This window comes from Eublepharis macularius, chromosome 5 (genome assembly GCF_028583425.1).
Source record: "Eublepharis macularius isolate TG4126 chromosome 5, MPM_Emac_v1.0, whole genome shotgun sequence".
Taxonomy (NCBI): Eukaryota; Metazoa; Chordata; class Lepidosauria; order Squamata; family Eublepharidae; genus Eublepharis; species Eublepharis macularius.
In genome coordinates this window covers 133,375,526-133,510,486 of record NC_072794.1, presented here as the reverse complement: position 1 = coordinate 133,510,486, position 134,961 = coordinate 133,375,526, and the positions used below count along the sequence as shown (strand labels likewise).

The 134,961-nt window shown below is 42.9% G+C and overlaps 1 protein-coding gene across 1 annotated transcript; it reads left to right on the top strand.

Moving 5' to 3' along the window:
• Positions 1-47,235: 47,235 nt before the first annotated feature.
• Positions 47,236-121,288, top strand: SNTA1 (syntrophin alpha 1). The gene is made up of 8 exons (XM_054981901.1): positions 47,236-47,612; positions 54,382-54,567; positions 104,222-104,417; positions 106,128-106,335; positions 111,817-111,947; positions 116,736-116,932; positions 118,510-118,697; positions 120,383-121,288. Exons 1-8 carry the CDS (start codon positions 47,342-47,344, stop codon positions 120,473-120,475), a joined length of 1,470 nt encoding a protein of 489 aa, XP_054837876.1. The 5' UTR covers positions 47,236-47,341; the 3' UTR covers positions 120,476-121,288.
• The last annotated feature ends 13,673 nt before the right edge of the window (positions 121,289-134,961 follow it).

Below are 134,961 nucleotides of genomic sequence, written 5' to 3'. Positions count from 1 at the left end.
TTTGTAACAAAATTCGGAGACTCCTTGTTATCTCTCCTTAAAAAAAATGAATATTTGGTTTGATCACAAAAACGGACACATCTGAAGCTGTAAAATATCCACCTTGAAAGTGGCACTTGGTTTCTTTCAATGCTGTATTTAGTGCCAAAAAGGATTTTCATCTTAGAAAGTTTGTTTGTGCCCAGTTCTAAAATGGAAGTTAAAAAACCATTAAGTACTGTTGAAATATCCATCATTGATTCTATTCTGAATTATTGTAGCCTAAAACCACTGAAATCAGCTATTTTAAACTGGAGTAACTCAGCATAGGATCGCACTGTTAAGATGCTTCTCGGCCTCACACGTCCGTCCTTAAAATAGTGCAAGACTCACCGAATGCTGGCAGCTTTGTAGTGCAATTTTTGACGTCACCCAGATGCAAGCAGTTACAAGGGTGCCACAATAATGGCATCATGATGAGGTGACATCAGAAATCGCACAACAAAGCTGCCAGTACTATTTTAAAGACATTTGGAAATGGCCACTGTCAGGAAGATAGCCTCTTAAAACAGAATAACCTTATTATAGCAGTACTGGGGGTGGCCACCCTCTTCCTATCAAAGGTATTAATATCAAAATGTACAACTTGCCTTTCTAAACCATGTTTACTCAAAATGGCATACAAATGTGCAGTCCTAAACAGAGTTACACACCCTTATAAGCCCACTGACATCAATGGATTTAGAACAGTATAACTCTGCTTAGGATTACATTCTAAAACAGATAATAAGTATATTGTCAGGATTGTTGCCCACTGTCCCTCCATATTGTTACCCAGCGTATGATATGTTGCAATAGCCTCGTGCACCTGTTCCCTCGTTGCTTTCCAGATTCCAGGACGGGCGAGCCCTTATCTCAGATGGCTTGCCGCAGCGGCCTTGGGACGACTCCTTCCCGTTCCGCTACTGATTATGTTCGGCTGGGAGAACTGGAGGGGTGGGGGACATGGGGAAGGGTTGATATAGTGTATCCTGTGCTCAATGCGTCATTCTTAACAAGAGACCTGTGTACAGCCAGACGCCTTTAATTGCTTCTGTGTAACCTATGGACATATGTATGGCGAAGCCTGTGATATCTCAGAAAGACCTATTTACTCAAGAGAGCTTGGATTTCTTGCTGCAAGGGTGGGGAGTTACCTTCAATGTATCCTGTCTTCCATAGACTGACATATATAATGCAGGTTAAGAATTTTAATGCCAACTTCAAAATCAGTCTTAATACTATATGTTTGACAAAACATAAACATATTTCCTTGCCTCTGAAACTGAATGAAAGATGGGCACAGATTTAGGAAAAGAATTTCAAAGACTTGGCATAACCCAAATAGTCTTTGTCTGAGCAACTGCTCTTTGTCAGTTATAAGAAGTTTTTAAAAGAACAGTTAGTTGGATAAAGATAAACTCAGGAGGTGGTATAATGAGTCAGACCACTGATCCACCAACTTTGACTAGCAGCAACTCACCCAGTTACTATGTAAAGACCTGCCCCAGCCCTGCAACCTCCCATTCTGATTTGTTGTTTCACTGGAGATGTTTCAGATTGAACCTGAGACCTTATACAATGTTATTTGTTTATTTCATTTATATACTGCCCCTCTCCTCAATGGAGATCCAAAGTGACCTACCTCATTCTCCTCTCCTCATCAGCCTGGTAGGTTAGACTGTGAGTGTGTGACTGGCCCAAGGCCACCGAGCAAGCTCATATGGCAAAGCAGGGAGGTGAACCTGGGTCTCCTAGATCCTAGTCCAACAGTCTAACCACTACACCACATGGCCCCCTTCCCAGACAACAGTACAACTTAAAAATAATAGAACTGGGTTGTTTCATGCAATGGTCTGCCATCACCAGAATGCTGTGAAATAAACATATTATAACAATTCCTGATTTTTACGATTATTACAATATATGCTTTATTCTTAGACACACAAATGCAAGTTTAAGGAGTTCCATGCAAAATGCATCAAGTTTGAGTCCTTGTCTATGGTGTTATCGCTGTTGCTGGAAGCTTTCCTGGGTTCTGTACTCAGAGGACTCGAGCAATATGTGGGGCACTTTCTGATGTACCCACATCTGAGCTGCCTTCAGTTCATTTCATGTCACCTGAATGACAGGGAGGGAGCTGAAAGTCAAACGCAGCTTATTTACCCTGTTTCTTAGATAGCTTCAAATGGGATGCAGCTGCCAGATGTCTGAGCAACCTATTTTTTTTCTATTATCTTTGAGAGATGCGCAGCTGGTATCCCTGTGGTGGAATGCAGTATGCATGAAGCTGGAAGGGCTTTAGAAAAGTCTGATCTTCTGTCCTGCCATCTGGACCCAGTGCCCATCCTGACAATTGAAGACAGCAAAACAATCCATTACAACTCTCAGTGAATGTCCAATATATTATAACAGCAAGATCTTCAGCTAAGATACTCACATCAAGAGTCTGGCCCGCACATTTTTCCCTCTCATGGAGATAACCCACCCAGCCACATAATCATTCACATGCAGGGCTAATCTTAAATATCTTATTATAGCCGAGAAAATACATCTATGAGTGTAGACCTTGCACTGGGATTGCCAGCTCCAAGTTGGGAAATTCCTGGAGATTTTGGGAGGGGAGCCTGGAGAGGGAGAGGTTTGGGGATGGATCTCAGTGGGGTATAAAGCCGTACAATCCATCCTCCAAAGCAGCCATTTTCTCCAGGGGAACTGGTCTCTGTGGTCTGGAGATTAGTTATAATTTCAGGAAATCTCCACCACCACCTGGTGGTTAGCAACTCTAGCTTGCATATATAGGCCAATATCAATACTATACCCAGACTCTCATCCTACTATATAAAAGGCAAGCCGTATTGGAGACGACTCACTTTTTATCCTTGCGCAAGCATGTTGCCAATGACTCTGTCCTTGAGGCTGCTGCAAAGCTCCTGCTTGATGCTGGGAGGGGGCCCGTCAAATCGATGGCCTAAGCACTCTCCCCCCCCGCCTCCCCTCAGCACCCTCCTGCTCTGGCCTCCAGGCCACTGTGAAATGCCCGCTTACCACCAGGAGGGGCCCACCAAATCAGCTTTCTAGAGCCTGCTGTATTTTTTCACACAACAGGCGTTGTTTCTAGTACAATATATTTGTCTGATATATTTGTTTTCTCAGCTCCAATCTACTTGAGCCTTGGCGGCAGGGAAAGAAGAGAACAAGAACAAACAGCATTCTGCAATGAATAATGTCAGGGCAACACAACCAATTTTACTGCCAAGAAGATGCAAAACTCAGTGGAGAAAGAGAAGTATTTCTTTCTGAAGACTTACTTTGTTTTGTTTGTGTGTGGAGAAATATAGAGCTGGGTCGAGATTATAATAGTTTCAGGTAGATTTTTTTAGTGTATGTTTGAAAGTTGAGAGGAGACAGATAAGAAGACTGACCTCCATCCCAGATTCTCTGAAGAACTAGGTTCAAGGCTATCTGTAGACACAGGTTCAGATATGAACTGAATTTGCACTCTTTGTGACTTTACACTGTGAGGAGTATAATGCAGGACTCAAAATTTAACAGTGATAATCAGGTGAAGAGCAAGAGGTAAGCCAGGTACACAGGCTTATGAGTGGGGATGTTGAAGAAACAGCAGTGTCCAGGGTTGGGCCCACCAGCCCCCCTGGTGGGCAACCCAGACTGCCAGGCATGACCCCCGCCCCGAGCCCCACCAACACCAACAGTACGCCAATTCACCAGGGGATGGAGCCGGAGGAGAACTGTGGGGATGAGCCCAAGAGGATGGTGGAGGATGGCTGGAGAGAGCCTGGATGAACGGCAGCCACATGATGTGGCATGAGGGAGGTGCCTGGCCCAATCAACCCAGCTGGGCCGTGCTGCTGTGGAAAAGAATGTCACAGGCAGTGGCCCAAGGGAGGCGGAGCTAGAGGAACTTCCCGGCTGCCGCAGCAGGGCTCCTCTGGCCAGTGTGGCCAGTTGCGTTGGGGCCAAGGGCAGGGGCCCACAGCAAAGCGTCAGCCTGCAGAAGATGTGGGTGGGATCAGTAGGGCCCTTTGGCCACCGATAGGCCCTCAGCCCTGATGGGCAACTGCACCCTCCTTGAGAGCCAGCTGGTCAGCAGAGGGAAGGACCGAGGATAGGGTGGCCCAGGTGCCAGCACTAAGGCAGGGGTGGGGCCAGACCCTAGGGACAGCCATGGAACAGGTGATTATCCTCACCTTGGGGAGTAAGTATCACCCCTTGTGGGATGCCGCACACCAATGGTTGGTGTGCAGATAAGCTCTCCCCAAGCACCACCCTCTGTCCCTGACCATGGAGAAAGGAGACAAGCCAGTGCAAGGCAGTTCCTCGGATCCCCACGTCAGCAAGGTGGTGGGTCAGAGTTGACCATGTCGAATGCTGCATATTTAACACATACATATTTATACATATGTATAAAATATTTATAATACAAAAATATTTAATGGTTTGAAAGGTCAAGATAATTTGGTTGGAGTTGCTGAACTCATCCTAAACAAAGTGTACTTTGAAGATTATAGCAGCTTGAACAAATGCTGATTTGGGGGACAAAAGTGGTAGATTTTTGGACTTTTCAGAAATTCAGCAGCCCTTTTTTTTCTCAAGAGAGCTTAAATAAAGAAAAATTCTTCTTAAAAAAAAGAAATTCAGCAGCCTTTTTTTGAGAGAGAGAGAGAGAGAGAGAGAGAGAGAGAGAGAGAGAGAGAGAGAGAGAGAGAGAGAGAGAGAGAGAGAGATTAAATAAAGAAAAATTCTTCTAAAAAAAAAAGAAATTCAGCAGCCCAAGACATCATGTGTAGTGAAAATATCACAATAAAACATGCTAGGTGATGTGATCACTCACTAATAGGTGATTGTATTTTATCTCCCATGTTTCTCCCTAGCAGAGAGCCCAAGCAGCTTTTGTTGTTTTCTCCTCCAGTTTATCCTTACAACAACCCTTTGAGGTAGGTCAGGCTGAGACTATGTGACTGGCCCGAAAATCACCCAGCAAGCTTCCATGGCAGAACAGGGAATCAAATCTGGGTCTTCCAGATCTCTTATACCACACTGGCACACTATACACAATGAAATGAACAAACTCATTTGTATTTGTACCCAGGCGATAAAAGTCACAGAAATTCCTGAAAACTGGAAATTCCTTATGAATGTTTGCTCATCATCAATTACTGCTCAGTTTGGCACACTTCACTCTACATTTTTAGAAAAAGTTTTAAGCTTCCAAAAGAGACCATTATTGTTGGTAGAAAGAGTACGTTTTAATCCATGAAGGTTCTGACAAATGTAAAGATCCCATTTTCACGCACTCTCTCTCAGTCTTATTTTAGTTTCTTCTAGTGGTAACCCTAATGATTACATTTGTTAATATATACTAGGTAAAAGTATATGATCACATGTACAATAAAAGATGTGCTTATTTTTATTAACAGAAGAACAAAAGAAGAGCCTTGTTGGATCTGACCGGTGGCCCACCTAGTCCATCAGCCTGTTTCATGTGATAGTCAACCAGCTGCCCTACAGGGTAACAACCCTGGCACAGAAACCAAGGTCTTCCCCTGACATTTTCTCCTATCAGTTGCATTCAGAAATCTGTTGCCTATACATAAGCAGTTTCCTTTTATGGATCTAGCCTCCATGAATCTGTCTCACCCCCTCTGTGCCCACTGGCAGTGGATTCCACAATTTAATTACTCATTGACTAAATATTTCATTTTCCCCCCTGTCCTATTGCCCATCAGCTTTGTTGGTGCCCCTAAGTTCTACTATTACAGGAGAGTGAGAAAGGGAGATATGCATGATTTTTCATGCATATACTGCTGGGTTTAAATTAATTCAGGATTTCTGCATGGTTTTAGGGTTGGGTTTTGCTTGTGCATATGCCTGCAAGAGTGCACAGATTACACTTATTTTGCTGGGACAGAGGACGTTATAATTGCTACAAGTGGGAACCCATCCTCTCCCCCCCCCCACACACACACACTGTGGCAGAGGCCAGCCGGATGCCCTGCAGCTTTGCAGGAACCCACCTGCCTGCCATCTGCCTTCCCTCCATCAACAGTGCAGCCTGCCTTCCCATCCGCTCCCCCCCTCCACACAACATCTGTGTGGCCTGCCTGCCCGTCTGCCCTCTCCTGTCAACAGTGACTGCAGCTCTTCTCCCCGCCAACTATAGCCTAAGTGGCTCAGTGGTGGCAGCTCCTATTCCTCCCGCAGCTTCACTACCTTGGTAGCTCCTCCCCGCCCAGGCTGATTAGTGATGCAGGTTGCTGTGTTTCAGTACAGGAGCTATTGCTGCACATGCACAGACAGCAGTTCCTGTGTTTTGTTTTGCTTTTTACCTCCGTTATTTTAAAAAGTTTTTGGATTTTTCTGCAAGCCTGAGGGGACTCTTAAGTCTGTAGGAAAACTTGCTTCTGTGTAAATGGCCCCGATCTACGGATTTAAGTATATGCAGATTGGGGCCACTTGTCTAAAGACTTGCAAACATTCTGCTCTCCTAAATGTGTGTTGCAAGACGAAGTGTAGCCAGAGATGAAGCACTCTGTAACAACATCATGTTGGTGGCTGGATTGTGGCATGGGGTAAAGCACCCGCTTTGCATGCAAAATATTCCAAGCTCAGTCCCCAGCACTTGCCATTTAAAAAGGTAGTAGGTGATGCTGGTCTCTTGAGAGCTACTGCCAGCCAGAATAGAGAGTATTGTCCTTACTTATCCAATGGTCTGACTCAGTATAAGGCAACTTCATGTGTTTTCCCCTTCTTTATCAACCAAATGCTACATTCCTAGCGCCTGCATTAATCATACACAAGAACATTTGTAAGAAAAGTGGCCTGATGATTTCCCAGGCATTTATCTAATTCCTTTTCTGAACTCATAATCCTCTCCTTGTGACATCACAGTTAGTTGCAATAGAAATGATTAAGTTGTCATATAAAAGATTAGCCATTCCTCTTGGATAAAAAGAAAAACAGATAAAGTTCCTCAGAAGCAGAGATGCATGATGTCATGCAAAGGCTCCTGGTAAGAATAAATGAGGGAAACAAAGCAACTCCTTAGAAACTTATCCAAATATCTCCTATATGCAATTAAACTATACTTTTAAAACAAGTCTTAAAATGCTCTATTTATACATTCTATCTACCTCTGTTGCCCCCCTTCATGCAGCAGAAGTTCAAGACCCCCATTTCCTGCCATAGTACAGAAGAAATGCCTTTGTTATCAAATTGGCTCCAGATGTGAGTAGTCCACATGCATAAGGTTTCAGATGCATCTTGGCTATATGTGACTGTATCAGGACTGACTTTTGTAGCCCAACTATCACACTGGAGGCAAAGTGTCCTCTTGCTGAAAAAATTGCACTAAAGGAAGTACAGAACGGACCAGTTCAGTTTATCAGGAAGTTGGCATATCTTTCTTATGAGGAAAGGCTTTAATGATAATGATAATAACAGTGCTTATATACCAGTGTTCTAGACAGATTAGTACCCAACTCAGAACAGTGAACAAAGTCAGTGTTATTATTATTCCCATAATACAGCTGGGGCTGAGAGGAGTGGCTTAACCAAGGCCACTTACTGAGTTCATGGCAGTAGTGAGATTTGAACCAGCAGAGTACTTATAAAGGCATGGACCATGAGGAAACAATGGTTACAGAAAAATTAAAAGCCTGCAGTCCTGCTAAAGAATTGGCTGGTTAGATCTGATTAGGCATGCCAGTCCCCTAATGGAATAGCCCATGCCACTGCTTACTTGGCTGGTAAGGGGGAAATCATGGGGAATGGGCCAAGGAGGCAAGGAACCTCCCAGACAAGTGCATGGCAGGTGTGCTCCCTGGCAGATGCAACGACATCACTTCCCAAGTGATGGTATCATGCCGGGCAGAGGATATGCTCCTGCATTTCACAGGGGCCAATTTTGGCCCCCAAAGGGAGCTGAATTGGCCCCGCACAAAGTGCAGGACCAAGCCCACTGCAGGCACAATTACATCACTTCCCAGAAATGACATCACTGGGTCTGTGCTGGGAGCATGCACACTTTGCATGTACACAGGAAAGGAACATCTAGTAAGTGCCAGGACTCTCGCCACCCATCAGGAGGATATAGGGACCTGGTAACCCTATTCATAAATATGTACAGATGAGAGTGTCATAAAAGAATAACATAGTTGTGTCAATTCTTTACACACACACCAGCTACTCAGAGCTTTTCTTAAGGGGTTCAAGAAGATTACTCACCTCCTCCATAGTCTGAAGTGGATTCTCAGGATTCAACCACCTTATTTTGTTGCACATTGGGCCTACTAGACATGAGTGTCTAATGAAGGGAGGGATCATTATTTGCTTGAAGGAAGACATAACTTTCATGTGGTAAGGATCCCATGTCCCCCAGTGGAGGCAGGGGATTCCTCGCTCCCTAGGGTTGCCGCTAGGGGTGTGCAGTTTGGGTTTTGGAAAACCCGAAAAAACCCAAATCACCCCGATTCGGGTTGATTCAGAGAAACCCGAATCGATTCGGGAAAACCCGAATCGATTCGGGTTTTCCGAATCACCATAACCCGAATCGATTCGGGTTGATTCGGGTTAGCTTTTTCAATGGGAAAAAGCCTCCCCGGGCTACTCTGAAGCCTGGGGGAGGCATTTTCCTACCAAATCACCCCAAATTTGGTGGGGGCCTTCCTCTAACTCCCCTCTAACAACTCTCCAAGTTTCAGAACGATTGGACTTTGGGGAGCCATGTTATGGCCCCCCAAACCAGGTCCCCCTATCCTCGCCTTTAAAAAAGCCATAGCTTTAGGTTGCTGCTGCTCATCTTCATTCATTTTTTCCTATGGGGAAAAAATGAAAAGGCAGGCTTCCTTTGCCAGGGGTGGCATTTCGCATGCAAAATGCCCCCCAACCCTCAGGGGCCCTTCTCCCACCTTTCCTCCCACCCCCCACCAAGGCTCAGCCTGCTCCCACTTGGGGGGGGCATTTCATGGCCTCCCCAAGTAGGTGCTCTCAGCCCCCAAAGTCCACCCCTTACAGCCCCACACAAACCCAATTCCCCCCAGCTGCCACACCCAGACCCAAATCCCCACATTAGCCCCTCACAGACCCAAATCCACCCCCAGCAGCCCCACACCCATAACCCCAGGAACAGGCTGGCAAAGGCCAGCCCTCTCCCTTTGTTCCCTATGTTGGGAACTTCTAAACTCTCTTTCCCTGGTCAATTCTGCACAGCCCAGGGGTGCCACAATGGTGGGCACACTTCTGAGTGCCAGCTGGTCCCTGTGAAAGAGCACCTGAACCACAGACACCCTCCCTCAAATTCCCCCACCACCTACAGAGATGGCTGGCCAGCCAGCCCCATTGTTCCCTATGATGGGAACCAACTGCACAACAAAGAATAAAACACGAACCACACAAAATAAAGTTTTTAAAAAATTATTTTCTCCCTTTCAAAGTACAAGTAGGCAAAGCATTATGACACATTACACCAGCAGTCCCCCACACAGAAAAATAACACAACTCACTTAACATCAGAGAATCACAAAAGCACAATTCCTGTCAAAAACACTTTATTTCTTGAACAGCTTTAGGTTACACAGCAGGGGGGCACACCAAAGGGCATTCCAGCATTCCACCTCACAAAAATAACACAACTCACTTCACATCAGAGAATCACCCAAGTACAATTGCTGTCAAAAATGGTGAAGTGGGTTGTATTATTTTGTGTAGTACACTGCTATCATGCCCTGTTGTGCCCTCCTACTGTGTAACCTAAAGCTGTTCAAGAAATAAAGTGTTTTTGACAGGAATTGTGTTTTTGTGATTCTCTGATGTTAAGTGAGTTGTGTTATTTTTGTGAGGTGGAATGCTGGAATGCTTCAGAGAAGCCTGGGGAGGCTTTTTCCCATTGAAAAAAAACCCAAATCAACCTGAATCAATCCGAATCAATCCGAATCGGTAAACCCGAATTGGCTGGGCGATTCGGGTTTCTGCTAAACCCGAATCGGCCTCTCGATTTGGGTTTAGCAGATTCAGAAAACACGAATCAGGGTGCCTTTGCACACCCCTAGTTGCCGCCCAGGACCCTTAAGTCCCCCGGCGGGAGACTGGGACTCTGACACTTACCCTGCGTTGACTTCGGAGTTCTCCCTCCAAAGTGACATCATCACATGGGTCAAAGGGTGGCCCGGGAGTGCACACGTGCTCCCCAAAGGGCTGAACACCCCCCCCCCGTGGGCCCAATTTGGCCTGAAACAGGCTCATTGCAGGGCTCAGGGGCACACCACGGCGGGGTGAGGGGGAGCACTGAGCTGCCCAAGGGTGTGCCCGCACCACTGGGGGCCGCCCCTGCGGGGTGCGCTCCTCGCTGTCCAGATAAGTGGGGGCAGGGGGAAGGAGGTCAGAGCAGGGGATCCCCCGCCCCTGGCGGGGGAAATGGCAATCCTATTGCTCCCACTCTTTGTCCTCTGGCACCATTCACCTGGTTGGTGAGAGGGAAAGGCAGGGAAACAGACCTCCAAGGGAAGCTCCCATGCTTTGCAGTGGGCTGATTTGGGTCCCCAAACATGCTGAATTGGGTCCTGCAAAGTGGGCGTGCGCGCTCCTGGGCCTGCACAATGATGTCACTTTCTGAAAATGACATCATCGCACAGACCTAGGAACGCACGCGTGCTTCGTGAGCACAGGACAAGCAACAAAAAAGTTAGTGCTGCCCCCCTTCCCCAGTAGGGAGGGTAAGGGGACCTGTGGAAGTGAGTTCTTCCCAGCCATTATTCATTTCATAGACCACCCCCCCGCCCCATACACACCACTAGCACCACCAAGACTAACTAGAGTGACCAGAAACAAAGGAAGACTTGGCTCCGATGCATTTTTGTTGCCTGCTCTGCTGCACCAGATTCTTGGCCCACTTAATCAGGTTTTAAAAACTCAACTTCTTACAAAGTAAGAAGTAGTTGTTGCTGGCTGCAGATCAATAAAGAGAGCTATCGTCTTATCTGTTTCCTGTTTGGTTTCTGCTGATTGATTTTATTGTATTTTATTATATTTTGTTTTAAGTTTTGCTCTTCACTTGCTGTGGGTCAATTCTCTAAATCAGGGGTGGGCAATTGTTTTGGCTCGGGGGCCACTTTGTGGGAGCGGAGGTTAGCGGAGGGCCGCACCTTTTAAAATGATTGCATTCATTAGTTAACTTTGCATTTCAGAAAAGGTATAAATTGTATCATAAAAATCAATAAATATAAATTAAATAAAATAGTGGTAGTTTTATTCAATTTATTTATTGTGCTAATTTCATATTATCTATAGCTGCAAGCTATGTGAGGGAGAAAAGCTGCAGAGTGTTGTTCTTTCGGTGCCAGGAGCCTGGTAGGTGACTGTCTTGGCGGGCCGCATGTGGCTCTGTAGCGGGCCGCATGTGGCCCGCGGGCCGCAATTTGCCCACCCCTGCTCTAAATAGTAAGCACAATGAATAGTTACACAGAAAATGGAATTTTAGCAAGCATGGGTTTTTCACTTACCCCTAGCTTGCTAAAAATTCACTCTTTTATAAACTAGGATCCAAAGACCTGTGGACGGAGCTCTGCTGGCAGACTGGATTTTTCATGCACCCCATTTTAGTCAGGATCCTCAGCAGCCAAGTGAGCTGAAGCATGGAGGATTTCAAGAGGGAAAATCCACAGAATTTATGGATTTCCCCTTAAAAGAGGATAGTTTCAGGTGGGTAGTCATGGTGGTTTGCAGTAGAGGAGCAAGATTCAAGTCCAGTAGCACCTTAAAGACTGACTAGATTTCCAGGGCATGACCTTATGAGAATCCAAGCATTTAAGGGTCAGTAGTGATGTGTTAAGGGGTTCTACATTATACTATTGCACTAAAGCAAAATGTGGATTCTCCTGCTAGTAAAATAATTAAATGTGTTGCCATATATAGAAGAAAAACAATCATATATTTTAATTGCGACATAGTTAATCACAGTTTGGGCAGTTGGTATGCTTGCTTTAAAGCCCCAATAGATAAGACTCCGAATTACATGGCTACGCTTGGATATTATACTGTTAATGTTACAACAATTGCGGAGGCAATTTAGAAGATGCTGTTAAGCACAACCAATTTCCCTGAGTAGTGAAAAATCCCAAGAGTAGGGATTACCTAGGCTGGTTCTCTTTGGAGGAGAAAACACCCTAGGCATTTTTGGAGCATTTGCTTTATATACAGATATCACAGCTAGAGCACTTGGAGACAAAGAGGCGCTCTTAGGAGGCAGCAGATCCATATCAGGGAGGGGGTTCTGAAATGCTTTTAATCTCTGAAATGTTTTTAATGTTTTCTGATATTTGCCATCCTGGGGACCCTGTATTGGGTGGAAAGGTGGCATAGAAATATTTTAAATAAATGTAAATAAAAACCTGGAGATCTCCAGGAGATCCAGCTAACTCCCAGCACTGGCTTTTTGCTTCTGTCTCCCACAATCTAAACTTTGTTTCTTCACACACAAAGATACACACTTCAGCTGGGTGGAGGACTTCTCTTTTCCATGCCCTGATCTGTAATCGGATAGAGCCATTTCTCAACAATTAAAACCCATCTCCATCTTCAAGGAACTTTTGTCACCGGCTTTGATTTCCCGCAGGCATGTCACTTGAGGCTAGCCCAAAGGATAAATTACTGTAAATTCTCAACTGTACTCACAATATTTGGGGGTTTGCATTTTGTTTTTGAGGTATTCTTTTAAAATTCAATTTTCACCCACAGTAAGGAGGATTGAATCACTGTCCTTAGAAATTCAGTTTGACTCTCTTACTGACATCATTGCCAGAAGTTAGCCTAAAACATTAATGAAAACACACACACCCTACCAAAGAATGACAACGTTATATATCTCCTGGAAAGTTATATGTTTTCATGCAAAATGATCTCTCAGTAAGTGTAGAAGATCACAATTATATTATTGGTGACTCAATCACTTGGGAGGAGGAAGCTCCCTGACAGATGGAAGATGGGGGCCTGGAACAGGTTGGGTCCAGCTGACCCTGCTGTCAGTTAAATCTGCCACTGATCCAGACTCGTCTCCCCCTCATAAAGAAATATATACTGAGTGAGATTTATAAACTAAAGACACTCCTCCAGAAAGAAAGATGTGCCTACTGTTGCACAACGCTGCCTTCTGCTGTTATTTCAGAACAGGGTTGTTAAATAAATATGTCAAAACAATAGGTGCTTGAGGAGAGCACATTATGATATGTATTCTGATGGAGTTCAGGGGAGCTATGATATTTTGGGGGAAAAATGGATGTCCATTGTTGATCATGGAACTGGAAATGAAATAAGACCCTAAAGTATTCCGAAGAGGCAAAAAGTGAAACACTGGCTTATACTACATAGTAATTGGATGCTTTCACTGCTTTCACTGCTGCAAACTAACACGGCAAACTGACTCCACACCAAAAGGAGATGTTTACATTTACTAGCAAAGGAATGTTTGGGTTGCCTCCCCGCTAATTGCATCCTGTCCCCTTGTGATATATGTCCCCTTCTTTCTCCCCTCTCTCCCCTCCTCTTCTGTATTTGACCAGTTCGGATCATGCATCTGACGAAGAGAACTTGATTCTCGAAAGCTTATGCTACAATAAAATTGGTTAGTCTTAAAGGTGCTACTGGACTCTTTTTGATTTTGCTACTGGAGATAAGGAATCAGTAATTTATTTATTTTATCAAATGTATACCCCACCCTCCCCATAAACAGGATCAGGGTGGCTAACAGCACACATTATACATTAAAAACCATATACATATCTAAAACCATATTAAAGCAATACAAAAAACTGGCACCATAAACAATTCAGGCTGTAAGAAGTATCTAAACAATATGTATATAGCTGTGGCACAGGCCCGGGGGTAGACGTGTATAATGATATACATGAAGAGAGAAGCAACATTCACATTATGATGATGTTGTATAAAATCCAAATAGCTCTGTATTGGTTCCTGAAATACAATTCTTAATATGAGGAGATATAAATGATCCATTTTGGGGTTTCTGAATTGGCTTCCAGTATTCTTATATGCCCAATTTAAGGTGCTGATTATTACTTTTAAGGCTCTAAATGGGTCAAAGTCTTGTGTTCCTTAGGTCTTATATACCTTCTTCCAGGGCATTTTTTCTGGGAAAAGAGGTGGTGGAACTCAGTGGGTTGCCCTCGGAGAAAATAGTCACATGGCTGGTGGCAATCTAAACTCCCCTCTGTCTGGAGATCAGGGGGCGGGGCCACCAGCCATGTGACCATTGTCAAGAGGTTCCGGAACTCCATTCCACTGTGTTCCAGCTGAAAAAAAACCCTGCCTTCTTCCATGTACACAGAAGACACCCACAGTATCACCAGTTCTGAGAATCAGAACTCATTTCACATCTGTTTGCTGAAGTGTAATCTACTGGTTAAGGTTTTTCTGGTAGTAGTATCTATCCTTAGGAAATCTTGGTCTGAAGATGTCCACCAAGCCCTATTATTACATAATTCCAAAGAGGTTAAAAAAAGGAATAGGCATTTAGTTTGTTAAGTGACAGACTAGGATTTGGCCAACCCAGGTTTGATTCCCCACTCTGCCATGGAAGCTCACTGGGTGACCTTGACCCTGTCACTCATTCTCAGCCTAACCTACCTCACAAGGCTGTTGTGAAGAGAAAAAATGGAGGAGAGGAAAATGATGTAAGCCACTTAGGGTCCCCCAATGGGGAGAAAGGCAGGGTATAAATGAAGTAAAATTAAAAAATATGTTCTTACAGGCAATAAAAACGGTTATAAACTTCTTTTGTTGCAAATAGAAAGGAAATTCACATATCGAACAAGTAGGGATGCTGTGTGCATATCATGGCAAACATTCTTGGCAGGTGTTTCCGACAGCCACGATCACTCTTCTTGCCCTGCTGCTTGACAGGAGCAGTGGTTGAACAGCCTTGCAGTTGCGCAGTAACTATAGTGGTGGAGTTTTATTTCCTTCTGCCTTGCAGGTGCTTTTGCACCTGTGCATTAAGGGAAACTGGTTCTCTACCAGGCTCATGGATGGTTAGTTCAGGTAATTAAATGGTACAAGGTCAGGGAGGACTCCAATTAGGCTATACAAAAATGTGCATGCATGAAATAACTTCCATAACATATACTTAAATAAACACCTAACACTAAGACCTTCCCTCCCAAAACAACAAGAAGAACATAGAGTTTATTTACAATCACTGACTGACTGATCAGCTACTGCACAGATCTTGCGGGGGGCGGGGGGGAGATGTCTGAAATACTGCTTATTGCTTGGTACTGTACCGTTGGGCTATGGTCAAATCCACATTACTCATTCTAAGTCGCATGTTTCCCACATTCCCCATGCAATCCCAAGTGCCGGTCACATTACCTCATTAAACAGACGCATTTCATTCGCATTTCTCCCGAATATGTGGTCACAGGTTTTCAACGGGAGTTTCACGGTGGCCGTGAACGGGCCAATGCGCAATTTACGCGGTTTTTTGAAAAATCATTTTGGGGTGAATCCATCCTCAGAACGGACTCGCGAAACTTTCTTTTTAACTGTTTTTTAATTTTTTTTAATTTTATATTACTGTAATATCGAAATTACAAAATATCAAAATAATGACACTCCAAGGAAGTGAAACTTCAGTAAAATTCAGGCACTGAACTGTCCTGCATAGGAAATGCCCACGAAAGCTTCCCACATGCTTCCAAATTTCCAAAAAAGAAACGGGAGAGAGCCATCAGTGCTGTCAGTGGGGGAAAGAGAGGCATCATTATCTTCAATGACATTTCTTTATAAGGCAAGATCAAAATAACGGAAAAGTGCGCTCAAAAAAATTTAAAAAATGGGCGGGAAAAAAAGATCCCACCCAAAAAAGCGGTTTTCGAGCGGCCGTGTGACCGGAGGGACGTGCGAGAAAGACAGATTGGAAGCAGGAATGTGAACGAAGAGGAAAAAATCATGAATTGGAGGCAAACGGAAGATATCTGATAAACATGCGGGTAATGGGTGAATGTGGAATCGACCTATGTGAGCAGGATTGAACTGCTCACCAACAATTGAACTGGTTGGCCCTTTGCCTGCAACTGAGGAACTGAAAGGAAGGCAAACCAGTGGATGTTCAAACATCCTTAATAAAAAGACACAATCGAAGCATAGGGTTGGAAGGGATCTCCAGGGTCATCTAGTCCCAACCCTGATTCCCCTCCATGCGCTTGTTGCACTCTCCAAACAAGTGCATGGACGGGCTTCCCCCTTCCATGGAGCATGACTTCCTCACCCCCCACCATCCTGCCCCACTTCTGCAGCCCAAAATATTGCTCTAAATGCTGCTTCTGGGGCCCAGATGGGTCCAAGCCATAAGTGTAGAAAACAATAATAACAGCAACAACATTTGATTTATAGTTCCAGAGGAGTTAGCCATTATATATCACCCTTCAGGACAACTTAACTTCCACTCAAAGCAGTTTACAAAGTATGTCATTATTATCCCCACAGCAATCACCTTGTGAGATGGGTGGGGCTGAGGGAGCTCCAAGAGAGCTGTGACTGACCCAAGGTCACCCAGCTGGCTTCAGGTGGAGGAGTAGGGAATCAAACCTGGTTCTCCAGATTAGAGTCCTGCCGCTCTTAACCACTACACCAAACTGGCTCTCAAATTGACAGGAGGTTCCCCTTTGGTGATATGAACCTGAGTTGATTTAAAAACTTCCCATGTTTTAGTACGCTGGTAGCACTGAAAACAAAGCACAAAGACTGTCACAGAGCCCACAGGAGATGTCTACGCACTGGGATGAATTAATTGTGGGGAAGGTTCACTGAACATGCCCAGCCAACAGAGGTTAGAGGTCAGACCCTCCTCCCTCTTTAATCATTCAGACTTGATTGGTATAAATCTTTAAGCTTTCTGCGTGACTTTTGTCTTTCTCTTTCCATTGGGAAATGTTGTCTTTCCAGGTGTTGTAACTGTCAGAAGTGGTCTGATTCCTGACAAGATCCTTTTCAAGTGTCTGGAGCACTGTTTCCCAACCAGGGGCTCTGCAGCACATCATCAGGGGTTCCACGAGGAATTGGCCAAGAAGTCAACCAATGCAAAAATAAATAAGCCCAAATATCACACTGAAAGTCAACCATATATTGATTTTGGATGTGAACTTTGTTTTGATGTATAATTAGACTTTATTTTGCTTTGATATTTGATATTTGGGAGAGAAGGATTAGATAATACAAAAAAGATGGGGAAAATGCTTCACTTTTTTCTTACAATGTAAACTGAAATCTGCCTGCCTGCCTGCCTGCCTGCCTGTCAGCAGTAATTGAACTGGGCTCCCCACCATCAGCTTTTCCGGACTGTGACTGTTTTTACATGTAGGGGTTCCTTGGAATTTGAAAAAATAATTTAAGAATTCCTCCATGGAAAAAAAGTTGGAAAAAACTAGTCTGGAGCAAGCATAGTTTTGCTGGCTTGGCTGCCCCTGCCACCTTCATCCATCACCCCTTCACAGAAGCCTCTTCTTCCCATGAGCTCACCTGACTGCAGCTTCTCCTGGCCTTCTGCTTTCTGAGCCTGTTCCATGAAGTTTGAAGAAAGCTGGCTTCAGTGACAGGCTCCCTTCTGCTGACTGACAATGAGATACTCTTTCTCTTTCCAGGTGACTGCCTTGGCAGCTTGGAGACAGATGATTGTCTTCTCAAGGCTTTGAATTAGGTTCCAAGTACAGCAACAAAATTCTGCAAATCATTGCAATGTAGCTCTCTAAACATCACCAGAACCTGCATTCCTAAGGACTGCTTTTCAAATTAAGCTACCTGTAACCATCCTGTAACCATGTAAATAAATACAATGACATTATTCTTCATAAGCACTTTCAAATGTCCTCCTTTCCCCCTTTTAAAAAGTTTGCACATGAAATCTGTGAAATGCGAAACAAATTTGCCTTGTGGGGAAAAGGCTGCTTGACAAGAGTGTTATTCTAGAAGGTGAAGGGGTGTGTGGAGTGATTTGTAATCCCCCTGCCATTCATATAACTTGGTGGACAGAGTGCACTCAGCTGTACCTTGTTCATATTGTGAGAAACATGTGACCTCTTTGCATAGAAATGAACCCTAGAAGAAAACAGATGCTCATGGACAAATATATGTACAACGTGAAGTAAATGCTGCCATCTATTTCCTCCAGGATCAAGTGAAGCTTCTCAGTTCTGGCTTTTCATTGCAGTGATGGATAGGAAATATTCAATCACCAAAGAAATATTCAGTACTTTGTATTTTGGACACGAATGCAATGTGCCATCATGTCTCATTCATAGGACCAAGGATGAACCTGTTGTGCAGAAGGGCAGGTCTCCAGAGTGGATGCTCTTCAAGAGTGTGTCAGCTCACAGATCTTTAGCAAACTGCACAGCTGAATGATGTTATAATGCTTTACAATATAGAGTTTTGCAAGGGAGGTATGGTAGGGTACCATAGAGTATGCAGCTGCGGTATAGGTAGTGTGGCCACACTATATCATGTGACTTTTGAATGCAGCTACTTTTCTGAGGCTAGAAATCTTTTAATCTTTCTTTTGCTCCAAAATATAGATCATATGGAAACATTACCTCTTTTATTAGAAGATAATACTAGACTCGTCGCTCTTTCAGTTGCAGGATTTTATGCACTCCTGATTGATTTTCGCAGCCATTTAAATGCAATCTAGTTTTTAATATTTTGGTAGTCTGCTTAAAACTAGTACGTTAAGAAGCAGTATGAGGTAGAGAGAAAAGACTCTTCTCTGTATCTGAGGAAGGGAAGGCTGAATGATGTCATATATTCATGCCTGTCCCAAGCAACCCACAAGCATAGCAGACTCCCCCCCCCTCCGCTGTAAACTTTAGTTTTGGTCTGGCATGCACAATGAGTTACAATTTTATGACCATGGAACTGCCATAGCACTGACCAAACTGATTTTGAGAAAATGTGAAATAGCACAGAAAGTAGCCAAGCTGTTAGACAGGCTAAGGGAATTCAGGGCTTTAAAGGTGCCCTAATGAGATCCTGTCAAGTGGTGATGATAAATCTCTGATTCTGCATCCTGCTGGGCAGTGTGAAGTTAGCACTGAATTTTGGGGGAGTGCATGGGGGCTGTTTGAGTCTCCTGTTCCCAGAGAGGTCGGCTGAAATAGCTTGGCAGATTGAAGGACAGAGTGAGATTGCATTATACTGCTGGGGTTAATATTATTTTCATAGAGGGCACAGGGTCTCAAACCAACAAGGGACCATTGGCCAGATGGGGAGAGCTGTCTGTTAAATCATGTGATCCAGGCCCCTATCAATCACTACAAAGGAGAGTGCCTTCTGAGCAGCTGGCCCTGAGAATGAGGCTAAAGAGACACGTGTCCGGGCAAAACACAGAGGAAGAAGGTGACTTGGGCTGACCAGACCCTTTGTCTCTGAGGTCATTTGCCATCTGACTAGAGAGCAGGTGGGGGAAAGGCTGTTTTGTGTACGATACTCCCTCCTACTCCAGAAGATACCTAGACGCCACTGGGACTTGGCAGAGATTTGGGGGAAAGCAAGATTCAATCAAGGCTCTGAAAAGAAAGGGGTGGGGAGCAGACAATCTCAAGGGATGGGGCAACATCTGGACAATCGTGTTCAGTGAAGTCGCTGCCTTTGTTGACCAGACAGATCATGAATAAATTTGGATTTAAAAGTTGAATCTTCCCAATTATGCAAGCGCCAGGGTCCTCTTTCAGCCCAACTTTACAAGAGTGCTCCTCTCAAGTGATAGTAGGGGATGGAAGATTAAATGCATAACCACCAAAGGAGATCCCGCCCTGTGAAGGAGGATCCCGCCCTCTGAGCTGCCTGAAGCACATGTGCTGGGTGGTCAGGGACACCAGAAAATTTTTTCAAGCTCACCATTTAGTAAAATATATGCCCTTGTGGAGCAAGATACATCTTTGATTGCAATTCTGTGGAGAAAAAAAGTCAGCTTCAGAAAAATGATTGGCACACATATCAATATTTAAGGCTTTGTGCACAAGGCAATAGTGATTATGGATATTATTAAGAAAGAGCAACAGTGGTGTCTTCCACAGAACGATAGGCTTGTGTGGAGAGCTGCTGTAGCACAGTGGTTAAGTGGTTTGGTTGTGAATCAGCACTCTACTAGTTTAAATCCCACAACTGCCCTGAACTTAGCAGGTGACCTTAGGTAAGTCACTCCTCTCAGTCCCAGCTCCCCAGCTGTATTGTGGGGATAATAATAACACTAACTTGTTCACCCCTCTGGGTGAGGCACTAATCTGTCAAGAAGAGTGGTATAAAAGCACAGTTATTATTATCCCCCTCTGCTGCTGTGGCTATTCATATAGCACAAATGGCTACGGGCTTTCCACAGTTTCCCTGCCTCAGTCCCCCAGCAGTGGTCACTCCTTCCCCCCAAAACACCAGGGCCTTTTCAGGTTAAAAAAAGAGATATGTTTCCCCCCTTATATTTCTGCAACAGAAAGGGCTAACGATTCACTTCACATCTGTCACTCTTTAATTCCATGGTCATAGACCCAGAGGAGTTAGCCATATTAGTCTGTAGTTGCAAAATAGTAAAAAGTCCAGTAGCACCTTTAAGACTAACCAACTTTACTGAGGCATAAATTGTTGAGAACTACAGCTCTGATAAAGAGAGCTGTGGTTCTCAAAAGCTTATGCCTCAATAAAGTTGGTTAGTCTTAAAGGTGCTACTGGACTCTTTAATTCCATTTACCTTTCATGACAGAACACAATTATCTTTATAGCACTGACTGCTGAATGCGCTGTAAAATGTCTTGCTTGTCCATGTCTAAGTTGCAAGAAAATTCAGCTGGGAGCCTAAGCCGCAGCTATTTGATACTGCAGTTAACCCAGACTGGCCAACTTTATGCTAATAGCAACATCATGATGACATTTCAGTGCCAAAAATGCTGCTTAGGAGGTTGTAGCAGTCTTAGGACCTTGTAGGCTTGATGAAAGATACACATAGGGACAAATCTACCTCCCTTCCTCAGACTTGGAAGAGTCCAGAAGCTGAAATATGGGAACAGTGAACTCAGCCCCTGGGACACTCAGGGCAGCCAAGGCTAGTCACTTTAGCAAGGTGCACATTTGTGGAAAGACAGAGGCAAGCATGAAAGGAGAGAGGACATGAACCCTCCATTGGCTGCCTTCCATAGGTCACTAGATGCCAAAGCTGAGCATAAATCCCACTGAAGACAAAGTTGTCATGTGACTAGCAAATATGATGCTCCCATAAACCAAGTCTGGAGATATCCCAGAAGGAGTCTGCAGCAACTGAGTTCCTTCCAGTCTTCCCCATACAGGCATTTCAGGGAAGTGTGGGAGGGGGGAAGAAAAGGAGACAATATGCCCTCTTCAGCCGCTACAATTTAGACTTATGCTTTCTAATTCTTAATTCAATGGCTCTAAAACCCTCAAACTTAAATCAGTTGTGCACACTTCAGTTAGTCCTCTTTCTACTAGCAAAGCCTACCAATGCCATTATAGGCATAAAGATTAAACACTGCATTATTTTTAAAAACCTTAAACATGTTTTTTAAAAGGCTTAAGCCAATAGTTTTGGGAATGCCCCTCATATAGTAGCACATGCCCAGCTCTTTGTTTCAGTTAGGATATGCATTTTACCGGGGGGGGGGAGCATTTTTAAAAACCTTTCCTTCACAACAGAGGAGTATCAGCCCCTTCCAAAACATGTTGTAACCCTTCCAAGCACTTGCTGTACAAATAGGAGCCCACCACTGCCTCATAAGTAAGACCCTCATTATTAGCTTGAGCCTCGCCTTTCCATGCCTGCAAATCTCTTCTGAGCAAAGACAGCAGTGGGCTAATTTCAATTAGCCACTCTGTGCCACATGAATTCTATTAATATCAAAGTAATGAGGTAATTACTGTGATTTGAAGAAATTACTGGGGAATTGCTTGGGATGGAATCTAGTGAACAGCAAATGAAAACATCTGTTTTCAAAGGAACAAAAGAATATTTTGAGAGTTTCCCTCCCCCCACCTTTAAAAAGGATGAATTTGGTTCTCTGGTTATATAGCTGAGGATGCCTGGTACTGGGGAGAGGTTACATAACATTCAGCACGTCTGTGCCTGGTTGGGACCCAGTCACAAGGCCCCGGCCGGGACCATGCAGGGATGTTGCCTCTCCTCTTTTGGAAGAAGAAAGCCACACAAACTGAAACAGGATCGCACTATCATGGTACTGATAGCCCCTTCACTCTTCCATTTGCATCCAGAGCAACAGTCCACCATCCAGCTTTTACTGAAGGGAATCCCATTCTCAGTAAGTTCTGCCTATCCTTTTGTATCCTGCCCCTCCTCCAAGGAGCTCTGTGTACATGGATTTCCCTCCCCCATATTTTCCTCACAACAACCCTGCAAAGTACGTTGGGCTGAGAGAGATTGGCTAGCCCAAGCTTCAGGTGCATAGCTGTGTTGGTCTGTAGTAGAAGAGCAAGATCTGGATCCAGTAGCATCTTAAAGGCCAACTAGATTTCCACGGTATGAACTTTCCAGAGTTAGAGCTCCCTTCATCAGATACGAGAAGTAGAAAAATCCAGGCAGAGGGTGGGAGCGTATTGTAAATTGGAGTGTCAGGAAGCTAGCTACAATACATGTTGTAGTCAGCTCGATAGAGCCTGGGTGCAAAGTGAGGAAAATTAGCATCGGTAATGTGAGAAAAAATGACTGACTAGCCTAAGTTTACCCAGTTTGCTTCATAGCTCAATGGGGATTTGAACCTGGGTCTCCCAGCTCCTATACCACACTACACTGGCTCTTCTAGTACTGAATGTGTCACTCTGAGAAGCAACAAAAACCATAATGATAGAGAAGTTAAACCCTATCTGTATTATAACCCTTCCATCCTAATGCAATATCTCACTTTGATATTTGAAGTGAAGCTGAGGGTCCCTCTACTCTTCTCCTGTTGCCTTCGTAGAGATGTAAACACAGCTATTCAATGGCAGTTGACAGTGACAATTAATGTACCACAATTTGCACATCATTAATGAGGTGCAAATTAACCTCCAAGCATCATTTAATTGTACTGATGACTGGCTACCTGCAGTTCCTCTCCATGGTAGTAGTGGACCTAAAAGGGTTATTGCCTTTGACCTACTAAATTTGCTATTCTCCAGGTACATGATATAAGACAGGATGTGGTGCATTTAAAAAAAAAAATTAAGACATGGTCTCTCTGTCTTTTGTCTGGTGTCTTGGTTTTCACCAAGGATGGGAAGGTAAGGTTTATTGCTCACCTTCGGTACATTGCCTAGCAGGGGCTTTCTTGGTATGGATACTGACCAGGCTCAGTACAAAGCTTATTAACCATTTATGTAAAGCCAGCCAGCATTTGGCATATACTAGGAAGTATACACCTGTTGAGGTCTCTGTACGATGCACATGTTAAAGCATCTTTTGTATATAGCTAAAAAATGTATCAAAAGAGTCTTTGACCTGTTCAGCAAAGCTACCATTTTTTTTTCTCCTGATGGAAGCCCTAAATGTGTAATAATGGCATGAAAAAGCATTACTCAACAAAGGCAACTGTTTCAATCTTGAGGAAAATCAAAGTCACACCTGTTGAATATTTACTCATGCTGCAACTGCTAAAAGCCCAGAACTTCAGTCAGGAGAAACCCTTTCCTGTCCTTACTATTCACCAGGAAAATCGGTTGCTGGACAATTGACCACATTGTCAGTGGGAGATTAACATTGAGGATTAATGGTTTTTAAAATGGTGGCCATCCGTAATTAGAACCAGTTGGAGTCAAAAGATTTTCAGCTTTGTTCACAGGACTCTCTACTGATGAAACTTCAAGGTTTAAAGGATTATTGGGGCAGAGGAAAGACTCTTTACCAAGGTTGTCATGGAAAATAAAATACTATACACAGCCAATGGAACTGACCGTAGCCGATATTTTTCTGGGCCTGATACATTCTGTAGCATCATCTGGTTGAGAGCCCGTGGAGAGTAGTGATAAAAGTCTAGATTCAGATCCGTACTCTGCATGTATGATTTTTTTTTTTCTGGGTGATCACAAGCCTCCCCCTCTCTCTTGCCTTAGGGTTGTTGTGAGGTCAAAAGGAGAGAGGTAGAAACCATGTATACTGCCCTGCATGCCTTAAAGAAAGGATGAGATAAAATACAACAGATTGCATTAATTCAGTTTGGAAACGAAGGTAGGGCTACCATTTATTCCATTATCGGAGGCTGTGTCTTGGCTAGTTCTGTGAAAAGAAGAAATTCAGCAAGTACAGCATTTCTCATTGCTGCGTTTACATGGCAGGAAAGGCTGTACCTGTTGGATTTCTGCTTGCCATTAAAGGCATAGTGCTTCCATCAGGGGAAAAAGTGGCAACAGAATATTTGTCAGTAAAAACAAATGAAACAACCTATCATTCATCTATCATTAATCACAATCATCAGCAATATAAAGAAACTTTCTATCCACCCAAATTAAAATACACCCCCCTGCAAGTTTTCTATGCTTACTTTACAGCTCTTTGCTGTCATCTGCTGGCAGCCTTAAATTGTGCTGCTGTTGTCTTTTCCAGATGATCAATATTTTTGGCAAGTAAGCTCCGGAGCTACTCCGGAGCACATACATTCTGCTCCCCCCAACCTGCCTTGCATAAGTTTGACCTGGTCTGTAGAGTAAGGAAAGTGAACAAGCAGTAGTATAGCATGGGAAAAGTTAGAGCGCAAGTGCAAATTGTTCTCTATGCCACAGTCAGCCAGACCCCATGTTTCCCTACCCCTCCCCACCCTTAGCTCCAGTTCATTACTGCCATGTGTTTTCATTGCTTGTGCCATCTGCAGCATCCATGGCACAGGTTGACCATTCATGAAACAAAAGATTCATTGGCAAATGATATTCCGCAAAATAGAATTAAATTTATCCACACATTTAAAAGTTAGCAACATTCCAGAATTTGAATCTAGACAGTTAAATGTGGAGGAAAATGGTCAGATTTAAGAAAATGATATCTTAAGTCTTCTTGATCACTTTCAAAGCAATAATGTTAAGAATCAACATGTCAAATTCAAAACCTAAGAAGCCAACACTATGCACAACTGGAAAAGTTCTTTTAATAGTTATATGGTAAAGTATATATATCCTCCTAATGCTTAACTCCAATTGTTGCAAGCAAATTTGAACTGCAGAATTCACTTGAGATTTTTTTGTTTTGTTTTGCATTGTTTTAGGTCTAGTGTATAACTAATCTGGTACATAAACACTTCCCCTTGTACTTCTAAAGGTTATATCCACTATACTAATGTTGCAAAATTCATGCTTCGGTTCCCCTAGGACATGAGGCAATATAGCCCCATTTTCTTTAAGAAAATGCTTCAGAGGCTAGCCTACTGTGTACAATGGAGTCCCAGGTCCCTTTAAAAGCTGCAAGAATGTTAACAGGTGTATCTTATCATGCTATAGAGAGTTTGCATGGTGTCAGGGTTAAAGTGTTGCACAAGGATTGAGAACACATGGGTTCACATCCCCACTCAGCTACGAAGCTCACTGGGTAACATTGGACTACACTCTCAAAGTTTGATGTACCTTGCAGGGGTGTTGGGAGGATACAATAGACGGGGAGAACCAGAAGGCAGTGCAATTCTATGCAGAGTTACTCCACTCCAAGCCCACTGATTTCAGTGAACATAGACTGGAGTAACCTGCACTGTTTTTTGCACTTTATAACTGGACAGATAGTTCTGCAAGGGTGAGGAAAATTTGCTGAAATGTCACCTTCTGTATAATTATTCAAAGTAAAGAAGCCTTGTTTTCTTTTGCATTTGGTCACCTGACTGTTGCCCTGACCTGAATATCTTTTTGCTTATTTCAGTGATCCATCTAAAATACAGAATCGCTGACATCCTGTTTAAATATCTGAGAAAAATATGGGTGCCTTTCCCTTAGAGAATTGAGAGAATAACTATTGTTCACAACACATTTTAATTGAAAGTTTTAGATTCCAAAACTTAAGCAGAGTGATGGTTGTTGTGGGTTTTCCGGGCTGTATTGCCGTGGTCTTAGCATTGTAGTTCCTGACGTTTCGCCAGCAGCTGTGGCTGGCATCTTCAGAGGTGTAGTCTCAGATCTCTGTCTTTTGGTGCTACACCTCTGAAGATGCCAGCCACAGCTGCTGGCGAAACGTCAGGAACTACAATGCCAAGACCACGGCAATACAGCCCGGAAAACCCACAACAACCATCGTTCTCCGGCCGTGAAAGCCTTCAACAATACATTAAGCAGAGTGGTTCATTCTCATATAGGTAATTTTAATTATGCTCCAGGTTCTTACTCTATTCCCCCCCCACAAACAGATCCCTCAATTTTTTCCCACTCTATCAATGGTGAAAGATTACTTCCTTAGCACAGAAAGGTCTAGTGATCCCTGAGGGGATTATCTGCTTCTGAACTTCAGGAGATAGATCTTACTCAGTGATCATGGCAGTAATGCAATAAGAGAATCTCGATAAATTCAAATTAATCTCTAATATTTCTATCCCGTAAAGGCTGAGGCGCCCTTAGCAATCTGACGGGTAGTTGTAAAGGGTAATTATGGCCAACAGCTATCTCAAGACAGGAAGAGGGAAAGCACCAATTACACATCTGTGATTAGCTTTGTAAATGCATCTAAACAGAAATTTACCAACTCTCTGGGCTGTTACCCTGAGGAATAAAAGCCTAAAACATTTCCCAGGCTCCCAAATCAATGCACTGAAGTATGCTTAAGCCACAGCCGCGTGCCCTACTTCATGCTTTGAAACAATAAAGTTATTGGTCCTTTGTTTTCATTGGATGGAAAATGTAGAGAGATTAACTGCCAAGGAGGACAATGCTGAAGCACTTCCCAGACTTCTGGAGTCCGACCCACAATTTCTCCCCCAGGATTGAAATAGGAGGAAACCAAAGCAGAAGTCCAGTGGCACCCTAAAGACTAATGGCATTTATTATGGTATGAGCTTTAAACGTTGTTTGTTTTTTAAAGTGCTACTGGACTTCTGTTTTGTTTTTCTGCAACAGCCTAACACAGCTACCCCACTGAACTAAGAGGCACATTTTATGCCCAGTAGAAAGAAGCAAGAGTCCAGTAGCACTCTTGCTCTTTTCTGCTGCTACAGACAGACTAACATGGCTACCCATCTTGATCTAACTTTATGCTCAAAATGATGTATTCTCAGTTAGCCGAGGATGAAACAAACAAACAAACAAACAAAAATGTATATTTGTAAGGAACCATTAGAGTAGGGAATAGAAGACTGGAAAATATCCCCCAATTAGTGTTGCCAGCTCCAAGTTGGGAAATTCCTGGAGATCTAGGGGGTGAAACCTGGAGAAACCTGGAGAAAGAGGGGTTTGGGGAGGGAAAGGACCTTGGCATGGCATAATTCCATAGAATCCACTCCCCAAAGTAGCCATTTTCTCCAGGTGAACTGATCTCTGTGGCCTGGAGACCAGTTGTAATTCCGGGGGATCTCCAGCTACTACCTGGAGGCTGGCAACCCTACCCCCAATCCATCCATTCCCCTGCTCCCAAATACTGCTTTTCTTTAAGATCATTTCAGGTGGGTACCCATGTTTGTCTGTAGCAGAACAACATTTGAGTCCAGTAGCAACTTAAAGAACAACACAATTTTCCAGGATATAAGCTTTCCTGAGTCAAAGCTCCTATCATGAGATGTTGTGCTTTGACTAACAAAAAGCTCATACCGTGGAAAATTATGTTGGTTTTTAAGGTGCTTTCGCTGATGCTTAGTGTTCTATGCCTTCTGCAGAGCCCTGTGCAGGCACAGGGGGACTCACCAGGCCGTGGCAGGGGGCCCTTTTGGAGCCCTTTTGCTGTTTTGGTGATTTTGCTCTCAGAAGGAAGGCACCTCCTTAGCCTCCCTGAACGCCAGGTTCCATTCTCTTTTTATTTCCTTAGGGAATGTTTATGCTCTGTCTCCTCCTGGGTACCCTGTCTGAAGTTGCTTATAAAATGACATCATAAAACAAAACATTAGATGCTAAAACTCAGCATTTAAAAAACCAGCCAGAGAATTTTTTAAAAATCACTGAATAGCTTAAAATAAATGTACCAATCTTCAGACTAAAGGCACCATATAAAACCATTCTTCTCTTGCCCCTTCAGTCTGTCTGGGCCTTGTCTTTCAGCACATTGGTGACGCTTCTGGGATTCCTCACCATGTGTTATCTCTAGCCAGGCTGCGTCACAGCATCCGGGGGTGTCTTTCTTTACTCCCTCCACTGGGATCATGCTTATATATAAGGAATAATTTAAATGTGAAGTGAAAGACAATTTTGCCCAGGCTCAGCATTTCAACTGTACTGCTATCCATGTAAGTAGTTATGTGTGTTTTGTTAGCACAGTACAAAATCCACCAGGGATATGGATCATTGGGCAGACAAACTAAGCATGTTTGGGGGCTTTGCACACAGTTTAAATGTGACTTTGAGCCCATGCAAAATCACATGGAGGAGCTCTTTTGCCTTGCGAGCATCCTGTTCAAACCAGGCCTTAGGGTGTGGGGGGGGGGGAAGAAGGGAGGGAGACACTACATTGGACTGTCAGGACGAGTCAGGACATAACATATGGAATGCAATTTGCTGGTTTTCACTTCATTTACTCAACCCACCTTTATCTCAGTCCAACAGAATCCAAGGCAGCTTACAACAACAACAACAAACCTCACATAGAACAATAATAAGTGTTTTCAGTATTTACTATAAGTAAATACTGTATTTATTATAAGTATTTCTCCGGATATTTGCTTGTTTATAGGAATTGGTGATGTTGCTTAATTCCTTTTACTGTTGAACAAACTATTATTATTCATTGTTTAGTGCCTTTGGGATTGGTTTTATATATATTTAATTTTTGAAAATGAAAAATAGTATAGTGGTAGATGCATCTAATAGAGTAGCTTCATTTTTAAGGCATAGATTAGTTCCTCTTGCCGTGCACAGGAGAGTCCAGCTTGCTGGGGGATCACTGCTCAAAGAATTGTGTAGAAGAGACAAAACTGAACATTGGTAAATAGCCACTTTGGCACTGCTAGTGGAGAGGGTTGCTGGATTAGTTGTCATTTGTTTTCCTCTTCTTCAGTACACTACTGATAGTACTAGAGAGAGAAAATAAAATAAGTTCTCTCATCTTCCATGGACATCCTTGAGCAGGTGGACAAGTCTGCTTCCATTCTGGTTCCTCATCTGTAAAAGAGAAATAATTCAGATAATGTTGGGTATGTGTATGAAACAGGAATGTGAAGAACTTTGTCCATTATATATTTACTGTGTTTGCATCCTATTTTTCCTCCAAGGCTGGAGGTGTACATGAGGTTATGCCATTTTATCTTCACAACAAATCAGTGAGGTAGGACAGGCTGTGAGGTAACAATGCAAAGTAATCCTCTGAGGTTCATGATGGAGTAGGAATTTGTACACAAGTATCCTATCCTGTGCATCACAATTGCTCCTATTAGAAGAATACCAAATACATGATAAATGTTGATATTAAGCACTGCAGTCCTGACAAAGTAACATAGTCTGTTAAAAAAAATCCAAATTATTGTGTTGTAATATAGTTATATTTCTTTATGCCACCCTTCCTCCAAGGACATCAGAGCACCGAATGTGGTTCTTACCTTCTCCATTTTATTCTAACAACCATGTGAGTTGAGTTAGGATGAGAAAGAGTGACTGCTCCATGGTCATGTAGCAAGTTTCAAGGATGTGGGGGGTGGGTTAGAACTTGACTCTCTCCAGTCCTAGGCTGATATTCTACCCACTAGCCCATGCTGTCTTTCAGTGCCGTGGCTGGTGAGAAAAGCAACATATCAATATTTTAAGTAACAAATCAATGTATGATTTTAATGCCTGCCAAAACTTCTGCTGGCATCAGCTGTAATGAATCATATGAGTACAGAACAAATACTAGTATATTATAATAATTCTCGAGTCTGTATTATATCAAATATAGTGCTTTCATCCAGCAGAGGGAGCTTCAATGCTTCTAGGAAGATTTGTCATACAGGTACTCCAAACCTAAATAGCAGACTAACATTGCAGTTCTAAGAACACTTGCAAGGAGTAACCTTTATTGAGTAGACCAGAGTAGGATTCTAAGTAGACCTCTTTAGGACTGTCGTCACATAACATATTCTAAGAATTGCATGGTTTAGAGGCAATTTGAATAAATGGGGTGGGGATCCTAATACAAAGGTTTTTCTGCTCAAACTGTTGTGAAACACAAGGTTGTCAACCATTGTGGACTCTTCTTATTTTAAATTTCTACTGATTAGTATCCTTTTGTACTATGCTCAGGGCTTTTTTTCAGCTGGAACGCGGTGGAACAGAGTTCCAGAACCTCTTGAAAATGGTCACATGGCTGGTGGCCCCGCCACTCCCCTCTGTCTGGAGATCAGGGGGCAGGGCCACCAGCCATGTGACCATTTTCTCCGAGGGCAACCCACTGAGTTCCACCACCTCTTTTCCCAGAAAAAAAGCCCTGACTATGCTGATATTTGGCTCCTGAATGTGGAAAACGTGTCTTCATATCACAGCGCCACTGTGGTATAGCGGTTGGAGTGATGGACCAGGATTTGGGGAGAAGCACATTTTAATCCTGCCAGTAACCTCATTGAGTGACCTTAGGCCGTTCACATTCTCTCAGCCTAACCTACCTTGCAGGGTTGTGAGTAGGCTTGCCAGACTCCAGGTGGTGGCTGAATTACAACTTTTTTTTTTAATTTAATTTTTTTTTGTCATCCCATTTTTTAAATTTTAAAAAAAATCTTATTATTATAACATATGTACATAATCATACATTGAACCATATACATCTATTTTTACCCTTTCCCTCCCACCCCCTACCCCCCCATTATATCTTCATATCTTTAACCATGTGCACAGATTCTTCATACGGGCTTGAATGCTTGGGTTGGCTTCCCCCCTTTCCACCCAGTGCCTATAACACGACCATTTACTTGTAATCTTTTGACGCTTATCCTCCCATGTCTCATCAGCAGTTATCTGTACAAATATATCCGACTGTACACGTTCAAAGACATAATTGTTCCATTTTTCCATTGTCCATTTATGCTTGTCCTTCCACCCCAATGCTATTACAGCCATTCCGGCTAAAATCATAATTTTATATAGGTCTTGCTTATTTCCATCTACTCTTTTATTTCCCAATATTCCGGAGATAAGCAGATCCCTATTAACCTCTATATTAACTTGAAATAAACCAGACATTACCCTTATAATCTTTTGCTAATATTCCTTGACCACATTGTAATGTGGCTGAATTACAACTAATCTCCAGGCCATAGAGGTCAATTCCCCTGAAGAAAATGACTGCTTTGGAGGGTGGACTCTCACATTATAAATCTCACATTCTAAATGGAGATGAACCATCCAGTTTAACTTGCTGTCAATTCATGACTTAAGGAGCATTCAGGTAAGTCTCATTTCCAGTAGTCTTCTTCAGAAGTCATAAGCTTCAGTACTCAGCAAAGTCATCCAAAAAGAGACATTCACATATCAGTTTTTGGCAGTCATCATAAACCTCATTATTGAGCAGTCATCCCAAACAAAACATTCACATGGCAGTTTTTACCATTCCATGTGTAGTAGCATCTTCCAAAGAGCCCAACAGCTCCATGGGTCATCTCCATTTATAATGTGAGAGTTTGCACTGCCTGAGTGACAGTTTGTATTGCCTATATTGTTTGCCAGTAGAGTCATTCATTGATAATAACTTGAACTAGACAGTTGTGATTCTTTGAAGTCTTTTTTGAAAATTTGCGATTGTGTACATATTTATTCCGTCTGGTTTAATGTAGTGATTGGAACGTATTGCTTGTATTGCTCTGTGTGGGTGATGTTATGACAATTACTGAACATTATATTTCTATATTCTTTATTTTTGTATGAACAATAACCTTCACTTTTTAATAGCATTATTTATTTACTCAAATACAATTCATAGCGTAGCATAGTTTTATGTGTACGGTTGTTCTTTGTGCCTACCTGGAGGTTGGCAACCCAATGTCAATGTGCTCCTTCCCTCTGTCCTTTTCCCTTTGTGCATTAAGACTGGAAATTTCCTGGTTCAGGAAATCTTCAGTTTAACTACAGCTAGCTGTGATGTCAGCAGTTTGACATTTGAACACATTTGGATTTCTTTCATGTGCACAAATTATGTAGAGTCCCAGTTTGTAGACAGCACCCCCACATACACACACACTTCACACCCCACACACATAGTTAATGCAACACGGCACAGAACATCCCACTGTCTGCCTCCTGAGTTACAGTACCATATACTAAGATATTTGCTCGGGATAAATTTGGGTTGCTGTTTTAACAGGATGGCAATATGGTGAAGTCAGCATGAAATATTGAGCTTTGGTCCAAAAACTAGCTATTGAATACTTTAATATGCTTCTGACAATATAGTGAGATCACAGCTTGCTCTTACCCAGAAAACATCAAAAATCTTGGCTTGGCCAATAGAAGGTAATATTCTTCACAGCTGTGGGAATAGAAGACCCAGTGACTATGCTAAAAAATGGCAAATGGTTTTACAAAAATTGCTCATGCATCAGGAGAATGTAAGTCCAATCAGCGTCAGTGGAGGAATGACTGATCTCTCAGTGCCCCAAACCATCCGAAGGTTTGCGTCCTCTGATTTCCTGTCCCTTGGGAACATTATTCCGCTCTCTGATCACAAACTCTTTACTTTGCTTCAGCAATGATTAATTTAATTAGTGATTCTTGAAAACTGTCTAACCCCTCTTCTAAAAATAGACCTGAGGGCTTTTGAACACAGTTCCTCTTGGATGCTTGTAGCCATGGAAAGAAATAAATTGGTAATGTATGCCAGAAGGTAAAGCCTGGAGTCCACGGGCACCTTGTTTACAATCTGTTCCTGAAGAGGAGGCAAGAGACAACGACACACTTGCTCTTTGAATGCAAACAGGACAAGACTGCATTGCTCTAACCTCACCATTTCTCCAGAATACTGGCCAACCCAAAATGGTGTATTTTCTTTATGGACCTACTTGGGGTAGCATACATTGCAACCTCAGGCAATCTCTCACCCTGGATCTAGTCCAATATGCTTAGTTTCTGACTGCATCATGTGCCTTCATACCATATACTGGGTGATGATGATGAGCTCCGCCACAAGCAGCAATGTCTGAATTATGACAGCGTTCTAGTGGAGAGTAAGAGCTAAGGAAACAATTATGCTTTCACTAGTTGTGGCTGTAAATTCTCTGCATTAAAGGCATTGAGCTTGTTTCACTTGCAGTCAGGGAGGAAATTGATCATTTCCACCAGTAGTATGCTTATTTCATTATCCAGGTAGCCAATAGAGACAACATACTTATAACCATTATTACCCACGATGTTTACTGTTTCAGCATTAGGGTTGAATGAATATGCAGGGATGGGGAGAATAAATCCCTGCAAAATGTAGGAAGTGTTTTGGTGGATCCAAGTTCACTAAGTTCAGCATTCTGGGAAGGACCCAGTGATCCAAAGATGCAAGTTCACAAGTAGAGATGGGCACGATTGGAATCACGTTGTGAAACCCCCCCCCCCTACAATAATGGCGTTTACACGATCGAGACTCAGCTAATCGGTTCCGTCCACAACAACCGATCCAGCGTTCGGAGGGGGGGGGCTTGATGGGGGGGGCATCGTGATCTAATTGGAGAGCCAGACACTCAGGCGCTGATAATCTATTCCCCTAGCAACGGAGCCAGGGGAATGCCTGAGCTGTGTTTGCCCTCCTTCTGTCACTCTGGAAAACCGAATGGAAGCCCAGCTTCCCTTGATTAGCAGGCTTCCTTCCAACCACGGAGCAGCAACCCAGGGGAGGGAGTGGGAAGGGGGTGTTCTGACGCCATGGGCACAAAGGTTTTTTGCGTTTTAAAAAAAACGGGGCTTTGTAGGAGGAATGGGTGTTTTTCTGTCTGTCACTCTCTGCAAAAGGCAGCGCGGGAGGCTGGGAGGCCGCCTGCACCATTCGCCTTTCCCCAGAACAAGGGGCACGCAGGCTTGTCTTGCGGGGCAGGTGAATGGCGTGGGCAGCCTCCGAGCCACTTGCGCTGCCGCCAGCTCCACAGCGCACCAGCACAGCTGGCTTGCTGCGTGGGCGGGGGGGGGGGGCGACCCATTAGCGCGCGCACACACACAAGAGCCTGACTACAGTTGCCCTGGGTGCTGGCAACTGTAGATCCGGCCCTGGTGTGAATGTCCCCTCCCTGAGGGGAGGCGGCTCGTTGCCGGGTTAAAAACTTTCCCCCCTCTCTGCTCTAAGTGTGTGTGTGAATGTCCCCTCCCTCCCTGAGGGGAGGCAGCTCATCGCCGCCTCCCTGTGCCCGCCAGGCCTGGCAGCCACTGCCACCAACCACCATTCCTATATCACTGGAAACAGTGGGGCGCCCTCCCGCTTTGGCCTCCCCGATTCCCGATTCCGGATCGGAAACGGGACTTGATCAGTTAGAATCAGTGACCTGGGTTCGGCGGCGGCCTGGATCCACGAACTGCTTGATCGGTATTTTTTTTTTGGATCGTGCCCACCTCTATTCACAGGTCTTTTCTGCATTCTTCTCCCCAGCAGTTTTTTCTGACCCTAGAAAAGTTTCTTCCTTGGATTTTGGGCACTACAAGCAGTAATAAACATCTGGGTAGGGAGGCTACAATGGAGAGGGAGACAAAATCGCTCGTTCCTCCTCCTTCCATCAGCACAGTCTGCCTCATTCACAGGGAGTAGGGTCTGATGTTAACATCAGTTAAAAAGGGATACGTGAATGAACTGAAACCACCTCTTTCCTTATATTACTTCTCAAAAGTTCACTGGGGCGAGGGAGGGAGACAAGCAGGTGTAGGCCTCAAACTTCCATGGATCCTGTCCATATCCTCAGACTGAATAAACTGAAAAGTATCCCAAACAACTGGACAAGACAGCACACAGGCACCATCTGACCTTGATCCATGTTGGAACAGATGCGGGAGATTTGATCTGCAAAGTGCTAAGCAAAACAGTCGCAGTAGGACACCAAGCAGTCCACCTCCTCCTGGAGGCCGGATCTCAACAAGCATCTGACCCCCATCATTGGTATCTATAATAAAGCTGGCAATTTTCAAGTAGTAAGAGCTTCAGAAGAATGGAGCTATCAATTATGCATTTCTGGTGGGCCAAGAGGCTGATTGGTGGGGGTCTTGTATATGCCACACACACACACACAAGGTAATACAGTAACATTAGTATGAAATGAATTAAGAATCTTGGGGCTTCTATTCTTGTGTAAGCAAACCCTTCTAACTCTCAGGAGCCAAATCCAGCCCATGAATTGCTGGGTCTAAACTTGTTCTAAAATACTGGGAGAAAATGTGCCTGTATAAAAAAAAGAATATGAGGAGGGGGCATCAATAGAAGAATTGAATTTCACCAGGGTGGACTAACAGAGTGGTGAAGTAATTAGAATGCCATTCTAGGTAACCAGAGTTCAAAATCTCCATTCTTGCCATGGAAATGTGCTAGGTGATCCTATGCCAGTCATTCTCACAGCCTAACCTACCTCAAAAGGTTGTTGTTGGGGTAAAAGAAAGAAGGGAGAATATATATATGGTGCTCTGAGCTCCTTGAAGGAAGGGAAGGATAAAAATGATAGCAGATAATTCTAACATCTCCCCTTTGGAAGAAGAGCTGAACCAGAAAAGCAACATCTTTGTATAGAACTAGAATGCATGTACTGCAGTTTCTTATATAGCTTGAGGGGTTTTTTTGCCTTCATTTGGTAAAAAAAAATTACGTTTCCCCTGCATTTGGCATATACATCTACTCATGCATTTGGGTTCTGATCCACAAAAGCTCACATTGCTGTCAGGTCATGAGACTTTCCACTGTTTTTTCCAGTGTTGGCTTTCTGCTAATCTGTTGACCAGCCTTGGCATCGAAATGCTTTTCCATTCTGGTAGAGAGATGCATCCCTTCACTGAATTGTGGCAGAATCATTTAATGATAGGGAGTGGGTTGAATGATAGAAATAACTTATGACAAACACTTCAGCACAGGCAACGCAGTCTCATTGGAAGGCTGAAGAGCTCCAGGATCATATGGATAGATGGCGCTTAATAAAATGTCACTGTTGAAGAGTGTGTACAGTCGTTTTTCACTAGCTAGAAGATCCGCGGTTAAAGAAAGGGTGGGGAGGGGAGGGGAGCATTTCTATCAGCAGACTGTGTTTCTTGAACATGGCTGTCTGTTTCTCTCAGCAGGCTTCTTCATTACCTGAAGAGAAAAATAGGGAAGTAAAGATTCCCCCCCTTGTGCAGTTGAAAGGATTTATTTTATGTATCTTCCCCATTTCTCCTCCTTGTTGTTATACACAGCCTTCATGAAAGCTGTCGCTTTGTAGAATCTGAGCATCTTCCAGTAACGCAAAAAGCAATGTGACAGCCATCTCTTCCATGCTCTTCCCCAACAGGGCCAGCGATCACAGACTGTGCATCGCAGGGAAAGGGCATTTCACTAGAAATGTGCACAATTTCCCCCATCCCCCATTTTAGCTCATTTTACTATAAACACACACACATATGTACTCTCTCTCAACATTACTTATAGTCCACCTTTCTCACTGAGACTCAAGGAGGATTACACATTGTAATTCAATATGCTGCACAGCTGCAACATTCAATATAGAAAACAATAGAGTATGCATTGCAGAAATTGGGAAAAACAAGCAGAAGTCTGATTCAGAGCCGAAACAATGTTGAAACAAAATATAAGCAATTTGACATGACATAATAAACATGGGTAGCCAATAGAGTGATTGCAGAATGGGAGCAATATACATGCACCACCTAGCTCCTTATAATAATTGAGCTGTGGAGTTCTGCACCAAATGGAATCTCTGAGTAGACTTTGAGGGGAGACCAATATAGAGTGCATGAGAGAGAGAGAGAGAGAGAGAGGTTGTTACATGTTCTTTATTCTCTGGCTGCTTCCACACAGTGATTATTCAATGTGTAGTTCTCATTGTTACTGAAGGATTTGCAGTGACAACGCCCTGTTCACATGGCAGTTTCCCCTAAACTTGCCTTGCCTCATCGCTTCCCACGCCACTGGAGGTCTTTTTCAGGCTTTAAAAAAATCAACAATTGCTAGATCACTATAGCATAACTAGCTTGATACCTGTGCTTTGCTACAATACTTAACTTTAAATCCAGTTATAATACTTATGAAAATGTAACATTTTTTGAGGTTGGTTTTGTGGTATAATAGCATAGTACCCCTTCACGAAGGTGTTTGAATAAGGCGAAGCATGTTATCACTATTCAGAAGTCTTGTACCATCTTTCTTCAACTGTCTGCAGTTTCCTTTACCTGATTCTTACCTCAGAACACAGAGTTCCACAGCTGACCAATCAGAGAGAAGGGAATGCAAGCAGGCAGAAGCCTGCCAGCCACACAGGAAAGCCTGGCCCCACAGGGAGATTGGTGGCCCTAGTGAACTTTTATGGGAAGACTGGGAGGTGCATATTACCACAGGACACATTCAATGATCCCAATAGCAACTGCATACTGTTTAGAATGTGGTGTTGCCAAGTAGGCCCCCTCCCCTGCTTTAAGGCCTGCCATGAACTGTGTTAAAGTTTCCTGCGTTACTGTTTCACTGCTGCACAAAGATTGCTTTGCACGTGTGTGCTCTGCTACACGTGTCAGTTTCCTGCCTGCGTGTCAATTACCCTGCTGCTGTAATAGACTGTGTAGTTTACTGACTCCATGTTTGGATAACTGCACAAAGGACTCTCTTTCTGGGCAGCCCTGCCCTGACCTGTATCTGGATTTCCCAGTGTGTGTTTGGACTCTGTTACAAGTGTGCCCCGTGCCTGCATTGCCATCTGCCACGGACCGTGCCTGTTCCCTGCTTTGGACTGTGTTTTAAAGTATTGTTCCCCCTGCCTCCATGGAAGCCTGCCTCATATGGGCCCAAGCCGCTGCTAGCAGCCGGGCGCCTGCCGGGGAAACCTCCAGCGAGCCTGGCTAGGCGCTCCCTGGTCAGTTCCCGCCTGGAGCCTCCCGCGAGCCGGCCCCCGAGCTTGCCCTCACTACCGGGCAGCCTGCAAACCAGCCCCAGCCATGCCCAGCCGGCATCCATGTTCTCAGGCACCCAGAAGACCCAGGGAAGAAGACTGCTTTGAGAAGCCATTTCGGCGAATCGGGCACACCACGTCCGCAGCGAGAGCCCCTCGCCCCGCTCTGCATATCTTAGGAGCCGCCCCGGAGAAGGAACTAAGTGCCGACCATCCCAAGCACTTAGAGAATGCATCTCAAAGGAACCTCCGCATTCCAGAAGCTGATGACATCAGGACAAGCCCTGTCCGCTGGAACATCCTTTCAGCCCACTTGGATTTCCCCCTCCCTCTTTTGTCCCCTCTTCCTGAGGTGTCACTTATCACAATCTGATTACTAAAGTGGCCCATCCAAGCCATTCAGTAGCCCATTAGACCCTTTGTTTTAATCTGTGAGAACCACCAAGTACAGCACCAGCCCCAGGGTACGTTTTGGGGTATTTAAGCTGGTCTCCCAGACCACTCGGTGCTCAGGCCATTCCCTATCCAGACCTCCTTGCTGTCCGTCTGTGGTTCCAGTGCTGGCATTGGGCCACCCTCGCTGCTGTGTCTTTGCTTCGCTCCAGGATTGTGAGTATTTCCCTTATCATCGTTGGGAACCCGTTAATGCGAACGTCTCTGTATTTCCTACTCTGTATTTCCTAGATCTTGTGTGTTCCTTGTATGATTGTGCAAGTTAGGCTTACGCCACACTAAATACACGTGTTTGGAATTTATTTGTTGTCTGCCTCTTTTTCACTAGAGTGTCTGGGATCGGGACCTCCGTATACATAGGTTATGATCCGCGCTTAATATTAAAGTTACAGACTGCTGTAGCTAATTCCCCATTATAATAAAGAGCAGTTCTGGTAACAGTGGGAGGTGAGGAGGACCACTCAGGCCACATATGCAAATGACCTTTGTGTTCCAGCTGTCTCTGGGGGGGGGATGAGGTGTGGGATGTTGTGAGCCTCAATCAGCCCGCATATGCAAATGACCTTGAAAGGCCAGCCCAATCAGGGAAGAGTGGGTGAGCTGGCAGTGGGTGGGGGTGCAAGCAGGTTATAGCCTGCCAGCCACACAGGAAAGCTGTATCCCTTTGGGAAAACACATTCTGCCCCTTTTTACCCCCTTAGGGGGTGAATTTCTTAAAATCCCTTCTTTGTGGGTGTTTACATCATGAAAGGAATATTCTCCCCAAATTTCACATTTCTAGGTCCAAGGGTTTGGACTGGGTGTTGATGAGTCAATCAGGATGTTTTATATATATAGATAACAGCCTCACTCTGATGGCTGTTCTGAATCCCCAACTTTCATTCAAATCGAAGAATAAGTCTCTGGCCCTTTTTGTTCTGAAGATATATGGGAGGCACCTTCCCCCTTCCATCTCCACAATAGAAAAACTTACAGAATGCAAACAACATGCCCCTACGAAAGAAGTCCTCTTTCCGAGTGCAACCATCTCACCTTTGGAGGTGGCAGGAAGGGACAGGGCTTGTGATCTTCTGGCAGGCTGGATTCACCCCACCTTTCTCCCCAGTGGAGTTTCAAGCCACTTACACTGTTCTTCTCTCCTCCATTTTATTCTCACAACAACCCCATGAGGTAGGATAGACTGAGTGTGTGTGACTGGCCCAAGGTCACTCAATGTATTCATGGCAGAGTGGGGATTCAAACCTGGCTCTCCCAGATCCTAGCCTGACACTCTAACTGCTAAACCACCCTGGCTCTCAGATTTTTATTTATGTCAGGAAGCAGTGGTATAGTCATCTATTTTTCAACCCTTCCCCTCTTTTTAATGTAGGAGCCCTATGGCGCAGAGTGGTAAACTGCAGTACTGCAGTCCGAGACACAACCCGAGTTCGATCCTGGCGGAAGCCAGGTTCAGGTAGCCGGCTCAAGGTTGACTCAGCCTTCCATCCTTCCGAGGTCGGTAAAATGAGTACCCAGTTTCCTGGGGGTAAAGTGTAGTTGACAGGGGAAGGCAATGGCAAACCTCCCCGTAACAAAAGTCTGCCAAGAAAACGTCGTGATGCAACGTCCCCCCATGGGTCAGTAATGACTTGGTGCTTGTACAGGGGACTACCTTTACATTTTTTAAAAATGGGAACTAGCCCACTAGGCCGCAAGCAAATGCCATTGACACTCAGTGGCTGTCAGTGCTAAGGAAGTGGTGTAGTCTTTTGAAAGCCTTTGTCTTCCCTGGAGGTTATATTTCAGGGATCATAATGGACTTACTCCCTGGGCTCTAAAGCTGAAAGAAAGCTGACTTCAGATACATTTTTCTTTGTTTTGCTTTCATTGTATTTTTGAAGGCTCAAACAGATTGTTTCTACTTGCTGAGGCTCAAGTGCAATGGTCTGAGAATCCCTGTATGTTCACTGGAGAAAAAAACAAAAACAAAATAAACTAAAAAAATAAAAATGCATATAGAAAAGTATAGGCTGGTCCCTTCAGGATATTCCTTTAGGATATTTCAATATTACTTTGAATAAAAATCCTTGGTTTTACTTGAAGGCAGCATGTTGTAATGACAGTATTGTATAGTGGTTAGAGTGCTGGACTAGGATCTGAGATATCCAGGTTCAAATCCCCACTCTCCTATGGAAGCTTGCAGAGTGACCTTAGGTCAGTCACCCTCAGTCGAACCTACCTCACAGGGGTGTTGTGAGGATAAAATGGTGGTGAGAACTATGTCAGCTGCTTTGGGTCCCCTTTGGGAAATAATGTGGGAATAAATTAAGTAAATAAATAAGTTTGTGGGGGCGACTGTGGCCAGTGGTTTACTTTGAAAAGGGACTGCTGGCTAATTCATAGGGGGTCTACCCTACAGACACTCTTATATTTGTGTTGGTAACTGAGCTTTGGCCCTGGGTCTATCATGCTGTTTAGTATAAACCTTATCTAGTTTCTTCATTTTATGGCAATAGCCATGAAACAAAACCACTTAGAAGTAACTCCATGGAATATTTGTATTATTAACATAAACAGCAAAAATGTTATGGAAGTGACTCTCAGTCTTCATGAGTTTTTTAGTTGAAGTCAATAGTAATTCTTGGGAATATGGGTGGCATCATGGCCATAAGGCAAGTTTATTCTATCATCATTCTGCGTCAGCTTGAAAACATATTTCTTTGATATATAGTAATTGAAACCCAGTTCTCTGCAGTAACCATGCCAATAAGAGTCTTTTAAAGCTGTGCTCATTTGTTGGCTGCAACATTTTTTCTTTATTGTTCTTTGCTTGTCTTCTCAAGATATCATATGACCTGCTACCCAAACTGAATGCTAAGAAATACACATGCCAAGGTCCATTCTAATCCTTCTAAAAATCCTCTGGAAGGAAAAGATATGCCAAGGAGCTGCCATTTCCGAAGAACTGGAAATCCCTTAGAGGTTACCTTTATGTATCAAAATGGTTTATTCCACTTACTGGGCATTTATAAGGCATCTTCCTGAATCTAAGCATTGATATATGTTTGCTGACAGCCCTCTGCCTTAACCCTGTGAATGATAGCATTCATAAAAAGATGCTTCCTTTAATGCACTGACAGTAAGTCTAAAATCTCTGCGGTATTAAAACTCTACAGTTATCTCTAAGCCCGTTTGAAAGGTCTCTTGCTGTCACCTGAGTGGGGAGGAGATAGGGAGCTAGATTTTCAAAGGTGATCATGGAGCAGACTTTCAAGTGATCATCTCTACTGAAGGCAAAATTTCAAAAGAGCTTTGAGCAAATCTCACCATTTCACTTTGCCCCCAGCTATTTTGGTACTCCTAGTCTTCCACAAGAAACCAAATCACAAATGTTAGAAGCAAACTGACAAGTCGGTTGTCTATATGGTTAAAATGCAGAATCCCTTTTACTTGCAACAAGGAAACATTTTGTCTACTTATACTGTTTTGGAAACATAGTCATTTATATTTGTAATTGTCTTAGGAAATCAGATGTGTGTTTACATATATGGTGTGATCTTTGGTTAATCGTCCAAATGATTTAGGCTGGCTCTGCCTCATGGTAATACCAAGGGGCAAAACCCTCTTACATGTATCCCTTAGGCTCGGCTTTGTTTCTGATTATGTCTTTTCATTATGTCATTTTAAAAACATTGCACACTGCTCCTAGCTGTAACAACTGAGTAGAGCATCTGTTTTCCCTGCCTGTTTACAGGTATAAAGCTTAGGCATGGCTACAGGTGCGATCCAAAGGGCTAAAAGGCTCTTGGCTCTCAGTCTGCGACTTGTGAACTGTGGCATCAGCTGAACTGTCCTGCTGGAAATCCAGGGGGGTGAGGAAAGGGGAGAGGGGATGCATATGTGTCTACTGCCCAGGAAAGCGTGCCTCAGTCAGATCCCCTCTGCACCCAAAAGCTCCCAACTTCTGTAACAGCAGTTGATTGGGAACAAGTATGGGAAAGGCCCCCAACCCATTTAAGTCTACATGACTAGCAAATAAATGTGCCCATGGTTCCATAGGAGAGTCCTGCGGTGTCCGTTTTGCCAAGCAATGGAAGTGCCGGAAGGAAAAGAAACCTATCAGCAAGTAGATCCAGAGGAGTTAGCTGTGTTAGTCTGTAGTAGCAAAATAGAAAAGAGTCCAATATAGCACCTTTAAGACTAACCAATGTTGATTAGTTTTAAAGGTGCTACTGGACTCTTTTCTATTTTATCAGCAAGTAGAGGTTCATTAAAAGTTTTATTTATTTATATCGTTTGAGTTATTATATGCAAAGTTATTATATGTAAAGAAATACACTGACTCTACAAAACCCCATAAAATAAGCATGCAGAGAGATATTGGGACTGGGTTATAGTTATAACAAAGTTATAACCTCTGGAGTGATAAGAGACATAGCCATGGGACACTGGATTAAAAAGTCCTTTTATCTGAGATTTTCTAACATCACCCAAATTCATTCCTGAGGGCATCCTTTTATTTCAGGAATTTTGGAATAGGAACGGGTGCGAGCATCTGAAAATACATAGAACTGATGAAGTTTCACCACTCCCAGTCACACTCCACACACGCCCCTTACCACAGGCACAGTTATTTTACAGGTTGCTGGTCTGTAAATGAGCCCTTGAGGTCTATCATAAATCAGTTACTAACTCAGGGCACCTTCCCTCGGCCGCTCAAACATGTGGTTGTCTACTCACTACTTTAAAAAAATCCCTAGAAAAAAATGATGTGGCCAGTTACCACCCAGTCTCTAATCTACCCTTTCTGGGCAAAGCGATTTGAGAGAACAGCAGCTGACCAACTCCAGTTCTTGGATAACTCTGGTGCATTGGACCCTTTTCAGTTTGGATTCAGGGCAGGCTGTGGGACAGAGAAGGCTCTGGTGGCTTTAGTTAATTATCTCCGGCTGAACCTAGACGAAGTTCTTGCTTCGTTGTTGCTCCTCCAGGATCTCCCTGCAGCCTTCAATACAATAGACCATGACATCTTGTTGAGGCATTTGGAGGCAGAAGTGGGTATCAAGGGATACGCCTTGGACTGGTTTAAATTGTTTCTCAAGGGGTACTGTTGAAGACCAGCTGTATCTCCAGAGTGGGAATTATCTATAGGGTGCAATTTTATCCCTCATGTGATTCAACCTCCATGTAAAGCCTCTAGAACTCATTCGTAGGTATGGAATTGGATGCCATCAATATGCAGATGACACCCAGTTCTATATCTCACTATCCAAATCACCACAGAATGCAGTAGGTATCTTGGCTCATTGCCTGACAATAGAATTAAATCCTTCAAGACCTGAGCTAGACCAGAATTACAGCCTTCAAGACCTGTATAGAGAATACAGCCTGTGTGCTTTCCCTTCTATCTCCATAAGTAAATAGTCTAGAGAGTCTGGCCATGTTAATAATAGGACATTTTGGAGGCCATTAATTCACAGGGTTCCCATAAACTGGAAACCACTTGATGGCACAAAACACACACACACACACACACAATAATAATAATAATAATAATACATATCACATAGTACAGTTGGCCTCTGGGTATGATCACAGAACCAGGCCACCCACAGACAATGCTGGGGTTTCAACATACTTGAGAGATTCCCGAGGCAGTTAGAAAAATATGCCTTTGTAAATGAACCTTAAGAAAAAGGGGGAAGGGAACCCAAAACAAACTGATAAGGACTGATGTGCTTCATGATGCTGGAATGCTGAGAGCCATTGAGAAGTCTGAAAGAGAAAAAAACCCCGAAAGGGTGCATGGCTTGTCCAGCCTCTGAGTTTATAGAATCCTGGAGGGCAAGAAGGTGGGGTGGGATTTCCAAATGCCCCACCATTCTACAATCCGTCATGGGCTCCTGGCTTAAAATCATTAAATAACTTTATGCTATGCTACTGCCTGCATTGTTATTGACTTGTGTTATCTCCCAAATTATATTAAACTGTACACAACTTTATCAAAATAAGTTTTATATTAAGTACCTAACGTTCATTGTGCCCCTTGCACTCACTGGCCTGCACCTGGGAAAGCAAGACCAGATGTCCTTGGTTTGTGTAGAGAATAGAGTTTGCGTGCTTTCCCTTCTGTCTCCATAAGTAAATAGTCTAGAGGGTCTGGCCATGATCCAGTTTAAGACAAGCACTTTTAAACAAGGGCTAGTTTTAGCCAGTGTCTAGCACAAAAGCATGCTGTTGAAATCACGTCTTGTGTTGAATATAATTTGGACTGGATTGTGTCCTTTTCAAATAAACCCCCAAAACTCATTGAAGGAATCCAAAATATTTCTGTGGGGGTCAGGCACCCACAGCGCCTTCTGTGGCTATAGCCTTGTTTGCTTGAGAAGTTGCTGAGTTCATGCAGGACTTTATGGACTGAAAAATGTAAGGAACGTGAACCTGTCATGTCACATAATTTATTCTCAAAGGCAAACCAACCAACTAACCACAAGCCTATCTATTCTCTCACAAGGAAGTTTTGATTTTAATTTTAATTTATTTTTAAAAATTCGTCAAAGGCTCCAGGACTGAAGAACACATCTATCCTTAAAATGGCAGTGTTTGCGTATCTGGTTTGCTAACTTTGCACAATGCAATCAGGCACTAGGGGTGGGGTAGGATGCTCCCATTGCTTTCCCTCCTTTTCTTAAAAAATCCGGGTAAAGTGCCAGTTGCCGGTATGTCCACATTTGTACCTAAGATTAACAATGTGATTCTCAGCAAAGTTGCGCCCTTCGAAGCTTGTTGATTCTGTTTAGGATCACCCTGTAAAGCACGTCTCTCCAAACAGACTTGCTTTGCTGGTAAAATACTAGCATTGTTCCCCGAGAATCTTACTGAGCAACATTGGTAGAATCTACTGAGCTCTGAAGCTCAGCATATTTGGTTCTGGATTTCAGTACGCTGAAAAGTATACAGATGTGTGGTAACAGAAGAGTTTTTATACGTGTTAGAAAATAAATCATTCCAAAATCAGACTTCAAAAATGGTTCAGGGGAATGTGCCAGCCACAAGACCTCATGGCAGCAACATGTTCTTCTCACTTGCAGAGAGCTACTTTTATGGATTGTAATATAAAACAAGCGTACCTATTTTCATCTGACAAATGTTAGAAGGCAGGCAGGCATCTGACCGCAGCCATGCACGCCAGGAAGGAAATAGGAGATTGTCCTCTGGTGGGGATGTGCTGTGCAGTGGCATGGTGCTCACACACCTCTCTTGATTTCTATGGGAGGGTTTTTATGCCTTTAAAAGCTCAAAGGCAGGAAGAAATTCAGCAGGTAGAACCTTTTCCCCACACAGAGATGCAATGATATAGAGAGAATTATCCATTAAATTCCTGACTGCCCTTGTGGTCCATATCCAGTGCAGCCAAAATGGATCAAGAAAGCAGCTGAAGTCCAGTGGAATCTGTTTAGAATTCCAGAGGGGGAGCTTTCTTAGTTGGTCAGAGCAGAAATAAAACAGGAGTCCGGTGTCACCTTAAAACAGTTTTAATTCTAACCTAAGCTTTTGTGGACTAGAGTCCACTTCTTCAGATGCAATTACACAGTCATTTTATGTAGGATGTATGAAAAAAACAACCAGTTAAGGGGCCATGAAATATAGGAAGAGCAAAGTGAAATGTAATGACATAAAATCCAAATCTAATCTGGAAAAACACAGACCATTTACTAGTTACGTCAATCCAGTCAACTGCATAGTGAAGACTCTCTCATAGCATCTGAAGAAGCAGGCTCTAGTGTACAAAGGCTCATGTTGGAATAAAAACTTTTTAGTCTTTAACTCAAACTGTCCTCTATATTTCCATCCCCAACCAAACTCCTTGCTTGTCCAGGAGTAAAAATGTCCCACAAAGTAGTTATTGTTTGTTTGTGGTTGTCACAAATGGTTGTCTCCCTCCAGAACAGTTAAAAACAGATCCCCGTTTTCACAATAAACTCATGGGGTAGGAGGGAAAATACTCAATGGAGTATTTTAGTACCTCATAGGAGAAAAAACAACAACACTCCAGGCAGCAAAAAGAATCCATTATCTGTTCAGCTTTTTTTAACCCAGCCACATTTGTTGTGTGTGCACAGTGGTAAGTGGCTGTACTTTGAGGACGTTGTTTAGGACAGGTCAAAATGCCTTAAGGGAAAAGGTTCTATAGCAGTCAGAATTTTACTGAGGGAGCTACTCTGTTCGAATTGCGTTTTGAGGGCTAAAATGCCGCAAGCCCTCTGCTCACGCTCAGAGGCCCTCTCTGCCGCGTTTCCGTGCTTCAGCCCAGGCGGGAAAAACGCCGCCTTGGCCGAGGAACGACAAGTCTCCGATCCGGGGGGGGGGGGGCGGGAGGGGAAGGACGCGGCACTTTAGCCCAACCCCACCGGAGGACCCCGAAAGCCCGCGCTGTGGAAGCGCCCTGCGGGGCTCGCGGGGGCGCCAAGGCGAAAGCTCCGAGCGGCGCCCCTGCGCGGGCCAGCCAGCCGGCCGCCCCTCCTCCAGGAGCTCGAGGGGAGGGCTGAGGGGCGGGGAAGCGGCGGGCGGCGGCTGTCTGCTCGGGGGCCCGCCCGGCCGGTCCCTCCTCGCTCCGCGCCCGACTCCAGGAGGCAGGAGGAGGCGGTGGCCGAGGGAGGAGGCGCGGCGGCGGCGGCGGCGCTGTAGCGAGGAATGCGCTGAAGATGGCGGCTGGCCGGAGAGCGCCCAAGAGCGGGCTGCTGGAGCTGCGGGCGCCGGGCGAGCAGTGGCTGCGGGTGCTGGTCACGCTCACCGAGGACTTCCTGAGCGTCAGCCCCGGTAAGGGCGCCGACGAGCCGCTGCAGCCCCCGCCCAGCCCCGCGCAGCTGAATGGCGGCGAGCCCTGCGCCCCGGTGCCGGACTCGCTGGCCAACGTCAAGCGCACGGTGCGGATCGTCAAGCAGGACGTGGGCGGGCTCGGCATCAGCATCAAAGGTAAGCGCGGCTCGGCTGGGCTGGCCGGGAGCCCCCGACAACTTGGGCGCGTTCCTCCCCCCCCCCCCCGCCTGCTGCCCTCGGGCGCTCCCTTCGCGCGAGCCTCCGCGTCCCGTTGGAACCGGGCTCTGGGCTCGCTATTTCGGGGCACTGCCGCGGCTGACGTTTCGCCCTGGCCACTTCAACTCTCCCCTTTGTTAACTTCTGTACTTGGACTGTTTGGAGGTGACTAGGGCCCCCGAGCCTGGCGGAGCACGTTTCAGTCCCACCTTCCGAAGCCCTGAACCATGGGGAGGGAAGCCCCACCAGGCAGGCACCAGGGCAGGATTGGTCGCCGTCGTGACTGCCCTTGAGGAATTGCAACTCCCTTCAAGTTTGGAAGGGGAAACCGAGGAGTGCTCGTGCATGCTTCTCTAAGGTCGGAGGAGGCATAGGAAGAAGTTGCCAAGCGGCTGTGTTCAGAACACTCTTTCGAACAGCTCGGCTGAGGAAGAGCTCTGTGCAACTCCGAGCTGGCCAGCTTGCTCATGAAAGCTGATTCCGGTGAAGGATTTTTAGAAATGACCCCGTGAGTTCTGCTCAAGTGGACAAACACGTTGATTGTCTAAATCCGATGATGAGAATTAAAATGTTTATCCACAAAACACTAATCATATGGATTGTGTTTGGCAAAAAGTGACCAAATCAATTCAGCAAACTTGTGTTAAGCAAAAACTATTTCCAAATCAATTTCTCTGAGTATAATAGGTGTGTGCATCTGAGCATGCAGTAAAAACCTCAGCACAACAAAACAATAAAATAAGTCTGTAGTGAAGCATTCTAACAAACCCTCATTAAATGATATGAAGATTGTGCAGGTGCACTTCGTAGGACTGTCAGATCAGCTCATTTAGAATTCTCTAATCCTCACTAACCAAGCAGGCATGAATTTGTATGATGGGCTGTTTTTACATGGCAAGGATTTACCAGGTTTCTTTCATTGCCATTGAGACTTAAGGAGCATGTACATTGGTGATGAATCCACATGGGGGGCAGGGTTTCTGTGAATTTTTCTCCAGTTTTTCCCTTCCACATGTACACTACATTGACTTCACATTGGCTCTCAAGGGTATGGTTGTCACAGCTGCCATGGTAACTCACTGTCCCCCTCTTTGGTACTTTTCTTCATTCATGCTATAGTGCTATAACATTTCTGTTACTATTTGTAATACATAAGTGGGACCAGATGGTTACAGGGCAGTAGTGCTATAGCAATTACTTATTTTAGAAAACCTCAAAAAACCCTTTGGTAGCAAGAAATGAAAAATGCTGGTATGTTGCCTTCAAGGGACTGTCCCCAAGAAAATGGTTCCAGTGTAGGCAGGACCTTTGTAGGGCAGGAAAATGTGCATAATTACTTCGGAATGACATGCTACCATGCTTGGACTGTGTTGGTTCTAGAAAGATCAGAGTAAAGCAGGTTTGGCAAAAGCGTGTTAAGGACAGGGAAAACCTGGAAACAGGACAGTTGCAGCACAATGTTGTGTAGAAGCTAAAAAAAATGTGCACCAGCAGAGGAAAGTTCTGTCTTCTATTGCTTCAAACCCCATATATGTGCTGTATATCAGCAAGCAATCGGCCTGTCACATTGAAGTCAGTTGACTAATAATATTTGAAGCCAAGCAGCCTCTGGGAACCCATCCAGTGCCCACCAGCAAATGTGTAAGCCCAACTAGTGTGTCATATTCTGCTATAAAGAGCTCGCTAGTATTCCTCACAGCCCTAGAAATGCAAGTGGGAATTCTGGGCGGGTTTGAAATTAAGCTTGGAGGAAAGTTTTGACATAACTAGAGGCTTTATCATGATGACTGCTGTCTCTGCATGTGGATGCTCACATTTTACTGATCATATTGTATCCCCCTACATAAAAATATTAATGATTCATGCAAAATTAGACAGAGACTTGGCAGTTTTAGGCTGTATCACATAATTAGTTCATCTCTTGACGAGCAAAAAGTTTAAAAAATATACTCCTAATCAGAGTGAAGTTAGATTTTGGAAGAACCTCTTGATTGTAAATGATGCCATTAAAACTGAAATTTTGAATGGATCTGGGAATTGTAACACCTGTGCCATACTTATTAATTCTTTATTTAAATATTCATTGATTGTTTATGTATCTGCTGTTTGGCTGAGCATAGGTATTGTGTTTACCTATGTTTACTTCTCATGTTCTCACATATGCTCAAGTTAGTCTGCGGCATGCAACAAATGTATTCCCCCCCCCCCCCCGCAAAAATCTGCAGAAGTGCATGCAAATGACTTTAATTGAATACTGCATTGCCAAAGAAGCCTATCCAGAGCCACACAATTACAGGCTCCTCCTTTGTACCACTATATTGCTGAACTGTTATTTTTCCATGACATTTAGACCCTTCCTTTTATGTCTGGAATGTATTACTGTACTTGTGAATGTTGATGTAGTGTAGAAAGCCGAAGAAAGCATTTTAAAAATCAGATATACCTTCTAGCCAATGAAAGGTTTTGTTTTGTTTTCATTTGAATTGCAAATGTAGGAAATGCAAGACACAGTTGTGAAAACTGCTTGCAGCATAGTGGAGAATTAGCTTCTGTGAGCACTGGATGGGTTCTGCCAGAAATGTTGGCATAATCAGGACACCTCAAATGGTGCTTTTTAAACCATTGTGATGGCTTACTGCTTTGACCTTCAAAACTAGATGAGGCGGCACATCTTGTAGAGAAATCAAGTCAATTCAATTTATCTTGTAATAGTGATTGTAGAAGAAATCAATCGATTCCTGTATCCATTGAAATACCTTTATTCTGCCTTTGAGTTTTATAAATGGAAAATGACTAATAATACAGGGTGCGGGAAAAGAGGCAACATTATTCAGGCTCGTGCATCAGACTGAGTGGGCCCACATCCACAAAAGCTTAGGCCACAATAAATCTGTTTAGTTTTTATGATGCTATGAGACGTTTTTTGTTGAAGCCAGTTACTCTGGAATCTGTTTAGAACTGGCAACTATGAGCTAAAAGGAAGCATTTGTGTAGAACTCTAGCAATCTTACGCTTGAAATACTTTTTAGGTTAATCTGTAAAAACCTGGATTGGATCCAACATACCACAAATGGAGCTAAACTCATGGAACGGGACTTTCTTGCCTCCCCCTGCCCGCTGCAGCTCATGGTGCCCTTGATATTTCATTTTTGGGCATCAGGGAACCTTCAACATCAACCTTCATGGAGGTTGAAGTGAGAGGTGACAGTAGAATGTGGGAATTGGCAAAATCACTCACCACCACTAATGTCATTGTGCCTGGAGTACAGCCCTGTTGAATCCGGATGCCTATCTTTAAAACAATCTGTGCGCATGCACACACATACACAAGCCTAGCATGTTGTGACAATGGGTTCAACCCTTTCTTCTCCCTAACATACTGTCTTTCATAGTGCAGGGCAGTGATGGAGTCAACGTTATTCAGACCTGATATAGTTAAGGAGGTTTAGCATGTAATATCTCTGAAATAAAATAATGGAACCTCCATATTTGAATGCAGTGTACTTCTGAACGTCAGATCTTAGGGACAGAATTTCCTAACCATTTTCAGGGATCATATAAAGCAAAGTCTTCTCAGTTTACAAATTATCCAGACCCGGAGAGACAGTTTGATGTAGTGGTTAAGAGTGGCAGGACTCTAATCTGAGGAGCCGGGTTTGATTCCCCACTCCTCCACTTGAAGCCAGCTGGGTGACCTTGGGGCAGTCACAGCTTCTTGGAGCTCTCTCAGCCCCACCCACCTCACAGGGTGTTTGTGGTGAAGATAATAGTAACACACTTTGTAAACTGCTCTGAGTAAGCATTAAGCTGTCCTGAAGGGGGGTATATAAATCACATGCTTCTGTTGTTATTATTATTATTATTAAAATGGTAATTAATCCTAGAAACGTGTTAGCTTCCAGAAGCCTGTAATGTTCTATTTCTCTTAGATTTCAAGGAGTACACACAGGGAAAGAAAGACAGCATAAAACTTCCCCCTTATCTCTTTGTACTTTAATTGCTTATGTGGAAATTCTAATACTCCTGTTGACTGGTAAGGTTGTCAGCCTGGGAAAATCCTCCTCCCATGCCTGACCTTTTTATTCATGTTACAGAAAGGGTTGGGGAAGGAAGGCCACCCAGAAGGCTGCTCGGTATATAGGCTTCTTGCTGGCTGAGAATCTCCTTCCCAGTCAGCCTCCCTAAACCCTCCTGTGGGCTCCTTCTGCTGAGGGAGAAAGGGCCACTTAAAGAAAGGAGATTGCTGCAGTGGCTCATAAGGAACAATTCGCTGGACCAGGCCAGTACATCCAGATGGACCTTATCCATCATAAGGATACAGTGGGAACGGGGGCTAGGCTGGAGAACACAGCCCTCTCGCTGAGTGGCAGGTGCCAGTCATATCATCATGGGGGAGGAGATGAGCATTGAGCCATATAGGCCTCCTTCCCTCCTCTTACTATCTGTTTTTTCCCCTTTGGCCTTTGTAGAGCGCCTGGCAGAAAACGGAAAGTGCAGAGGAAAAGAGGACTTGGGTTTGTGTCCTTGCATGGAGAGAGAGACGTGTACTGTCTCAGCATTTTCTGTGGTCAGTTGTTTCTGACTGGCTAGCTTTTATAACACAGCCCTCTTGCCCAGGGTCACACCAGAAGATTTCAGACCTCTGATGTGTCTCTCTGGCATGGGACTCCAGTGGCCTGTGGGATCCTGTTGTTGGTTTCAGTGCTTGGGAGTGGATAATGGGAAATCCATCCTTAGAAGCAGTCTGGAGGTTGGGAGAGGGGAGGTGGTATTGGTCTTCCAGGGCACCATGTGTATTGGCTGATCTGTAATCCAGGTGTTGTACAGGGTGGAAAGGTAAGACAGTGGGAGGAGTATTGGTGAGGAAGATATACAAGGACATGTGGTAATGCCCCTTCCATGTCAAATTTATCTACCATCCAGGGAAATCTTGGTGGTGAGGCTCTCTTGTATGGATGTGCTTAGGCCTTCATGTGGTGTGATGCCAGGTCTATGAAAAATAAGACCTCTATAGTATCTAACCTGTTGTTTAAGGAATGGGCACACTTGGCTTGCTTGACCAAAACCTGGCTGAATTAGCATAAGTGGCACTAGTTGGGTATGAGGTCCTCCTCCAACCTCAGACTGGAGGATGGGATGTGGTAGAGTATGCATTCTTTTCTACGAGTCTTTCTCGATCAGTAGATACCCAGTGCAAACAGGGGTCAGATTTGATTGCATGTATGGACGTTAGAGATCATACTGGTTTACTGTTCACCTAGCAAACCAGTGGGTTTCCTGGCTGAGCTGGCAGAGGTGGTCTTTGTTTGGTGTTGAGGAGAGGATCCAAGGATGATTGTCAGCACTTCATGGCCATTATGACAGCCAAGGGACTGTCTCAGGTTGTGACAGGCCCAGTTTTGTGTAATGAGGGGTTCACTGGTGATTTGATTGGGGACTAAAGGTTTGGCCCTTGTCATGATCAGATCACTGTCTTTTGAAAGCATGTTTGAGGTTACCGCCTCTTCTCTGCGGGGGCATGATGGTATATCCTCAGAGTCTAATGTTTCTTTCTGGTTTCCAGCCACTTTTGAGAGGTTTTGAGAGCTTCCATGGTGATCCTTGGAATGAAGTGCTGGCTGGGACCATAGACAGGGTCATTCCTTATCATTCTCTCTTAAGCTCTGGAAGGCCCCCGCTCCATAGTTTGCCAGGAAGCAATGGGATATGAAGTGGATTGGGAAATGGGATCTAGAACATTGTTGGCAGAAGACCAGCAGTGAATCAGACAGAGCACACTATAGAGCCTGTTTGTGGGCCTATGAAGTAGTGGTAAGGGCAAAGAAGTTTTCTAAAAAAAATCTTCAGCACCATTGATTTGCTGAATTGCTTCCAGCTTGGTTGTTTAAAGTAATGTAATAATACCTAAGTCCAACCCTGTTGGTGGTAATAATTTGGCCCCTAGCTATGATGTTTTGTGAGGTTCTTTGTTGATAAAAATCACTTGTCCATTCAAACTAGGAGGCCAGTAGCTGAAGTGTCACCGGCACCTTCTTGTCCTGCTTTTTATTCGATGTATTCAGATTGGTTTTGCCAGGGAATGCTGACAGGGTCCTAGATGCTGGCTAGTGTAGGTTGTTGTAGAGACTCTCCATTTTTGTGTGTACCTGTGGGATGGGAAGAGAAGCACTAGATGCCAGCCTCGTCTCTGTATTTCTTAAACCTTTTAACCATTCAATATTAAACTTGATGTTGGGATACTTTTTAATCCAGAAAGGCAAACATCATTTTGAAGGTTCCCCTCCCCCCCCGCACTAATTCTAACGTAAGTTCTTTATATTACTTTTGACTAAGCTTTCATGAAACCTTGTGAATTAAAAAAAATGAGGAAATTAGTAAGTACAAATTGCATTTAGAATAGGATCAAGGTTGCAGTACATCAGATCCTACCTAACACATTGCAAGGTATCTGTACACAGCATGTGCTGCTTCCCAAACAGTTGTGCAGTCAGTACACACAGCAGAGTCCACACGAGGAAAGAACTCTGTGCAGTGTGACATCTTTTTTTTAAAAAAACTTTTTCTTTTCCCCATTTTGTACTAGAGTACTAAATAGCAAAGAAAGTTTTTGCATTTCCAAAATTCTTTAAATTTTACACTGTTTGTTGCTAGCTACATGCAGTTATAAGTGTGACATCTGAATTTTTTGTTTTTCTGGCTTCACTTGAAGGTGGTCGAGAAAATAAAATGCCCATCTTGATTTCCAAGATTTTTAAAGGGCTGGCTGCGGATCAAACTGAGGCACTGTTTGTAGGAGACGCCATCCTTTCTGTCAATGGTGGTGACCTCTCTGATGCTACACATGATGAGGCTGTTCAGGCCCTCAAGAAGACTGGCAAGGAAGTGGTCTTGGAAGGTAAGCTGGTTGTATATTATGATGCATGACATGATGCTAAAGGAGAAACAAGAGGGTTCTAGCACTTAAAATGTGCTAGAGGTGGTGCTCCTTTCTGGCCCAAGCCATGAGGTTCTGGTGCTGAGGCTCCGTGCCTGGCCACATCAATCTGTTTTGTTATGGATCTGTATATACTTGCTGCTTTGTAATGTGGAGACATCATCCAGGAACAACCTGCTTTTGTAATGTTCTCTGTGCAGTGGCAGTTTGCCAGGATCATCTAGAATAGACCTAATCTGCATGCAGATTTTGCACACTGATTTCAATAAAAATACACAAATGCGGTGCTGTCCTATCTGTTCATCTTTAGAACTGGAAATTCATGCTTTTATCTTCCTTAGTAGCTTAATTGCAGGTGCTAGTTCTGTTCTGTGATTTTTTTTCTGTGTATAATAAAAATCTGCCAACTCAACATCTTTGCAAGAATGGGTAACTTTAGGCTTTGTCTCACGTTATATTGAGATGCAGCCTTTGTTTAGTATGAGATTCCAAATTTAGCCCTGGAGTCACCTGGCCACTGCAGATATATTCTCTTTTCAGTTTTGTAATTATTTGGATCCTGTTGCCACATGTTAGCTCTGAACAATGAACAATATTTCAGACAGGAAAGGACTTCAAGCAGCAGTGTAACTTTGTAAGGTAAGATGTTTTCAGGCCAGGAATGTCTAGAATACTTGACAAGATTGACCTTGCATAGACAAACTCAAAAATCAGTATTCCAGCTGCTGGCCTGAACTCCTGAATAATTGGAAGGTTAAACCTTGTGCTGGGTATTCAGCTGAGGCATAGTTGTCCAATAATGATTGGTTGTATTATTTGTTCCTAACATCTGGGATGGTACAGTAATGCTTTATTGATCAGAAAATCTGTAATTGGCTACAGAAAAGAGATTCTAGAAAGACAAGAGATACTCTTGAGTGTAATAACGCCTATGCTTTCCAAATGAATCAGTCTGCCTTTCTTGTCAAGGGAGAGAATGAGTCTGGTGTTGCTCTCATTTCTTCAGAATCCTGAGGAGACCCAAAGAGGCTGTACATCATATTCAGAGAAGATGTGACTTGGCACAAACAGTTACATGCATCTAAAAGACAAATTTAGTACTATTTCAAATAGCCACTGCCTCCCCATATTCTTACTCCTTCCTCTGGATGAATAATTGTACTACTCTGGCCCTTCTCTCTTGAGGGAAAAAGTTTAATGATCATGATTAATGTGAAAAAAATGTGAAGCCACCGAGCATACTGAGACTTTCATTTATATGCGATGTCTCCTGCTGTGTATGTGACATACAGTTGGGATGAGGGCAATCTTAGCGTCTAAACCAGAGGAGACGGTTCCTGAGGTAAAAAAAGGAGCTTGTGCTGGGATGAGGGGGCCAGTGTTGTTTGGCAAACCATACAAAGTCAGCTTGTACATTAATCCCTTGAATATACCCCATGGAGACCATTTTACTTAGGTCTAATTTTATTTCAGAATTGGTTATTAATCACTTCAGTTATGCAAGCATGATTGAGAATCATTAACTCATCCATCCTTGCAAATCTACTGTGAGGTAGGTCTTTACAATTCCTATTTTACAGATTGGAAACCTGAGGTTTTTGGCGTATTGTTTTCTGTAATAAAGAGCTCCAGCTTGTAACTTACAGCACAGTGTTCAATTGCAGGTGTGGAATTCACTTGCCAGTGGATGCATAGAAGTCTTTAATTTACTTATATATTCAGTATGTTTGTATTGTGCTTTTCTTCCCAATGGGGAGCAGAGCAACTGAAATACATAGAGAAAAAAATACCGCAAACAAGAAAGGCAGGGGAGGCTTCTTTTGACTGCCCCCACAGGTCTTCTTTCTAGGTTTGCCAATCTCCTGGTGGTGGCTGGAGATCGCCTGGAATTACAACGCATCTCCAAATGACATAAATCAGTCCCCCTGGAGGAAATGGTTCCTTTGGAGGGTGAACTTTTTGGTATTATATCCTGCTGAGGTCCCTCCCTTCCTAAACCCACCCCTCCCCAGGCTACCTCCTCAGAATCTCCAGGAATTTCACAACCTGGAGTTGGCAACCTTACTTCTCTCCCTGCTAACTTATCTGCCCTGCTCAAGTTCTCTGGCCTTCAGCTGAAGCGCCTAAACTCCTATGTGCAGAGAGGAGAGCTGGGCCTTATGGTCTAAGAGGGAATTAGATTCGTGGGGGAATAGGCCCATCAGTGGCTGTGGCACTAAAGCCATGGTGACTAGCTGTGGTGACTAAAGAGACTCTCCATAGGCAGAGGCCGCAACCTTTGAATGCTAGTGCTAGGAGGCAACCTCAGGGAAAGGCCTTGTCCTCTGTCCCTGGTTTGTTGGCTCTTTGGGGCAGCTGGTTGGCTACTGTGTGAAACGGGATGCTGGACTAGAGGGATCGCTGGTCTGATCCAGCAGGGCTCTTGTTATGATTGTATGATCATTGCAACTCTTAACATTAGGCATAATTTTGTTTTATCCAGTGCTGCGGACCATACAAGCATTATTTTAAATTCTTTGGAGTAATATGGTATGCCTCAGCTTGTTGTGGATCATTTGTTGTTGCCCTGATAACCAGATTTGTCCCTGGCAATTTTTTGTGATGACCCTTGTTTTAAACAGTATATCTAACTGATTTTTAGAGTTATTAAATAATTGATGGAAGGTGGCACTGGGACACTAAAGTGAATTTCTGTGTTTCACTGGTGAGAGTGTTAGACTTAGGCCAGCCAGCTCAGCCATGAAATTCACTGGGCACTTGTTCACTTTATCTCCACCTAGACTGTGTGGATGAGTGAAAAAAGAAATGAGACCCCTATTGATATCACTCTGAGTCTGAACACCTTGGACAAAAGAAGAGCAGAACAAAGATGTAACATACCAACACATCTCAGTCTGACACACTAACAAGTAGAGTGTCAGACTAGGATCTGGGAGACCCAGGTTCAAATCCTCACTCTGCCATGGAAGCTTGCTGGGTGACCTTTGAGCCAGTTGCACACTCTCCACCTAACCCACCTCACAGGGCTGTTGTGAGATAAAATGGAGGAGAGGAGAATAATGTAAGCTGCTTTGGGCCCCCATTGGGGAGAAAGGCAGGAAATAAATAAATAAAAAACGCCATTCTTATCCAGTTTCTGTCCATCTGAGGTGCCATGGCTGTCTAATGCCTCTGTTTTCAGTAGTAAATAACTTGCCCTATAACTGAACTGTGTCCTTCTTCTATGACATTGATAAACCAGGAAAAAGATTCCCTCCTTTTATTGTACTGTTACGAGTTTGGCCACTTTGATTACTGTGAACCGGCAACTGATGAATTGCCAGAGATTTGAACAAAACAACAGTAATGTTTCTTTATAGCTGAGAATCTGTTTTCAGCCTTTGGAACGTAATATCCATCACCCTTGTAGGTTACACCCTCTAACAGGAGAAGACAGAAAAACTGTTTGGAGACAGTTTTTGGCAAGAGAGGCAAGCAGAGAATGAAGAATTTTATATGGAGTTACCTAAAACTTGGGGGCAGCCATGTGGGGCTGAAGCAGTAGCTTTCTGGGGATCTGTCGTATGATCACGGCGTCATCCCTGTTTTAGAAGTTTCCTGTATGCTTTCCATGCACATTTGCAAATCAAACAAATATCTTGCAAAGGGGGCACGAATCTCTGTGTGTGTTCTGTTCAAAAGAAACAAAATCCTTTACCACTTGGTAAAGAGTACAGCAGTATAAAAATACACAGTCTCAACCAACATTCCCAAAGTAGTGAGTAAACTGCCAAGTTCTGTAGAACGCCAGTTTAGTCTCAATATTTAAAACATACGGCAAAGAGGTTGGAACGGGAGAAGCAGCTCTAGTTGTTCACTTTCATTATTGTCTGTCTAGAAGGAAGATGACCTAATTTTTGTCTCTTTGAGCAAATTCAATCCATTATGTCCACATGTGTTATTTGGTGTCAAAGTACAGTTTAATTGGTTCAGTAAGTTACTTCTATGGAATTATGAGATCTGCTGCCAAACTAGAATTCAAGAAGGGGTTGAAGGAAGGATATAGTCATTGCAGTTTGGGTTGCTTTCTGATACAACACAATAAAGGGTTAACATGGCCAGGGAAACTTTTAATCATCAAGTTACCTATGAAATAAACTTAGTCTGAAATTTGGCAGTGCCTTTCAGTGGTTAGAATGTCAAATTATAACAAGGGAGACCCAGATTCAAAACACCTCCCTGTTATGGAGTCTTTCTGACCTTGAGTCAGTTACACTCTGTCAGCTTAAACTACCTCAGAGGGTTGTTTTGAGGATAAAATGTGGGGAGGGACCATGCATGCCACCCTGAGCTCCTTAGAGAATGAGTAGAATCAAAGACAAATTAATGCAGTCCCTAGGACTGGAAATTTAAAGGGGAGAGTGACATGGAGGGGTTATTGAAGCCAGGAATCCCCAACCTTGTTCAGTCTCTGCTCATTTTGGAACAGACAATGGGTGTCACCACAAAATGGCTGCCATAATAGGAGTGCACTCAGTAACAGAATGGCCACCATGGAGGTCAGCGCCAATCACAGAATGATGGCTTTTGAAGCCCAGAATCCTCCTCTGATGGAAAAGTTGCTTCTTGATTGCTGTTCTCTGCAGACACAAAAGTGATGATTCACGTGCGGGCCTGTCAAATGGTAGGTTTTTAAAGTTAAAGCCACACCTCCCCAATGCTCATGTGCAGCTTTTCCCACTAAAACGGCACTGGGAGGCGGCGCCCCCCACCCTCCAGTTCCTTCTTCGTCGCCGACCAAGAAGGTTGTGCTCGTTCCACTTGTGCCTAGAAGGAAGGAGGAAGGAGGAAGAATTGTGAGATCTTCTTTATTATGGCCGATAAAGCTCTCTTTAAGAGGGGTGTGACCTGCGCCACAAAAATGACTAGGACAGACGGTCACTCTGTCTGTCAAAAGTGCCTGGGGGAACAGCATAATGTGCAAAGTTGTGAGCACTGCCAGAACTTCACCCCCAAGCCCAGAGTGGAAAGGGCCAAGAGGCTCAAAGCTCTGTTGTGGAACATGGGGATGGAGTTTTCATTGGGAAAATGGGGCAAATGGGGCATTGCATAGCCTCCTGTCCACCTTGAAATAGCAACTCCAGATGCCGCATTAAAAAAATTAAATGGCATACAGAATTACATGTAACGGTTCTTTCCCTCCTTAGGCTTCTCCGTTTTTAATAAAAAAATTTCATAACTGTCCATGCAATCAGCTGCCATTTGTAGAATAGGGGAAACTGGGAATTTACCACGTTACTTGCTTCGCTGGCCTTTAGCTGAGAATGGGAGAAATGGATGTTCCCCCCTCCAAACTGTTGAACAGGGCAATTTGTGGAAAATTGTCTTTCTGTTTTCAAATAACCATGTACATGTCCAGAAAATGGCCACTTTAGCATTAGCCTGTTTTCTTGGAATAATAATTTTTTAAAAAGTTTTATGATGTGTTTGTGATTTTATTTTGAGGCTGTTTGATTAGGATTCTCTTCAGTTTTATTCTTCATATTTTATTTGTGATTTGTGTCCATTTTACAGCTAAACAAATCCTTTTGTTTATTTCTTATATTATTTCATTGATGTCTTGCCTTTCCTCTTTCATGGAACTCAAGGTGCATTACGTAGGATTCCCATCAAGGCAAAACCTAGATCGGTTTTCGCTTCAGCAAGGTGACTGTTTCATGTGACCTCCGTATATACTAAATGTTCTCAGGCATGCAGATGAAACACATTTTACAACCACAGTAAGGCTCCAGTGTCCTCTTGGACAAGGGAAACTAACAGAGCAAGCCTAAGAACACTCAGATGGGGGTAAGCCCCACTGAATAAACGTGAGTAGGATTCCAAGTAGGCCTGCTTAGGATTGCACTGTTCATCCAGTAAGGATTCTTCATTATATAGGGGAAGCGGGACAGTGGCAATGCAACTCTAAGCAGAGTTATACCTTTCTAAGCCTGTTGACTTCAATGAACTTGATGTTCCATCAAGTCACAACTGACTTATGATGAACACTAGGGAGTTTCAAGGTAAGGGATGAGCAGAGGTGGTTTGCCATTGCCTTGCTCTGCATGACAACCTTGATCTTCCTTAATTGTCTCCCATCCAAGTATTAACCATGGCTGACCATGCTTAGCTTCCAAGCTCTGACGAGCTCAGGCTAGTCAGGTCTCTTCAGGCTGCTGAGTCAATGGTCTTATAAGGGTGTAATTCTGTTTGTGATTGCTCTGCTAATTCAGCACCACTTCAGAAATATATTGTGAGCTGGAAGGTGGCTCCAAATATGCATGTTGTTGTTTCATGAAGCTAACATGATTTGCATTTCATTTTGTGCAACATTTGCATTTCACTGGTACAGTTGGTTGTTCAGCAGTTGTTATCAATATGCTCTTAAATGTGAGAGCTTGACTCAGTCGTGGACCTAAGATATCAACTGGAAGAGGTAACTTTTGCTTGATGTTGTATGGTTTTGAAGCTTGTTGCTCACTAACCCAGTCTGAAGTGATCGTTCTGCAACTTTCCATCTTGGCTTTTGCCATCCTGAATAATTTAGTATGATCCACAAACTTGGCCACTACACTGCTCATTCTCAATTTATGAACAACTTAAATAGCACCAGGCCAACACCAATCCTTGAGGGACTCCACTGCCTACTTCCCTCCAGTGTGAGAATGGTTTGTTTATTTCAACTCTCTGATTCCTGTTGTTTGGCCACTTTCATAGCGTTTAAGAGGGCCTGTCCCTTTATTAATGATTGATAAGCTTATTCAGAAACCTTTGGGTGTTGGACCTTGTCAGAAGCCTCTTGGAAGTCCTAGAAGAATGCTTGGATGTTTCTAGTGCTAAAACTGATGGTGTGCAGAGCCATTTGATGCAGCGAATAGAACCTTCTGCTTTGACTGGGGAAATTCGATTCAAATCCATGTTCAGCTATGAAGTTGTTTGAGTGGACTTGGGCCAGTCACCGTCTTTCACTCTAACCCAATTCACAAAGTTATTGTGAAGATGGAAAGGGAGAGAAGGATTACCACCACTTAGAACTCCTTGGTGAAAGAGGTGCCTTTTTCCTCTGTAGCCATTCTTGTCTGTTTCTGCCACTGTTGTAATTTGCAAGACATTTCCTTGCATGTACACTCCCTTTTCTAAACTGTGCTGAGGTCCAGCCTGATTTTTGCTGATCTCTGCCACTTCTGTTGATTAGTTCCTCCTCCTTCTCTCACTCTGTTTTTCCTTGAGAGCCACAGAATGACATGCCATCGTATGGAATGTGCTTCTCTGCTCTGCTAATAATGTTGAGATTTGTAAGGTAAAAGGAATCTCAAAATCCCTGTCTCTTGGATCTTGTGAACATTTCTTCTCTAAGCTGCAAGCTTGATATAACACCTTTGTTTCACTTTTATTTCTTAGTAAAAAGAAAATGTTTTTTTTTAAAAAATCGCACCCTGAATGTAGTTTCTCAGCCAAAATGAAAGCGGTTGAGTTCCATCAATTTAAATCTAAGAGGGCCATTAATCTGAGATTAGGATGACTTAATCAGAGATCAGGAGCTTTAAAAAATTCTTTTACAGTGCCCAGTGCACACAACAGCAGATCAGCCTGTGTTACCTGAACTTCATAATGGAGATGACAGTTAGATTGTGTTTGAAAGGAGTATACAAATCCATGGAGGATAAATATATTGGAGGGTTGAACCAAATGGGACCTAGGTGTTGTCATCCCCCCCACCCTGTAAAGTTTGGTTTGAGAATCAAACCACATGTGACTTGAAAGTTTTTTAATGTCTCTTCTTAGATTTTTTTAAAAAAACTTAGCTTTACTTTTTCCCTTTGAAGCAGTCGCATGGGGCTGCTAACTTGGATCAGGCAAACGCCATTGAGGTAAGCAACATTTATGGCTCCTCTCCCTGATCTAAATCACCCCTGAAGGTGTTGTTAGCTAAATTAGTAAAAACACAGGGGTATGATGCCCCTAGTGGAAAGGCAGCATGATATAGACTGATCTCTTCATATTTTGGAAGTTAAGCAGGGTCAGTCCCAGTTGGTACTAGGGATCCCATTCCCCCGGTGGGTTGAGTTCCCTTAGAGCATGCTCCCGTGGGCTCTGGATCACTTCTGCTTTGCTTCAGGAATGATGCCGTTCCCAGCATGACGCAGAAGCATGGGGTATTGCTAGGGACTGATTGGGTAAAAGTCGTTTCCCAACACCAGATTGGGGGCAAGGGATCTCCCTCTCAAATACTCCCCCGTGGTCCTTAAAGTTACTCTGAAAAATCTTGCATGAAATGAGATTGTTAATGAAAAGTGTGTTAGCAAGGCAACTTGAAAAATCTATAGTTCAGATTATTTCAGTTCCAGTCCAATGACCATACTGTGCAAAGTAAACATGGGAAGATCTATAGCAACAGGGGCAGGGTGGGGGTGCTGTTGGACTGGGACCATTATTCTCTCACACTGTAATGCCATCTGGTGACTAAATTTTTTTACCCCTGCCAGCCACCAGAGTGCTGGTGGGCAGTGGGTGCTGGGGCTGGGAGATGTCTTGTCCCCAGTGGCAAATGGCAAGTGTAAGCTAAACAGAAGAAATAAATGTAGGTAAAGGAAGGGCACTTTGTATCCAATGAGTGAGCTGCCAGTAGCTTGTTTGCGTTTCTTCAGAGTTGGCTTATAATAAAAATTATACAGTTTATAATATGACCAATATCCCATAACATTTTGGCTGTGTGCTTTTTTTCTCAACAATTCAGTTGTGAGCCTTTTTTAGTGCACAGGCTCATTCAATTTACTGCCTTTCTAATTATTTGGGATAATTCTAACTGTTCAGTTATTCCAGTGTAAGTTGTCATCATTCTCAGAATTCTGTGGAGCTGTTATGATAGTTTCCAACCCAAGGACAGCGCAGATTTTTCAAGGAGTTTCTTTCTAAATTAAATTTGGGCAAAACATGCTGTGGTTAGCTTCTTTACTAAAAAAACACTTTGCGTTTTTATTTAAAAGCCCTTTCAAAATGGATGAAAAAGAATAAATGAAGGTGCAGGGAAACAAAGAGAGAAGCCACAAAAAGGCTGATGAGGTTAGCAAATGTTCTAAACCAACAGACATTTTAAGCACAAAGGCAAAGCAAAGAGAGAAATTGTATAATTGGATATGGAAAGAAGCGCCATAGATAAGAGATAGCAAACACGTTCTTACATAGGAGAGACCCTTGCTTTGGATGGCAACTCAAGCCCAGGTAATAGAGAACCAAAAAGCCATCCAGTAGCACTTCTGGATTTCCATTGCTGAGCATCTGCTTTCTGTGCAGAAGGTCATGGCTTCAGTTCCCCATACCTACAGTTAAAAGGACCAGGTAGCAGGTGATATGAGAGACCTCTACCAAGACCCTCAAGAACCACTACCAGTTAGGGTAGACAGCACAGACCTTGAGACCTTTATGTAATTTTTATTTTTGAAATTCCCTCTTACTGTTTTTGAAAGTATGTACAGAATGGCAGAGAGAAGGCTAGACTGAACTTAGTCCTTGACATCCTGGCTGTCTACACGTAGAGGGAGATTTTTTTTATGAGGAGCATTTGGGCATGCATTCCCTTACCTGAGTTGAGAGAGATTTTAGATTTGGTGCAACTCAGCTGTTTCTTCTTTTCTGGAGGAACTTCAAATGTATCCAATAATCATTTTTACCTACATTCCTGAATACGAACAAGTTAGACGTAGACTCTGTCTGTCCATTCGATAATCTTGTGTCACGCATATACTTTAACTCATATCCTAAGAAGTGAAAGGAACTGGGCAAGTATATTAATTTTGCCCCCTCATGGTATACCTAAATATTAAAAGCAACACCTACATTTTAAATCTGATCCATATAAAGTTTCTTTAGATCTGTATCCACTAACCTGAGTGGCAGCTTCCATCATGCACTATTTATCTTAATTTGCTGAGGACAGGAGCTCTTGCAAGGAGCTCTTACCTGATGTAAACTTGCAATTTAATACAGGGATGCTGGCTTCTGCTTTGTTAGAAGGGAAGACCATACTGAATATTTTCTACATTCCAGATTACAGTCATGCCCGAGGACTAAAATAGCTTCCACAAATGAACAGGTCTGCCCTTAACTCTCTGCTTCATGTTACAATTGACTCTCTCAGAGAGCATGCTGGTCGTCTGAAGCTTACAGCCCTGCTTTGTAATTATGTTGACTGTCTCCCCACTCCCCTTTTTTCTGGCTGGTTTAATCCAGAATGAAGAGAAATACTTCAGTTCTTCCTTCAAGTATCCTCAGTCGTCAAACTTTGCAAGAGCCAACCTACTACATTATCTCTTTGTTATATCTCCTTTGATACCTAAAAAAAAATCCATATTGAGAATTTGGAGATGCATGAATGTATTTATACTTGTTAAATAAAGAAAGAAAAATACTTTTTATTCTGCATTTCCATAGGGGAAATCTCCAGAACTTAATAAATCTACAAAACTCTTTTATATCTCCACATATCACCTGTTGGTGCAGGGGGAAACAAACCAGCCTTAATATTAAGGACCATTTTTCTAAAATGTTAGTCAGCTGGTCTGAACCTGCGAGCTCCTGATGTTATGGGTAACAGCACCGTTTCAAAGCAATTTCCATGAAATTGTTTCTTGTGGCTATTAGCCCTTTCATATAGTACAAAATCTTGTCTCTAACAACAACGATTGCTTGAAATGCTCCAATCTTGGGCTCACTGTGTATGGCCACAGCTTAGTAGCCCTGACAACACTGCACATAATTGGGATATGTGGCTGGGGTAGAGTATTTCTGCCCCAGGAGCTGCAGCTGCTGAAGTTTCAAGATTAAGGGCATGTGATAGAAACAGAACCGGTGGTGTGAATCAGCCTTCAGCACCTTCCTGCAAAGTGGTCACATTTTAACTGCTGACACGAGTCTAACTTTAGGCCAAGCAGTTTCTTTTGACTACTATTATAGCAATTTTATGCATACAGTTTTGCTGGAGTTACCCCAGTAGGGTGCCTGCCTACCATCTGCCATTTGTAGGCTCTTCAATTCTTCTCTAACCTATTTTATACATCTCCCCCATGAGCATGACTGCAGTCTGAAGGGTAGAATACACAGGCTGTGGAGGTGGGGGAGTGACGAAATCTGACTTAAGCAGCTGCTTTGTAGTCTGCATTTGACTGTTTTGAATTACCGAAATGTTGGTAGTGTTGTAGCTTTCCTCTGCATTTGTGCCAAGGTGTCAAGTAAAGCAACAATGACATTGCTGTTGTGCCAGAGCCTTTAATCTGCTGATATTTGCAGCCCAAACCTATCAGATAGGAGCCTGTTGCAGTTTGTGCAGCAAGAGAGATGTAGCAGTTGGAGGTGCTGTTTGCCAGCTCAGTGACTCAGCTTTGCCATTTAACTGGCTAGGTAAAGTTGCCACTTGGCTCCTTGAAAACTCTCGAGATGGGCATTTTGCCCCTTGGCTTAAAAAAGGAAAAGAAAATTCACTCTGTCATTCTTAGTTAATGGGGCCATTTTAAAGGTGTATATATTTAGATAAATCAGTGTGGACCAGCGACATATTCTTTCTCCAGCCTTCTAGGATAGCTGCAGCCTTAGATCTCTGCTATAAGCAAGGAAGCACAATCCATTGTCCTGAATTCTCAGTATCCTGAATGCTAAAGAAACAGGATTGTATCCTTTTGCAACCACCACCACCACTATAGTAAGGTCAAATGTGTGCCAATGAATAGGGTAAAATAATAAAGCTAGCTCATGTGGGGTAGATGTCCTGCTGGTCTTCTGAATATCACGTCTGTATTACTTAGAAAATCCAGTTTGGGGAAGAGACTTGGGCAAGACAGTCAGGACAAACAGTCTTGGGAAAACAAGGTTAACCCTTGGAGAAGGATAGTGGTGGTGTTTTAGCAGAACGTAAGTTCATGAATCTCCAACAAGACACTTGACAAGGCTGACATTGAGGTGCAAACATGTATTAATGAATGTTCCAAATATTGGTGGCATTTTACATCATGCCGGCCCGTTTTGACATGGATTGACTGGGTAAAAGTGAGTCTACACTACAAGAAGCAAAAGCTCTCTTTTCTTCTTTTAAATGTTATTGAATTGGATCCAGAGGTTCTTTTCCACTAACAGTGGAGCCATCCACTGGTGCAAAGAGCCTCCATTCAGCAGAAGTTTCCTTGCACTGGTAGGTAGAAGGTTCCCATGCTTTGTGGAACAGAGCCTTTGGATTCAACCCAAGAGCTTCAGAAAGAGGAGAAAGTAATCTAAGGAAGGATTTGTGTCCAGTGGTGTAGACTCCCATTCCTTTCATCCCAGTGTTGCTTCTGAGTTTTTGAAATAGTACAACTCTTTAAAAACCAGTTTCTGAAGGACAAAGTTGGACAAGTTGCACACCATGAGCAGCAGTCCCTTTTCAAATGGAGGAAGGCAGAGCGTAGATCTGGAAAACTGTCTTCAACCATAAATTCCTCTGAAGCTGATTTGGACCAAGTAACTTGACTCGGTCTTACTTTCAAAAGGAGCCTGATTCTCCTGGAATGGTCTCTTCTCTTTCTTTTCTCTTAAATGCCATCCTACTTGGGTAAAGGAAGATTCTCCTTGAACTTTATTTTCAGCCTGCTTTGCTGACTCCTGTGCCAGCCGCATGTTTTTTCAATTAGCTCCGAGTCTTCCAGATGTATCTGAGATCTCAGCATGTCCAAAATGATATGCACTAAGTAGAAAAAATAAGGCTGAGTCAGCTCTCTCTGCAATGTTAATTATGTCAGCCCACACAACATAGAGCCTGACCTCTAAGATCAGCCTCTGTGCCTGCCACGAACTGACTTCCCTATACTAGAATCAAAGCAGCAGCTCTGCTTGTGAAATGTACATCTATGTTGTTTGATTTGTGTGTTTTATGTGTGTGTGTGTGTTCAAGATTGCTTTTATTATCACTGAGTTCACCTTGCCTTCTAAGGGTACAGCTTTCCCACAGCTGTTCAAGGTAGAAGATGCTGGTTGATATGAACACAAAGAAAATGCTGTGCTGTGTTATTCCTTCGTAGTGTGTTATCACACCCTCCTACCATTTCACAGTGAAAAATAGGAACACACTTGTTATACCCCAGTCCTCGTGCCAAGGATCACTGCCCAAGGACTGCCATCACTGCATATGGCTAACAGATCTGCTTGTTTGTAGTGTGCTTTGTTCACTTAGTCTGTCGTCGCAACAGTGCCAAGTATTCCCAGCAGCCACAACACATGAAATGTAAGGAAGCACACTGCATAGTATCTGAGAGTTCATACTTTTCCATGCCAATGCCCGAGACACAAGATGCATCTGCTCCCAACTTGGATTCAGGTTTAATTTCTAGGAGTCGCTGGATGGGTCTGATTGATTCACACATTGGGGAGTAAACAGGTTGGTCCTTTGTCCCTGTGTAACAGTCAGACGTGAATTTCAGGTTATCAGTTCCTGCATGCAAAGTGCCTGATCTGGATTTGGACAGCAGCGCACATGGAGAAGGGTCTTCATTCCCCCACTCGTACCATTTTCTCAACCTGAAATGATCCAAGAGAGTGCTGTTTGCCTCATTGAAGCAAAGCTTTTGTTGATCTCAAACTTAGTTGAGTACCCCTCACATGAGGATTGAGAACCCAGAACTCATGTCTGACTGTTACATAGTGGGGACGACAGATCCAACCTGTGTGCTTCATAATATATGAATCAACTGAAAAGACTAACACTCTCTTAATAAGGCATTCCCCAAGGGCAAACATAGGAACGAAATGGGAGCAGTGATTTACTAGATTATACTGACCACCTCCAATAAATAGGGACAGTTGCAATGTATATGTTACGTCTCTTATGCAGACCAGCAGATCAGGTTTATGGTTTCTGTCCTAATCATTATTGCCTCTATTATTTCACCTTCCTTAGTATACCTGACAGAAAATTTCTTTTGTGATACTTCACTCTTATCTGTGTATTTTCCCTCTACTGGTTCATGTCTCATCTATATTACTGGTTGTTCAAACCTGAGCCAAAGCCTTTTGTTGCCTTCAATCACATTTTTATACCCCAAAGTAATTTTTGTATAAAATGACATACTTTGTGTTTTCTCTTTGAATAGGTGAGTAATCTTCCAGTGCCACTAAGGGTGTGTCCATCTTTCATTAATTAAAATATTTCTGTTCCACCTTTTCTCTTGTATCAAGGTGGATTGAAGAAAACTGTGTTTATCTACAGGGCAGCATGATTTTGAATCAAATAAATATTTATTCAATTGTTTATGTTATTTGTAGTCTGCCTTTCTAATTGACACTCATGGTGAACTACATTATGTAAGTCAATATGACCGATGGCTGGGACATTCAATAAACAGTACAATAGATTTTGGAAAACAATCAGATATCTGATAAAAGGCTAATACAGTACTGAAACAAAAAAAGCAATTTAACATGAGGAACTATCCAGTAGGAGAATAATTGCAGCAAAAGACAGTACACAGCACTATAATCAACAGTCCCTATTCAGTCCCCAACAGTCCTTTTACTCTCTGAACCATTTCCTTACAGCACAGTTCTATTACCTGTGTCAACAGTCCCGTCTGGAATGATTCAGTTTTGCATAGTTTGTGGACAGCCAAGAGAGTGGGAGCTTTACTGACCTCTTCAGGAAGACCATTCCATAAGGTGGGGGCCACCACAGAGAATGCTTGTGTACAGGCAGCTGTTGATTTTGCTCATTTATAGGGTGGCACCTGCAGAAGGCTTGTTTAGATGAGCGAAGCTGCTGGAGTGAGGCATAGGTACCAGAACATCCTTTTTTTGGTAAAGCCTAATATTTTGTCCTGATTTGACTTGCCTGTAAGCCAGATTTGTAAATGAAAAGGACCCCAAACAATGAATGTGAAAATATATTCTTACAATCTTCCATTTTACAAAAATCCTCTTATATAATACATAAATAAATATACAAAATTGTGATGACAAATATGTATCAAATTTTAAATGTATATTAATATCATATTATGACTTGTATAAAGTCCTTAGAATCTTCCTTTAAACTTAAGAGTTTGTTGTAAAATGACCATCTCTTTAATTCATAAGCCAGTTATTTACATGACAATCATGACATAAATATAAGATACCAGTTGCATCTTCTTAATTATCTAAGACATTAAGCTTAATATTGTTAATGGCTCTGTTATCTTCTAACTCATAATTGGGCATGAATAACAAACATACAAGGTTGTTACTATAAGGCTACATGTCCTCTCAGACTCCTGTAGTTTAAAAAACAGCCCCCCCCCCCGATCACCCAAATCCTTATCTCCAGCCGGTATCACATGAAGCTGCTTCCATTTCCAAATGAAAATCAGTGTATGGGTAAGCTGAAATGTATTTTAAAATGTTGCTATACTTAATGAGTTAAAATGCTGCTATACTTGTTGAGTTTTTGTAAATAAACCAATTTGTACCAATTTTTTGAAAAAAATTTGCCTTGGGTATTCAGTAGTTCTGACCTAAACCTTAGAGAAACCTCCAATTATTTGACCCCATTTTACTCCCAGTACATTCCTGAAGGTAAATTTTGGAGCTTCTGGAGATAATAGCCGTGTTCACAAGTTTCAGAGAACACAGGAACAATTCATGTATTGTGCATTGAGTAATTCTCATATTCAGTGTATGTACAGCTGAGCATGTGATTTAAACCCCACATTTATCCAGGTACCGGTCCCTGGTTTCATTTGTAAAGTAAACACATCTTGGCTTCTTCTTATAAACAGATGTGCACATGGTCATGCAAGTGTGTTCACTGCGACATGTGAAGAGAGTTTCTGAGTATAGAATTCTAACCCCACCACTGCAAACCTAATTGGTTTTACCTGTTTAAAGCCATTCAAGTCAATGATCTTAGAAGGGTGTGACTCTGCTCTGGATTGCAGTGTAAGGTGTATTCACCTAGCAGGTAAATACAGGTACGCAGAGCTTCATTAGTCTCTTAAGTATTTAGTTGCAGCAGTCTGAGATGTGTGTGTAAACTGTTTTCTAACCTAAAGTGCTTTTTCTACTTTGCAAGAAAAAAAAATCCGTGTCCCTCTCCCCCCTTGCTATGAAAACCTTCTGCTTGCTGATGAATTTTCTGGCTGGGGTTGTTGAGGGAAAAAATAGGACTCCTCCCGCGATCTCTTCTCTTTAATAATATTTTTCTTTGAAATTCTATCCATGCCTGCTGGCAAAAGTAACAGGCTCTCAATAGTGGTTTTTTTTTTTTAAAAAATGCTCAGATGTACCAAAATACACAGGACCAAAGAAGAGCACTTTTAAAACCTCCCTGATTTCAGCAGGAGAGCAAGTTGTACACGCCTTTTGAAATTAATAGGTTTTTGGCTGGATGGTGCACTGTGGGAGATGGGTGGGATAGGGAATTAATTGTCCTGTTTTGAAGATGAAATTCCATCAGGTAGAAGTAGGATTGGGTGCATTTGGTGGTGGTGTTTCTATGGGCAGCACTGAATTTGCTTATATTTTGAACTTCTTTGTGACTTTATTGTTATTGTTATTCGGTATTTAGCCCATCTTCCCCGTAAGTCAGCTTGGGTTGGCTTCTACATAGTGCCAGTGTAAGGAGCTAACAGTGCTGGCTTTTTTGCACCTTCTTCCCAATAGTCCCCAAAAGTTGATGCCGGGAACTGAGGTGCCTGCATGGGCAAAAGGCCCTGAAAGACAAACAGCTGCAGTGAGGAGGGGGAAGTGAGTGAAATTCTGCCCCCCCCCCACTTCTTCCTCCTGCAGTGCTCCTGCCAGTATAGGAATTTCTGCAAGAGCTGGGGCAGGGAGTAGGGGAAGTTCCCTGCTCTCCCTTCTCACAGCAGCCACCATGCTGTTGCTTTTTGTCCATATAAGTCATTCCCCCCCCCCATCTTCTTTTTGACACTCAAGAGATGCTGTTGGATGAAGGGAAGGTGGGAAAGATCTGCCTCCACCAGCACTTTATGTTGACAGTGGCATAGGATGAAACCCATTGTGTTAATTGTTGAGTTGATTTTAATATTTAATTGAGATCCATGTTGGAAATCCTGATAACCCAGTAAAAGGTATATAGAAATTAATAATGAATTAAATATTGGCATAGTTTGCATCCCTTATGCTGCAGTTGTGTTTTATGTGTGTACTTTGTGTGTATTGTAGCATGCCCCAGGATCCCTTGACACTATTGTGTAAGCTATCAGTATTGTTCAATATTAAAATACCATTGCATGTCAAGTTCTGGTGGATGCCATTGTAATGGGGACATGCAAAAATTTCTGAGAGTGCTACTCTGCAGATGGGTATGGTTGGCACAGTGCCTAATAAACCTGCATTTTCTGTTGTGGCCCCAACTTTGTGGAACAACCTGCCTGAGAAGGTCTGGAAGGCCCCCTGCCCTATGGAAGATGTTCAGGGCTTTTTAAAATAAATGGATTAGAACTGTAGTATAATGGAAGAGCTCAGGAGGAAACCAGATTGTAGACTATTGCAGTGTTTGTAGTGTGTATCACCCATATATGTGTCACCTGTGGTATGTATGTATTGAATATATTCGGAGGAGCTGTCCCTCAGTGGTAGAGCATAAAGTCCCAGGTTTGATCCATGGTGTCACCAGTTAAAAGGGCCAGGCATTAGTTGATGTGAAAGACCTCTGCCTGGGCAGCTGTTGCAAGTCTGACTAGACAGTACTGATCTTGATGGACTAAGGGTATTCAATGTAAGGCAGCTTTCTGTGTTTGTATACTCCTCTTGGTTTTACTGGACTGTCTTTTACTTTTGTAATCTACTTTCTATATTATGGTAGACAAGGTAGTTGTTTTTTACATTGTTTTCTAATTCTATAATCCTATTGCATTGTTTATTGGATATTGTGTGCTATCCGAATTTAATTGTTATTTATATTTTGTAATCTGCCTTGAGTCTTAGTGGGAAAGGCAGGCTATAAATGAAGTAAATAAACAAATAAAAATGCATACACAGAACCAGGCTTTTCAGCTTGGTGTTTCTAGCTGAGTGTGGGTTTGTCCATGTGAATGGCTCTTATTCGTGATTCAGCAACAAAATCCATCAGCCAATTCTGCCCCAGCTCGATACCACCAATACTGCCATTGAGTTGCTCCAGAAAGGATGGTCTTCACTCCCAAACAAACTGCTGATGTGTTCTTTCTGTCCAGGGCTACACATTCATCCCTATTTGCGGCACATCCTTAGGGGTACTGAGTGGGCTTTCAAAGGGATTCAGTCTTTTAGAGCTTTCTATGTGGTTGTGTGTGTGTGTGTTTTTAGGGCACATCCTCTTGATTTTTTCCATATGTTGGAATTTTTGATTCAATCCCACTGGTAAAGATAATTTTGCCAAGAAATAAGGAAACTAAAGAAGTCTGTCATTGAGGTAAACTTGTGATTGCAGGATGTCATGTAACAAAACCAGTATTTTCAATAATTAGAAAGCAAAGCATTACAGAATCACCCTTCTTTTGGCTTTTGTGGTTGCATAACAGAATATGATATATATGACAGCTATTTGGGGGAAGATTTTGCTGTGGCCTGCAGGGTACAAAATCTAACTGAATCCATGTGCAATTGACTAATAAAATGCTCAATTATGTAATCTATAAATAAATTACATCAAAGTGGCCCTTGAAGTCTCATGAATTTCAGCTGGGAGGACTCAAAGGCTAAACTGGACAAGGTACATGACATCTATAGATCTTGTGTAGCTTTAACAAAAGCTATCACACCTCCAAGCAGTTGCTTTGAAGACCTTGGAAGGGTTCAGGGAGAGGGAATTTTACCCTTCCTACTTATGCCACTTTCACGGTTTAAGTAGCCCCTTTGAAGCTGCAGTTAGCTCTGGATAAGGGGAAAAACTGACAGTGTTTGCAGCTTCAGAGGGGATATTTAAATTGTGGCATGGAAGGAAACATTAAAAGCTCTTCCCTGGTCATCAAAGCATCTTCTCAGGGGCACCAATTAACTTTAAAAAAAACCTGCTGTTGTAATTTGTCTGTAATTTGTCCCTCATATTACATTCATTTTCTAGGTTGGTGTTTCCAGATGACTTGGGTTATTAAAAATAATGCTAGAATTAGCCATTTCTATAAAAGCTGAAATACTTGCTAAGGTTATAAATGCTATTTATTTCCTAAATATTTGAAAAACTATTAACGAAGCAAGAGGTGAGGTAGCTGTCTCCTACTTGTCTCTCTCCCTCTCCTGCTCTATTTCCCGTCTCCTGTAGCTGAAACTCTTTTTTTGTGCCAAGGTGAGAGGGTGAAAGACAAAAGGGAGGGATGGGAAGGAGCACGTGCATTGTCTCCTGCTTCCCTGGCAGTTTTAAGAGTGCAGAGCCAATTCCTGGGCAATCCTTCTTGTGCCTTCCAGTGTGGAGCCTCCTGTCTTGTGTGCATACTTCCAGCACCAGAATCTTAAGCCAGCAGATTCTTTGCAAGCTGTTTTCAGGAATAACTTCTGACAGTGATTTATTATCCTTTTATCTGAAGAACCAGTTGTTTTGCATGAGATACTAGATGCAGCCGGGGAACTCATATAAGCCATGAATTAGCGAGTATTGTTAGCACAAACAGTATTATGATTGCTGCTTTACTGTATATCAGCTGGGTATGTGTAGGGGATGACAGCGACGATACTCTTTGGGAGTACATTTATAGCTGTGCTGAAAATGCTACCACAGACTATTGATTTGTTAAATGACTATTGATTTAGTCATTGCAAGATAGATTCACATTAAAGCACATGATCTAATCCATAGAAAAGTATTTGCACCTAAGCCCCATTTAAACAAATAGGAACACTGAAGCCTCCCTGCCTTTCTCAGGATTGTGGCTACATAAGAACATAAGAGTTGTCTCTCTGGATCAGACGATAGCCTTTCCCCTAACCTGACATTCTCTTTCCAGCAGAGACAAGTCAGATGTCTCTGGAAACTCACAAGCGGGTGTGTATGTGTGTAGGGCCCTTGGCAAGGCATACAGCAGTTTGGAAATTGGATACTCTGTGCTTCTGCTTAAGCTGTAAAGGAACTTGCCCTAAAATAGAGCAGAAATGTAATGGGTAAAGTTCAGTGCCCTGCCTCAACCCCTGTCCTACAAGTCCCTCATATTTTGCTCTTGCTAGGCGAATGTTACTGTGAAACTGTGCTAGAGTGTATGAGTTTCTTCCTGGTGTGCTGTCAAATGATCTCTCAAATAAAACTAAAACGGATTCAGACTTGACTGTGACATTCAGGGCTGCCTTTTTGTGAAATTCTTACAATCACAGTGAAAATTAATGTTAGGTTTGATAATAAGGAAACAAAGGGGGGGGCCCACCGGATAATATCTTTTATTAGGATCAACCAGACTGACCCAAAACATTGTGCAAGCTAAAAGGTATAACACCAGTTTTGTTCTAGTTTTTGCATAGACCAGCATGGCTGTGCAGCATTTTCGACCTCAAGGACTGGTAATAAAAAGCCCATGTTTGGGAACTTGAAACCAGAACTGCCCATTCTCTACTGGGTTGGTGTGACTGTGAAACTCCTGCGACACCCTCACCCCCAAAATCTCGGAGCACAAGTCAAAGCCTGGCAAGGATTCAGTGTTCTAAATAAAAAGAAATCTTTACTTGGGTTGGGAGGGGTTGGAAGGGCACTATTTATTATATGCACTTGTTTCCAGTCCTTTAGCATTTCTGCAGTCACACCTCCAAATACAACCTGTGGCATTTGTTGGTTTGATATGAATGATGCAATGCTCTGCGCCTGACAAGCGTCTTATCATGACTCGCTCTGCTTTAAAATAAGCTGCATTTCCTGAGTCTGCTGCCGCCGCCTTTGCCATATCAATTGCTGGCTTTCTTCCTGTGTACAGTGTGAATTAAGTGTAATTTGTAGCATGTTTAGTAGTTCCAGCAGCCGCTTTCAGTATGCGATGACAGTCTTCATCCGTCTGCCTAATAATATTGATTGTTTAATTGTTGAATGAGCCCTCTGTTATATAATTATAGGAGCCCCTAGCTGAAGTGTTATCCCAGTGGAAGTTCAGTTGTTAAAGGGCAGAGCAAGCAGCACTAATGGCACATTTTGGAAATCTATGCATCACTTTAAATTGCTGCATAAGCCTCTGAAGAAGATTGAAGTGAGCCCTGTGGTTCGGTTACTTCATGCCATGATTATACAGAGCATCTTTGGGAATTAACAGTGTCATCCTAAGCAGAGTTACACCCTCCTGAGTCCATTGAATGTAGTGGGTTTAGAAAGGTGTAACTCTGCTCAGGATCACACACTTAGAATCACAGATGCAGATAACCCTCCCTTGAATTTAAAAAAAAAACACCATACTTCAGGTTTATACATATGTAACATTTGAGCTGGTTTCTCAATATAGGTTAAAAGACTAGAGGGGTCTGCTGGCCCTCCCTCCCCAGCCCTTTCGTTCTCGGAACCATGATCGGGATTCCTTCTTAATCAGTGTTTGAAGCTGATTAAGAGGGAAGATATTAGTGCTGCATGGAAAGTACTTACTGCTTTTCACCCGCAGTGCTGAAAGATGCCACCAGTGCCATAGTGCTTTATGGGGGGCTGCTTCGGAAGCATTTTTTTTGATGTCTTATGTCAAGCAAAGTCAGTGCTTCTTGATTAGGCAAACCAGGGTGTTGTGATGCCATCATATTCTCTAGGTGATCCCTGACTGGCTGAATCACCCTTCACTCTTGATTGGTCTTGTTTTCCCCTCTGTGTTATTGCATAGCCAGTTTTGATTGGCTGGTTGACATTTTAATGCCATCTCATTCACTAGGTGATTCCTAATTGCCTGGGGTCATTCTGCATGACTAATCCAAGAGAAAGAATTAGAAGAAAATAATGATACCAAAGGAACAGCAGATAGGGAAAACAGTGAACATGCTTGCATTTTTGACATGAATGTTGAAAAGAAGAAAAATTGGTGTGGCTCTAGAATCCATAAGCTTTAATTGTAGTTAATTGCAGCTGTGTTGGGGGGTATTAATATCAAGAGGGAAGGGATCAGAGGATAGAGCACATAATTTGTATTTAAATTGTTAAAAGCTACCTCTGGAATTTTTAAACTTGAGAGTACAGAATTAAAAAATATTTGCAATAAATATTTTTGATTTTGCAGCCTACTGTCTGTCTGTTTTCTGCTCAGGGGAACTTTTGCTGAGGATTCCTAAATAATGTTGCTGGCAACAAAAATAAGTTACTGGAATGTTGCACTGGCTTGATCACAGCAAACCAGTTTTCAAATACTCAGCTTGTGGGCAAGCTAATTAAAGTGAAATGCAGAGAACTCTACCTGCCAGGTCACTTTTTGAGAACCGAGAGGAACCTTTCTAACTCTAAGCTGCCAGATTGCTCAAGAGCCAAGCTTTGGCAGACAGAACATAGCTTATGTGCCAGCAAGGATCATTTTAATTAGAATTTATAAGTAGAATGGAACAGTAAAGCAAAGAGATCTCTTAAGAAAACATTTCTTAAGGTCTGTTTACTGTACAGAACACCAAATATGCAGTCCTTACTTCCTGATTTCTGGGTGGTAAGAATCATATATTACTGTATCTATGTGGCTGCTATGTTTGTCCCTATGTTCAGCGCCTGTGGGCAGTGAAATGCACATGTGGGAGTGATATCTGCAAATGGGAGATTTGATCCCAGTGCTTTACCACACATTTGGCATCAGCAGTTTGCACAGGGCCGTAGGCACCCTCTCTTGTGTGGAGCTGCCACAATGAACATCAGCATTAGATTTCCTCATAATGAACAGAAGCATATAGAACCCCCAAACAGCTACTGAATAATAGTTTTTATTAGAGCCAACAAAAATATCAGAAAAAATGGGTGCATCATAAGGTGTTAAGTACAGAAAAACTATAAAGGAAGGAGAGGTAGTGAAAATAAGTTTATTTAAACTATTGCTATGCCACCTTCCCACCCCTATAGTGTCCCTAAGGCAGCGAACATTAAAACATTTCAACAGTAAAACATTTAAGACATTAAAACAGCATTTAAAGTAGAGCATATATGAAATATTTAAACAATTCAATAAAACATATAAATACACCACACATATAATGCAACTGGGGAGGAGGGTTGGTAACAGTTATTGGGGGTATGCCAAACAAAACAAACAAGTCTTCACTCACTAGCAGAAGACAATGACCGAGGGAGACAGGCATATCTCCTTGGGGAGGGAGTTCCAAAGGTTTGGCTTCACAATCAAGAAGGCCCATTCTTGGGTTGCTGCCAATCTAGCCTTGGCCAGCAGAGGAACCCGAAGCAGGACATCCCAAGTTGTCCTGTAAGGCTGACCCCCAAGCCTTACAGGGCTTTAAAGGTCAATACCAACACCTTGAATTGGGCCCAGGAGCAAATTGGGAGCCAGTGTAGATGGAACAAGACTGAACTGATATGGTCCCATTCCAGGCACAAGTCTGATAGCAGCATTCTGTACTAACTATAGCTTCCAGACAGTCTTCAAGGGAGCCCCATATAAAGCACATTGCAGTAATCTAATACAGATATTACCAGAGAATTCACCACAGTGGATTTTTCCCATCAAGGGAAAGATCACAGCTCCCATCCCATCCCAGCTCACCAGCCAAAGGGGGGTTAAATGCTCCTGTGGCCACTGCTGCTATCTGTTATTCTAACAGGAGCCCTTGGCCCAGCGGTACCTCCAAGTTACAAGTCTTTTCCTTTAAGGGGCGTGCAACCCCATCTGAATCAGGAAGCATCCCTCCCAATTCCTGGGTCAAATCTTCCTCCATGCAATAGTGCCTCTCTTTTGTCAGGATTAAGTTTTGACTTGTTAGCCCACATCCATCCCAAAACTGCCCCTAGGCACCACAGCCTCTCTGGGATCTTTTGGAAGAGTGAGACGGAGCTGAGCGTCTTCTGCACTCCGCCCAAATCTCTGGATGATCTCTTCCAGCATTTTCACAGATTTTGAAAAGCATAGGGGACAAGAGAGAGCCTTGTAAGACCCCGGAGGCCAGAGGCTGGTGGGGCGGATTCAAGGCATGGTGGAAAACCTGAAGTCTTCAGTTGTAGCCTTTTATAAAATCACCTAACCATGTGGCAAGCCCTTTGTGTGTGTTGTTGCCCACTATGAATGGTTAGCTGAATAAAACTAATATTTTTTTATACATTAAAAAACTTGGTCTTTTTTTAATGAACATCATCCTTAAATAAATATGAACTTCCTAAAGTTACCTCTTACCTTCTTGAAGCACTTTGCCAAGTGTTCTGTTCTTAATAGCTAAAGGAAATCCTAACCCCCCCCATCCCCCAAATAATTTAAGTGTGATTCATTCGTGTGAAAGTGCCAACGTGAGATACTGGATGGAGCAAGCTTGAGTGAGTCAGGTAGGTGGAACTTGGAATGCTATCAGTTTTGGGGAAGCTGCGTGCCATCTTTTTAGCCATGCACTTTTCTCACTCCGAAAACAAGCCCACATTCTTTAAGCATAAGCTACAATGTCACAATTCACCTCCTCAGTAAAAGTACTGCATAGGGACAAATACGTGTTACTGGTGGGGCAGAATACCCACTGTTTCCACTCTGCCTGTGTTTGCTGTGCATGCGAATTGGGGTGGAGGGGTGGGGTGCTGCAGTTTCCCAGTTCAGCTCCTGGCTTGCTGCCTATGAAGAGGCACTGATTTCTTTGTTGAACAGTGGCTCTCTGAAGTACCACATAAATTAGATTAAGCAGCAGCTGGCAGAAAATTGATCAAAGTTCTTCAGGCTGTAAACGTTTTATTTTTTTTCTTCATAACTTCTTATTACTTTATTTGTATTGCCCTGTTTATTTTTTCTCTGTTATGTTTTGTTAACGTATTAAGTAGTAAAGTTAAAAAAAAAATTGGTAGAAGAAAGTACTGTAGGCTGTCTGCAGTATGAGTTGGGAAGTCTGATTCTTCTCTTCTTCCTTCTAGCAGGTTTGTGCACACTTCTAATGCTACAAATTAAAGTTTCTAGACAGTCTTCCATTTCCCAGGCTATCTGAGGAGAAATGCATAGTGGTGCGTATTAGGACGGCAAGACTTGGCATTCCTTCCACATACATTCCAGACAGAATATGAAAATTCTTAGCCAAAGATCCTCACGTTCTGGCTTGGAAGACACTACACAGACTTGCAAAAAGCTATGCGATTTGCAACAATTTCTCACCATAGCATTTCAGTTTTTGTGGAATAGATTTTGTCAGGAACCTTGGCCATAAAGAATGCATGAAAGAGGTGGATCAGGCAATGAGCAAAGGAGTGGGCGAGGTGCTTGTTTTGATTTCTAAATGAGAGTTTAAAAATTTCCATGTCCAATTCTCTGTTGTGTGGCACAGAGAGACCCATGCCAGCAGCTACATATGAGGCCTGTGGCAGAAATTAAAACTAGACATAAAGGAATGGAAACAATGTGGATTTGTTGCATGGATAATCCTTTATGGTATAGTATTGTAAGCTGAGTTATAACTGCTTGGGGTGTTCACAGTCCTCGTGTTTTCTGTAATTCTGAGGCATCCTCGGCTTCCAAATGCATGCACTCTTCTACATAATACTGGGGGTGGCCAAGACGTTTTGTCACCCCAAATGGCTGCATCACAGAATCTGAGAAGTGTGCCACTGTCAAGAATCTCTTGCAAATTTGCAAATGCTATTTGGGGGGAAACTATTGAATTATACACATCAGAGTCCTTGTAACAGAGGCACTGGGAGGAGATGAGTTTCCCCATGTAGTGTATTTTGGATAGATATATTTAACCTTTGTTCCCAAGTGCTGACCTCATTAGTAGGCTAATCACAGGTTTGTCTATGCCAGCTCTGTGTGATGAAATTGACAAAAACTCATTATAAAGCAATCCATGAGTCTGGGTCCCATATGATTGTTATTGCTACCATGAGAGGATAGCAAAAAGCAACACTGTGAATCCCACCTGAGTAGTTTAGATAAGGGATGAGACTAGAATGCCAGAAAGAGGAAGTAACTTAGCAGTGCACACAAGGTCTATATGGACCAGATGTCATTATGCTCTTATTTTATGACTTGAAGAGAGCAAGATGGTCAGAGTAGAGCACTCTTTATATTGATTCTGTATTTCAGGCATTTCAATAATAACAGGCAAGGAGGTTATAATTTTGCTTATTGGGGGGGGGCACTTTTTTTTAGTTGGGAACCAGAAGCGGCCTGTAGAAGCAGCAAACAGGACCACTAAAGTAATGTAAGAAGTTACTCTGATCTGTTGCTTTCTGCTGCTTTCTTTACAGCATGGCAAAGGATGTGAATGTTGTTCTTTCCACAGTTAATAACCGGAGTAGTGGCCAGGAGTTTAAACCCTGAACCAGATCTTGAGATGTTAGACTGATTGTGGCTTTTAATTACATAGAAAGCAACAGAAAACTAGCTAATCTTCATTTCAGTAGTTTGGCATATGGTGGGATTACATAAGGCTCAACTGCCCCCTTCTCTGTTTCACAGGTTTCGTCTTTACACTGCCTGGAAAAATATGTTTTAGTGTCTTCTCTAACAGCTGTTGGGGTCGTGTGAGGCTTTATATCTTCCCATTGAGCCATTTCATAATTACAGTTACTAATCTGGGCATGCTGTCAGCATATCTAAAATAAACAGATTTTATTAAAATATAACCTGCCCGAGCCAAGAGGGCAGGTAATGAACAAATGAGAGTTTGCCTTCAGAGCAGTGTAACTTGCACTGTGAATTATCCATGATTGTACTGCCGTCTTGTTTTGAAGCTGCTGCCTAATTCTCAGTAGGCTCCACAACAGGCAGCTACTTAAACTGAGCTGTCAAAATTAATCATGGAAGTGACCCAAAGACTTTCTGTCCCAATTCCTTTTCCAAAAGTCATCCATCCACCAGCCTCTTCCCTCCCCCACCCCCTGTGCGGTCCTTCTGATCTCACAGTGCTGCAAGCAGAGTATTGGAGCAAATAACTCCAGATCACTCGGGCAATTCATTCCAGCCCTTTTCACATTTCTTCTGTGCGATTATGAATCTAAGTGTTGATGTACTGGTACCTGTATATATCTGGATAGATTTTATAAGATTGTGTCTGGGAACAGGTGTATTCTGGGGTGCAGAGTTCCTTAACAATGGTCAGTTTAGCACCTTTCTCTCTGAAACAACCACTTCTCCAACACTGCCTGAAAAACAGTGGTGTGAGGATTTGTCTTACATGCTTGGGTGAAATAAAGACATGCAGACACTCACAAGTAGCAGTGCATTTCTACAGTGTGTAAAAATAAAATCCTTACATAGATCTGGGAAGGATGTCCTTTGAATACGATTGACCTTCACATGGGATGGACCCGAGAACCAGCATTGTGCTGTGGCTAGAGTGCCATATTAGAATTTGGGACACACAGGTTTGAATCTCCTTTCTGCCCTGGAAGCTCACTGGGTGACCCTGGGCGAGGCATTACTCTCTTAGCCTATTTTGTCTCCTTCACAGAGGAGGCGGGAGAATTACGTGGCAAACTACTTTGAGTACTTCTATACCTAAGGCGGGGGGGGGGGCTGTATTAAGTCAGAAAAAAAGGTTCCACCTAAATCTCGATTTTATCTTCTGGATATAAATAGGCAAACAGTCACATAGTGAAAAATTCACTTGCAGTTCAAGTATCACTGGTTCATGAATTTTTATACTGGAAGGAGGGCTTGGTTTTCTGAAGGCGCTGGAAAATGATACTGCAGTACAACAGAAATTCATAAAACCCAAATCCCTTATTTTGTATGACAGTCATGCTACAGCATAGACCAGCTCCCAGCTGTTCTCCAGCTGTGATTCATTGGATTGATTTTTGCAAAGTATATAGCTATTCCACAAATGCTCTTTGCTGTATTTGTTCGAGTAAGTATTTAATTTTGAAATATTCTTTTTTTTTTTTGGCAGAGATTTGCTGCTTGGGTCACTGCAAGAGTAATTCAGCTAGTTGGACAGAATTTTCTAAAGAGATTAAAGTATTTTTAACATGCACTGATGTTCTCCAGTAGACATTCATATTACTAGCACCGAGCTACACCCTTCTAAGTCCTTTTATTTCAATGGATGTAGAAGGTGTGACTCCCGCTTAGGAAGGATGGCACTGTTAGTTCAATTTTCAGGGAAGGAAAATTCTTTGGGGGACATGTTGCTTCATTTTCTTTTCCTGTAGTGAACTTGGGGGTTCCTACCTGTTTTTTTCACTGATTTGTTTGGGGCAAAGGAGTTTGCTGTTCACATAGGAGAGAAAACCGGTTAAGCAGTGGAGACGAGGCAGCAATGTTTGTGGTGACCTAGGACCTGTGCAGAAGCACCCTTTAAAAAAGATTAAACTGATGGGCAATGATGCGTACCAAGTTTTGGAGCAACAGGCCCTGCTTTGTGCTGGCTGTGACCTAAATAGCAAGCCTTGAATGTGTTGTTTCTCATTGTTCTTGACTATTCACAGCCCAGCCCCAGCTTTGACAGTGTGAACTCCCTACAATGCCAATTGACAAAAACAATAAACCCACTTCCAAAATTATGCCAGCCAACAGCAATGAGGGTAGATAGTGTAGCAGAATGTTTTAATATGTAATCAGCCTGCTCAAAAGCAGCAATTTCACTGCAAAAAATAATTAACAAGGGATTACATAAACATGCTGCAAAGCAGAAATGGGAATGTCTTCTAATGCTTAGATTCTCCAAGCCCCAAGTTGGTTTCCTTCATGATTCCTGGCAAACTGAGTTAGGAAGAATCTTATTGTTCATCTTGGTGGGTCTAATTCACCACAGCGTTGCAGTACGCATTTAGAGACAATGGAGGGGATTTGCCATGCAAGACAATTGGAAATGCACCCCCGTCTCCAGACCTTGAACTGTGAAGGAAGTCTGCAACGGATGCCTTGTGCATTGCCATCACTCTGCATCTATACGTGACCAGTGGGGATGTGCATCTCTACCTGAACAATAGGGATAATTCCCCACCAAACAAGGAAACCACATGTAGAAGCCTGTTTTTGTATACCTGACACAGTTTGCTGTCTTTTAGCTGAGTGAATCATTTATCTCAGAAAATTATTTTCCATTTGCTTTAGATTTCTGTAAGCATAGAAAATACCTGCAAGAACAAGCCTGCTTCTGGCTCTTCTAAATACAACTGATCTCTTGCAGTGAGTGCCTTGGGCTGTACACTGGCTGCTTTGTTAGGCATCTGTTTTACTCCTTACTCTGTGTACTTTGAAAAGGGTTACACTTGGCTTACCACAGTGTTTCTTTGAAACGACACCTTTCTTGCAAAGGTGGATGTGGCTTCTACAGAATGCCTAAGCATTCTGGGCTCTTCTAGACCTGACGAGTGTCCCTGGATTTGCCTTGGGGCTGTGCTGCCTTTTAAAAAGTGAATTCTGCATCAGGAACTCCTTTAAACTTCACTGCAGGGTCCAATCTGGTTGAGACCATCAAGATGCAGGGAGTAGAGATCCTGCCTCCTCCTGTTTTTTCTCTCCCTGAAATGGCATAGCAGCATTATTTTCCAACACAACCCCCCATGCTGTTTCTTGGAGAAAAAAGAGTACAAGGGAGAACGCAGGATACCGTCTTGCCTCTGTGCCATAGCGGTCATGCCTAAATGTGTCCTCAGTCCCTGTTGTTGAGTGGGGCTTATTCCCAGGAAAGTGCCTTTAGGATTGCAACCGTTATCACTTGCAGTGCCATCCTGAGCAGAGTCCTACCATTCTAATTCCCCTGGAGTCAATGAGCTTAGAAGGACGTAACTCTTTAGGACTACACTGTTGATCTCTGTCAGTCCTCAGCAAGCCGGTGGACTGGATACTTACAGAACCCTTCATCCCAAACGACAGCCTTCACTGACACCCTTTGGAAGCTGTTTCACATGCTTAATTTTTACTGTCCAAAGGGTATTCCTTATTTCCATTATTCCTGATCTTTTCCTTCTTAATTTCTTAATTTTGTTTCCTTATTCCTAACAGCGGCCCTGAATAGTTCCTCAAATATTTCCTCTCCTCTCATGCTCCCCACCTCTACCAATATTAACCATTCCTCCATTCTACTAAGATGATCTTATACAGATTCTTATACAAGAATCTGGTACCATTGGGTGATTTTCATTCTGTGTTTCACTGAATTCTTTGGTAGTGAATGAAAAGTTCTCTTTGTACAATAGTGCCAGGGCCGCTTAAGGAGGTTGTCTGCAACGCCCAGACCCTGTCACATCACACTTCCCTTCCTCATCACTCCTTTTCAGCCGGCTTTTCTATTACGTTAAACTAGGTGCTGGGGTGGAAGAAAAAGGGTCTTCAGGTGCAGGTAACAAGAGGGTCAAAATGATTTGACTGACCAGCTACTTAGACCAGCCTTGAGAATTGGTGGCTGTACTGGGGGATTCCTGGGCTTGGAGCATTTCTATAGGTAGAAGGATTTCTGCTTGCAGCACTTGACTTTCTTACCTCTCCCACTGCAGTTCAGATGAGGGAGGGACATTTGGGGCTGCAGTGGGAAGGGGAGGGCAAAAAGTCCTGCTCCATGGGAAGAAATCTTTCTGCCAACAGAAGTGATCCATTAGATCCACAACCTGGGGAGAGGAGGCATCTCACTGGGGAGAGATGGGGCATTTCAGCGTTTTGTTTGAGATACCTGGATCAGAAGTGAGCCAGATTGTCTGATTCATCTTGGAGTGCATAGGTGAGGTGGGGAGAAGATGCTGCTTCAACCCTGGGACTGACCGTGAGGGCTGGCTGCTCCCTGGAGCCAAAAACTCTGGGCTTTTAAAAAATAATCTCTGTGCTTCTTCCCCATCCCACCATTGGTTGCCAGATAAAACAGATGTCAGTAACTGGCTCCTAAACTTCTGTCTTCGCCCGTAATCACTTATTTTACTTGCATCCTGACTAGAGATGGGAACGAACCTGAATACAAACCCAAAAAACCCACGAACCAGCCCAGTTCATGGCTCGTGAGCCAGTGGTTTGTGGAAGCTCATTTCCATGAACTTCCACAAACTGGTCTACTGGTTCGTTTGGTTCGTATTAAAGGGCAGTTTAAATGGCCATTTCCCCAGGGAAATGGCCATTTAAACTTTTCCTTCCTCTTGCAAGTGGCAGGACCCTTTAAACTATCAGCTGGCATGTGGATTCTCCCCCCCCCCCGCCTGCTAGCTGATAGTTTAAAGGGACCCTTTAAACAATTAAAGGCCCCTTTCCCTGCTGCTCAGCAGCCAGAAAGGGGCATTTAAACCCCACGAACTGGTTCAGGAACTTGCCCTAGTTAGTGGGAGTTCGTAGTTCCTCATGGTTCAGTTTTTTTGTGGTTCGTGCCCATGTCTAATCCTGACTTTCCTCCAAGGAGTGTAAGGGGACTAAACCTAGGGACTAGGCTCAGCTAAAAGGAGTTGGCTTTCCCAAGGCCACTCCACCCGTTTTATGGCAAAGCAGCATTTGAATCCACATTGTCCCAGTTTAAGCTTAATTTAGCACCTTGTAGACTCTCAAAGAATAAATGCTTTCCACAATGTATCTGTTTAATGCATTGTGTACTCTTTATGCTTCTGCGCTCTGATACGAATAATCCTCTTGCTAATAATGAGGACGGAGCACTGGACAGGGCTTCTCTTCTTATACTGATGCTCTGCTGGCTGTGTTTACTGTCTTTCAGCTCACATGACAGTTTCCTTATCCAAGCCAATCTCAATTAGTTTTTCAATTAAGATTTCATGAGGCTGTGTATCGAATGCTTTGCTGAAATCCAATTACTCTGCAGTCCAGTACCATCCTCTTGTCCATTAATCTTTTAATTCCATCAGAAATGTCTGGCTAGCAGCAACAGTAGAGCGACTCTACTGCTTTTCTCTTGCCTGGAGGTATATTCCACGCATGGATTTCTGGCCACTCTTGGAGCCCAGCTGTGTGCAAAGCCCCCTTCCTGTGCATACGCCAGTGCCTGGAGGACAAGCTTTAATTAGGATTAGCAGGCAGGTCATGAGGAACTTGGGCCCCTATATTGTAGGACTGTGCACAGAATGGGAAGCGGGTATTTGGGTCTAGGCTAGAGTTGCCAAATCCAAACTAGGAGATTAATAGAGATTATGGGGTGGAGCCTGGAAAATGTGGGGTTTGGGGAGGGAGCTCAGCAAAGATGTGATGCCATAGACTCCACTCTCCAAAGGTACCATTTTCTCCAGGGAAACTCTGTAGTCTGAAGATCAGTTATCATCCTAGGAGAACTCCAGGCAATACGGGAGATTGGCAACCCTAGGGGCTCAGGGAGGCTTACTAAATATGGCCAGTTACTTGCTGCCATTCCGTCTCCTAGCATGTAGTTCTGCCAGGATGTATGAACATTTTTCCTGATGGGTGAATGATATGAGGGATGGGCATTAGGGTGACCTAAAAATTGCATTGTGATTTTTTTTCCTAAATATTTTTTTCCCAGATATTGATTGCAGGCACATGTGAGAGGTTTGCAGAACTCATTGCTTACCCTCCAAAATAGACCTTAATCGCTTGCACACTGTGGGAGTTGTTTTGCAGATGGCGCATCACGACAAAGGCAGGCAGGCTTCCAAAGCTTAGCAGGGACGTTCTTGGAGGCCACCATGACACCGAGAAGGGGGAGGCCGAGCTGAGTCAGCTTACTCACGGTCTGCATTTTAAGGGATGTGTTCCAATGGCAGATGCAGGCAGCAGGCTCTTTGTGTAGCATCTGTGTTCTTCGGGTTGTGCAGAAGGGAAACGCCTACCCCAGAGCAGAAATATTTGCCTATGGGGAAACTGCACAATCAAAAGGCAGCCATGCTAAGTCATTCCGCCTCTCCTCCTTGTTTTATGCTCTGGTTTTAGTTTAAGCAAAGTCTTTCCTGGGGTTTGGGTTGCATCACTAGTGGCTGTGGATGGATTCTGACTGCTCAGTTTCCAAATGCTAAATGCTTTGGGCTGTTCCATGCTGTACTGCAAACAGTTTATTAATTCAGTGTCCTTTTTTGTGCACCGTTTTTGCAGTCCATAATGATAATCCAGTAGCCTAGTGAGTGTTTCCCTTGATCTCCATTGTAGTAGGAGAGAGGAGGAGACAGCCATTCCGCTGATCTTTGTGTTTCTTTCAAAACCAAATTGGCATTCTTGTGTGTTGGTGAGTACAAATGCCTCCTATATACACTGTAACATAGAATTAAGAAACAGATTCAGTATTACTTTCGGGAGGTGTTAAAAAGAACACATGAATGCCTTCGCTGATTAGACCACAGAAGCACAACCAAGCAAAGCACAAGCAAAGCACAAGCACAACACTCTTTATAGAAACCGTTGAGACCATGTTGCCAATTATTTACATTTCAGCATCTTACCATGCAGTTATGCCAGAGCAGTGAAGTGAAGAAAGTGCTGTTACCACAATACTAAAAAGAAGTCTCAACAGAATAATTCCATCCTGTCTTTTTTAAACTCCTCATTTAACATTTTTTGATATACTACAGGAGATGATACTAAATCTTAGAGCAGTGAAAATATGCAGATACCATTTGAAGAGAGGAAGGCGGTTTGAAAAGGGGGAGGAAAAACAAGATGCTGTTCTGGAGATGGGGTGACGTGAGACCAGGGCTCATTTTGAGGGGGAACGCGCAGGAACGCAGTTCCGGTAGCTCCCCAAAGAGGTCACATGTCAGGTGGCCCTTCCCACCTGACTCTCGGCCATTTTGGGCCCGTTTCAGCCTGGATTGGGGCCAAAACGGCCCAGATCGGGCCTCTGATGGGTGGAGGATCACTCTCCCACTCAGCAGCGGCCTGATCCTGACCATTTGGGCCCCTTTTAGGCCATTTTCAGCCCCTTTTTGCCATTTTGGGCCCAATTTCATCCCTGAATGGCCAGGATTGGGTCCAAAACAGCCAGGATAGGTGATGTCAGGGGGTGTGGCATATGCAAATCAGTTATGCTAATGACACACTTCTGGTGATGGCAAGGGGTGTGGCATATGCTAATGAGTTATGCCAATGAATTCCTCCAGCTCTTTTTCTACAAAATGACCCCTGCATGAGATATAATAAATAAAAAGCTTTTGAGCAGAGGGTACAGTTAGAAAAGGAGTATTACATAGTATACATAAATCCAATGATATTTTGTTTATTTATAGGGACTGTGATTGTACATGCTAACTTGGTTGTGGTTTTTCGTGTTGTCTTTTGAGAATGTATTGCTTCTGAAGGGGTATCAGCATTCCAGGTCACCATCAGAAATAAAGTTGCCATTTGGCTCTTTCATCTATGCTGTATTCACATTATATCCCACATTCCAATAAACCAGTTTCTAACAATGAAATCCTAAGCAGAGTTACACCAGTCTAAGCCCATTGAGTTCAATGGGCTTAGACTTGAGTAACTCTGCTTAGGATTTCACTGTGAGAAAACCCTCCCACAGGTGTTCAGGCAACGATCAGTTTGTATACTGACTGACTGCCTCTCTCTCTATAAAAAACGTTTGAAAATAGAATTATTTTAGAATTGTCAAATGCAAATTATAGTCTACTGGAATAAATAAAAATCAAGTCTAAATGAGTAAATTGATTTGCTGCCAGTGCCTGGCAGTGCGAAACCACAGTAACCAACACCCCCCCCCCCCCCAATTTCAGGCTCATAAATAAACACCTGTCAGGTTGCCTGTAAGAAATCGGGAACGCCTTCAAGTGACTGTGGCAGTAGGGCTGCTAAGAGTCAGTCTGGGTCCACAAAGATTCCCAGCAGGCCATCACACCATCCAATCCCAGACCCTAATCCACATGTCAGATGGAAGCAAATCATATGACTTGCCTGGCAGTCTGGACTTCCAGGTTTACCAAGGTTCCTGGAATTCAGTTTCCCTAGTGCCCCTGCCCCAAGCAGCCCTGTGAGGCAGGGAAGATTTTTATGGGCAGGAAGAGGGTATTAAAGTTGGCTGATTATATTAGGAGAAGTGACTTAAGTACTTTAGATGGCCCAGTTGTATGAAAACAGAGAGGTGGACTGCTACTGATAAAATTTAAGAAAAGGAATTATTAAAGATGAGGGTTATTGAGAATGGAAACTGAAGGGTCTCTGCTTCCTGTAACATTGTTTTATTCAGAAATTATGATGAAACCAAAATTTGTTTGTAACAACCGTAAACCTGATTTACTGTTAAGACTCCCATCCTCCACCTCTCCCTTCCACCCTATGGTGTGTGTGTGGCACTGCAATTGAAGACTTCCTGGTCTTCAGCCTAACTCTAGCTGTTGTAATGTCCACATGCAAATGCAACAGTGTTCATGCCAAGGCTGTCCTAAGAGGAGCAGCTCAGGACTTCATGGCCACCATAACAACCATGGGACCAGCCCAGAACATTCTGATACCTGTCCATACAGCAGGTCATACACTTGGTACAGGGTTTGGTAATGGGGGAATTTTCCACTCTGCCCTTGTCATGGACACTTGTCCTTCATGGCTAATTCAGACTGAGTGTGGGACGAGAATCTGGGAGGCTCTGCTTCAAATCCCTACTGTGCTGTGGAAATTTGCTGAATGACCAAGGGCCAATCATGTTCTTTTAGCCTAGCCTACCTCACAGGGTTGTTGTGAAGATAAAATGGAGAGGGGGAGAATGTTGTAAGCCACTTTGGGTCCCTGCTGAGGAGAAAAAATAGGTATAGATGTAAATAAATACATAGATAATTTATATAAACTTTTCCAGACTGCTAACAGAAATAGTCGAGACTGGCTGGGGAATTCTTCTAGAATCTGGATCATTCTGAAGGCAGAGAGCACAGAAGAGCCCTGATCCAGGATAAACCCAGGCCCATTAGAATTAGAATTAGCAATCTAACATATTGGGAGAAGTTTTTAAGAAAGGCTCCCAAGCTAAATTCTGCTGCTCAGTTTGTTTCAGGCATGGGCTCTTTATAAGCACATAAATGTGTTTTAAATTGATTATAGAAATCCTTTATAGTTTTATTGGAAACAGTGAAGCTGTCATGAGAACACTCCCAATTAGCTAGTTTAATCCAGAGTTTGATCTGCTGCTGCTGCAAATTAAATGAACAGGAATAAACCAAACAGTTGAACTGAAAATAACTCACATTCTCTCTGATATATTTTTCCAAGTGTCACCCAAACCCCCAAAATAAAAAAGGTTAATTAAGTCTGGCAGTGATGGATCTTTCAGACTAGCCCTTGGGCGACTGACACCTGGAGTCCTGGACAGGCAAATCATCATTTTTTACACATTAAAGGAATTACGCAATGGTGTTCCGCTTAATGATGCATTATGCCCGCTCTTGTGGAGTCCACTGGGGCTTACTTGCTGAATTGTTCCATTGCCAGTGGATGAGCAGAACTAATAAAGGCTATTCAGATGATTGTGGGCTTGGGCAAAGACCTGAAAACACTTGTACTGCTGGGTTTCCTGTGAAGTCATGAAGTGTTTTATTTATTTATACATTTGAATTTGGCTTTTCTGCCAGTCAGAACACTGATTTTTTTCATATCCCACTTGATCCTCAATGGCAACCCAAAGTGGCTTATAATACAGGAAAAATACAACATAAACAAAGAGGGAAAGGCTGCTGATTGCTAAATAAGGTTGCCAACCTAGGGAAAAATGCCCTGCCCCTTTTATAGATGGTAAAGGTGATATTTTTTATCCAGTGATGCTATTTACTTCCATGCCATGAAAAGCTTTACCTGTCTATTTCCATACCTGTCTATTTCTTCTATTAAAGGAACAAGACTTTTTTCTCCCTCCAAATGGTTGGCAATCCTATTTATTTAAAACATTTATTAGCCAGCATTCTACCTTGCAGGAACTCAAGGTGACTTAAAATATAAATAAAATAACAGTCAGAAAATGAATAAAACAAAGTTTAAAAACACAGTTTTGGGCTGCCAATAAGCATAAAAGCAAAGTTACTTAAAAAGCAGCCCTAAATAAAAACATCTGCATCCTGAAGATCAGCCGTGAAGGGGTCAGACACACCTTCCTGGAATTGCTGTAACGTCAGGTTCACATGCTCCCGATAGCTGGCCTCGGCCACTAGTCTGGCCACAGCATTCTGCATTATTTGCAGCTTCCGAACACTCTTCAAGGGTAGTCCCAAGAGGAGTGCATTGTAACAGTCCAATCTAGATGTACCTAAGCCATGGATCACTGTGGCTAGATCTGACTAAGCTAGGAATGGGCACAGCTGATGCACCAGCTGAAGCTGGGCAAAAGCACTCCAAACCACTGCAGTTACTTGGTTTTTTCAAAGCTGAGTGCTGTGTTGAGCAGCACTCTCAAGCTGCAAACCTGACTTTTCAAGGGAAGCATAACCCTGTCTAAGACAGGAGGGATCTCAGGTTTCTGGTCTGCCTTTCTACTAACCCAGAGAGCCTCTGTCTTCGTCAGGTTTCAGCTTTTCCACCCTCATCCAGCCCTTTACTGCCTCCAAGTACCAGTTCAAAACATCAACAGGATCCTTGGAATTAGGTGGAAAAGAGAGGTAGAGCTGAGTATCATCTGCATATTGGTGACATCTGCAGCCCAAAGCTTCTGATGACCTCTCCAGTAGCTTCATATAGATATTAAGCAGCATGGGGGATGAGATGCAACCTTGTGGAACCCCACAAGCCAATGGCCAGGGGTCAGAGCAGGTCATCTGTCTCTCTCCTAGCTGATGTCCCACCCATACCCAGGCCTTAAGTACCTATGAGCAGAGCAGAGGAGAACAAACTGGCAGGAACATCCCCAATTCCTCCCCTGCCCAAAATCTGAAAACGCAGCCTGTTGCAACCTGAAAATGAGTGTAGCCCTCACCAGAGCCCTTGTGATGTATTTTTCATGCTGATATTGGAAATAAATTGGTGATGTTAATGATGATGCTTCCATTCAGGAACAGTTCATTATTTATTAAAGCAGAGAGCTTTTTATAGCCTGCTTTAAATCACGGGCTCTTTGTATGCAGGAGGCCCACATGTTTGATTTAATGGTGTCAGTGGGCGCCAAGTTCTGTGCTTGCTCAGCGTGCTCATGGAGACCAGTTAGGAAATAATTTGTTAAGGATTTGTATCACTTGCACATGTCCAGTTTGCTTTTCTACTGAGAGATGGTCCAATATCTCAGCTGAAATATTACCAGAGTAGTTGAAATTCTCATTTATGCAACTCTTCTCTTTGGCTTATCACAGCATTGAACAAACACCGGGTCTAATCACTATGCAATTGAACCACACCTCTATTGAATCTTCAGTATAACTGTTATGTAATAGTTTGATAGTGTATAGTTTGATAAAATGTGTACTGAAGATTCAGTAGAGGTGTGGTTTAATTGCTTAGTGATTAGACACGGTGGGTTTTTTTTTTCTTATTGTTCACACCGTGGGCCCCTTTTTTCTTTGTTTAGTATTATCACAGCATTGGGCAAAACTTCTGGTTTCAACATGGATTTTGTCGCAGGGCATTCTTTTAAGAAGACGGCCCTTCTTTAAGAGTAGCCCACAGCCCTGGTGCCTAAGTTTTGGTCTTCCTCTAGATCAAAGAATGGGTTGCCTTTTCTATCCATAATATTAGGTAGTACAATGTATAGCTGGATGAGCTGATACTTGCATTGTAGCTTTGCTAACTGTGTAGTTAGAATAATCATTAGGGTTATGGGTTAATGCCTCATAAAGCAAAATTTATGGCAAATTTAAGGGTATGGTTTCCGAGATTATCACCATTAGCCATGGTAGTTAAATGAAACTTTCATGTTTAGAAGCAGTATATCCAATAGGATGCTCATCATCTTCCTGGTAAGCTCCCATTTGGCTTACTGCTGCTAGAAACAGGACCTTGACCTGATCTTGAAAGGAAATTCTTAGCTGTTATAGTAGATTTGGTCTGGATGTGACCAAGGACTCCTCAACTGCTCATTTTTGGCCCACCATGCTTATATATAACCATACTTACCATTTGTACGGTGCTTTCAAATATTCAAAGCACTTCACATACCTGATTTTGTTAAAAACTTTACAATCACCTTGTAAAGTAGGCCAGTACTCCCCAAATTGCAGAAGAGGGGTGAGAGGGAGAGGGTTGCTAAAGGCCACCTAGTAAGTTCATGGTAGAGGTGAGATTTATTTTTATTTGTTTATAGCCCTCCTTTTTCACTGAGACTAAGGGCGGATTACACTGTGCAAGTCAATACAGTCAACAGCTAGGGCATGGCTAGATGGCCATCTGACAGCTATGCTGATTCTGTGAACTTAGGCAGATCATGAGAAGGAGGGCAGGTAGGGTTACATCAGTGCTTAGTTCTCGTGGTCCTTCTTACATGCCCAGGGTAATGCCAATCATCACTTTGGCAAGAAGCAAGTTTCTCCAGGTCAGTTTGTCCAGGGATCCTGGAGGTTTTTTGCCATCTTCTGGGCATGGAGCAAGGGTCACTGGAGGTGTGTGGGGGGGAAGTAGTTGTGAGTTTCCTGCATTGTGCAAGGGGCGGACTAGATGACCCTGGAGGTCCCTTCCAACCCTATGATTCTATGATTCTGTGAACAATATAATAGGGCATGAGCTACAGAACTTAGAACCAGGGATGACCTGATTTAGAACTCTGGTCTCTTAGCCGCTACTGCATACTGGCTCGTATACAGACCAAAGCTCTGGTAAGCCGCTATGGTATTTGCATGGGCAAACTTACAAATACTGTTGTACTGAAATGCACAAGACATGCATCTCCTGTTTCTGCCTGAATAAGCCTTTGTCTGCAGAGACCTGGATCTTGTCCACCCTGCATGCCTGTTTTGTGCTGATATATTTCTGTTGGCTTCTTGATTTATGAGATGCCCCTTAGGCTGCTCCTGCAGTTAAACCACTCCTTTGAAAAGGCTTGAAAATTTAGCATATGCTTTAGATGCCGTTCTGCAACTTTGTTCTTTTTTTTTTCTTTTTTTACAAAATCCAATTAGTTTTCCAGGCTCTGTAATAGTCATTGGCAAGTACTGTCTGCTAGGATTAATGACTTGGGAAGAAATCATAGGAAAGATCAAATGTCTGAAAGAGTGAGGCTTCTATTTATAGCAAGAGGCCCAGAACAGGAGGATCCCTCCCCTGTCACCCCCTCCCCGTCAGTCCCACCCATGTTGTGGGACTTGAGGCTTCAGTTGTGAAACTCAATCCAGCAGTAGCGTTTTGCAAATGGTGTTCTTGTCCTTTTATAGAAGGTTCATTCTCTAGTGAAGTGTGTGAGATCAGCCTGTGCTTGCCATTCCCAAAGGTGGAGTGTTGGTATGTACGGCCCCAAAGGGCCTCTGGAGTCACAAGGAGAAAGGATGCCTGAAGGGAACATCTAAAATAATGCCCGTCTTTTGAATTATTAACAACTCATGGCTCTTATTTTAGAGTGCCAGCAGGAGTAGAAGTCGGACTAGGACTGGAGCGACCAAGTTCAACTTCCCACAACTACAGGCTGTTCTCTCTGTCTCTCTGTCTCTCTCTTTCAACCGAGACTACTTCACAGGCTTTATGAGAATAAAATAGAGGAAGAGAGAACTGTGTCATTCACCTTGAACTCCTTGGAGGAATAATGGGATAAAAATGTGACAAACCCACTTTATTTTTCGCCCCAGAGTAGCCTGCCTTTCAGCCATCACAGCTCTCCCCCCGCCCGCCCCCCGCTCTAAGGTAGTTAACAGATTGAATTAAAGCAAGAAGCATTTTAAAACAAACAAATGCAAAAACAGAACAGCACTACAAAATATAACCAGCACCACATTTCTGTCCATATATTTCAAAAGCTTTCTGGATTACAAATGTCTTCAGCTGATTCCAAAGGTGTGTAGCAATGACACCATACTCACCTTCAGAGGGAGGGAAATCCTATGTTTATGGAAGGCAGCCAGAAAAGTCATCCTGTTAGGTTGCCAACTGACTGAGAAAATAAAACCCTGGACTGCCCTGCATAGGAATCAGCTTGATTTCACTTGAATCAGCTTTCTAAAGAATAGAGCTATTTGTGTTAGCATGTGCAAATGAGAAATCTGCATCTGAGAGCCGGTGTGGTGTGGTGGTTAGGATGTCCGACTGGGATCTGGGAGTCCCAGGTTTGAATCCCCACTCCGCCATGGAAGCTTGCTGGGTTACCTTGGGCCAATCATACACCGTCAGCCTAACCTACCTCCCAGGATTGTTGTTGAGGATAAATGGGAGGAGTGGAGAATGATGTAAGCCCCTTTGGGGAGAAATGCAGAGTATAAATGAAGTAAATAAATACCTGCAAATAAAACTTCAACTATTACTAAAAGCACAGGAGTTGGGGCTAGCAACCAAGTTAGCAGTTATGTTGACAGCATGACTTCATACCTTTTAAAAGACATCATAAACTTCTAACATGGTTCCTAAAGGAGCTTCTTCAAAGAGGGTGAAGGTGACCAGCTAAAATATAAATCAGGTGAGACAGAGGTGAAAGTGGGGCCAATAGGGTCAGTTTAGGATAAGCCACATTTAATTAAGTGTTGCATCTTGACATACCTGTAATTGCCTCTAATGTCTAAGACTGCAAAAAGATGAAGTGTTCTGTACAATAATGGAATGCAGGGGCGGCCCTGAACAAATCCACCCTTTGCACTGCAAATGTGTTTGCTGCTCTTCCTTGGGATGCACCTGGCAAAGACCCTAATGTTCGAAACACAGTAAAAACGGGATCACATGGAGGATAGGCACAAGGGTGTAGGGCATGTATGGGAACACTTAAGTCTTGCTTTTGCTTGGGTTCATATCTGAGGCCTTCCTCCAGTGCTTGGAGTTTCTGCACATGCAAGGCCACCATCTATGAAATATATCTAGTGCGAGAGAAAAGTTCTGCTCAATGGAGTCCTGCCTCCACAATAGACAAAAGAGGGGTGCAGACAGAAGCAAGGCTTTGGATCCAGGTCTGTGCAGACACAACATGTCTTATGTGCACATGGTATGGGTGAGATATGTGATGAGATGTGTGGACCACAAGGGCAAGCTCACCTGCGGAGTAAAACCAGGGGCTTTTGGATGGAATCTCATTTGCTCCTTCCTTCTCTGCATGGAAAACTAGAAGGAAAAGAGATTGAGGGTGAGGTGCTTCTTGCTTTGCAGTTTCAGAGTTCATATCTGTATTTGTTTTTCTTTCTTTGAACCAAACTAGATGTGACCGTGGGAGATTTTGGCTTTTTTTTTTTTTTGAAAAGTTAGTACTGGGAACTGTGTGTATTTGGATCATTATTTTATGGATTTAAAATGTGCTCCTCTCCTATTAGCTACCCAACAGTTGTATGTAGGTTTTCCTCAGTAGTGTGAATAACTGCTCTGGGGAGGTGATATATATCAGGAAAATGGTGCAGTGAAGAAAGGGTAGACCTCTCCCAACACTGTGGCTCTGATTTGACCCCTCTTCATCTGCTGGTGTTAACTCTTTAAAAATAATAAAACATGCACACATATTTAATACATAGACACATACTTAAACGATATCCCACACTGTGAACTCTTTGTACCCTGAGATTGGCAGAGAGGGGGACTGGCAGCCAGGGTGGGGCAAGTTAAGCCCATGGGACACTACTCATTTTTCTGAGCAAAGGACTTGGGGGGTAATTTTTGGGAGGAAGGGCATTTGTTTGTTGATTCTCCAGCAGAGATAAAATTTAGTGAACTTTAAAAACAGACTGTGTATAATCTCTGCCAAGTTCTAGCAAGGGCTCCTCCTAAATGTGCAAGTGTGTGGTTGATGCAGCTTAAAACAAGGAAAAAAACCTGTTGGCAAAGCACTCCTGAACATGAGAGCAATGTACCGTAGCAGATAGTGTCCTCTGCCAGGAACGCAGGCCAAGTTTTGTTTTGTGGGAGATCTTTGTGCACTTATAAGTGAAAGAAAACCAACCTTACAATTATAGAGAAGTTTGCAGAAAGAAACAAGTTCCCCACTACTGCTTGAAGAAGCAGTCCTGGAGAGCTTTTCTTGCTCAGAGAGTTAACTGATCCCCAACAAAACTGCCTTCTGTTGATGTTGCTCATCAGAGAGGGCATTTTTTTTACCACAATAATGGGGCTGGAGAATGGATTCTCTGATATTTATGGCCAAAGGAGCACATGTTGAGTTCCTTCTTCTGAAGATTAGTTTCATATGCTGAAACTGTTTAGGAGGAACTGTTTGTACAAACTGTGTTCATGCTAGTGATGGCAAACTGTCATGTTCTTTGAGAGAAGCAATTCAGGAATAAGAGGTCACCTCTGTACAGGTTGTATATAAAGGGTCATTAGGACTCACAGAACCCTGTCCTGAGTGGCCCAGGTGAGCCTGATCTTGTCAGCTCTCCGAAGCTAAGCAGGGTCAGCCTTGGTTAGTAATTGGATGGGAGAGCTCCAACAAAGACCAGGGTTGCAGAGGTAGGCAATGGCAAACCACCTCTGTTAGTCTCTTGCCTTGAAAACCCCTCCAGGGGTCACCATAAGTTAGCTTCCCAAAGACAATCAGAGGAGGAAAGGCAAACAGAATGGCTTCTAGTTCATGCTCTTTGGCAGGGCATCCTGGAAGTAGCCATTGGCAAGGGAACCATTTCTAGACCTTTTTTCCCTTTCAGCTAGACCACTGTGTTGCAGTCCTGCAGCCAGCAGCCTAAACATGAAATGGAATTGGCATGTACCAAGGAAGCTACGTGACTCTGAAGGAAAAGACAACACATGGATCCCTTTGGGTTAATCTCAGGAAAGCCTGAGTCACTGTCTGAATTTCTACCACTTCAGAAAGCTGCATTAATAGTTGACAAAAGCAGCTCCGTCACTTCCACTGCAGAGAGCTACTCTAAGATTATTTGTTTGCCACCAAGGAGAGGTCCAGGTTCCAAGAAAATTGATTGCGTTTTTCAAGTTCTGTTGTAACAAACACACAATTTACTTTTATTCTCAAATGTATATATTTTGGTATAGTTTTGAGTGCTTTCAGGAGTGAAGGCAGCATGGTCCAGCCCGATCTTGTCAGATCTCAGAAGCTAAGCAGGGTCAGTACTTGAATAGAGGTCCACCAAGGAAGGCAATGACAAACCACCTCTGCTTCTCTCTTGTCTTGCAAGACAATTGCTGGAGTTGGTGTAAGTCTGTTGTGACTTGATAGCGCATATGTACATATAAGCCCTTCCCTGCCACACCATTTGCTTGTTATTCTGGAATATTTTGATCAGAAGCAAAAAGACTCCGATAAGTTCGGAATATAGGCTGGGAAATGTGAAAATGTAAAGAAATGCAAGATTGATTTAGTCTTTTGTCTCAGTGGTTAGAACAATAGGTATATTCTCTGCTTAAAGGATGAGGCTTTCAAAACAGATCAGAGGTCTCAAGAACCATTAATGACTTGGGGTCTCTGTGTCAGATTCAGAAGTGATTGAACAACAGCACAGTGCACATACTTTATGTTCGCATCTCCATGTTTCTCACTGTTATGAAGCAAGTGCTTTAAATTAATGAGAAGCCATGTGGGCAACTGAATGCTGGCTGCAGTTTTTTAAAAGCATTGCATGGAGATTTTGGAAACAAGTGAAGACTTTTATGGAACAATCTGAACTTTCTGGATAGCCTTGCTGCTATTGGCCTTATTGAAGAGCAGCTTTATGTCCTCCACGCCACCAGCAACCCTCTGTAGGTTTACTTCCATTTAAGTTTGGCTGTGATCCAGAGAAGAAGGGAGTTTTAACTCTTGGAAGCATACACGCTGAAAAACTTTTTGGTCTCTAAGGAGCCACTGGACTCAAATTCTGCTGGTCTTCTGTAGGCCAACATGGCTATCTACCTGAAAGAAGATTGTGAGCATGTTCAGGCAAGAAATGTGTTTGCTGCCAGAGCTATCTTTGAAGCTTTTTTGCTGCAGCAGTTCCCGCTGCGGAAGATGCAGACCATACTAAGGTTTCAAACTCAGCTGGCTTCTTTGACTTTTGGAGCAGATGCTGAGAATATAGTAATAATAAAATAACGTTCGATTTATATACCACTCTTCAAGAAACTTAATGCCCACTCAGAGCGGTTTACAAAGTATGTTGTTATTATCTCCACAACAAAACACCCTGTGAGGTGAGTGGGGCTGAGAGAGCTCCAGAGAGCTGTGACTAGCCCGAGGTCCCAGCTGGCTTCAAGTGGAGGAGTGGGGAATCAAACCCGGTTCTCCAGATTAGAGTCCTGTTGCTCTTAACCACTGCACCAAACTGCTTCAAGAGGTCGTGTAGGACAAATAGGTAAGAAGTAAATCTCCAAGTTAAATGCCTGGGGATACACACAAGTAATACTAAAAGGTATTAAATGTGCATTCCTCTAAGAATCCTGATGTCTTGCACTTTCAAGTGACGCCCTCATCAAGTAGTACCATTGTAGCTTTTCCCCACAGATGCTACACATGCAGTTCCCTCTGAGTGCCCAGTTTGCACTGTACCATGTCCTCTTCCAGTTAATATAAACAGACGTGCGTTGCTTTGCATACGCAAGCTCTTTTTTTCGCCTTATATCAGCCGGCCCATTGCAATGACAGAGACTCCCACTAGACCGCTCTTGGAGCAATGTTGGCTGGCGTCCCAGTGCCTTTGAACTGCCTCTTGGCTGGCGGTCAGAGAACAGCTTGCACAGGCGGGAACATTTATCCGACGTATTGGGAACAAGTGTAAAAAGTAATCTAGTTAGCACACTGTCAAATATCTGCCCAACTTACCCCAGTTTTCTTCCCAGCAATTGTAGCTTTAAATAGTTGTTGGGGAATTACACTGATGGTTAAGCCGTATGTTGAGAATAGTGAAAGTGGCTCTAAGGGCCAGGCTCATTCAGCAGTAATTCTCTTTGAAATAGTTTCCACTGAAACTGTAGATCACATTTCCATTTCTCCAACAACCTTCCTGCCTCAGGACAACACCTAAGAACTGTGCGATACAGTCACTGAGCACTCAGTATATTCAAAGAATGTACTAACAGTGTGTTCAAGACAAACAGGCTCGCTGGTATGTCACGTACTTATGGGACATGTCTACTCATGGGGGCATAGACCCCCTACTGACTTAAAGATAGGTAAATGTTCTTTGAATAATTCAAGGACAATCACTCATCGGTAGCATGTCTCAGGTGGCTCTAATAGCAAGGTTGTGTGCTGCTTTGTGGGATGGCATGAAAAAAGAAATCAGAACAATTCAGAGCCGATAATTTTTAATGAAAATGTTTTCAATAGGTTTTAAAGCAGCATCTTGGGACAAAAGCACTTTTCATAAATATTGATTCGGCATAAAGAGAGAGGCTTTGGGGTGAGATGCCATCTGGCATATGTGTATCCAATTTGCATAATCATATTGGCATTTTAAGAATGTCGGTTGAGTATGCTGTTTGGCATGCGATAAAGTCATTGTGTGATTGATTCACCACGGATGTGGCTAGAAACATACGTTACCAGGGCTGTTCAAAGCTGGGGTGGGGGGGAATAGCTGTGTTTTGTAGATGTCGTTTCAGCAGCAAGGTTTTGAGATGCATCTTGACTCTACAACATGACTGCTTACCAAGCACGCTCCAGCAGCAGGCACACAATCCCATCCACTTCTCTGCTCCACTAACATCATTCTCAATATGCTCATTCTGGCAAAGAGATCTAACCCCTCAGTCTCCTCTCCTGATATCCAGCCTTGGAAACCAAAAGCATTCCTTCATTTCTTGCTTGGCTGTGTGGCAATTGTTACTGAGGGGCCCATTTTATCTTAGAAGCAGCCGTATATTGGAAGCTGCTGCCAAGCCAGAGAGCTGGGGGAAGGCTTTAATGTATTTGTAATTTATTACATTTTTATCCTAACCTTCCTTTAAAAGAGCCCAGGTTGTGCATGGGTCCCCCACCTCCATTACATCTTCACAATTCCCCTGTGAAGTAGGTTAGGCGCTGAGAAAGAATGGCCGAATTTGTCCAGTCCCTTTTAAAGCCTTTTAAACTTTCAACCATTGATACAGCCCTGTGCCAGTGGGCTACATATATTCATTAGGTGTATAGCGCCACTTAGGGGTGTGCATTACAAAATTTCCAAACTGAAGATATACTCAGAAATCACTGGTTTGGGTCATTACCATGATTTTCTGGAATGGTAACACAAATGCAGGATTCTTAGGCATTACAAAACCCCTCTGCCCGAACAATCCATGCTCTTTTTCATCTTTGGGTGCTGCTAGCCTGCTACATCTGGAGACTGTATTTGTCTTTGATACTGTCTGTTGATTTCCCAGGCAACAGAGTTTCTCCCTTCCAATTGGATCCTTTTAAGGGAGGAGCAGCAAGCACTGCAGAAAGCTGCAGTTTTCCTTCGCTTTCTCCTTTGTAGGGGCAGAGCCCTTTTGTTCTTTGCAAGTACTAAGATCCAGGATAGCCTGCTTTGTCAGGTCTTGGAAGCTAAATAGGGTTAGCATTGGTTAGCACTTGGATGGGAGACCACCATGGAAGACCAGGGTTGCTGACCAGACGCAGGCAGTATCAAACCACCTCTGTTAGCCTCTTGCTTTGAAAACCCCAGCAAGAGTTGCAATATGTCAGCTGCAACTTGACGGCACTGTACACACACACTCTGCTGGGGGCACCTTGTCCAGTTGATCACCTTGGTCCAATTTTCTTGAAACTTTTGGGTTTGTCAGTGGACAGGCAGCACTATGTCCACAGCAATTTTGGTGTCATGTGACTGAAAAACAGCCATTCCAGACTTCCTGGAAAATGTCCCCCCATAAGGAATAAGAGCAGATCTGTGTGGCAGGACAGGCTGGGACATAGGGTTCGGCAAAGGAAGCCTTCCTTTCTGCCTCGCTTTGTGAAAGGAAACAAACAACAGATTGCAAGAAGGAAGGATGGCAAACACAGAGTTTTCAGCGAAAAGATACTTTTAAAAAAATTGTCAGTTACTGTAAGAGTAGGAAAATGAAATAAATGCCGGCAGGGTTTTTTTAAGTGCTGGTGGCCACCTGACACACTCCTGCCAGGCTGCTTCTTGACGGCCATTTTAGGAATCCGTAGAGAGATGCAGGGGTGCCCCAACAGGCACTTACTTTGGGGGTCTGTAAAATCAAATCCCTTATTCAGTCTGCTTGAAACTTTGTGAGTCTTTTTATTAGAAGGAGGGCTTTGTGATGTGCAAATTTGGTGCCATTCTCTTCATAAACAGCTGCCCCAGGCTCTCCTATACATTCCCCATTGAAAAATAGTCCCAAACTCCAGAACCTGAAGAACCACATGGAGCCAGTTTGGTGTAGTGGTTAAGAGCAAGTGACTCTAGTCTGGAGAGCCAGGTTTGATTCCCCACTCCTCCACTTGAAGCCAGCTGGGTGACCTTGGGTCAGTCACACCTCTCTCAGAGCTCTCTCAGCCCCACCCACCTCACAGGATGTTTTGTTGTGGGGATAATAATGACATAGTTTGTAAACCGCTCTGAGTGGGCATTAAGTTGTCCTGAAGAGCAGTATATAAATCAAATGTTATTATTATTATTATTATTATATTAGTATTTGAATCCCAAACCAGTAATGTCTTAATAAGTAATCCCAGTAAAAAATTTCCCTCAAAGCTCTGATCCAAAATTATAACTAATTTTTTCTTGGTACACAGCCCTAGTGCCACTTCCCACAGCTCTGAACTTTTCTTACTCCAGTATTTCAAAGAACAACTGTTAATAGAATGTGAGAATATACATTTCCATTTATTTTCAGGCCCCAAAAATACTTGCAGGTACTCACAAGTATATTTTGAGAGTAACTGAATATTAAACTGGATATATTCCTAACACCTTGTGTAAAGCTTCCACTCAGCAAATAGGCCTTTAGAGGCTACATTTTCAGAACTTTCTCCAGAAGTTTGTCTTTCTTTAATTGTACATATAATAATGGCTCAGTGAAAGACCTGAACTTGAGGAAACTAGCCAAATCTACCAACTCCTGCCAATAACCACAAGTTGCCTAGCAACACCATAATCCACAAATAGATAAAATGTGGAATTTAAAGTCTACTGTGGCATAAGACATTTAAAATATACTCATGTGCTTCTCTCACTGTTTGTACCTTGTGTGAATGCTTAGGTTGCGGGTAGAAGAGAAATCAGCTGGGCATACCAGTCAGGTTTTACTTTATATTTTAGACCAATTTGATGAAAGCAAATGTAGGTTTTGCATGCAAAGATGCTGATCAGTACAGAAAAGAGTCCATGAACACACGTAGCTGCTGGAGCACTGGTCTATCTAGCTTCAGTGTTGTCGACTCTGAGTGACAGTGGCTCTCCAAAGTCTCAAACAGAGAAAAGTTTTCCTTATACGCATTTCCTGAAATCCTGTAACTGAGGATGATAGGGGTTGGTCCTGGGACTTCTACATGCAGTGCTGTACTACTGAGCTGCATTCCTTCCTAATTCTAGTCCCCATGGGGAATAAGTCATAAAGAACCTTTCATACAGATTTGGGAATCCTCATTTCTGCTTGGCCACGTGGGGTGTTCTTGGGAGATACTCTGTTGTAATTTTCACTTGTACTACAAAGCCAGGATTTAGGCAATGACAGTAGTTGAAAGTGGTATCTTGATCTGCTGCTAAAATGCTGTATGTTCCTTTTCTTTGTTGCAGTCAAATATATGAAGGAGATCTCACCCTATTTTAAAAATTCCTCGACTGGCGCGACTGTAACTTGGGAATCTTCTCCTGCCCTTCAGAAGCAAGCCTCGCCTGCCCTTTCCCTAAGAGAACTCAAGGAAGGGAAGAACATCCCCCTCAAAATGTGTTATGTATCAAGAAAATGCCTCCCCAATGATCCAGAAAACAGGTAATCCAGTCACATCACCAAGGCCCATGGCTACCTTTGGGCACTTCCCAAGGATTTTATACCCTTGTGAGCTCTCTAGGAAGACATTTATATGTGGGGCACAGCATTTATGCAATAACAAGACAAGGAAGCAGGGGTGTGGTGTCACTACGGTGTGTGTACTGCTGACAAAGGAAACAAAAATTGTTAATCACCTTTCTGAAAGCTTGTATTCAGCTCTCTCTATCTGATGTTTTACATGAACCATAGATTGACTAGCTTTTTTGTTATGTAATTAAATTTCAATCCCAAAGTGGTGGAGAATGTTTTAAAACAAAGGGTTGACACACACACACGAGTAAAAATGCCAAATATGTTCTTGGATTTATCTATCCTGTCTCCTGAACCCCCAAAATGTTCCCTTTAGGATGCAAACATTAATAATCCATAATGAAACAATTCATCAATTTAATTTGTATGGAGGACAAATGGCATGGGGGCCATAAGAACATAAGAGAAGCCATGTTGGATCAGGCCAATGGCCCATCCAGTCCAACACTCTGTGTCACACAGTGGCCAAAAACCAGGTGTCCTCAGGAGGTCTGCCAGTGGGGAAGGGACACTAGAAGCCCTCCCACCAATTGCTCCCCCAAACACCAAGAATACAGAGCATCACTGCCCTAGACAGAGAGTTCCATGTATACCTTGTGGCTAACAGCCACTGATGGACCTCTGCTCCATATGTTTATCCAGCCTTCCGTGCTTTCTCAGAGAGGGCATTCCATAATTTTAGAGCTGCCACTGAAAAGTGGGGGCCCATGTTGTGGCTAAAAGAACAGCTTAAAGGTAGAACTCAATCAGGAGAAGAAACTGAGAGGATTTGAAGTGGCAAGCAGGCTCATAAACAAGTAAAAAAGTAGGACATGAAAGTAGCCTTCAAGGCAGCTTTATTTATATATTTATGCAATACATGCATACGATCCACAGATCTGAAGCTAATGTTTAATGAGACTCTTGTGCCTGATGGCTATCAGTCAACTCCTGAATGCTAAGTTTGATTCCTATTGGCTATGTTGCCACTTTTCTTAAGGACCTAGGGAACAAATCTAGGATGTGGGATTTTATGCTCAGTGATGGGCGAGCACTAGAAAACAAATCTCCTTTGCTTTTCTATCAGAAGCCATTGCAAGAGGGGAGAAGAGACCACCAAAAGTCCTATATTCTTCCTAAAATTTCTGAATGGCCCCTACCAAGATTCATAAATTGCCCCTGTTAAGAATCACCTATCAGCTATTTCCCCAGAATCCTGTGGATTTTGCACTCAGCAATTTCAAGATTGTGTGCAGAGCTAGCAACAAAATACAGATGTGGAGCCGAGACTGCAGTGGTTTCCTGGATATTGTGGACCAGCAGTCTCAGACTGGGGGGAAATTTCCCACCGTTGGCCTGTTAAATATGCATTGGGCTCTATTCTTCTCCTTCCTGAAGGTACTGGTAAAATCGACCCTTCGTACAGCTAAAAGCAAAAAGGGTTTCTTCAGTAATGTGTAGAACTAGAATTCTCTAATTCGTCCTGGACACTTGGTTCAGATCATGCAGTCAAGAAGGATATTTGTGAAACTTTGTAAATTGCAATGCAGGAATGGTGAAAGCTGTAAGCTGCTGTAACAGCAATCTCGTTGGCTGCCCAGAAGGATTTCAGTCTCATGTTAAGCAGGCTTCTTCATGCAGGTACCTGGAAGTGTGCTCAGCAGATGGGCGAATTCCCTTGTTTCTTCGGGCAAAGGATGAAGTATCTGCCCAGACATGGTTCAATGCCATCCACAGCAACATCAGTGCCCTGTTGCCCAGAGTCAAAGAGGAATTGAGGGCCTTGCAATCTGGAGTTGGCATGGCTGGAAGCAGAGACATCAAGCACATTGGCTGGCTCACAGAGCAGGTACTGCCGGCTTCCTACTTAGTATGTTGTGATTATTGCCTTGAATTGCACTGATCCCAATGTGGAAAAGCTATCAGCTACCAAGCACAGCCGTGGGAAGGCAACGCAGTCTCTTCATTGTGTTTGCCAACAAGTTTACGATCAAATTATGCCACAGTGTATGCATTAGCTTAATTTGCATGCTATTTGAAGCAGCGAATCTCCCAGTTGCCTGTTGCTACCACGCAGGGACACTTTAGAACAATTGGTTTGTTGTTTCTTTTGAGCCACAGATGACTAAGCTAGATGGGCCAAGAAGTGTTTCTGGAGACTTTTAATTTTTGCGTACTTAATTAGCAAGGCTGATTTGCAGGTCTGTAGAATCCAGCGTTTTGTTCAGGAACCAATGTGATAATGGCAGGTATGGGCTTCTTTACCTTGTGGGATAGGAGAGGCTGAGGGACAGTTGCCTGGCCCAAGGTCACTAGAAAACTTCCTGGAAAAGTGGGGATTTGAACCTGGTTCTCCCAGACCTAAGGCCTATACTGTTATCACTATATGTACTGCCTTCAGTAAACAGTCACCAGGGATTTGTAGTTTTAACAAAACCATCAGTAGAGATGGGCACGAACCGAAATACGAACCAAAATTAAGCACGAACCAGGCTGGTTCGTGGTTCGCAAATTGCGATTTGTCAGATCCCATTTCTGACAAACTGCCACGAACTTTAGGCTGGTTCATTTGGTTCGTTTTTTGGTTCGTGACTGCAGACAGCCTGGTGCCAATCAATCAGTTTCCTAAACAACAGGGGAAGGACTTCCTGCAGACCTTCTGCTGACCCGGAAGTGACCTTCTGCTGACCAGGAAGTGATGATTTTCTGACCCAGATGTGGCGTTTTCACAGATCAAACAACCCAGTTTACGAGCCAGGGGCAGGTTTGTGAAAGTTCGTAGTTTGTGGTCTGTGAAATTTGACAAGCCACGAACTGCATGATTCTTTTTTACAAGAAGAAACCCTCTGTTATCCAGAAAACTAATTTCGTGCCAGGAAATGTCAGTGGAAACCTCACTATGCAATCCTAAGGGGAGCTACACCTTTCTAAGTCCATTCAAGTCAGTGGATTTAGAATGGTCTCATTTGGCTTAGGATTTCTCTTGTCAGTTTGCTAGACATCAGTTCTGTTCTATAGAGATTTCCATCCATCCACTTGTATATCAATGAACAGTTAATTGAAAAAGTCCTATTCATTCACTGCTGGCATCCAATCCTGGAGTAGCAGCCACAGTGCTATAACTTTCATGCCTGGTGCTGTGCCCAGTGTGAATTAGCCCACGCTGACCATTTCTTGTCACTCAGTAGGCGAAGTTGCATTGCCTTCTCCTGGGAGGAGATATCAGAGTAATGGCTAACAGCACCAGCCTGAACCTCAGTTGGATCATACCAGTGGTCATTCAGCACCCTGTTGACCACTGCACGGAAGGGTTTTGGCTTGCTGGCAGAATGTCTGCTTTGCATACAGAAGGTCCCAGGTTCAATCCTTGGCATCACCAGTTAAAACGATCAGGTAGTGGGTGATGTGAAAGATCTCTAACTGAGACTCTGGAGAGCTGCTTCCAGTCTGAGTAGACCGTACTGACTCTGATGAACCAAGGGTCTGATTCAATATAAGGCAACTTCATATGTGTTCATCCTGTCTTGGGAAGAGGTGGCTGTAGGCAATGGGGCTCCTGTCACAACAACTCTGTGACAGTTTCCATTGTTCCTAGTAGAAATAAAAAAGAGTGCAGTCATGCCTATGAACACATCTTATAACAATATAATGAAAAACAAGGAGGGCTTTGGAAATAAATCTAAATATATATGCAGCTCTACTTCTATATCCTTGCTATTATATCCATCCGCAAGGCCTTCAAGTACTCATTTTGCAACCCAGATATTCTTTGCCTGAATTATTGCATATCTTAGGGCACAACTGGATGCTGACCCTAGGTTCACCCCAGGGAAGGGCCTCCATTTTGTAGTGCCCAGGAAAGCTGTTTCAGAGAGCTGCAGGGCCTGAATCTAATCAGGATCACTGCAACAGAGGGGAGGAGGGACTCCCTCTTCCCTCTACGTTGCAGTGGTCCCAACCAGAATTGAGCTCCCATGGCACTTTGAAACAGCTTTCCTGGGTGCCACCAAATGCAAGTGCATTGCCTGGGTGAGCCTGGGGATAGCATCACATCTAGTTCTGCCCTCAGGCTTGGTGTGCATGTTGAGCAGAACAAGGTAGTGGAACTCAGAGTGCAGGTTGAAGGATCACTTTTTTTTTTGCTCCCTCATGTAAAAACTCTCTGCAAAGAAAACACATTTACAGATCAGGGAGATTGGTTCTAGCCTAGCCCTTCACATACAAGGCCAAGCTAGATGTGACAGTATCTGCATGGCCAGCATGGGGATGACACCATTTTAAAGCCTAACATGGGCGATTTAAAAATTCTATGAGGGTCCAATCCTGATTGTACCTGCAGTGCAGTGGGTTACGGTGGTCCCCCTTGCCTTTTTCAAAATCATTTTTAAATCACTTACATTCAGCTGACAAAGTGGTGGCCCTTTGTCAGATGGGCACACTGTCATGTCTAGTTTGGCCCACAGTGCTAGAGTACCACTTATTAAGATAGGGGTACTTAGAAAAATGTAATCCTTCACCTACAGCCAGAAGGGTGTATCATCTCAGTGCTCTCCTACCTCATTATTCCCTTATTCCGCTGCATGTGTAGACCAGTCCTTATATCTTAGAGGTAAAGGTCCTTCCCATTGTAATGCTGAATGTCAAAATGCTTTCTCGTGTTTCCAGCTATTTTAAATTAGATCAGATGTGCTAGACTTTTCTTGGTCGTGTTGAAGCATAAAAGGTGTGAGCTTTGTGTGGTCTCCAGTGTACTAACTAACCTGCAGTCCAAGAGGTTTATTATTAGAATCCTAATATAAATGCTTACATAAATAATAAATGCTTATTATTCGTTTTGTTGGGTGTAGGAAGAGGTGATGGCAGAAATTTACAAGATTCTGACCTTTAAAATATTTTGTAACATATTTTTAAATTCTCCAGGTTTGGGGGTTTGTTTAGTTATTCTTTTATTTGTATCTTGATTTAATGTGCACAAAAATCCATGATTCTCATTTACAGGTTAACTGTGTCTGCATTATAATGTGCTATAGTGAAAGGGGGGGAGCAGATGCCAGCCCATATATTGCTTTTCTCTGCCTCACTGTCCAGACGCTGGGCACACAGGCCCAAGCATCAGACTGGCCGCCCCCCTTCCCGCAAGCCATGATAAATTGCTGCCCCTCCCCCTCTGCTGAGGGAGTGGCCCCAGAAATGGCCGTATTAGAAGATCATGATTTCTCAATAAAGTATAAAAGAAGTATCAAACCTATTATTATATTGTTTATTTCCATTGACAATTACGTAATTAGTTAATTTGAACAATATATCATACTAATTCCATTTTCCCCCATTGAGTTATAAGAGGAATAAATGGAACTTACTTGTGCTTAATGTAATATATTCTTACAATCACTGTTGTAAATGTCTACCACTTATGAAAAATAAATGAACCAGTATGACATCTCTAGGAAATTGGGTCATCATAGGTACTTTTCGTATATTATGAAAAGCTGCTGGAACTGGTCAGACATGGCATCTAGCACTGATGTTTTGGGAAAAAAACCCTAGAAGGGTAAATTAACAATAAACTATGGTTTTATAAAGAAAGAATCAGGAAAATGGAGACAAATGAATAAAAGCTGTTGTATCATAGTGGTTAAGGCTGCTAATCAGCATTCTGCTGGTTCGACTCCCACTACAGCCATTCCTCTCAGCCCCAGCTCCCCTGCTGTATTCTGGACATTGACTTAGTTCACCGCTCTGAGTGAGTCACTGATCTGTCTAGAAGACCAATATATAAGTTCAGTTATTATTATTTCAGTATTTATTGTTAATTAATTAATTTCATATTTATTCATGTGTAGCATTATATTTCCAACTGGGGCTTCTGCCCCTCCCCCTTTCATATGTGAAGGTAATATTCTCTGAAGATGAAGATTGCCAAAAGAATCACAGTGTATCCGCCAACTGTAGCTTGACATCTGTCTTATTTGTGAAAATTACAGGCAAAATCACTTGTGGCCTTCTGTCATGATTTATTTCTGATGTGTCTCCCAGTGCCAAGTAAAAGACCCACCCTCTGCTCCAGACCATGTGGCCCCATTTACCGACGTTAGTCGAAGTACTGCATAAACAGGAAAAGTTTAAAAGATGTGCTTCGTGTCAAGAATGTTCCTAATATGCAATTATTGTTTCTGTCACTCTTCAGAGTATCAAGGATTATAACCGTTCCTGTCTCATTTTATTAAATGAGTAAGTTGCTGTAAAGATCCAAAAGTGAAAAAGGAGCTGTGTGACTATTAAAAAAGCTATTGTAGAATCAGTGATGTCATCACGCAGGCCGGTGCGTGTGTGTGCACGCACGCAGGGGGCTGCTTGCCCACTGGCTGCGGGTGCCGAAAACCCTGGCGCCACTGCTGACTGCAGACCAACACAGCTACCCACCTGCAACCACTTCATTAGATGTAGATGAAGCGGGACAGGAAGATGTTAAGGGGAAGCAGTGGCTACTGTGGCAATGTGTGAATCTGATCTAATGTAGGCCATCAGTGTTTGTGTGCCTGCAGGTGTCCATCTCATTTTGAGTGATTCACCAGAAGAATATAAATGACTGCTGTATAATTCTAAGTCCAGCATACCTTTTGCCCTCCTTAGCCATTCCAGCCTCTGTGATTTTGATCCATTTATTTATTTATACTCTGCCTTTTCTCCTCAAAGTCGCTTAAACCATTCTCCTCTCCACTATTTTATCCTCACAACAACCTTGCAAGGTAGGGTAGTCTGAGAGGGTGTGATTGGGCCAAGGTCACCCAGCAAGCTTCCGTGGCAGAGTGGGGAGTTGAACAGGGTCTACCTGATCCTAGTCTGATACTTTAACCACTAAACAATACTCTCTTATCTATAGTGGAGCTCTGCTCAGGGTTCTGTCTGCTCATGAAGTAAAATCTTCTGGAGTATAGAACAGGTCTTCTGTGTACTGGCGCCGCAATTCAGGAATCCCCTACAAAGTCCATGTGAACTTTAATCTTTCAATCATATAGAAGATAGAGAGAAACCCTTTTATACATGGTGGAATTTTTAGTTTCATCTTACTCTGGAATGTAGTTTGATTCTGTTTTTACCAACTTGTATGCTGTTTTCTGATTTTATTTCAAATTATTTTGTTTACATTTTATACTGAATCACTCTCAAGCAAACCATGACATAACAAGAACCTTCCTATCAAATGCATTTCCTGCCAGATGGCAGCCCAGCTCAACATCTGCTTATAGTATCTTTTCTGCCAGACTTATCAACACGGGCACCACTCTCTGTCCTGAGTTTCTGTGACTGTTACCTTTTGGTTTTGCAGCTTCCTGGGGACGGGACAAAGAACATCCTTGCAGTCCTCACGGAGAAGGAGCTTCTCTTCTACAGTAGCTTCCCACAAAGTCGGGATGCCTTGAATAAGCCCTTACACAGCTTCCCACTCATAGCTACCAGGTAACACAAACCGCAATTTAGAGCATGCATGTTTCCGTATTTCTGCCATCAGTCTCTATTGTCTGGAAATGGAAAAGCCCCTTTCTATGTAGCTGGAGGTCTGACGCAGCAAGACTTGCCCTTAAGAGTAATTGTAGCCTTTTCCCCTAGCACAGATCTGAATCTTCTGACCGCAAAAATGCTTAGACTGTATTGATACAGCTAGAGCCTTGTATCCACCAGAGTGCTCCCCTGACAGATGAATTTCTGCCCCCACAGCATGACTTTCTCACCTGCCCTGTTCTTGCTGTAGCCCAAAATACACCTTGAAATGTTGCATTGGGAGCACACCCATGCGCAACACTCCTGATTTCAGATAGGAGAGGCCCATGGCAAGCCAAGATATATTTTACAAAATGTATAAGAGTGTGTATGCAGTTTCCATCTAGTTGAGCATAAAAACACTTGGTTGTTTGAATCCACTCCCAAAGTCAAGTGATGACTCCAAGGCAGGTGAGTTACCGAGAGAATCTGCTGGCTTAACTGTTCTTCAGTCTGATAATTACTTCATAGAAATAGACTGAAAGGAAGCAAGGAATGTGTCCTTCCACCCCATTTCAGTTCAGTTCACTGTGTATGGCTGTGTTTTTAATGATTTGTAAATTTTAATGATTTTTTTTTCTGGTTTTGTGATATAGTGTTTTATTTTGTGAGCCATCAACCAGATGTAGAAAATGGTAGCTAGAGCATTTTGAAACTGAATCTTTACTGAGAGATCTTTTTTTAAAAATAAACATCCATAACAAGAAACTTGCTGGATGTATTTTGCTTTCATGGTCAGGACTTCTCATAATGGATGGATTCACACATTACACTCTACGAAGCTGCAAAATTCACATCCCCATGAGAAGCATACCTATGCCAAATATACTTACAAACATTCATTGGTCATGTTATTTCCTCTCATTTTTATGCATATACTGAAACTAATTTAGGTGTATTCGTGCAAATATATAATTTGGCCTAAACGCTGTCCTCCCAAACTGGAGAAGGAATTGTCTCCCAGGCCTGATTTGGTAGTGCCTCTTGGGTGTATTGCCTTCCCCTATAGTAGGTGGATTCTTTGCCTCCTTTCTTTCTTTCTTTTCTTTCCAGGCAGCTTCTTCATCCTGCCTGTGGCATTCTGTAGTCTGGTTCCATGTTTGCTACTTAATTTGTGAAATATGAAGGATCCTACTTGGGCAGCGGCAACTGGACTTGAGAACCTGGTTCTGTCCAACCATGTGCTTCCCTATGGGGAGTCATTTTTATATCTTAACATTTTGGGGTTGCTTGTTTCCTTAAAATAAGAACAGAAGAAACTGAAATGTGGGTTTGCTCTGTGATGAAGCTTTCGTAAAGGTCTGCTGCCCTCTTCTGACAAAAGTCGGAAAATGGGCTACAGCTGCTCATGACCAGGCAGCAGAAGTAAGAGTTTTCTTGGCCAACGGGTGGTTGTGGATTTTTAAAGCAACAGCGTTATTAGAACAACACCCCATATTTTTATCACCATCTGATACGATGTAGATGCCAAAAACTAGATTTGTCAAGTATTGTAAAGCAATGAAATTCGCCTGTAAAAAAATAATTTTATAACCATGTTATATAAACTTTGCATAAATGTGTTTCATTGAGTTATCTGTCTCCTTGGTTTTTATCCAGGAGCATAGCAGCCAGCCTAAAACTGTATTTTAAAATAGCTAAATCAGTTCACTGGAAAGTTAGGACAGGTATTTAAAAAAACAAAAGTCAGATTTGAAAGGCGGTTGTGCTAAATAGGGAGTAGGCCTGTAGTTTTTTCAGGTGGCCAATAGGGGAAGCTTTGCTGTGCTGTTGGGTCTGCCCTTGACTGCTGCTTGTTTAGTGGCCAAGCAGGACAGCAAAATGAAATAAGAAAGGGGAACTGCCACCAACACAGTCCTTGGCATCATAAAACGACATTTGACCAGGATCAGATACAAATTGATAGTGTTTGCCCAGTCAGTTGACTGTCGTGATTATATGTGAGTGGAGAATGGCTAGGAACTGGCATCTTTTAGGCCATTTCTTGGCTTTTCAAAGTTTAGTCCAGACTGTTCTTCCTAGTCAAACTGCAGAAAGAGAAATCCTTGGAAACTAACTGGGCTCTGAGCTAGCAGTTCTCAGAAAGATAAGTTGGAACACAGGTGCAGATGAATTAGAGGGCTTCAAGGTCATAGACCAGGATGGGAGGCTGTCTATTGCATTCCATCTCATTAGTGCAAGGAATACTGGTAGGAGCAAGTTGTTCTGACTGCAAACATTTCAGCTGCAGAGAGATATGGTCACATGTCCTAGTAACACCTCTGATTGGTCAAGCAGGATCCAGCCATGCTGCAGGCAGTCTGGCATAAAGCAAGGGTCTTCATTCTGTTGAGTGCCCTGTTTGCTGTCTGTGGATAGTAGCTGCTTACATGCTCTCTTGAGCTTTTTTGCCCCTGGACTTTGCACCTTTGGGCTTTGCTGGACTTTATAGTTTGACCCAACAAGGTAACATCTGTGTTAGAGAATCAAAGCCTGTACAGTAATTTAGGGTAGATATTTTATTATTTTATTTCCTGTAATTTCCTATATTATATTTCCTATATATATATTTCCTATAATTGTAATCTTTTGCACAATTCTAATAAACTTTATTAAGTATACTTTTTTTGGTGATTGAGTTTTGGGGTTTCAGTCCAGTACCTTTGCCTAATTAGGCTACAGCTACCAAGTAACTGTTTGTGGAACTCAGCCTGCACGTATACAACCTTGCAGGACTGACTTCTTGCTTAATACCCAGAAGGACTGGAAGCTTGGTCCTTCAGTCTCTAAGCTTAGGGTTAACTTAGAGGGACTAGTGGTGGCTCCCTTTACCTTGGGAGGTGAGGCTTTCACTCTTCAGTATTGTGTTTTTGGTCTTAACCCCGGCCCCAGCTTCCGTGTGGATTTGAGTGGGCTGTGACAGAGAGAGACAACACATGCACAACTTACATGTTCAACAGCTCTGTTCAGACCACAGGTGATCCCATGGAGTTAAAAAATGGGCACAGGAAGTGCCATTCCAATTCTGTTTCCCGCTATGATCTTCACAGAATTATTGATAGAAATGTTTGGTTGCATCTTTTTCTTTTGTGTATGATTACGTGCAGCACAGCATTTCAGAAGCAGTAACAACAAGGGTGTTATAGTGGAGAGGCACAAAAACTACTCTGCTATGCAGGGAATGGAGCTGCTGAAGTTATGAACAGTGTCAGAGTGTCCTCTGGTGGCCAGTATTGCACATAACTGGTCCAGCAGCAATAACAGAAATCCAAATAAAGGTAAAGCTTTAGCTGAGGGCTGCCTCAAATATTAAGCAGCAACAAATGTGGATTGTGTGCACAATCCGCAGGAGCTGCAGATAAGTACCTAATATATAAATTCTGAGGTGTACTCCTAAATAAGTAAGCTTTGTGAAGGACACAGTTCAGCACTGACTGGAGGCTAATGTGCAGTTGAATGCTAGAAAAAATGTTCCCATTCCCCTGGTTGGGATGGGGGATCCTCCGCTTCCAGCCTCTTCCCCCTGCCACCCCTCATTTGGCCAAGATGGGAGAAAAGGTGCAGGGATCGGCTTAGGGAATGCCACAGTACACTCTGGAGCACTTCCACGTCACACTGGGAATTACGTTATTCCCAGTGTGATACTGAAGCAATGGGTCGCACACAGGGCTAGCTTAGTAAAAATAGGTTCCCAATCTAGTATTTGGGAAGACACTGAAGTCCTCCAGAGCTCATGTGCATGTACGCAAGTTAAGTCTCTGGATTGGGCCCACCCCCTAAACACCACCCCACCCCCTGCTTTCAGGTTCTGGGGACTCTGGCAACCCTAGCTAGAAATAAACCGGAGGGTTTACCTAGCACATTTGCTATACCAAAAATCTAAGTGGCTTTAGGAATCACAGTGGTGTCAGGTTTCAGCTTCATCCCAGGGGCATCCCACAGACTGTCCTATAAGAGAGAAAACTTCAGACAGTGTCAGACTTTACCTGATAGCCACAGAGTTCAGCTGCTCACAAGGGCATGTAGCAGCTTAGAAGGAGCAGGCATGAGAGAGCAGGGAGGTACTCTTTATCTGGGTTTCCAGTAAATGCCGCATGCCATCTAGACTTTCTCTAGCCAATGAAGCATTATGGCAGGAGAAGTTGCTCCTGCTGAAGTCTTACTTAAAATCAAAAGAATCTTGTCCTGAAGAGAATCTGGAAGCTCTTCCCCCAGGCCTCATGGCATACTTCTCAAGCCACACTGTTGATCTCCAAATGCACACTGAACTGTGGCAGTGTTTACATAATGGCTATGATTATATGCAGAATACGCTCAAATCAGATTATTGGTAATTGACTGTTTACTGAAACTAGAGGGGGGTATGCATACTTAGCATTAATATAGTACTTTCAGCATTCAAAGCACTTCACACCCATTATTTAGGTGCAGTTCCTACAACAGGCCTGAAAGGTAGGCTAGAATTATCCCTACATTGCAGGTGACAGCGGAGCGGCTTGCCTAAGCCCACGCAGAGTGTTTGTACAAGAGGCAAATTTGTATTCTGATTATCCCAGATTACACCCATTCTTTCAGTCACTAAGCCACACCATATTTATTTAAGAGTATTCATAGACCACCCTTCCATCCTGAAATGGATCTCCAGAGTGGTTATTATAATATTGGTGATTATAGTAAAGAGTTCGTGGGCTTCCCATTGAAAGTGCTTTTCTTTTCCGTCCTACACAGGCTGGTGCACTCTGGCCCATCCAAGGGCTCTCTTCTCTATGACACTGAGCTCTCATTTGCATTACGGACCGGAACAAAAAAAGGTGTGGAGACGCACGTGTTCAGTGTGGAGACGCACCGGGACCTGGCTACATGGACAAGGATCCTCGTGGACGGGTGCCACAATGCAGCAGAGTGTATCCAGGAAGTGTCAACAGGTCAGAAAGCAGGTGGAAGGTGACATTTGAGGACTGACAGTTGACATAAATATTAGGGTTTTCCCCACTCACAAGTTTTGCATCGAACTAGAACCTTTGAAGGGTACTCCACTCCTGAGCCTAGTAGTCCCAAGCATGACTCGGGAAGTGATTTACAATGGGAGATCATGGTTTCAGATTCACTCAGTTAACTCTGAACTACTTTATAAATCAAGATGTGACCACAGCTGTTGACAGCAATAGGGATTAGAGATCTCTGCCTGGGTGATGGAAAGTGCTTGCAAGTTGTAGCCAACTTACAGCAACTCTTGCTTGGGTTTTCAAAGCAGAGAGACAAACAGAAGTGGTTTGCCACTGCCTGTCTGTGCATAGGGACCCTGGGCTTCCTTGCTGGTCTCCCATCCAATAACTAACCAAGGCTGACCCTGGTTGGCATCTGAGATCTGATGAGCTTGGGCTAGCCTGAGCTATCCAGGTCAGGGCCTGCCTCAGTTACCAAGTGGTATTAATCTTGGCTTTCTGGTCTCTACCTATACTGTTTCCAGTGCTCCACAGAATTCTCTCTCTACAGCTTAGCCAAACAATCAGCATAGTTACTGGCAGGTTCACGTATACAGGAGACCATAGTCTAGTCAATAAAAGGTTGTTTCTAACTACCAACTTGCCTAAAACAGAAGTAAGGCAAGCGATTATAATAACAGTAGCTGCAGGAGATCTGTAACCGGTGCAAGTTGGTTCCTGGAGTTAGAAATCAATTCCTTCTCTGTGTCTCAGGGCAAGAGGCAGCCTGATATTCAGTCTGTGCTGATCTTTGGGCCTTGAGCCAATATCTGCAAGCCTCCACAAAAACGAGTTTGTTTAGAAACAAGACCTTTTGTTCAAAGGGAAGCTGACAAAAGAACAATAGACTGGGGTACCTAGAAAGGCTGTGGTTTAACATATCTAAGGAAGCTCCTAGGGCCATCCTGAGATGCCTTAAAGTAACTGACATGAGAAGAGTAACCCAAGAGTGGTATCCTGACACCCGTATTGAGACTATAAGAAGTATGTCTAAATATATTCTTGCAAGAAAGAGCACATTTGGGGCTGACTCTCAAAAGCATTAATAGGAAAGGAAAATCTCCATTGCCAGGTGAAAGCAACTAGAACCAGGCGGCTATTGGATAACATCTATTGATTAATTTTCTAGTGAGCGTTACCAGCCTTGCAGGGCAATCCTTAGCAGTACAGCACTCTTCTAACTCCATTTGCAACGTGTCCAGAGTCAGTAACCTGCAGCTGCCGTGGAGTAGTGGTGTGTTCTAGGAACCAGATCATGCAAAGTTAAGTGAGATCCAAATATACACACATCCTCAAGTCTTCTTTAGTATATAGGAGTTCCATAGTAGACATACACTAGTTCGGTGGTTGTTGGTTCACTGGAGATGTCAAGTTTTAAAATCACTGCTCTGCTGTTTCGTCAACCCCTACTAGCACAGCCACTTTCTGCAACTAATAGTAGGTTTCTTCCTCTCTAGAAGGCAAAATTACAATGCAGATTGTCAGCTTCTTCTCCCTATGTTCTGTTTTTCTCCCAGCATGCACATGGAATGGGAGAGACTGCACCTTGTCCATCCACATTGACAAGGGCTTTACCATCTCTACCCTGGAGCCTGGCCTCACCAAAGTCATCCTTCTGCAGCAGCCTTTCGAGAGGCTGCAGATGTCCTCCGATGATGGGGCCAAGATGCTTTATTTGGACTTCGGCAGCTCAGAAGGAGAGATCGTAGGTTTCCCTTTTGACTTTCCCCTTCCTGTGATACTTGTTTTCTCTGCTTTGCCACCAGGTTCCTAGAGAAGTGACAGTGATGTTATCAGTTGGCAACAGAATCTGTACACCTGTCCCAGGGGTTGTTTCAGAGGACCATCGAAGGGAGATCACAGTGCTGAAAGGGGTGGTTAAAAATGTTTGCTACTAGACTGTAGTCTGTCATTATTTGCTTGTCTTGTTGCATCAGGTCACGAGGGAGAAGGAATGAGACTGGGGAAAGTAGGAATTTAGAATTCTAGGAAGAAAGTGGCAGGATGTTAAGTTTAACTTGGAGGTCACTGAGACAACATGAGTGAAAAGGCAGGAACTGAGCCCTTGTTTTCCCTAGGACAGGGTGGCTTTGAGTCTAGTGGCACCATCGAGACCAACAAGATTTTCAGAGTGTAAGCTTTTGAGAGTTTGAAGAAGGGAGCTGTGACTTTTGAAAATCTTGTTTTTCTCTAAGGTGTCACTGGACTCAAATCCTGCAGTTCTACTTCAGACCAACACAGAACCCACCTAAAACTAGGACAGGGTCAGACCCGTCCTACGGCAGGAGAAAAATTGTGAAAGGAGGCTGAATGCAATAGATGTTGATGGTTTATATGAAAGACCTTGATTTCAGATGGGGCAATAATCCCAAGCCCTCTAAACGGCTATCTATATGTAGCTTTCAGATTTCAGCAGAGATAAAAGCTTTTGTTGAAAGTAACTAATAGAGACATGCAGCACCAAAGGCCCTGACAAGAAATGTACTGTCCCAGCCCATCATTTTGGATTCTCGTGAGCAAAGACTCAGAATTTCAATACTCTGAGAAAAACAAGGATTTTTTAACCAAACTTCACTCAAGGGTATGTATGACAACTTGGGCTCTGTTTGTGCGTGCATGTCCATGTGTGACTTCAAGTATGATGTTAGTACCTGGTCAATAATTACATCTTCCTGGTGGTGGGTGAAAATAGGACCTATAAGGCAAACACTGAGAAACCAGAAGGAATCTGAGGAAATATTTTTCAGTGACTTTGTACAGAGATCGAGGCTTTGGCGCTTTGAACCAGTTCCCTGACCTCCTTGATGGGGCCTTATCCCTGCCCCTTTGCCTTCACTTCAGATCACCAAGTTTTTATCTTTGCCTTCCTTTCTATTCATCAAAAAGGAACAATGGAATTGTGAAAGCAAGATAAATTAGATGAAGTAAGATTGTGCATGCGCATGCTGTCAATTTGCACATGGTATTCCAGGTACAGGGTTAAAATGGGGAATGTTTCTTAAGTTCAGAACCTTGGAGAAGACAGTGTCATTCTAAAGTCGTTCCATTTTGATGCCCTTGGTTTGTCTCCCTGAGACTTGGTTCAAATCACTCTATAGCATATTTTTTTCTATTTTTGCCCAATACTACATCCTTCATAACTTTTTGTGAAGTTGTTTACTAGAATCCCTGATCTGTTCACTTATTGGAGAACAATCTGTATCATTATGGTATCTGTGATTCTTTGGGATTGTTGAGTGGATAGTGAATGAACTTGTCAACCACTTCAACTTTCTGTCATTGCTAACTATTTTTTACACAAAGGCCTATACTGAAAGACCAATTTCTAGGAAATGCAGGCATGCTGTGAACAAACCACTCCTGATTTGTCAATGTTTTCTTTCATTGCAGCAACTAGATCTTCATTCCTGCCCCAAAACTATTGTCTTCATCATCCACTCATTCCTCTCTGCCAAAGTGACCCGGCTTGGGTTGCTGGCATAAGGACAAGGGGGACGACGTCTAGAGAGAGAGCCAAGATGTCATTAAATCTATGCACTATGGCTATTAGTTACATGGCCAAAGCAAATTTTTAAAATGTCACTACAGACTGGAGCAAGGACAGCTGGTGTAATGCATTGACAGTCAAAGGATTTCCAGGACAGCTAATGGAAATACACGGATGAGGAACTTTCTCAGTATGCCAAACCCAAGACTGGAAAGCCCAGGCAATAAGATTTCCTTATGAAAATGCCCATCACAAGTTTGGAAAATCTGAGACAATGAAGGATGTCATATCAGTCTCATTCTGCCGTCACATTAGTGCCTTGAAGATGATATTTTATATATGGGAAAAAATCTGTTTGTATCAAGGTTTTATATTTATATTGCTCAGTTTATGAACCTTAAAGAAATGCTGACTTGGTGGGTTTTGTTCCTTACTTTAACACCATTTTAGTTGCAAAAATGTGGTAGACTAAGACAGATGTCTTCATTCTCTGTAAAGCATAAAGTCTGGAAATACTGTAAGCCGTTTCTCTGACTTGTGACAGACATAAACTAAAAAAGTGGTTGTGGATTTACCAATTTATCCAAACTTTGTAGATAGTCACAGAAGCCATAATTTTAAAAGACATTTGATTGATGAGATTATTATTTTTTTGCTAACTCTTGGCCCTTCAGTTTTATTTCTCATATATATGCTATAAAAGGAGGTGCTCTTGAGAAGGGGAAACAACTAGTTTTATGAACTAAAAATCCTTGCATGAAATTCTTTTATTTCATTTTCCTTTTTTGTGAAATAAATACAAATTACTACAGATGACTAAAGCTGTTTGTTTCTAGTTAATTGTCACAACAGATATGAAGTTAGCATAGTAAGATTCAGATTTACCGACATGCATCCCAACAGTAGCTTTCTTATCTCAAATGAATTTTAATAGGAGGGGCTTTCTGATGGCCTTTCCTTACTATACCCAGGATTGTTTATTAAATTAGTATAAAAAATTTAAATTTGCCTAACAAAAATCAAAGTTGCACCAATGCAAATTAGACACCTGAGGGCTGGCACTTCCCTTAGCTATGGTAGTATGGGGGAGTTTCCAGTGATTCCTAGAGCGACCCTTTATCACTTCTGGGTTGTACCCAGAAGTGATGTAGCAATGTCAGTAATGTTTCTGTTTTTTATTTTGTTGTGCTCCTGCAAAGTGGCTCATAGTGAGAGGCCTAGCAAGCCTATAGATGGACCGCTGGTCTGATCCAACAGAGTTATTCTCAAGTTCTTAAGGATCTGATTCAGCGTATGGTGGTGGCTTCCTATGTTCATGACCAAGTGCAGCAGGAATGACAAGTGGAGAGTTATCCTTGGCTGGTTTGATCGCTGCTCTCTCTACCTGTGGCAGGGATGGCTCAGTAATGCTAGCCTGAGCAAAGCTGCCTTCTTGGCTTCCATTCTTTGCTCTTCTGGTCTTCATTCAAAAGATTCAAGTGGGTACTCCTCAGCACTCCCACAGGCTTGGTTTGTGTTTAACCAACATTGACTGACTTGTGCAATCCAAAAGATTACGTCACAGTCCAGAATGATCCAACAGCATGTTTGGAGTTTGTCCACCAGTATACTTTTGAGAACCATGAGGATGGCTAGTTCTTTTGCAAGGTAAAGACAGGCATAGTTAAAGACAGGCATGCATTCTAAGGGTGGTAAAAGTTCATTGAACATACTTTTGCTGTCATGGAATGCATGGCTGGGTTCACTTCCATTACACTTAGACTATCTGTCCATTTTCATACTTTTAATTCAATCATTGCCAGTACTCAGAAAATAACTAATGCTTGTAGATGCTCCGAAAAAGTACTGGGATTGGATATATATCTCAAACCTTTTTTTTTTATTTTACTTCATTTACACCACACCTTTCTTACCACTGGAGACTCAAAGTGGCTTACATCATTCTCCTTTCCTCCATTTCCCCCTCACAACAACCCTGTAAGGCAGGTTCGGCTGTTGTGACTGGCCCAAAGTCACCCAGCGAGCTTCCATAGCAGACTGGGGGATCAAATCTTGGTTGCTCAGATCCTAGCCCCCCACTCTAGCAACTACACCGCACTGGCTCCTCATTAACTCATTCACATATTCCTGTCTAATGGGGGCTGTTGGTGCAGATCTGTTGGTGAGATGGAATTTTTTAAAACTTGCAAACCCTGTTGATTATGGTGAAAGTGCCAGAGCGATCAGACTATTTTGCCACACATGCATGGTTGAAGAAAAATAGGTCCAAGCATTTTAACATCCTTGCTGGATGTACACTCTGGCTGGCAAATAATTTGGGTCCTACAGATGTTGTGCTGATAGAAAAGAAGAGATGACCTCTCCAGAATCCCCTCCTCATTGCAGCCCTTTTATCCACATTGCTTTCTGTTTGTGATGGTCTCTCATCAGCAATGCCTTTTCCTGGTGACAGGAGTATGCAGGGAAAGGAGAAGGCATGGAAAGATCCACTTCTGCCAGCAGAAAATCCGTAGGACACAACCCATTAGTTGTGTCCACCAGTAGAACATTTCCCATTTCCACCAGTAGAAACCAGGTGGTGGACTAGAGCATTATTTGTGCTGTCTTCATTCTATTTCTGTGCACTAAAAGAGAGCAATGCTGAGGGAATACCCCTTTTTAATTTTACTACTCTTTCCAATAGGATACATAAGCAAATATTGCCTGTTTTTAAAGGATCATACCTTTCAGGTAGAGAGAGAGAGAGAGGAAATTAAAAATTTCCATCTTATTGGTAGAATAAGGAAGTTTCGAAAACAGATTACCTACAGACTAAGGCAGTGGCTAAATCTAGAAGGCTGCTTTCTCTTGCTATACGAAGCCACTTTATAATTTTTTGTACCATTGGTCTATTAAATAATTTAAGGTCAGATGCTCTTCAAAGACTAATGTAGAGGATTTTCTAGCCAAGCTGAGATCTTTTCAACTGGGAATGTTGTTGGAGGTGGGCAGAATCATTTTGGAGAAGTCATTACTCAGTGGCAGAGCATGTACTTACTCTCTTGTTCTGCAGTTAAAGGATCTCAGCAGCAGTTGGACAGCAGCCAATCAGAATAGACCAAGGTTCCCCAACATGATGGCTGTGGGCACCATTGTGCCCACCAACACCTTTCCTGGTACCTGCCAAATGTTTTTATAAAGTGGGTGGGGCCAGATGGGGCTTTGCCAAGCATGGCTTCTGATTGACCATTGGAGATTTGATTGGTTGTGCAGATTTTTTAAAATGTTGCTTTGGCAGAAACTGCTTCCATAGCACAAGAATCTTCACTGTGTGACTGAAGGTAAGCTGTAGCAGCCATTTTGTGGCTGGCTTCACCTTGTGCAGCAGCCATTTTGTGGCTGTGCCCACCGCACTGTCAGAATTCCAAATATGCCCGCAGGCTCAAAAAGGTTGAGGACCCCTGAAATAGACCATGTGTCCCAACCTTGTTGATCATAGGGGCACCACTGGATTTTTAAAAAGATTAGCAGGCACCAACACAAAAAGGCTGCCATAGCAGGCAGAACCAATAAAAAAATGACAGCCATAAGGAGCAATTACAGAAGGTTGGGAAGTTCAAAGACAAACATTCTCCTATATGGAGTAGATCTTTCTGACTGAGAAAGCCTGGCAGACCTAAAGGTAATGCCTACTAGAGTCTTCTGAGACACTTCCTGGTGCAGTGAGGTAGAGGAAAGCCAGGCCTGGCTCTTTATGGAAAAGGAAGTTTTGGGAAGAAGCAGGCAGGCATCAGGAAATATACAAATGCGCATCATGGTACTGGAGTAGACACTAGTGAGCCTGCTGGACAAATGGTCTGCATCTCTGTAAGACAACTTAATAAGTACCTAGGACATTGCTCATCTGAAGTATATGTAAGGCTATTTCAAGTTAGTGAACGTCATACTATATTCTTTATAATTATGTAAACATTTACAAGAATCTAACAAAAGGAAATTTTTTTGTGGCTGAAGAAACAATAGTTATACCATAGCTCCTGAAGTTAACGACAGCAAGCACAACTGACAGGACAATAGAGATGACTACTGGAGGCTTGTGCCAGGTGTGTGTCCATGTTTACAAAAATACATTGTGGAAACGACTCACATATCAATCTTTTCCACCAGCTGAGAAAGGAGGGAAGAGCACATAACAGCAAGTATCAGTGTGAGGACGTAAGAGCAGAGATACCTTCGAAATCACAGTTATTGCCTTAAGCTATATGTCGGCTAGCATCAAGTGTTCCTGCTGTTTCAGTGTCCAACCCCAGATTTCTTTCAGAAGGGGTCTTCAGATCCCTCCCAGGGAAGACATTTTCATTTGTTAACAATTCCTTTCCAGGATATCTAAGCTTTCTCTGATACTCTGTGTGGTGGGCTGTAAGTTAGCTGGTTTGACATCTTAATTCTGATCTGCCTTCTATCTCAGGAGCCATTTGAGAACATGTCCATTCCTTCCCTATCTGAAATATTTATTTATTTATTATTAAAATAGTTATATCCTGCCTTCCCTCATACCTCAAGGCAGCTTACAAATCACTATTAAAAACACCAACAATTTAAAACATAAAAATTGCAAAGGGCCCTCCCAAAATATGCCTGCAGTTTATACCCCATTAAAAACTCCGGCAAATAAAATAGTCTTACAGTGCTTTCTCAGAATTCTTAAAGACAGCGCCCCCCCCCCAGGCGACAACATACTCAGGGCCAAACTACAAGTGACAACTGACACAGGTTGGACACTTGTCAGCTTCTCTCAAGTTTTGAAGGGAAATGTAGGCAGCTTGGTGGAATGTTGGACAAGTGACAGTTGAAAAGTCCATTGGGCAGGAGTCAGAGAGCCAAGTTGCAAGACTAGGATGCCTACATTTCCCATCCAAACTTGAGGAAAGCTGACAAGTGTCCAACCTGTGTCATTCATCATTTGTAGCTTGGCCCTCAGAGAGCCTGTTCTCTGTTAGTTTCTGGTGTGATACAATATAGACTGTTGGGGAGAAGCACCTTCTCCTCTCTTTCACAAGTCAGAGGAAATAGTGTGAGCAGTCCATATAGCCTCCACCATTTTAATAGCTGTTTATGATATGAAATCATAAGCCACTGAATCTAATTCGCTTCATGCCTCACAAGCCAAACTGCCCAGCAAGGCAGAACATTGTCAGCTCCTGCCTGGGAGACTGGAACGCTCGTACTATGCAAATGGAATTCTGAGCAATTCGATGCCATTGTCTCCTACCACTCACGCCTCAGAGCGCAGCTCTTTTACAAGAAAAGTGCTTGTTAGTCACCTCCCCTCGGGCATTCCAAACTCCTCTCTTTCATTGATTAGATCCTGTCCTGTAATCAAGGACCATCAATCAGCTCTAAGTTTAAATTCTTCCTGGGAACATTTAATCAAAACTCTAAATTCATCAGCTAGCTCCAGGGGAATAATTAATAAACTATAGTTTCTTTGTAAGACACCAGGAGTAGTCAACCTAACTTTTTTGTCACACCCCAGCAACACCAGTCAAGGTACTCAAGTCTTTTGTTCATCCCAGGAGACAAACCATTAAGGTTTTTGTCTTACTGGCTGAAGTCACTCTCCAGCCCCAGGGTCTGATTTACCCTATAAGAATATTGGCTTTGCCCCAGCCAAATTGTACACACTTATTTGAGCTCAAGCATAAGACCCTCAGAATCTCTGAGCCTCTCCTGGTCAAGAATGGTGGCCATTTGAAGCCCTCTTCCTCCATGGACTACTCTACTCCTCTGATAGGTAGTTATCATCCAAAAAACCCTGAAATCTATTCCCACTTTCACCACTACTTTCCTAGGAATCTTGTGTGCTTATGATTTGCTTGTTGCGTGTGTGAGTTTCCCCCTTTAAATAAAATACTTTTTATTTTGGAAAACACCCATCTCATCAGTTTCCTTGGGAAGGGGACCCTGTAAAAATTGGTGGCGGATCTTACTTGTTACCCCTCTCGCATAGCCTTCTCTTTGCTGCTAATTCCCCCTTCTCTCAAGGAGACCAATTCCAGTAACAATAGTGTTTCCCTCCTTTTGTCCTAAACTGGTCCACAGACAGGAGACAGTGGCATTGTCTAGATGTCAAGCAGGCCCTTAGTTTATGTTTATCTAGGACTGAGGGGTTCCATAAATAGGAAGCAATGTTTATTTCTTTTCATAGATCCTCCATGGATTAAATGTTGCATTTCTTTGGCTTACAAGACTCAGACTGATAGCTCATTCTGTCAGGAGGGCCGCTACTTCTGCAGTTTACCACTCAACCTTCTATGGAGGTGATTTGCAAGGCATCCACCTTTACTCAGCACTATCATATAAACAAGTGAATATCCTTGGACATTGCCTTCAGGAGGAAGGTCCTTCAGTAGATAATGCCCATTAAGAGTTCCCACCCTAAGTGCATGGCTTTGTTATGTCCCAGCAGTCTAGACTGCAGCACCCCAGGAATCACAGGATAATAGAAAATTTTATTCACTTGCAGGAATTTCTCTCCCTGGTAGTTTCATGCTGCTGCAGTCTCCCCTCTCTGACTGATGGTACCAGAGTTACTGAACAGTCAACACTAGAAACCCCAGGTGGCTTCCTTGGGAGGGCATGCACGGTCACTGTAAGCCTAGACAGTTTAAGTCTAGTGGAGTGTCCTGTCTCATCTTTAGTCTTGTTCTGAGTATTAGTTTTAAAAGTTGCATTTCCCAGGTGTTTGATTAGTTGTGGGGGCACATATAATTGTTTATGCGAGTTGGTTTTGTTAGGAGCTTAAGTAGATCCTTCTGAGAAGCCGAAAAGAAACTCCTCCTACCATAGAAAAGCTTAAGACCCTGCCTGTGTCCAGGAGAAAGCTTTTCTTCCCAGAAATCTAGATCTCAGCACCCTAGAACCACCGAAAAGGGACATTCATGGCAAGTTAATAAAATTTTCCAGTCCACAAAGTGGGAACTACAATAGAGAAGTCATAGGAACTGGTTGATGCCAGGTGTGCTATTTTAAGTAGGGGAACAGCCAGTAGATGGCAGCCTGAGCATCAAAGTTGACACATGGCGACATAGGGGAGGAGACGGTCTTTTAGATACGTGGGTCCCATGCCTAGAAATAAGACCTCTTCAGAAGATTTTATCAACTATGGGGTGTGGTGCTTTCTCAGTGGAACTGACCCTAGAGATCATCAGTGGACTTTAGTACCTGTATGAAGTAGCCCTTTATCTAGCAGAAACAAAAATATATCAAGCCAAATAACACTGTCCAATGTTTTTACCCTCAAAGTCCACACCCAGCTGATTTTAACGATCAAATAGCAAAAGAAAAAAAAGTTCTGTTTTGCATTTCCTTCTTCACATTTAAACCATTCTAATGTTTCATTTTATGTCTAAAGTGAGATTATATGCTTGAGTTGAGTTTCCAAAGGTCAGTTATGGATTAAGGGTTCCTGTATACCATCTACAGTATAGGGATGCGTTCAGTGCAGCACCCCATGCCTCAACCCCATCTATTAGATATAAAATTAAGACATAGCATTTGGGTAATTTATATATCTCAAACCCAGTTAATGCAAAACTGAGCAACTCTTAGTCTCAGCAGTCACTGTGGAAGCCTTTAGACTGCATTGGCTATGGAATACCTCATGCACTTCTGACAGTGGGGCTTTCACCACTTGGTGACTGCAACAGCAAAAGCACTGGACCAAGAAGCTTGTGTTAACTCCATTCAGCAGACACCACCCAATGCCCTTAATTCTGCTTAGTTGTGGCCTATGCCAATAAAGAACTCATTAATAAACATCGAGCCACATATGTAGCGCGTCCTAAATAGTTCCCTGTACTTGCACATGTACTTTCAGAGCCAAGCTACAAGTGACGAATGACACTTGCTTGGCAAGTGAACAAACTCATGTGTATTCCTCCCTGTTCACTTGCCATACACTTGCGCTCCACTTGATCAAGTGAACAGGGAGGAATACACGTGAGTCTGTTCACTTGCCAGGCAAGTGTCATTCGTCACTTGTAGCTTGGCCCTCACTTGTATTCCACCCTGTTCACTTGATCAAGTGGAGCGCAAGTGAATGGCAAGTGAACAGGGAGGAATACACGTGAGTCTGTTCACTTGCCAGGCAAGTGTCATTTGTTACTTGTAGCTTGGCCCTCACTTGTATTCCACCCTGTTCACTTGATCAAGTGGAGCGCAAGTGAATGGCAAGTGAACAGGGAGGAATACACGTGAGTCTGTTCACTTGCCAGGCAAGTGTCATTCGTCACTTGTAGCTTGGCCCTCACTTGTATTCCTCCCTGTTCACTTGATCAAGTGGAGCGCAAGTGAATGGCAAGTGAACAGGGAGGAATACACGTGAGTCTGTTCACTTGCCAGGCAAGTGTCATTCGTCACTTGTAGCTTGACCCTCACTTGTATTCCTCCCTGTTCACTTGATCAAGTGGAGCGCAAGTGAATGGCAAGTGAACAGGGAGGAATACACGTGAGTCTGTTCACTTGCCAGGCAAGTGTCATTCGTCACTTGTAGCTTGGCCCTCAATCTGTTCACTTGCCATGCAAGTGTAATTTGTGACATGTAGCTTGGCTCTCAGTCAGTGTCTGTCCTTGAGGGGCAGATGGGCATCATGACTGTTTACCAAGACAAAGGCTCCTGTTATCAAGGGAAAGATGTTCATTTCACGTATGCAAACTATTTACTCAGATACAATCTCATTCTTCTCATAAGTGCCAGGTATTCTAAATGTATAAGGAATGGCACTCCTGAGCAACAGTAATAAATTGATTCTGCAGCAATATATTCTTTTCCTCCTTGGTTGACGCAATTGCTGGTTAGCGGTTGTCATGGTAATGCCATTTCTGTGCTCTGAAAAACTATTACCATGATGTGGATTTTGCAAGTCTCCCTCGAAACAATATAATAGTAACAACAGCAACAATAATAACCAATAGTTGTTGTTGTTGCTTGCCTTCTGCAAAAGTACGTGCAGCTACACTGAAAATGATAGGAGCTGTGTGTAAATCAGTACATTTGGTACTGTGCACTGTTCTAATGCGCACACATGGAAACACATTATCTTTCAAAACATATAGCCTGATATTACTATACTAAGGTCAGTGCTTACCTGGAAGAGTTTCCTTTAATATCTAGACCAATCTGTTATCCAGCAGCAGGAAAAGAAATCTCTGTAACATAATCCTATTTATTTTCCCTTCAGGATTTGGGCTAGAAATCTTAAAATCCATTGTGCATACTTGTATAGGATTAGCTCAAAGGGAGAAGAACTGTTTAGATTTAAAATGGCAGCATGCTCTCTCCTTGAGGTTGGAGTCCATCAACTTTTTTCACTCAATCTTTCCCAACTCTCTTCCTGACTACAGCTCCCATCCCACAATGCTTTTGCCCATGCAGATCCTATGATACCTTTTGTGGTGGTCCAAAGAGATCCCTCTGCCCTTCTTCAGCAGTAGAAAATCTAGTTAGATCCAACTAACTAACTGAAATACATTTTTGTCCACCTTTTAAAAGCCCAAGGCAGCTTACAATCAAAGAACAACCACATTAAAATAAAACAAAGGAAAAAAGCAATAAATACATTCAAATTAATAGCTGCTACCACCTAGGACCACAATGTTTACTCAGCAGCTGCAGGCCTTCTGGTAGGTTTTCCGTAAAGGCAAAACTGCTCTGAACCTTGCAAGGGCTGTCATACAAGACAAGTGGATTGCTCCAGAGCTGAGAGCCGAGGGACCATGTAGTTGGCGCCATCTTAGTCCTTTGAAAATGGTGTGAGCAAAGGACTTTTAAAACTTGGGAAGTCTAAGTCAGATCAAAAGAGTAGTACGAACAAAGAAGTAGAGGGCAATTCTAGTTTGTGCAACAAAAGAACTTTGGAAAGTGACCGCATTGCATAAATGGAATAGAAGCCTGAAAGAAATAAAGAGCTTGTCACAAGTTTGCATTTGCAACATTAAAATGAGTGAATAGGATGGAGTGATAAGACAGACTGGGGGATGACCTAGTCCAATGGAAGGCTCTGATTCAAGACTGCACACACTAGCCAATAAGAGAAGTTTGGTTCAACCACATTTCCCAAAGACTTAAGGCCACTGAAGTATTCTTAAGAAGGGGTGGTGATGATTTCTGCTGGTTTCCAATTTTCCATTAGAGACCCCCGCCACCACTTTGTCCCTATGTTGTTCTTGAGTGCCTACTGCTTGGGAAGTAGCAGGAAGGGGAGGGAATGGATGGAAATCACCATTTTCAATAAAACCTAAAAGCCCTGAAGTCCTCGGAACTGTGGGGTTGGATACAGACAAGAGCAGCCACAGTGGGGGTGATGATATGATCACAGCGTCAGGAAAAGGTGGGGGACTTTAACCTATGCTGCTTGCACCATATTGCCAACCACAAACACTCTCCATCACCACCACTCAGAGATGCTGTTTTCTCCGCTGCCTGCATACAGCACACAAGTTGCTTCGTGTTTTCTTCAGCAAGCAAATCTCTCCAGGGTGTGTGAGGTGAGGAGACCAGGCACGGCACCTCCTGCACACCTTATCTGGATGCAGGGGAACAGTTTCTATTTGCCAATAAAACCACTTGGGAGATCGATTTGTGGATCTCCCAGAACCTCTTCTAGTTTGGCCTTCAGGTACTGCCAATATCCTGTTAAATTAGCAGAATTAGATTATTCCATCCTCCCGCCCGAATTTCAGCATTCCCACTTATAGAAGCTTGTGTGACAGATCCTCACTGAGGGTGGGCAGGAATATGGCACTAAAACCAAATGTAATAAAAGAAAGCTTTAGTTACATTACTGTCATCAGCAAACAGCTTTTTAAATACTGCAGAGTGGTTCCTATCTGGGAGCCAAAACAATCTACGTAAGAAGAATACTTCTGGCTTGGGGTAACTGTGGATCATCCTACTTTATTCTGAGCTCTCTCAGAACATTATACCTCTCACAAATGAAGCTTAATACATACTGAGCTGTTGCAAGAAGACATCCACTTTAAAAAGAGTTTAAAACCATCTTTTAAAAAAAATCCAGACATTCTTTGCTAATTAAGTGCGAAAGAGTCAAGTTTATATCCACGTATTGGTGCTACCCCTCCCAAAGAATTAAGTGATTTCAAGTTTATTAAAAGGGCTTTGCAAACAACACTCAGGTTATGGGACTGAGAAAAAGATTAACAAGCACCCATCTGAACTTACTCTATCCAGTTAGGAATTCCTACACAGAAGTCTGCAACTGCATGTGAATGCTTCCTAGGTAGGTTGGGGTAACCAATATTTCCTATACATTTTAGTTCCTCAAACAACTGGCACTAGTTTAAAATGTCTGAAAATAGGTAAGTATTCATATATTTAAATCATTTTACCACTTTTCTCTCATTCCAGGGACTCAGGTTTACTTAATAAAGTACACAAAAAATACAGCTTAAATATGTATGTATGTATGTATTTATTTATTTGCGCGTGCACACACACACACACACACAACTTATAGGCTGCTTTTTCTCCTGGAATGACCAAATGCAGCTTACAAAAGGGGGGGGGGGTAAATACAAAAAAAGATAGGACACCCTTCAAAAACCAAACAAATCTGGGCTCATCCTGGTCTGCCAGGCTGACGTTCACAGCCTTGGGGCTAAGACATACAATCCAATAGCGCCCCCCCCCCATGCACCTGAAGCAGGTAATAAACCATTAGGTCACTTCAGGTTGATGCAGATTCCACAAACACAACTCACACAGCATCGTGGCTGCAAGCCGTGATCTAAGAAAAAGCTCGCACTTCTGGCCACACCTAAGCTTTAAAATTACCTTCAGAAAAGCATCAATGCTGACCTTGGATTTGTCTGGAACTAACACACACACACTCCCCATGCTCATGCTGATTCACATTTAGAGCTGGACTGCTCTAGAGTAGATAGAAGGCTCCATTCAAACTCTCATGGAAGACAAAATCCATGCCCATTAATCCCATGTGTGTGTTATGTACCATCAAGCTGCTTCCACCTTTTGGTGACCCTATAAATTAATGACCTCCAAAATGTCCCATCGTTAACAGCTTTGCTCAGATCTTGCAAACTGGAGACTGTGGCTTCCTTTACTAAGTCAAGCCATCTCATTTTCAGTCTTCCTGCTTTCCTACTGCCTTCCACTTTCCCTAGCATTATTGTCTTTTCCAGTAAGTCTTGTCTTCTCACGATGTGACCAAAGTATGGTAGCATTAGTTTACCTTCTAGAGGGAATTCAGATTTGATTTGCTCTAGAACCCACTTATTTTTCTTTTTGGTCATCCATGGTATCCATAAAATTCCTCCAATACCACAGTTCAAATGAATCAATTTTCTTCTGGTCAGCTTTCTTCATTGTCAACTTTCACATCCATACATCTGAAATATCATAACGGGGAATACCATAGTATGAATTATCTTGATCTTGTACTCTAGGAACACTTCCTTACACTTAAAGATTTTTTCTAGTTCTCTCATGGCTGCTCTTCCAAGTCTCAATCTCCTTCTTATTTCTTGGTTGCAGTCTCCTTTTGATTGATGATTGAGCTAATAAATTAACAATTTCAGTTTCTTCATTGTCACCCTTAAAGTTGTGTAATTCCTCGGTAGTCATTATGTTTGTCTTCTTGATGCTTAAAATAAACAATATTACTATAACCTCTGTTAATCTGAGCTCCTATCTAAATTTACATTGTTTATTCATAACTTTTATTTCTCATCTTTATCTATAATAGGCAAAGTAATTTTCCCATTTCTTTTCGAATTCTTTGATGAGTCTTCTATTTATATAATTTGTTAATTTGCCATCACCACATATTCTGTCATTTTATCTTTCCAATTTTCTCTGGTTGGGCATTCTTTGTCTTTCCATTTACTACCCAGTTTGGTGTAGTGGTTAAGAGTGGCGGGACCCTGATCTGGAGAACTGGGTTTGATTCCCCACTCCTCCACTTGAAGCCAGCTGGGTGACCTTGAGTCAGTCACAGGTCTCTGGAGCTCTCTCAGCCCCCTCACAGGTTGTTTTGTTGAGGGGATAATAACATACTTTGTAAACCACTATGATTGGGAGTAAGTTGTCCTGAAAGGCGGCATATAAATCAAATGTTGTTGTTGTTGTTGTTGTTACCCTTGCTGCTGTTAGTATATACCTCAAAAATTAATGTAATAGTCTCTCAGTATTATCTGGCATTATTCCCAACAGCATAATCTCTGGTTTCATTGCAAAATCCGTTTTTAAGATCTTTTGAATCTCTGCATGTATTTCTTTCCATTTTGGGGGGTTTTTTTGCACGTCCCCCACATGTGGTAAAAGGTGCCTTCTACTTCTTTACACTTTACACGTCCTCTATATTTCTTATCCGTTTTTGCTATATCTTTTGGCGTTATATACCCCTGATAGAACATCTTGTGCCAGTTTTCTCTTTATGTTTGGTTTGCAGTAGATTTTATACCCTTCATCCATACATTTTCCCACTTTTGAAATGTTATCTCTTCTCCAAAATTTTGAATCCATTTTGACATACACATTTTAACTTGTTCTGTTTCTGTGTCATATTGAAGTAGACGTTTATAAATTTGCCCCAACATGTGGTCTTTCCGCTGAATGATTATCTTTTCAAAATCCATTAGATCTCTCTTAATAGGCCTCTGTGATCTTTGACCACTTCCTTTAGTCTGGAAATTGCCTGAAGATATACCAGCCATTGTAGGAACTTTCTCCTTTAACCTTCATCAGTAGTTGTTTCAAGTCTTCACTCTTTTCTGCCAGTAATGTGGTGTCATCTGCATTTCTCAAATTGTTAATGTTACACCAATTTTCACTCCTGCTTCTTCTAAATCTAATTCAGCTTTCCTTATGATATGATCTGCATATAGGTTGAACGCCATCCATAGCTTTTCATGATACATACCTCAAAAGCTTTGCTGTAATCTATAAAACACAAACTGATTTTCTTCTGAAATTCTTTGGTATGCTCCATTAGCCAATGCAAATTTGCATTATGATCACTAGCGCCTCTTCCTTTTCTAAATCCAGCTTGAACATCTGGCATTTCTGGTTCCATATATGGTAAGAGTCTTCATTATAAAGTTTGGAGCATCACTTTGCTTGCATGGGAAATTAATGTGGTGATAGTTGCTGCTATCTTTGGCATATCCTTTTTTCAGTATTAGAATGGAGATTGTTTCCAGTCATTGTCCTGTTTTCCATATTTGTTGGCATATTTTTGTTAAGAATTTGATGGACTATGTTTCTGTAGCTTGGAATAGCTCTATTGATATCTCATCTACTCTGGGTGATTTGTTTCCCCCAATGGCTTGGAATGCAGTTCACTTTCTAAGATTGCAGGTTCTTCAACAAAAGATTCTGCTTTGAAGGAATCTGGCATCCTTTCATCTCTTCTGTATTCATCTTCATTCTTCCTTTATTTTCCCATGCTCAGGAACTGTATTT

Excerpts from the sequence above, each read along its gene's own strand:
- SNTA1 (XM_054981901.1), top strand. The coding sequence starts at position 47,342 with ATGGCGGCTGGCCGGAGAGCGCCCAAGAGCGGGCTGCTGGAGCTGCGG. Across the intron at positions 47,613-54,381 it reads GCTCGGCATCAGCATCAAAG|GTGGTCGAGAAAATAAAATG; the intron begins GTAAGCGCGGCT and ends CTTCACTTGAAG. Across the intron at positions 106,336-111,816 it reads TTGGCTGGCTCACAGAGCAG|CTTCCTGGGGACGGGACAAA; the intron begins GTACTGCCGGCT and ends TTGGTTTTGCAG.